The sequence below is a fragment of the Coregonus lavaretus genome (genome assembly GCF_964263955.1).
Source record: "Coregonus lavaretus genome assembly, chromosome: 33".
Taxonomy (NCBI): Eukaryota; Metazoa; Chordata; class Actinopteri; order Salmoniformes; family Salmonidae; genus Coregonus; species Coregonus lavaretus.
In genome coordinates, this window is record NC_140020.1 from 17,088,327 (window position 1) to 17,210,222 (window position 121,896).

General features: G+C 41.7%; 3 protein-coding genes and 1 long non-coding RNA gene across 6 annotated transcripts; 2 read left to right on the forward strand and 2 right to left on the reverse strand.

The window, feature by feature from the left end:
- Positions 1 to 42,418: 42,418 nt before the first annotated feature.
- On the reverse strand, positions 42,419 to 58,656 carry LOC311108838 (neuromedin-B receptor-like; the record flags this gene model as incomplete). The annotated part of the gene is made up of 3 exons (XM_084151602.1): positions 42,419 to 42,802; positions 54,776 to 55,121; positions 58,256 to 58,656. 3 exons carry the CDS (start codon positions 58,654 to 58,656, stop codon positions 42,419 to 42,421), a joined length of 1,131 nt encoding a protein of 376 aa, XP_084007728.1.
- Positions 58,657 to 60,540: 1,884 nt separating this feature from the next.
- LOC311108663 (gap junction epsilon-1 protein-like) lies at positions 60,541 to 62,758 on the forward strand (the record flags this gene model as incomplete). The annotated part of the gene is made up of 3 exons (XM_084151361.1): positions 60,541 to 60,570; positions 61,794 to 61,976; positions 62,363 to 62,758. The coding sequence occupies 3 exons, from the start codon at positions 60,541 to 60,543 to the stop codon at positions 62,756 to 62,758; spliced, it is 609 nt and encodes a 202-aa protein (XP_084007487.1).
- LOC311108664 lies at positions 61,703 to 62,379 on the reverse strand. The gene is made up of 2 exons (XR_014610527.1): positions 62,330 to 62,379; positions 61,703 to 61,909 (listed from the first exon to the last, which is right to left on the reverse strand). It is a non-coding gene; the product is annotated as an uncharacterized lncRNA (long non-coding RNA).
- A 2,569-nt stretch (positions 62,759 to 65,327) lies between the features above and the next one.
- LOC311108662 (vacuolar protein sorting-associated protein VTA1 homolog) lies at positions 65,328 to 119,921 on the forward strand. Of its 3 annotated transcripts, none has more exons than XM_084151358.1 (8): positions 65,328 to 65,536; positions 82,618 to 82,712; positions 87,513 to 87,640; positions 91,510 to 91,585; positions 97,697 to 97,808; positions 114,132 to 114,374; positions 115,832 to 115,909; positions 118,604 to 119,921. In XM_084151358.1, exons 1-8 carry the CDS (start codon positions 65,446 to 65,448, stop codon positions 118,750 to 118,752), a joined length of 972 nt encoding a protein of 323 aa, XP_084007484.1. In that variant the 5' UTR covers positions 65,328 to 65,445; the 3' UTR covers positions 118,753 to 119,921. The 3 variants fall into 3 exon arrangements, with proteins under 3 accessions (XP_084007484.1, XP_084007485.1, XP_084007486.1); XM_084151359.1 differs by having other exon boundaries at positions 118,607 to 119,921; XM_084151360.1 differs by lacking the exons at positions 65,328 to 65,536; positions 82,618 to 82,712 and adding an exon at positions 86,647 to 86,986.
- Positions 119,922 to 121,896: the final 1,975 nt, after the last annotated feature.

Consider the following 121,896-nt stretch of genomic DNA (forward strand, 5'->3'; position numbering starts at 1 on the left):
TGTTCTGTTTTTGGACTGCTACTCAATAATGAGAGGGGCAGTTGTCCAAAACATTAAAAGACTTGAATCTAGATTACCCCTTTTTCTGCTATGAATATGACTTTCAATTGGTCATATTGATGAGAAAGCAGCAATACCTTTCATTACAGAGAAAACACCAATTGAAGAGATTTTTTCTGTGATTTATTGCATGCGCTGCCATAAGCCATATTCTTTCATTTTTTAAGCTGTAATCAATCATACAGACCGTAAAATCAACAATAACAATATGTTTTAGTCCGGCAATGAATTCGTAAATTTTACCTTACATGGTTATTCAAACCTGATGTCAATTCAGAGCTTCAGCTAGGTTATAACATCAGCTTGGTAATGAGATCTTCAGCTTGGTTATAACATCATCTTGGTTATGAGAGCTTTTTCTTGGTTATGAGAGCTTCAGCTTGGATATGAAAGTGTTACAGCAGGCCAAAGGGACAGAATAAAGCAGAAGGCACAATTTGTTTAAGAGAATATGATTGATTCTCCATTTAGAGAATATGGTGGCACCAGAACTGATTCCTTTTTCTACATACAGGGAGGCCCTGTCAGGGAGCCAGTATATTGATAGTTCTGATAAGGTGCTGCGGTGGCAAGATGAATGTCACTATGAAATACATGAACATGTTTCACCTACAGCTTCCCAGATCTGGATCTATGAATGATGGCAGCGCAGCTAGGGCTGGGAGTTTGTCTACCCGGTGATCAACAACATTGTGTGCTGGATTTGAGAGGGGATAAAATAAGGATCTGCCAAAGATGGGTCTGGAGGAGTTAGGTCTAAGTCTGTCAAACCAGCAGGGGATATTACCAGCCTCTCTCACAGACAGTGTCGTTGATGCAAAAAAAGACAATATGGTTGTTCCATTTCATTTCACTTTTTGACCGCACCCCTTTTGATTTAAATATAACATTCCATACATATTTGCATATGGTAGAAGTGGTCAGAAAGTGACTTTATAACAACATAAGCAACAACAACAACAACATCTGAGTTTACGTGCTTTTAGATAATTGAGGTAAACGTTTTAAATAATGACGTTTTATTAATAAAAAAAAAAATCAGGAAATTATAAAATATTTTGACAACCCTGTTTTTAAGCTTTTCAATTATATAAAACTCAACATTTAATATTTTCCAGTGATGAAGACATGGATGTCATGGTATGATGGGGTATGCAAAATGGAAATTCAGGTCCAAATGTCACTTGCTGACCATTTCTAGCATGGGCACATATGTTTGGTAAGTTTTGTTCAAATCAAAAGAGGTGCAGGCAAAAAGTTATTTAAATAAAATGGAACGACCCAATAGTGTCTGTGACTTCTGATAAACCCACTGACTCAGCCATTTGAAATAAGTGAATGACTGAGAGAGGGCAGACAATCAAGAATCCACTTTCGGGAGCAATTATAGAGGTGATATTGGAACCACAATGCAGGTTATCTGCCAAAGCTAATGTCCCTCTATCTATTCTGGTGATGCTGTCATAATCAGTGGATACTTCTGCAGATGAGTGATTTCGTTGAAGGGTTGTGGTAAGGTTATTAACTGCTTTTATAAAGTTTATTTTGTCCTTTGTCTCAAGAGGAAACTGTTTAGTCTTGTTTGAAGGATTGAAGCAAGTCTGCTTACACTTCGACCCTGTCCATTTGTAATTGGGTGTCTATAAGAACTTTGTCAACTTTGTCAACGCTTCAAAACATGTTTTCAGTTGATGTGGAGTGTAAAGGTATATTCAGAAAATACATTCTATTCATCGTGCGATGCGAGACACCCTCTGGCTTTGGCATCTGCATTTCTAACATCTGTCTGATGTTGCAGCCGCTGTGCAGTGGATGTCTCCTCAGACACCATGTTTAATGTATCATGCCAGTAGTCCTTTTTCACAACACACTTGAAATGACCTTACAAGATGTCAGTTGTGATCCATTTTAATGTGCATGAATGAGTCAGCTAATCCCCACCTCACAGTTTTAGGACAACCAACACCACCACGAGACCCTCCATTTCAATATTGAGTGTGGAGGGACTCATGGTCCTGCATACTCAGGAGTGCATATTAATTTTAATGGAGAAGAGAACGCCCGCTAGAATCCACTTCTCATTTATCTGCAGTAATATACCTGGTTGCTGGCCTATTCTGAAGATAAAGCTTTATTTTCTGTGGAATAATCTTTCAATCAATCAACAAAGCAATGTAAAGTGTCAGTCACCAATTTGATTTGTAAACCTATTGTCTGCATCATTTCCAATCCCCCATATATGTTTTTGTAAAAGAAAACTATGAAATAACACATATGGAATCATGTAGTAACCCAAAAAGTGTTAAACAAATCAAAATATATCTTATATTTGAGATTCTTCAAATAGCCACCCTTTGCTTGATGATATTTTTGCACACTCTTGGCATTCTCTCAACCAGCTTCATGAGGTAGTCACATGGAATGCATTTCAATTAACAGGTGTGCCTTGTTAAAAGTTAATTTGTGGAATTTCTTTCATTCTTAATGCGTTTGAGCCAATCAGTTGTGTTGTGACAAGGTAGGGGGGTATACAGAAGATAGCCCTATTTGGTAAAAGACCAAGTCCATATTATGGCAAGAAGAGCTCAAATAAGCAAAGAGAAATGACAGTCCATCATTACTGTAAGACATGAAGGTCAGTTAATACGGAACATTTCAAGAACTTTGAACGTTTCTTCAAGTGCAGTCCTAAAAAACATCAAGCGCTATGATGAAACTGCCTCTCATGAGGACCGCCACAAGAATGGAAGACCCAGAGTTACCTCTGCTGCAGAGGATAAGTTCGATAGAGTTACTAGCCTCAGAAATTGCAGCCCAAATAAATGCTTCACAGAGTTCAAGTAACAGACACATCTCAACATCAACTGTTCAGAGGAGACTGTGTGAATCAGGCCTTCATGGTCGAATTGCTTCAAAGAAACCACTACTAAAGGACACCAATAAGAAGAAGAGACCTGCTTGGGCCAAGAAACACGAGCAATGGACATTAGACCGGTGGAAATCTGTCCTTTGGTCTGGAGTCCAAATTGGAGATTTTTGGTTCCAACCGCCGTGTCTTTGTGAAACGCGGTGTGGGTGAACGGATGATTTCCGCATGTGTATTTCCCACCATAAAGCATGGAGGAGGAGGTGTTATGGTGTGGGGATGCTTTGCTGGTGACACTGTCTGTAATTTAACCAGCATGGCTACCACATCATTCTACAGCGATACGCCATCCCATCTGGTTTGGGCTTAGTGGGACTATAATTTGTTTTTCAACAGGACAATGACCCAACACACCTCCAGGCTGTGTAAGGCTATTTTACCAAGAAGGAGAGTGATGGAGTGCTGCATCAGATGACCTGGCCTCCACAATCCCCTGACCTCAACCCATTTGAGATGGTTTGGGATGAGTCGGACCGCAGAGTGAAGGAAAAGCAGCCAACAAGTGCTCAGCATATGTGGGAACTCCTTCAAGACTGTTGGAAAAGCATTCCAGGTGAAGCTGGTTGAGAGAATGCCAAGAGTGTGCAAAGCTGTCATCAAGGCAAAGGGTGGCTATTTGAAGAATCTCAAATATAAAATGTATTTTGATTTGTTTAACACTTTTCTGTTTACTACATGATTCCAAATGTGTTATTTCATAGTTTTGATGTGTTCACTATTATTCTACAATGTAAAAAATAGTCTAAATAAGGAAAAACCCTTGAATGAGTAGGTGTGTCCAAACTTTTGACTGGTAGTGTATATACAGTTGTCACGCCCTGACATAGAGTTGGCTAGTTGGTTTAGTCAGGGTGTGAATATATTTTTTTGTGGAAATTTCTATGTGGACATTCTATGTCATTGTATTTCTATGTTGGCCGGGTGTGGTTCCCAATCAGAGGCAGCTGTGGATCGTTGTCTCTGATTGGGGATCATACTTAGGCAGCCATGTTGCCTACCTTAGTTGTGGGATCTTGTTTGTGTTCCTGTTAGGCTTGTTGTGTGTATAGCCCATAGGACTTCACGTTTTCGTTGTTTTGTTATTTTGTCAAGTGTTTATTCGTCTTAATAAACATGTACGCATACCACGCCGCACCTTGGTCTGACCCGTCTCTCAACGACCGTGACAACAGTACATACATATATATACAGTGCATTCAGAAAGGATTTAGACCCCTTGACTTTATCCACATTTTGTTATGTTACAGCCTTATTCTAAATTGTAATCCAGAGAGGTTAGAAAAGGTATCTAGATCCTCTATACGGCTGTGAAGGGATCCAAATTGTGGATTTAAAAGAAAACAATCATCAGCGTACAATGGCACCTTTGTTTTTAAGCCCTGGATTTCTAATCCCTTGATATTATTGTTGGATCTGATTTTAATGGCTAACATCTCGATGGCAATAATAAATAGATATGCCGATAGTGGACAACCTTGTTTTACTCCTCTTGACAGTTTAAAACTTTCTGAGAAATAGCCATTATTTACTATTTTACACCTAGCATTACTATACATAACTTTAACCCATTTAATAAGAGATTCTCCAAAATTGAAATATTCCAGGCATTTATATATACAGTGCCTTGCAAAAGTATTCTTCCCCATTGGCTTTTTTCCTATTTTGTTGCATTACAACCTGTCATTTAAATTGATTTTTATTTGGATTTCATTTAATGCACATACACAAAATAGTCCAAATTGGTGAAGTGAAATGAAAAAACAACTTGTTTCAAAAAATGCTAAAAAATAAATAACGGAAAAGTGGTGCGTGCATATGTATTCACCCCCTTTGCTATGAAGACCCTAAATAAGATCTGGTGCAACAATTACCTTCAGAAGTCACATAATTAGTTAAATAAAGTCCACCTCTGAGCACCATTAAATCCATTATTAAAAAATTGAAATAATATGGCACCACAACAAACCTGCCAAGAGAGGGCTGCCCACTAAAACTCACAGCTCAGGCATGGAGGGCATTAATCAGAGAGGCAACAAAGAGACCAAAGATAACCCTGAGGGAGCTGCAAAGCTCCACAGCGGAGATTGGAGTATCTGTCCATAGGACCACTTTAAGCCATACACTCCACAGAGCTGGGCTTTACGGAAGAGTGGCCAGAAAAAAAGCCATTGCTTAAAGAAAAAAATAAGCAAACATGTTTGGTTTTCACGAAAAGGCATGTGGGAGACTCCCCAAACATATGGAAAAAGGTACTCTGGTCAGATGAGACTAAAATTGAGCTTTTTGGCCATCAAGGAAAACACTATGTCTGGCGCAAACCCAACACTTCTCATCATCCCGAGAACACCATCCAGGCTGTGTAAGGAATAACATCGTCGTCGGGTGAGGTTGTGTCTCTCTCTGGCGGGAGGTAAGCTTGGCTTATATGGCTTATATGGTGTCGAGTAAAGCTTAAACTATGTATTTAGATTGTAGTTAGGTATTGTAGGTAGTTATCGTGGGTTATTGTATGTAGTTATTGTAGGTAAGTATTGTATTCGGCTGAGCCCGGTGAAGCACGAAGCTAGCTAACCCACTACCTGGACTAGCTAGCGGGTAGCTACTGGTAACTATTAGCAACTGTGGATAGTTGTTTCACGCCTGAGAGTACCTGTAATTACGCCAGCTAGCTGCCTACAATAATTACATACAATAATCCCTACCATTCAGCTGTTTTTCTAACCTCATTGTCTGAAGCGTTAACGTTAGGTAGTAAGTAGCTACTCTGCTCGAAATGTAGCTAGCTTGTTGCTACCTGGATAGCTACTAAACAATAGCTGGAACGACCTAGCGAACAGACGCGAACTGGCTGAGTCAATTCAGTGGCTAGCTTTGCACTTGGCTAGCTAACAGTAGCTGCTAGGGGTAAGTTACAACCTACATTTGTGTTTTGTTTTTACATACTGGTAGCCAGAGTCGTTCAAGGGAATTCGGGACATGGGTGACTAGTTAACGTTAGCTTGGCTCTCTCTGTGTGTTCGTGCCGTGGGAGGATGGGTTTCTTCGTTGGCAGAAAGCAATGGCTAGCTAGTATGCTAACTATTCTAGCTAACTAACTGGCTGAATAAGTTGACAACGGACTCGCTCAAGCTGTCGGGACTAACCCACAACGTTAGACACGGACACGAATGATCTGCTTGGCGTGTTGACACACTGGTGGTTTGTTGTGGCCGAGTATTGGTGCTAAACTGTGTTGTTGGTGGCTGGCATGCTAGTTGGCTGTGGCGTCATGTGACTAGGTGCCCTGGACGGTTTTCACAGAAGAATACTGTACCAAGTTAGCTAGCTGAATAAACTAAGTTAGTCTATTCCTAGAAAACATTGAACCGCTGTAGTTTACAACAATTATAGTTTCTGAGGTGGAAGTTGGGAGAGTTATATTTGGGTGTTTCAGTGAAACGTAAGTGAGGGATGCCCTGCTCTCTCGCTTTCCCAGATGTTTAGTTCATTTCATTCCGATCTCCTTTGCATTATAGTAGCCATTTTCTGTAGCCTGTCAACTATGCCTCTGTCTATCCCTGTTCTCTCCTCTCCGCACAGGCTATACAAACGCCTCACACCGCGTGGCTGCTGCCTCTCTAACCTGGTGGTCCCTGCACGCACGACCCACGTGGAGTTCCAGGTCTCCGGCAGCCTCTGGAACTGCTGTTATGCGGCCAACAAGGCAGAGTTCATCTCAGCCTATGCTACCCTCCAGTCCCTTGACTTCTTGGCGCTGACAGAAACATGGATTACCACTGAAAACACTGCTACTCCTACTGATCTCTCCTCGTCTGACCATGTGTTCTCGCATACCCGAGAGCATCTGGTCAGCGGGGTGGTGGCACAGGAATCCTCATCTCTCCCAAGTGGACATTCTCTCTTTTTCCCCTGACCCATCTGTCTATCTCCTCATTTGAATTCCATGCTGTCACAGTCAATAGCCCATTCAAGCTTAACATCCTTGTCATTTATCGCCCTCCAGGTTCCCTTGGAGAGTTCATCAATGAGCTTGATGCCTTGATAAGTTCCTTTCCTGAGGATGGCTCACCCCTCACAGTTCTGGGTGACTTTAACCTCCCTACGTCTACCTTTGACTCATTTCTCTCTGCCTCCTTCTTTCCACTCCTCTCCTCTTTTGACCTCACCCTCTCACCGTCCCCCCCTACTCACAAGGCAGGCAATACGCTTGACCTCATCTTTACTAGATGCTGTTCTTCTACTAATCTCACTGCAACTCCCCTCCATGTCTCCGACCACTACTTTGTATGCTTTTCTCTCTCGCTCTCCTCCAACACTACTCACTCAGCCCCTACTCAGATGGTAATGCGCCGTCGCAACCTTCGCTCTCTCTCTCCCGCTACTCTCTCCTCTTCCATCCTGTCATCTCTTCCCTCTGCTCAATCCTTCTCCCTCCAATCTCCTGATTCTGCCTCCTCAACCCTCCTCTCCTCCCTTTCTGCATCCTTTGACTCTCTATGTCCCCTATCCTCCCGGCCGGCTCGGTCCTCCCCTTCTGCTCCGTGGCTTGACGACTCATTGCGAGCTCACAGAACAGGGCTCCGGGCAGCCGAGCGGAAATGGAGGAAAACTAGACTCCCTGCGGACCTGGCATCTTTTCACTCCCTCCTCTCTACATTTTCTTCCTCTGTTTCTGCTGCTAAAGCCACTTTCTACCACTAAAAATTCCAAGCATCAGCCTCTAACCCTAGGAAGCTCTTTGCCACCTTCTCCTCACTGCTGAATCCCCCCCCCCCCTCTCTGTGGATGACTTCGTCAACCATTTTGAAAAGAAGATTGACGACATCCGATCCTCGTTTGTTAAGTCAAATGACACTGCTGGTCCTGCTCACACTGCCCTACCCTATGCTTTGACTTCTTTCTCCCCTCTCTCTCCAGATGAAATCTTGCGACTTGTGACGGCCGGCCGCCCAACAACCTGCCCGCTTGACCCTATTCCCTCCTCTCTTCTCCAGACCATCTCCGGTGATCTTCTCCCTTACCTCATCTCGCTCATCAACTCATCCTTGACCGCTGGCTTTGTCCCTTCCGTCTTCAAGAGAGCGAGAGTTGTACCTCTTCTCAAAAAACCTACGCTCGATCCCTCCGATGTCAACAACTACAGGCCAGTATCCCTTCTTTCTTTTCTCTCCAAAACTCTTGAGAATGCCGTCTTTAGCCAACTCTCTTGCTATCTCTCTCAGTATTACCTTCTTGATCCAAACCAGTCAGGTTTCAAGACTGGTCATTCAACTGAGACTGCTCTTCTCTGTGTCACGGAGGCTCTCCGCACTGCTAAAGCTAACTCTCTCTCCTCTGCTCTTGTCCTTCTAGACCTGTCTGCTGCCTTTGATACTGTGAACCATCAGATCCTCCTCTCCACCCTCTCCGAGTTGGGCATCTCCGGCGCAGCTCACTCTTGGATTGCGTCCTACCTGACCGGTCGCTCCTACCAAGTGGCGTGGCGAGAATCTGTCTCCGCACCACGTGCTCTCACCACTGGTGTCCCCCAGGGCTCAGTTCTAGGCCCTCTCTTATTCTCGCTATACACCAAGTCACTTGGCTCTGTCATATCCTCACATGGCCTCTCCTATCATTGCTACGCAGACGACACACAACTAATCTTCTCCTTTCCCCCTTCTGATAACCAGGTGGTGAATCACATCTCTGCATGTCTGGCAGACATATCAGTGTGGATGACGGATCACCACCTCAAGCTGAACCTCGGCAAGACGGAGCTGCTCTTCCTCCCGGGGAAGGACTGCCCGTTCCATGATCTCGCCATCACGGTTGACAACTCCGTTGTGTCCTCCTCCCAGAGTGCGAAGAGCCTTGGCGTGACCCCGGACAACACCCTGTCGTTCTCCGCTAACATCAAGGCGGTGGCCTGATCCTGTAGGTTCATGCTCTACAACATTCGGAGAGTACAACCCTGCCTTACACAGGAAGCGGCACAGGTCCTAATCCAGGCACTTGTCATCTCCCGTCTGGATTACTGCAACTCGCTGTTGGCTGGGCTCCCTGTCTGTGCCATTAAACCCCTCCAACTCATCCAGAATGCCACAGCCCGTCTGGTGTTCAACCTTCCCAAGTTCTCTCACGTCACCCCGCTCCTCCACATACTCCACTGGCTTCCAGTTGAAGCTCGCATCTGCTACAAGACCATGGTGCTTGCCTACGGAGCTGTGAGGGGAACGGCACCTCCGTACCTTCAGGCTCTGATCAGTCCCTACTCCCAAACGAGGGCATTGCGTTCATCCACCTTTGGTCTGCTGGCCCCCCTCCCTCTGTGGAAGCACAGTTCCCGCTCAGCCCAGTCAAAACTTTTCGCTGCTCTGGCACCCCAATGGTGGAACAAGCTCCCTCACGACGCCAGGACAGCGGAGTCACTCACCACCTTCCGGAGACACTTGAAACCCCACCTATTTAAGGAATACCTGGGATAGGATAAAGTAATCCTTCTACCCCCCCTTACCCCACCCCAAAGAAAGAAAAAAAAAAACATATTGTAAAGTGGTTATCCCACTGGCTATAAGGTGAATGCACCAATTTGTAAGTCGCTCTGGATAAGAGCGTCTGCTAAATGACGTAAATGTAAAATGTAAATCATGCTGTGGGGATGTTTTTCATCGGCAGGAACTGGGAAACTGGTCAGAATTCAAGGAATGATACAGGGAAATTCTTGAGGGAAACCTATTTCAGTCTTCCAGAGATTTGAGACTGGGACAGAGGTTCACCTTTCAGCAGGACAATGACCCTAAGCATACTGCTAAAGCAACACTTGAGGGGTTTAAGGGGAAACATTTAAACATCTTTTAAAGCTCAGACCTCAATCCAATTGAGAATCTGTGGTATGACTTAAAGATTGATATACACCAGTGGAACCCTTCCAACTTGATGGAGCTGGAGCAGTTTTGCCTTGAAGAATGGGCAAAAATCCCAGTGGCTAGATTTGCCAAGCTTATAGAGACATACCCCAAGAGACTTGCAGCTGTAATTGCTGCAAAAGGTGGCTCTACAAAGTATTGATTGGGGGGGTGAATAGTTATGCACGCTCAAGTTTTCTGTTTTTTTGTCTTATTTCTTGTTTGTTTCACAATAAAAATATTTTGCATCTTCAAAGTGGTAGGCATGTTGTGTAAATCAAATGATACAAACCCCCCAAAAATCAATTTTAATTCCAGGTTGTAAGGCAACAAAATAGGAAAAATGCCAAGGGGGTGAATATTTTCGCAAGCCACTGTACAGTGGGGAGAACAAGTATTTGATACACTGCCGATTTTGCAGGTGTTCCTACTTACAAAGCATGAGGAGGTCTGTAATTTTTATCATAGGTACACTTCAACTGTGAGAGACGGAATCTAAAACAAAAATCCAGAAAATCACATTGTATGATTTTTAAGTAATTAATTTGCATTTTATTGCATGACATAAGTATTTGATCACCTACCAACCAGTAAGAATTCCGGCTCTCACAGACCTGTTAGTTTTTCTTTAAGAAGCCCTTCTGTTCTCCACCCATTACCTGTATTAACTGCACCTGTTTGAACTCGTTACCTGTATAAAAGACACCTGTCCACACACTCAATCAAACAGACTCCAACCTCTCCACAATGGCCAAGACCAGAGAGCTGTGTAAGGACATCAGGGATAAAATTGTAGACCTGCACAAGGCTGGGATGGGCTACAGGACAATAGGCAAGCAGCTTGGTGAGAAGGCAACAACTGTTGGCGCAATTATTAGAAAATGGAAGAAGTTCAAGATGACGGTCAATGACCCTCGGTCTGGGGCTCCATGCAAGATCTCACCTCGTGGGGCATCAATGATCATGAGGAAGGTGAGGGATCAGCCCAGAACTACACGGCAGGACCTGGTCAATGACCTGAAGAGAGCTGGGGCCACAGTCTCAAAGAAAACCATTAGTAACACACTACGCCGTCATGGATTAAAATCCTGCAGCGCACGCAAGGTCCCCCTGCTCAAGCCAGTGCATGTCCAGGCCCGTCTGAAGTTTGCCAATGACCATCTGGATGATCCAGAGGAGGAATGGGAGAAGGTCATGTGGTCTGATGAGACAAAAATAGAGCTTTTTGGTCTAAACTCCACTCGCCGTGTTTGGAGGAAGAAGAAGGATGAGTACAACCCCAAGAACACCATCCCAACCGTGAAGCATGGAGGTGGAAACATCATTCTTTGGGGATGCTTTTCTGCAAAGGGGACAGGACGACTGCACCATATTGAGGGGAGGATGGATGGGGCCATGTATCGCGAGATCTTGGCCAACAACCTCATTCCCTCAGTAAGAGCATTGAAGATGGGTCATGGCTGGGTCTTCCAGCATGACAACGACCCGAAACACACAGCCAGGGCAACTAAGGAGTGGCTCCGTAAGAAGCATCTCAAGGTCCTGGAGTGGCCTAGCCAGTCTCCAGACCTGAACCCAATAGAACATCTTTTGAGGGAGCTGAAAGTCCGTATTGCCTAGCGACAGCCCCGAAACCTGAAGGATCTGGAGAAGGTCTGTATGGAGGAGTGGGCCAAAATCCCTGCTGCAGTGTGTGCAAACCTGGTCAAGACCTACAGGAAACGTATGATCTCTGTAATTGCAAACAAAGGTTTCTGTACCAAATATTAAGTTCTGCTTTTCTGATGTATCAAATACTTATGTCATGCAATAAAATGCAAATTAATTACTTAAAAATCATACAATGTGATTTTCTGGATTTTTGTTTTAGATTCCGTCTCTCGCAGTTGAAGTGTACCTATGATAAAAATTACAGACCTCTACATGCTTTGTAAGTAGGAAAACCTGCAAAATCGGCAGTGTATCAAATACTTGTTCTCCCCACTGTATATTCCAGTCGTACTTTATCAAAAGCCTTTTCAAAGTCAGCTATGAATACCAGGCCTGGTTTCACAGATTTGTCTTAGTGTTCTATTGTTTCCAGTACTTGTCTTGTATTATCTCCAAAGTGTTATACATGTAAAAAAAACTGTCTGATTAGGATGGATAATATCCGACAATACCTTTTTAAATTCTATGCGCTATGCATTTTGCTAGTCTTTAATTGCATCAACAAGTTCCTCTGTAATTTGGCTTTCACATTAGTCTTTCTGTACATGTCACGCCCTGGCTCTGGGGACTCTTATATGTTGAGCCAGGGTGTGTAGGTTTCATTGTTTAGTTTTCTAGGTTTGTGTTCTAGTTCTTGTATTTCTATGTTGGCCAGGGTGGTTCCCAATCAGAGGCAGCTGTAGCTTGTTGTCTCTGATTGGGGACCATACTTAGGCAGCCTGTTTGGCACTGTTATTTTGTGGGATCTTGTTCCGTAAGGTTTGTTTTGGTGTATAACCTAGGACTTCACGTATCGTTTGGTTTGTTGTTTTTGTTTGTGTGTGTTAAGTACGTTAATTAAATAAAATGTACGCTTACCACGCTGCGCCTTGGTCCGTCACTTCCTTGAACGATCGTGACAGTACAGCTGTTCATTTTACATTATTAATAGAAAAAAAATCCATACAGTTACAGCCACGTCTCTAAACTGATTTATTTCCAAGTTTAAATAAAAAACGATTCTGAGATGTTGTCTTTGTTGTGTATAGAGATTTGTAGAGTTTTTTTGAGCAGTTGATTTGAGGATCAACGTGCCTTGTCAAACTATGGCATGCACATATTTTTTTATTTAGGCAGCAGACTAAATAACTAAGGATTGATCAATCCAAAAGCAGCTGTTCCATAACAATAGCCTTTCTGACATGGTGTAAAATCTGTGGATGAATTCATAGAGAATTCTATTGTATTGTAGAACCACACTCCAGACCAAACTTTCACAAATCGTTTTTTTAAAATCTTCGGTTAGTGGAGATGGAGGAGACTGAAACGAAAACATGTACTTAAAGTACTTTGCTTCCGCTTTCAAAATATAGTTTGGTGAATCATGGGTGACTCCGTTATTTGTAACAAGTTTTAGTAAATTATTTATGGTAGCATTTCTATGTTGAAGATTAAAAAATAATTTGGTGCATTTTTCCCCATATTCCATCCAGTTCGCTTTATTTGTATAATATATTACACTTGATCTTGCAAACTATTTGTGAAAGTTTGGTGTGGAGTGTGGTTCTACAATACAATACAATTCTCTATGAATTCATCCACAGATTTTACACCATGTCAGAAAGGCTATTGTTATGGTACAGCTGCTTTTGGATTGATCAATCCTTAGTTATTTAGTCTGCTGCCTAAATAAAAATATATGTCCATGCCATAGTTTGACAAGGCACGTTGATCCTCAACTCAACTGCTCAAAAAAGCTCTACAAATCTCTATACACAACAAAGACAACATCTCCGGATCATTTTTTATTTCAACTTGGAATTAAATCAGTTTAGAGATGTGGCTGTAGCTGTTGCCATCAAAATTATCTACTACTACAGAGCACTGAGGAAAACACAATATATCCCTCAGTTGGATTGAGAACTCTCAGACATCAGCGCACATATCAATATTTGCTTTAAACAGATCTCTTTCAGTTCAGCTGACAGTCAACAAGGTCTGACAAGAATGTATTAATTTATTGAGCTAAATATATAGTGTCATTAGGTTTTAGTTTTATATATACAGTACTTCAGTCTGGGATGATTGACCTATAGTTCAGGGGTAAAAAATACAGTAAAGACTGCAGCGGTGAATAACCAACTGTACAGCTGTATTGACAAGTTGCCTAAAACATAGGGCTCTGGCTAAAAGGAGAGCACTGAATATGGAAGAAGAATGCCATTTGAGACACCTAGGTAGACTAGCAGTAGGTATATTTCTAATACAAAGCTCAGGTGTGAGAGAGGAGAACTTCCTCCCTGGCTGTCTGACAGGAGTCACAGTTCAATCTCATTTCTAATACCACCAAGACCAAACAATGGCCAGAGATTGACAGATAAAGTGTCTTGGTCAGGCTTGTGATAATATATTTTATTCACACTTAAAGGATGCCACTTCCCATTGATATGGTGCAGATGAGGCTTTAGACAGGCAGTGTTGCAAAGCCTGTCACCTTGCAATACAGAGCATTACAACACGTTACAATGCTTCAGATCCTGAAGATTGTAGAGCAGGGATGGGATGAGACCCTAACCCTGTCTTAGACCTATTAAGTCAATGCCTACCTATAGGCAGATTGACAATGGGATTGACTGGGACATCAGCAATGACGTTTTGTGTTCAGAGACACTCACAAGGGGATTCATTACCTTTTTTAGTCTAGGTGGTATACCTGTCAAAAACGTCCCATGTTTCACATGAGGTCAGAGTAAATGGCAGCCGTTACTATACCTGATGAATTGAATAATATACAATTTGTACATAGGAAGCAGACACACATATACAGTATAACTGCACAGACTTGTGCTCTCCTTTGGCAGAAACTAGATTTTCACATTTGTGATACTGAATGTTTTATTCATGCGTTCAGAAAGTTCAAAACAATATCAGAAAAGAAAAGATGCAGTAGTGATACCTCTGCAGGCCATTGTTGAAACAGTGGGTACCTGAATGTTGCATCTCAGTGTGCAGAATACAAGCTATCATACCGTAGCTGAACCCTGAAGTCTCTTATGGCCACTTATGGTACGGTATACATTTGCTCAAGCAGTAACTTTAACTGAAAGTCTATTAATGCAAAGTGAACTGTCTTGTGTTTACAAAACTAAGCAAACAACTCTGAGAGGCAACATGAATGCCTCATTTATGCATCACACATTATGAAAAGTGAAACCATAACAATGAAACGAGCTGCACTCCAATGTAAATAATTAAAATTAAAATTAAAATGTGTCATAATATTTGGCAAACTGTAGGCTACAGTTCCCTTTATCATTATAAAATGATATAATTATAAAAACAAAAGCTTTGAAGAAGAACGGAACAACTAATTTGAAAACAGGCGGCCATGCATTTTTCTGAAACAGTTGATTAGTCTCTTATCGCTATGATATACAGTAAGGCTGATAATTCAGCCAAGGCTCGGCCATACTGTGCAAGTGTTTGTCTCATACAAAAAAACAATATACAAACCAGCGTACTGAAGGTCGGGTTGATAGCACTTCCCTATGGATATTTTGTCTCGGATTACCTCCGACATAGGGACAAAATCGGCGGACAACAGGTAAAGTAAGTTGAAATGAAGTTTCTTCAACATTATGACTTGACTTGTAATGGGACTGTTCGGGAATGCTGAGCCTACATGTTAGAGACGAGAGTGTAAGTATTTCACTAAAAGAGGCTACTCATATTGTTGATAACGTTAGCTACCTTAGCTGTTGTGCTAGCTACTGAATAGTGACGCTAGCATATTGCCATGCATATTGGTATTAAAAGACAGCAACTACTTCACCTAAAAACCATTAGTTTGCTAGCTTGTTATCACATTTATTGTGCAAAAATATGATAGGTAATGTTAGCTAGCTAGCTAAGCGCTAAACACTAGCTAGCTAGCTAGCCAGTCGGTGGCACTGACAGGTTGAAACTGATATAGCAACAAAAGATGTTTCACTCTATCCCATAAAACATGACATTGCTAACCAGGCATCAATTAGCTAACACAATTTTGAAGTTTATTTATTACTTAGTTTCTATTTCCAACTGATTTTTCTTCTCCCCCTGACTGGTCATCAACAGATACTGGTCTTGGAACTCATGTGTTCACCAGAAACGACTTCTGGTAAACTGTTTGCCACTATTGGCAATAAATATGGTTGCCACAGGTTTGCCACAGATTAAAATAGTATCATGAGAGAATTGTTTGCCAGAAACAAACCTCTGGGGAAATGTTTGCCACTAGTGGCAATACATATTATTGTTGCCAAAGGTTTGCCACAGACTCACCATTTGCAAATTTCTGGCAACATTTTGTACCACACCTTTTAGTTTGCAGCAAATTTGCCATAAACTTGCGGGAAGTTTGCAGCAACAAATTCATTTTTGTAAGGCAAACTCCAGATATTTCAGTCACCCGTCACACACAAACCCTGCAGAATGGATGATTGGTGATAATATCATTACATCACTCTTTGATAACTCAATATTGGTGAACGCAGCTCTCATTGGAGATGGCTGGAGATCCCTAATATTCTGTAAACAACCCTTTGGCAAATCCTGTTTGTGAATGCAATTGTAGCATTCATCGAAGTGAGAGCAAAGCTTAAAGGGACAGTTTGCATCATAAAGGACCCATACAAATTCATTTGCATATTCTTTATCCCTAACACAAAATACATATAGGGCTTGAAAACTATATTGTGAAATATAAAACATATATATTTTTCATGAACTTTTTATGTACTACTGAGTTTGCAATGTTCTCTTATCAAAGAAATAGGTTGATTCACCCAGTTAATGACGTTTGATCAGTCCCTGCATACAGGACACAAGGTACTGTACTGTAACATGGTGTCAGATTGGTAGTTGCTATGACGAGACAGAGAAAAGAAAAGAGTAACTCTGAAAATTTCCGCGACACAAATTGAACATTCTACCACAAGTCAAGTGACATGAGTAGTCGAAGTTGCTAGCTTGCAATAGCGATGCCAACGAGCCACAGCAGGTAGAGTGACAGCAGCGAGAGTGAGGCTGCATTGGAATCTGTTGATGAACAAGTTGATGAGCAACCTACCGAAGTAAGAGAAATTGAAACTGTACCAGTTTCCCGAGTGTTTCCCGTCATGGATAGGTTTAGTCCTCCTACTCCTATGCAGTTAACAGGCATTCTAGCTGACAATTGGAAACGTTTCAAGCAGAGATTCAATATCTACCTAGCAGCCAGTGGAGCAGGGGGAGATGATGACAAATTGAAAGCTTCCATTTTTGTGCATGTTATTGGAGAGGATGCATTGGACATTTACAATAGCTTTCAGCTAGACGAGGCAAACTTGACATTGACTGTGCTCATGGCTAAATTTGAGGAGTACTTTGTACCAAGCCAGAACGTCACGTTTGAGAGATACAAGTTTTTCTTTCATGATCAGAAACTGGGAGTCAGTTTTGACCAGTACTTGGCTGAGCTGAACTCACTGAGCAAAACGTGTGAATTTGAAAATCTGAAAGACTCACTAATGAAAGACAGGATAGTCTGTGGCATACTTGATAATGGACTCAAGGAGAGATTGCTGCGTGAGCAAGATTTAACTTTGGATAAAGCAGTGAATGTGTGTCGAGCTGCTGAAACCACCAGAGCACAAGCTAAAGAGCTGTGCAGGGATGAGACATCAGTGCATGCACAAATGGAGAAAGAACTACTGGCGAGCACATACGCGTGCAAAATGTTTCACCAATTAGTCTACGGACAAGCCTTCCAAGTAGAAACCGACCACAAACAATTGGTGTCAATCATGTCTAAGCCACTGAATGATTGTCCAATGAGAATCCAGAGAATGTTGATCAGACTGCAAAAGTTTGATGTGAAGATGATCTACACCCCGGGAAAGTTCATGTTCGCCGCCGACACTCATTCTCGAGCAGTCGACAAGACACTGAGATTCAGGCCTACGTCGACATGATCGTAGCATCACTTGCTGTGTCTTCTGAGAGAATGGCGCAGATCAAAAGAGAGACCGCAGCTGACCAAACAATGACAGAGTTGAAAGAAACAATACTGATAGGATGGCCTGCACAGAAAAGCAACTGTCCAAGGAGAATACAGGATTACTGGATGTGCAAAGCAGAGCTCACTGTTGTGGATGACATAGTGTTCAAAGGCAAAAAGATTGTCACTCCCATGACACTCATCAAAGAAATGCTACAGAAAATACACGAGGGCCACATGGGTGAGGAAAAATGCAAACGACGAACACGAGAAGTAATGTACTGGCCAAGAATGAATCAGGAAATCAGCCAGACCACTGCTTCATGTGAACTGTGTTTGACCTACAGGCCAAAGCAGCAAGCAGAACCGCTAATGTCTCATCCAGTACCCAACCGACCCTACTACAAAGTTGAAGTTTACCTTTTTGACTGCAATGGCAAAAGTCACATTGTTGTTACCGACTACTACTCAAACTACCCTGAAGTAGCAACACTGCCTACTACCTCCAGCAAAGCTGTAATCACCTACCTGAAATCAGTCTTCGCAAGTCATAGGGTTACTTCTGAACTGTACTCGGACAATGGCCCGCAGTTCTCAAGTTCTGAATTCCAATCGTTCGCTAACAACTGGGGATTCCGACACAACGCCTCCAGTCCCAACTACCCAAGGTCCAACGGCTTAGCAGAAAGTTCAGTCAAAATTGTCAAAGGTCTGATGAAAAAGGCACATGATGGAAAGGAGGATTTCCTAAAAAGTCTAATGATCTACTGCAGCGCACCGCTGCAGAACGGACTTTCACCTGCACAAATGTTTATGGGACATCACATCAGAACCAACCTTCCCATTCCTGAGGACTTGCTAACACCTAGAGGTGCTCACAACGTCAAACTCGCAAAGGAAAAACAGAAAGACAAACAAAAACAGCGACACAACAAAAGTGAAAGACACTTACCTGAACTGAAACCTGGAGATCATGTATGACTCCGAGACATCACTACAGAAACCAGGATGCAGCAAGTGTGCGTGCAGAGAGAAGTTGCACCGCAATCCTATGAGATCCAAACGGAGCATAGATCACAACTGAGACAAAACAGAGTGGATCTAAGGCTTCAGCCATTCACTCAAGGGACTGAGGATCATCAGGAGGATACTGTTGAAGCGTCAAACGCCTTTACCAATGGACAATTCAGTCAGAACACCCTGATTGACAATGAACGCTGTCCAACTGCTTCAGGAAGCACTTCAGCAGAACAACCAAAAAGGACTGTCAGAGCCCCTGAAAGGCTTATTGAGAATTGTTTAAAAAATTTAAAATATAAATAAAAGGGGCACCTGGATGGGATGTTTTTGTTTATGTGAAAAGAAATAGAGCCACAATAGAGTATTGTTGGACAGACTGCTTTTAGATGAGAAAAAAAATGGGAAAGAAATGTGTTATTGAAAACTGCATGTTATGCATGTTGAGTAAACAAATGTGATGTGACTTGTTTAGTTACAGAGAAAAAGTAGTTTTCTTTTAAAGGAAGGAAGATGTGTTGTTATGTGTTAATAACATGAAGGCTACGTTTCCCAGCACGCTATGCGAGGGGGGGAAGTTGAAGTATGCCTTGCATGGCTACACAAGGAGATTGCTAGCTGAAGTATCAGTTTATTAAAAAATAGTTCAACCTATGCCCCGGTTTGTCATTATTTAAAGGAACAAACATAACATTATGTTGCATCCTAAACACCAGCTGTTCCATCCATAGTTTCATCCCATTTGGGGTAATTGCTTAGATGTTGGACTGAAGCAAGGTTGCCGTATCAAGGCCGGCTTGAGGTACACCCAGCGTCAGCAGTTGGATGGTGTGGCCATGGTTAACAGAAGTGTATTCTATCTGGCTGGCCTGTAGCCTGGTAGATCATTATGAAGACGGTTGCCAGTAGATGTTAATGATGATGTCATCAGTTAGACCTGACCCATGCTATCTGCATGCACATGGACATGTCTAAATATTGACAGACCAGATGAAACCTTGACAACTACACAAATGTGGATTCATCTGGAGCCAAAATCAATAGCCATCAATCAATTAATTACCTTGTCCATTTAAAATACAGTGTACTCCAATTAAGGACTCCCAGCCTTTCCTTTCATTGCTAATCAATAAACGTAACAAATAAAGGGGCCTGTTATCTCACTGAGCTGAGGCTTTCTGGTTGAACGAGATAGCCACACACAATACACATTGTCTTTTAAGGCAGTGGACACAGCATGCAGCGCTACCCTTTACTTTAGAACATTCGCAAAGAACAATGCTATTTCAAATAATTGAAATTCATATTTGAGTACAACAATAACACTACAGCTATGATGGCCTTTTAAGCCACCTCTTCAACCGTCTCTTCTATACCAATTGAGCAACAGAAAGCTATTACAGACAGTTTATGTATAAACTGCCCTCTCTTATGTTACCCCATTCATTGCCCATTTGGATGTAGCAGAGCCATACAGTGCACACGGAGGCTATACCTCAATCATATTATGGCTCTTTGATGTGGGAGAATAGGCATGTGTCACATAATTATTTCATTGAATGGAACTTAAATCAAAATACAGAGGAACAACCGATATGAACTCCAATATCCCCCAGCCCATCAATGACGTCCCCAACTCCCCGTCTTGGTCATGGAATATTTATAGCCATTATTAAGATGGTATCATAGTGGTGTCTCATCTTCTGATGTGACACGGTTAAATCAGTAATCAAATACAGCGTCCACTGCCGGGGCATCCTGACTGGGACACAATGTCCTCTGATTAGTTACGCCTCTGAAAGGAAGATGAAGAAAATCACAGTGAGTCATGAGTTTATGAGCTGTAGACCCTGAATGGAGCATTTACTGCTGAAACCTGACATGAAATGGTGTGTGTGTGTGCATTTGCACATGAAAATGCACTGGATGAGATTATGTTATCACAAAGCTTTGGAAAAATACAACTTTTCATGATTTCATAGGATCCACATTCTTGTGCATTTTTTTAAAGGCCCAGTGCAGTCAAAAACTTGATTTTCCTGTGATTTACACACTATGAGGTTGGAAAAATACTGTGAAATTGTGAAAATTATGACAATGCCCTTTAGTGTAAGAGCTGTTTAAAAAGGCTGTCTGAAATGTCAGCCTGTTTTGGTGGGATAGAGTTTTGGCCTGCATGCTGATCAATTAATTAATAGACCAATAAGAAAGATTGAAGTCAAAAGATCAAAGTGGTCTAGGAACCTGGAGCCGAAAAGTTGAAAGATAAAGCCTTACTCCATTTGAAGTCTGACATAGACTAGAGGCATCCCTCACTGTGGCCGGTGAACAAAAAGAAGGGCTTATTCTTGATAAGAGGATTGCCAGGATCTGGTGCACACAGCAGGTTGATTCAGCCCGACAGGGGTCAATACACAGGCTTGAAATCAAGTTCACAAGCTTTAAATCCTGGACCACAGACCTTTAGTCTCCACAGACCTCTCCTCACATACAGTATGCCCCATACTGAAGTGGCCTGTCATGCCAAATACTGTCCACTTGCCAAATGGTGTCCCCCTCTGCGTCACAATGGGATTATATTAGCTCTTAGCGTCCTTTGCTACGTCAATAGACATTTTGGAGATCATTACAGCCAAATAAATGGGCGTTCTCTTCATCCCCGCTACGTAAACAAAGCTGATTCCTGTAATAATTTCCATTCACTTTATGCCATTTGACCCTGTCTTTTGACTGCACGTGCCTCTCCGCACGCCTCTCCTAATCAATACAATCAGAACATAGCAACCAGCATAGCAATGAATGTTATGGATCTTTTATGGTCATTACGTAGCCAGAATTTGGCAAGTTCTAGCAACGGCCCTAGCAACGGACGCTAAGAACTAATCTAATACAATTGTAACGCAGAGGGTGACACCATTTGCTTCACAGTACTTGGACAGGTACTGTTCAGAGCATTTAAATGTTAACATGTACTGCAACATTGTAATGGCCAGAACTGTATAATGCAGCTTCCGCCTATAACGTCACTTGATGCAGGTGTGAGGAGATAAGCCAGGGCCATCTTCCATAACCAATGCCCCTCAGTCTGCTAGTATACACTCTGATGCATAAGTCCTTTATGTCCTACAGCTGTCTGGACTGAAGGAGCTGCTGATGATATCTTTAGCTGTAGCACTGAGATATCAGAGAACACGATGTACACTCATACAGTAACAGTGTAATGCAATTTTGAATTAATTTAAATTATGTATTCAAATGAACCCTTTTAACATTATAAAAAGAGAAGCCATCACTGGTTGAATTCTCATATTGACATCTCATCTAAATTATGGCTGTTTCAACAAATACGAATTCTAGCCTTTACTTTACTACCTACCAACCAACGTATTCTTTTTTAGTAATCCTTCCAGCATTGATTTCATAACTTACATTCTGGAAAAACTGCCCAGCATCTCCCTGACTCTCTTCACCCTAGCTTCCTCCTCTGCCCCATCTCTCTCTTCTCTCTTTTGCTCTGTGATGAAGTATCAATGTTTGGTAGTGAATCAGAGCATCGATTTGATTTGGTTTTGTTAGCCTTTGTCACTTTAAATATGTGTCTAAGCACAAGAGATGGGCACTTGTAGAGATAAGATAAAGATAGTAAAGATAGTGAGGGGCTTGAAAGATATGTCACTAAAATTGGTACAGCCTCATTAGAGTGTTGGGTCTTTCCGTATTAAAAGGCACTGCAGGGAAATGGCGGTAAAGCAGTATAACTCAAAGATTTCTCTAAGTGACATTTTGAGACTTGCTAGCCACAGGCTAATGCTATCAACAGCAATCAGCTCACCGTCTGCTACCAAGCAGGACCAAACATAGCACTTATTGGATCACCAAGTAACAAGCCTGACATTAAAAAAACACTAAATGTGTCTAGAAAAACAAGTTTTTCCAAAAGAATGTGATGCTGACTAGTTTTCATCTGTTGTGTGTGTGCTTGTGTGTGTCTGTCTGTGTGTGTGTGTGTGTGTGTGTGTGTGCGTGCGTGTGCGTGTGTTGTGTGTATGTCTCCATGCTCACACGTATACAGACACACTTATTGCTTTCCTCAACCAACTCTCTGCCTCAGGATAGGAGGATCTACTAACTCATAAATAATCGCAGGCGCCTCAGCTCAGTACTTCCACTCTGCTGGGTAAATGCATTCACTGTGACAACTTTGACATCGACTTGGCACTTAATGTTTTGTCTATATTTTCTTACCTTGAAGAAGATGAGCTCATACTGAGGGTTACACAATACGGTTCATTATCACCTTTCTCTGATTCTTTGTGCTGTGCAATTCAACTCTTCCTCAGCCATACTTTTTACAATGGTGTCCAACAAAACAAGGAAAATTATAATTAAATCAAATCAATATCAAATGAAGAGATTGTTTCCAACTACAGTTACCATCGTCAGAGGAAATTCAATTTAATAGAAGACAGAGTGTCACCCTTCAACATTCATTTTCATTAGATAATATTGTGTTTCACAGATCTGGCATCGAAAATAACATTCAAAAATAATAGATTTAATTCATAAGTTAAGTTAAGATTATTCTCTCTGTCTGTTTGAAACATTGGCCTGCTGTTCTCTGCACTGTTAATAGGGCGACAGTAATGGCCATTTTGTTCCAATGGGGCAGCTAATATTGAACTTTAGGTTATTATTATTATAAAAGTTTATTTGAGTAGGCACAGATGCAATAACATTGACACATTGACATTTACAACAGTAAGATGCATTGCATCATAACACGTTAGCTTGGGCTAATTTACAGTGCCTGTCCCTAGATAAACATTCAAATGACAAGAAAATCCAGAAAAGAAACTAAACTAAATAAAAAACTAAACAAATAAATAAATACATACACATACCTACAGATATACATATACAGTGAGGGAAAAAAGTATTTGATCCCCTGCTGATTTTGTACATTTGCCCACTGACAAAGAAATGATCAGTCTATAATTTTAATGGGAGGTTTATTTGAACAGTGATAGACAGAATAACAACAAAAAAATCCAGAAAAACGCATGTCAAAAATGTTATAAATTGATTTGCATTTTAATGAGGGAAATAAGTATTTGACCCCCTCTCAATCAGAAGGATTTCTGGCTCCCATGTGTATTTTATACAGGTAACGAGCTGAGATTAGGAGCACACTCTTAAAGGGAGTGCTCCTAATCTCAGTTTGTTACCTGTATAAAAGACACCTGTCCACAGAAGCAATCAATCAATCAGATTCCAAACTCTCCACCATGGCCAAGACCAAAGAGCCCTCCAAGGATGTCAGGGACAGGATTGTAGACCTACACAAGGCTGGAATGGGCTACAAGACCATCGCCAAGCAGCTTGGTGAGAAGGTGACAACAGTTGGTGCGATTATTCTTAAATGGAAGAATCACAAAATAACTGTCAATCTCCCTCGGCCTGGGGATCCATGCAAGATCTCACCTCGTGGAGTTGCAATGATCACGAGAACGGTGAGGAATCAGCCCAGAACTACACGGGAGGATATTGTCAATGATCTCAAGGCAGCTGGGACCATAGTCACCAAGAAAACAATTGGTAACACACTACGCCGTGAAGGACTGAAATCCTGCAGCGCCCGCAAGGTCCCCCTGCTCAAGAAAGCACATATACAGGCCCGTCTGAAGTTTGCCAATGAACATCTGAATGATTCAGAGGAGAACTGGGTGAAAGTGTTGTGGTCAGATGAGACCAAAATCGAGCTCTTTGGCATCAACTCAACTCGCCGTGTTTGGAGGAGGAGGAATGCTGCCTATGACCCTAAGAACACCATCCCCACCGTCAAACATGGAGGTGGAAACATTATGCTTTGGGGGTGTTTTTCTGGTAAGGGGACAGGACAACTTCACCGCATCAAAGCGATGATGGACGGGGCCATGTACCGTCAAATCTTGGGTGAGAACCTCAGCCAGGGCATTGAAAATGGGTCGTGGATGGGTATTCCAGCATGACAATGACCCAAAACACACGGGCCAAGGCAACAAAGGAGTGGCTCAAGAAGAAGCACATTAAGATCCTGGAGTGGCCTAGCCAGTCTCCAGACCTTAATCCCATAGAAAATCTGTGGAGGGAGCCGAAGGTTCAAGTTGCCAAATGTCAGCCTCGAAACCTTAATGACTTGGAGAAGATCTGCAAAGAGGAGTGGAACAAAATCCCTCCTGAGATGTGTGCAAACCTGGTGGCCAACTACAAGAAACGTCTGACCTCTGTGATTGCCAACAAGGGTTTTGCCACCAAATACTAAGTCATGTTTTGCAGAGGGGTCAAATACTTATTTCCCTCATTAAAATGCAAATCAATTTATAACATTTCTGACATGCATTTTTCTGGATTTTTGTGTTGTTATTCTGTCTCTCACTGTTCAAATAAACCTTTTTTGGCCCACGTGGTTTGATATTTGATATCAACCATGTTCAAAAAATTATGCAATTAACAGCTAATGTTTACTTTTTTATTTTGGGCTATGGCAGTCAACTGAAAAACATTTTAATATTATTTCTGATTGTCTTCTCAACTCACCATCACATACTTTGAATGTGGGATTATGACAGTCAATTGCAAATGAGTCTGACAATGTCTCTTACCTCACCACAACTAATGAGATAGTTATGCTTGATGCGTTTCGTGTCGGAGCTTCTCAAAGTCAGGGGGCGTGGTCGACAGTGCGCACCTCATCTCTGCTGTCACATCCAACCTGGATCGATATTTGGTTTTAATGCAGAAGAGAGCACTGAATCCAGCTTCCGACAGATATGAGCTGACGAAGGGTACCATGAGTTTTATGGTGCTTTCAAGACAACTGGGAACTGAAAAATACAAGGTAAAATCATGATGCCAGTGGTCTTCAGGTCGGAAAGTCGGAGCTCTAGAAAGAGGCCAGAGTTCCCGAGTTGGAATTCCGAGTTGGATGACCATTCAAACAATTTTTCCCAGTCTGAGCTAGTTTTGTCTTCAGTTGTCTTGAACGCACTGAAGTCGGAAGTCGGAGATTTCCCAGTTCCCAGTTCCCAGTTTTTTTACACAGCATTAATGCTCAGAGGCAGACAGCAGGGTATTATCTTTGAGTCAGGAACCAAAACTCCTCCGTAGTGACCCGTGAATGGATTCGGTCACATGACAGCTCCATCAGCTGTTCGATTTCACTTACTGGCATATCAAATGCGCCAGGATCATAGTCAAATGGATTGGGAAGTAGGTCTCAAAGTGCTCTTCCAAGCGTTGGAAGTGACCAGTCATCACTCGTGTGGGACACTTACTGATGCTGTTTTCTGTTAGAAACATGCACAGCCGAGTGAATGGAGCATGGTTCGCTTTTGAAAGACTCTCCAATAATTATTATTTCCGCTGAATCCACTGATTCGGTCACTCATCTGTAGAATGTTTTTGTATTTACCCCGCATGCTTGTGTTCAGCTCAGCTTCCCAAATATGTATGTTACATAGGCAAGGAGACATTATTTTAATTACACACATTATTTTAATTACACAGAAAGTCAACCAAGTCTTTTTTTTTTCATCCATTGTGAATGACAACAGCTCCTCTCTCAATGCGAAATATATTTCCAACATTCTCCCTCGATAACCACCAAGCCTCGGTATGAAATAGAACAATGGTTATGCTCTGATCTCATATCTCCACATAGTTTTGTGAACAAGCGTGCGCGCAGTGGATGTGGTTTGATGTAGTTTACAATTGAAGTTACCTGCTGCAATATACTGTATCTCCAAGTTTTGTGCTCAGCTCTTTTGCCGCAAGTTGCTATCGGCCTATCATAAAATGCGTCCATATGGCAGAGGGAGACACATTAATAACTAGAGTACAGAGGCCTGCCCGCCGTCATGCCATAGATGGAGCCCCATCTGTGCAAAAGCCCATCATTCGAACCCATGGAATCTGTTTTTCGTCAATATAGCCACACAGCACACTGCACATCCCCTGTGTAATTTCATGCTCGGGAATCGTGAGACAGAACAATATGTCCTCGTGAATAGCATCCCCCGACATGTATAGCGAACAAAAGTTAGGAGACCATAAGCTGGGGAGTTTTTGAGTCGTTCAGTCAGTTTCCTCTTGATTGTTAGCAATAGCATAAATTATTTGTTTCACAGTGTTATCTGACAAAGATATTGATGTGAGTTTCTGTGCCTCTGCCTCCCCACACACTGTTTTCACCATATCAATTGCGGCCGGTAATATCAGTCTCTGCAATAGTGTGGGGTTTCATAGCATAGTGAGCCATTCACTGTAGGAATGATTCAAGTGCAACGGTCAAGTGCAGCCTTTTGCCATGATCTAAGGGCACTCTCTGATTTAATTTAATAATTTAAACTTGAATAATTTTCATTTAGATTTTTAAGGTTAACCACATTACAATAAATTTGAAATACAAAGATGATATTAGATATATTTTTGTATATATTTCTATATTTTTTTCAGGATTTTGGAAATTCTCCCGCGACCCCATTTTCATATCATGCTGGTCGCAACCCCTAGTTTGGGAACCGCCGAACTACAGTGTCATCAGCATACATCTGAATAGTAGCCCCTGGACTTAACTCAGGAAGATAATTTATATATAAACCAAAAATATCTGACCTACAACCGATCGTTGTGGGACACCCAGCTGTAGACCTTATGTTATTGATCACTACATTTTGTTCCCTGTTCTTGAGATATGATTCAAACCATCTTAGTGCTTTATTAGAAACATTTTACCTTGAAAGCTTTGAAGACAGGATACTGTCTGACAGGATGCTGTCTGACTATTTCTGGTTATTCTGGTGGGCCCATGAACCATTTGACAGAAATCTAGTTTTGTCATGACTGCTTTAAGCCTCCTTTTGCCCAGTTTTTCCATCTAGTCACCAAAAACCAGCCATTCGGACTTTAATAAAAAATGTTTAAGTAGTTCTTCTAATTTTACATAATATTGTACATCACATGCAGGGGGATTATTCACAACTAGAATATTACAATGAATTTGTGATGACAGAGACACATTTACACCTAGACATTCCATAGATTATTCACTTCCCAGATGTACTTCTTTGCACTTAATGGAGTCCTTGATGTACTGTATATATCAAAACGCCCATCCTCTCCCAGTTGTTTTATCTCTTCTAAAACATTTGTATCCAGGAACATCAATCATCAATCATATAAAACGTTACTATGAAGCCAGGTTTCTTTAAGACATAAAAAATCTAGATTCGACCCAGTAAGCAATGATCTAATCTCGTCATACTTTGGGACCAAACTTCTTATATTCAGATGTCCTCCAAATATGCCTTTTGATTTTACTCTGGGATCCCAGACCACTTTAGCATGATTGACCGTTAGGAAAAATAAAGCTTACCTCTGTTTTTATATAACAATGCCTGCAAGACTCTTTGATGTTCTCCCTTCTTGGACATTCAAAATGTGTTATTCATACAACAATACACAAGTTTTTTTTCAGAGAGTTATATACATTTTCTCCATTTAAAACCTATATTCTGTTATTTCTCAAATCATGTAGTACTCTTATGTTTTGTCATTATCTGCTCTCTCTCTGATTGACAGTTTTACAATCTGTTTTGGTTGAGAGCTGGACACCCTTTTTTTCTTGGCTAGGAGGCTGACCCAGGGGAAGTTTCTCTGTGTTTTCCAGATTTTTTTCCAGACTCTGATGTTGAGCCCGGTGATCTTGGTACTCTAGGCCGCTTTCTTGATTGCTGATTGGATGTAGGAAAGAATTGAAGATTGATTAGCCTCTTCTCCACTTCCTAATGAGTTGCACCATCTTTGATTCACCTTGTTGTCCTCCACTTTGTTGATTGCGTTTAGGGTTCTTTTTTTGGTATTTGTTGTTTCCTTTTCTGCTCCTTTTCTCATTTTCTGCTACTTTCTCAGCCTTCTTCCTTTTCTTTTTATCATCCTTCAGTAATTGCATTTTAATTGAATATGACTTGTGAACAAGTACTGCCAAGTCACAAGTCAGTAATGTAGATATGGGTCAAGAAGGAGGAAAGACAAGTGTAAAAAGGAATAGAGTTGTAATACAAACATATTTTTTCAATATTTCATATTACGATTGAAATCTCATACACTAAAAACAGTTGCTCTAGGCAAAATAATATAGACATGGTTATGCAATGTAATACAAAGTAAGTACAGTATAACAATGAGTTTCTCAATCTTTGTTTTGAATTGTAAAGCTTTTTATGTAAGTGTGACTGTCTCTGACTTATCCCCTACTTATCCACTAAGAATTATTTCCAGCAATAATAGCAGAACTGCCAAGTCTGTAATCCCTATTCAGTGATGACAATAGCGGTTTTCTCAATGCATAATAATTAAGTTCACACAGCATGTAATTTAGGTGCTGTTGAACACATTCGTAATTACTGTACACAGCTGAAAATGCTTTCCCTATAGGCGCTGGTGATAAGGTGACAAGATCCAGCCTGTCATTCAGCATGTTGAAGCTTTCTTCAGAGGACCCTCCTTGCCTCCTTCATTGATGACCTCCCATGGCTGGAATAGTGTCGGAGATAAAGGATTATCATGGAAAATGCACAAACAACAGCAATCATCTCTCCAACAGACCAATCAATTGATTGTGAAGCCCATTGGTCCCCAGAGATCAGTTGGGGACTTGGAGCTGATTGTGGACTACAGGAGACAGCAGAGACAGCAGAGCAAGCATGCCCCCATCCACATCGACGGGGTCGCAGTGGAGAGGGTCAAAAGCTTCAAGTTCCTCGGCGTGCACATCACTGACAACCTGAAATGGTCCCTTCACACAGACAGCGTGGTGAAGAAAGTGCAACAGCCAGAGCTGGCCAGTATTTCCGTTACATGTATTTGAAATATGTATTTAAATTACTTCTGAGTGATTTGTAATTTGTATTACACGAGGCTGAACTACACTCCAATGTATTTTGTAACAAGATACTTTTGAGAGCTGTAATTTGTATTTTCAAAATACCAAATACTATTTTGTAATTTTATTTTGTAATTTTTGCCCATCCCTGGCAACAGCGCTTCTTCAGGAGGCTGAAGAAATGTGGCTTGGCCCGTAAGACCCTCATAAACTTCTACAGATGCACCATAGAGAGCATCCTGCCGGGCTGTATCACCGCCTGGTACGGCAATTGCACCGTCCACAACTGCAGGGCTCTCCAGGGGACACACTGCCTGCCCTCCAGGACATCTACAGCACCCGGTGTCACAGGAAGGCCAAGAAGATCATCAAGGACCTCAGCCACCCAAACCACGGCCTGTTTACCCCGCTACCATTTAGAAGGCGGAGACAGTACAGGTGCATCAAAGCTGGGACCGAGAGACTGAGAAACAGCATCTATCTCCAGGCCATCAGACTGTTAAACAGTCACCACTAGCTGGCCTCTGCCCAGTAGGCTGCACTCTACCCTGCACCTTAGAGACTGCTGCCCTATGTACAAAGAGTCGATGAACCCTGGTCACTTTAATAATGTTTACATACTGTTTCACCCACTTTATATGTATAAACTGTATTGTAGTCATGGCTCATCCTATATCACTTATTTGTTTTATTTTTCTGGATTATATGTATATTGTTGTTTTATTAAGTATTACTGCACTGTTGGAGCTAGAAGCACAAGCATTTTGCTGCACCTGCGATAACATCTGCAAATCTGTGTATGGGTCCAATAAACTTTGATTTGATTTTGATTTTGTTTGTCTCTGCTGCTGTGCTGGAGATGTTTGTACACTGCCTGCCTGTCTGTAAGTGGGAAAAGCCACTTCAGCAGTGGCTCCCTGTCATATCTAATAAGAGAGCTAATAAGTGTTAACTGCCTGACGAGACAGAGATGGTTTGTTTGAGGCAGATGGAGAGAGAGGGAGCTAAAGTAGGACCCACACCTCACCTCCTCACACTACCACCACATGGGGTGGATGGCCTAGAGTAGCTCCCCTGGCAAGCCTCTGGTTCCTGCAGTGCTCTGTCACTGTGATGACAACCTTTCAGAATTAAATCCAATGAATTAATGTCCTCGAAAGGCCGACCTGGAATTTACAGATGAGATACCAACAAATAAACAAATGGGATGGTTTGTACACTAATTACATGATATGTGTACTAATCAGAGGGCATAATATAGGTTAAGCAGATTACAACTTGTGTTTTGTGTTGTGTTGTATAATCATGTTTAGTAATCACACAGAGCCCAAGGCTCACATTATCTGTATAGTGGAATGGTCATTTCAAGTATATAGCTGAATTCGAATAGTCTTTTGAGGCAAAGGAAAGTTCCTAATGCCTTTAGTTAGCTGGAAGTTTTTGACGGGGAGCAAGGAAAAGAGCGTTTGAATTTGTTGAATGAACAAACGAAGGACACTGGTTTGATGGGAAGTGCTTGAGAACCGCCCTGTCGCCTACTGCCCTGACAGATCCACGGATGACGCAATCGCCATGGCACTGAACACTGCCCTTACCAACGTGGACAAAAGGAATGCATATGTGAGGATGCTGTTCATCGACTACAGCTTGGCCTTCAATACCATAGTGCCCTATATTACAAAGTTCACGGCCCTGGGTCTGAACTCCTCCCTATGCAGCTGGGTCCTGGACATCCTGACAGGCCGCCCCCAGGTGGTGAAGGTAGGCAACATTACTTCCTCGACACTGATTCTCAACATGGGGGCCCCACAAGGGTGCATCCTCAGTACCCTCCTGTACCCCCTGAATACCCACGACTGCGTGGCATCACAGAGTTCCAACTCCATCATCAAGTTTGCTGACGACACGACAGTAGTAGGCCTGGTTACCAACAACGACGAGACAGCCTACAGGGAGGAGTTAGACACTCTGACGGCGTGGTACCAGGTAAACAACCTCTCCCTCAACGTTAGCAAAACAAAGGAGCTGATTGTGGACTTAAGGAGGAACCAGGCTGGACCCATCCTAATCAATGGGGCCGCAGTGGAGACTGTCAATAACTTCAAATTCCTCAGCGTACACATCTCAGAGAAGCTGAAATGATCCAACCACATGGACACCGTAGTGAAGAAGGCACGACAGTGACTCAGGATGCTGAAGAAATTTGGCCTGTCCCTGAGGGCCCTCACAGTGTTCTACAGGAGCACCATCGAGAGCATACTGTCGGGCTGCATCACAGCCTGGTACGGCAACTCCACCGCCGCTGACCGCACGGCTCTTCAGAGGGTGATACGTGCAGCCGAAACGCACCAATGGGAGCACACTGCCTGCTCCCTACAGGACACCTACAACACCAGATAATCAGTGACCCCAGCCACCCAAGCCATGACCTGTTCTCCCAGCTTTAATCACTCAGACGTGGGCATCATGGCAAAAACGGAAAGATTAGCCAATAGTTTCTTCCCTCAGACCATCAGGCTGCTGAATAGCCACCACTAGTCAGCTACCTGCTCCACCCCCCCCCCACTCCCCCCATTCATCACTGTTGCAGTTGTTAATATGTATATTATTACTTTTTTTATTTAAAACATGTATTGTTTTATTTCACTTGGTCCCCACACCCCCTCAATGGTCATGCTGCTCCCTCTATGGTCATGCCCCCCCACCCCCTCAGTCTTTACTCTGCCTCCACCCCAATGGACATGCATTTATTCATCACTGCCACAGTTATTATTATGTACATAGTGCTATTTCTATTTCTATTGTTGTTTTTTATTACCATTTTCATTATTTTATTTAACTTAGTCCTGCATGTTGGAGCTCGAAGCTTAAGATTTTCACTGTATCCTGCAATCACACCTGCAATCCTGTGCATGTGACTATTAAACACTATGAATCTGAATCTGTGTGGGATTATTTAAGATATTCTTTGAAGAGGTAAGGTTTCAGATGTTTTCGGAAAATGGGCAAGGACTCTGCTGACACAGCTTCAGGGGGAAGCTGGTTCCACCATTTGGGTGCCAGGACAGAGAGGAGCTTGGACTGGGCTGAGAGGGAGCTGCCCTCCCGTAGGGGTGGGAGGGCCAAGAGACCAGAGGTGGCAGAATGGAGTATTCGGGTTGAGGTGTAGGGTTTGAGCATAGCCTGAAGGTAGGGAGGGGCAGTTCCTCTTGCTGCTCTGTAGGCAAGCACCATGGTCTTGTAGTGGACGCGAGCTCGACTGCAAGCCAGTGGATTGTGCGGAGGAGCGGGGTGACATGGGAGAACTTGGGAAGGTTGAACACCAGGTGGGCTGCGGCATTCTGGATAAGTTGCAGGGGTTCGATGGCACAAGCAGGGAGCCCAGCCAACAGTGAGTTGCAGTAGTCCAGACAGGAAATGACAAGTGCCTGGATTAGGGCCTGCGCCGCTTCCTGTCTGAGGTAGGGTCGTACTCTATGGATGTTGTAGAGCATGAACATGCACTGCTTTGATGTTTACAGAGAATGACAGGGTGTTGTCCAGGGACACGCCAAGGTTCTTTGCACTCTAGTTCTTTACTTCAATGGGTTTTTTAAAACATCATTGCTATGTAGACACATCAAATGAAGTCATGCATCATTTCCATAATTATTTCATCAATATTAATGTGTTGAATTATTATAAGGTCTTCAATAGCAACTGATGTCAATTTAACAGACAAGCTTTGATTAGATTATTCTGATCATGTAACATTCAAACGTGAATAATATGCCTTAATAGTTATTATAGTTATGAAAATTTGAATATCTGGCTTGTTCTAACTATTTCAGTTAAGTTAGCAAAAAGTATGCTGTTTTCATGTAGGATAACTGATTTGAATTTGATGTGACTTATGTTTAGTGTTTTTCTTCAGTTATGAATAGGGCCAGGAGTAATTCCAGACCATGTTGTCTGGCCATGAAGCTGATGGCAAAGTTGATGTTCACCAGTGGTATCATACCAAATCAAACTTTGGTTCTTGCAGAGAAATCAACACATTTCAGACCCGTTTTAGACACATACTGTATGCTGAAAGTGTTTTGGATCCATCATCCAATTACACATTTTCACAGGTGCTGCCTTCGAGGATATGTCTTTGTTTGTGGCTACGTGATGCACCCTTGTCTTCTCATGTGTGTGGCAAATTAATACTTGAAATTGTCTGTTTTATCAAATGTTGAGAGTAAGAACACTTGAGACCAAATAATGCACATGTTGCGTTTCCTTTACGTCAATAAGCGTATGTTACATCAAACACCTAGTTGTGGCACAATAATGATTATACAGTAGAATGTATACATATTTCTCCTTGTACTTTATTTTATCTCTATGCACACTCACGCACACTGACACGCCAACACACACACAAAAACTATTTTTCATAATTTTATATATTTTTGATCATTTGCTCACACACACATAATATGCACGTACATTTATAGTGACTCTACACACACACACACACACACACACACACACACACACACACACACACACACACACACACTCACATACAAGCTGCTGCTACTCTGTTTATCTTATACCCTGTTGCCTAGTTACCTTACCCCTATTCATATATACCTCCATCACTCCAGTATCCCTGAACATTGTAAATATGGTACTGGAACTGATTGACCTTGTATATAGTATGCTTACTTACTTTCTTGTGTTCTTCAAATGTCTTATTTTTATTTATTGTGTGTTTTTGTTCTACCTTATGTTATTTTTAGTATTACTTATTATTATTTAAATATTATTATTTTGTGGTCCTCTGTAGCTCAGCTGGTAGAGCACGGCGCTTGTAACGCCAAGGTAGTGGGTTCGATCCCCGGGACCACCCATACACAAAAATGTATGCACGCATGACTGTAAGTCGCTTTGGATAAAAGCGTCTGCTAAATGGCATATTATATTTAGTTATTGTTTTTGATTACTGCATTGTTGGGTTTAGAGCTTGCAAGAAAGGCATTTCACAGTACTTGTACATGTGACATTAGAAGTTGAAACTTGAAACTTGAACAAGGAAGTAATATTCATTGTATTTCCAACCCAGTTGTATTTCATATGATAGATGCACAATGGTGTGCTGGTTCATAAATCATATCATAAGCTAAAAGCTAATCATACTCTGCCAGCAAGCCATTCATTGTGTCTCTCATTTTATGCCAAAGATGTATACTGTTTGTATATCCTCGTCAAGCAGGTGTAACCTGTGTTGTACATATTGTTGATGGATAAACAACTAACAGTACAATTAACACAATTCAGCATTTTTTTTCTTCTTTTTTTTTTAGGGGGTAGATCAGCTTTAATATTGCAGATATATTGTAACTTCCATCAATGTAAATGTCTGCATCACTTCCAATCCCCCATATGTTTTTTTTTTTCTTCTTTTCTTTTTCTCGCATATACAGTGGGGAGAAAAAGTATTTGATACACTGCCGATTTTGCAGGTTTTCCTACTTACAAAGCATGTAGAGGTCTGTAATTTTTATCATAGGTACACTTCAACTGTGAGAAACGGAATCTACAACAAAAATCCAGAAAATCACATTGTATGATTTTTAAGTTAATTTGCATTTTATTGCATGACATAAGTATTTGATACATCAGAAAAGCAGAACTTAATATTTGGTACAGAAACCTTTGTTTGCAATTACAGAGATCATATGTTTCCTGTAGGTCTTGACCAGGTTTGCACACACTGCAGTAGGGGTTTTGGCCCACTCCTCCATACAGACCTTCTCCAGATCCTTCAGGTTTCGGGGCTGTCGCTGGGCAATATGGATTTCAGCTCCCTCCAAAGATTTTCTATTGGGTTCAGGTCTGGAGACTGGCTAGGCCACTCCAGGACCTTGAGATGCTTCTTACGGAGCCACTCCTTAGTTGCCCTGGATGTGTGTTTCAGGTTGTTGTCATGCTGGAAGACCCAGCCACGACCCATCTTCAATGCTCTTACTGAGGGAAGGAGGTTGTTGGCCAAGATGTCGCGATATATGGCCCCATCCATTCTTTCCCTCAATACGGTGCAGTCGTCCTGTCCCCTTTGCAGAAAAGCATCCCCAAAGAATGATGTTTCCACCTCTATGCTTCACGGTTGGGATGGTGTTCTTGGAGTTGTACTTCTTCTTCCTCCAAACACGGCGAGTGGAGTTTAGACCAAAAAGCTATGTTTTTGTCTCATCAGACCACATGACCTTCTCCCATTCCTCCTCTGGATCATCCAGATGGTCAAAGGCAAACTTCAGACGGGCCTGGATATGCGTTGGCTTGAGCAGGGGGACCTTGCGTGCGCTGCAGGATTTTAATCCATGACGGCGTAGTGTGTTACTAATGGTTTTCTTTGAGACTGTGGTCCCAGCTCTCTTCAGGTCATTGACCAGGTCCTGCCGTGTAGTTCTGGGCTGATCCCTCACCTTCCTCATGATCATTGATGCCCCACGAGGTCAGATCTTGCATGGAGACCCAGACCGAGGGTGATTGACCGTCATCTTGAACTTCTTCCATTTTCTAATAATTGCGCCAACAGTTGTTGCCTTCTCACCAAGCTGCTTGCCTATTGTCCTGTAGCCCATCCCAGCCTTGTGCAGGTCTACAATTTCATCACTGATGTCCTTACACAGCTCTCTGGTCTTGGCCATTGTGGAGAGGTTGGAGTCTGTTTGATTGAGTGTGTGGACACGTGTCTTTTATATAGGTAACGAATTCAAACAGGTGCAGTTAATACAGGTAATGAGTGGAGAACAGGAGGGCTTCTTAAAGAAAAACTAACAGGTCTGTGAGAGCCGGAATTCTTACTGGTTGGTAGGTGATCAAATACTTATGTCATGCAATAAAATGCAAATGAATTACTTAAAAATCATACAATGTGATTTTCTGGATTTTTGTTTTAGATTCCGTCTCTCACAGTTGAAGTGTAACTATGATAAAAATTACAGACCTCTACATGCTTTGTAAGTAGGAAAACCTGCAAAATCGGCAGTGTATCAAATACTTGTTCTCCCCACTTTATATACAGTGAGGGGAAAAAAGTATTTGATCCCCTGCTGATTTTGTACGTTTGCCCACTGTCACGTACGTTGAATGACGGACAACATACCTTACAAGGAACAAGATCCCACAACACCTAATTGCCAATAGGCTGCCTAAGTATGATCCCCAATCAGAGACAACGAGCTACAGCTGCCTCTGATTAGGAACCACACCAGCCAACATAGATCTACACATAATAGATCAAAACATAGAAAACACCACAAAGAATATACACACCCTGACTCAATATATAAGAGTCCCCTGAGTCAGGGCGTGACACCCACTGACAAAGACATGATCAATCTATACTTTTAATGATAGGTTTATTTGATCAGTGAGAGACAGAATAACGACAAAAAATCCAGAAAAACGCATGTCAAAAATGTTATAAATTGATTTGCATTTTAATGAGGGAAATAAGTATTTGACCCCTCTGCAAAACATGACTTAGTACTTGGTGGCAAAACCCTTGTTGGCAATCACAGAGGTCAGACGTTTCTTGTAGTTGGCCACCAGGTTTGCACACATCTCAGGAGGGATTTTGTCCCACTCTTTGCAGATCTTCTCCAAGTCATTAAGCTTTTGAGGCTGACATTTGGCAACTCGAACCTTCAGCTCCCTCCACAGATTTTCTATGGGATTAAGGTCTGGAGACTGGCTAGGCCACTCCAGGACCTTAATATGCTTCTTCTTGAGCCACTCCTTTGTTGCCTTGGCCGTGTGTTTTGGGTCATTGTCATGCTGGAATAACCATCCACGACCCATTTTCAATGCCCTGGCTGAGGGAAGGAGGTTCTCACCCAAGATTTGATGGTACATGGCCCCGTCCATCGTCCCTTTGATGCGGTGAAGTTGTCCTGTCCCCTTAGCAGAAAAACACACCCTAAGCATAATGTTCCACCTCCATGTTTGACGGTGGGGATGGTGTTCTTGGGGTCATAGGCAGCATTCCTCCTCCTCCAAACACAGCGAGTTGAGTTGATGCCAAAGAGCTCGATTTTGGTCTCATCTGACCACAACACTTTCACCCAATTCTCCTCTGAATCATTCAGATGTTCATTGGCAAACTTCAGACGGCCTTGTATATGTGCTTTCTTGAGCAGGGGGACCTTGCGGGCGCAATCGTTTTCTTGGTGACTATGGTCCCAGCTGCCTTGAGATCATTGACAAGATCCTCCCGTGTAGTTTTGGGCTGATTCCTCACCGTTCTCATGATCATTGCAACGCCACGAGGTGAGATCTTGCATGGAGCCCCAGGCCGAGGGAGATTGACAGTTATTTTGTGTTTCTTCCATTTGCGAATAATCACACCAACTGTTGTCACCTTCTCACCAAGCTGCTTGGCGATGGTCTTGTAGCCCATTCCAGCCTTGTGTAGGTCTACAATCTTGTCCCTGACATCCTTGGAGAGCTCTTTGGTCTTGGCCATGGTGGAGAGTTAGGAATCTGATTGATTGATTGCTTCTGTGGACAGGTGTCTTTTATACAGGTAACAAGCTGAGATTAGGAGCACTCCCTTTAAGAGTGTGCTCCTAATCTCAGCTCGTTACCTGTATAAAAGACACCTGGGAGCCAGAAAGGGGGTCAAATACTTATTTCCCTCATTAAAATGCAAATCAATTTATAACATTTTTGACATGCGTTTTTCTGGATTTTTGTTATTGTTATTCTGTCTCTCCCTGTTCAAATAAACCTACCATTAAAATCATAGACTGATCATTTCTTTGTCAGTGGGCAAACGTACAAAATCAGCAGGGGATCAAATACTTTTTTCCCTCACTGGAGGTTTGTGTGAATAATTTATCTTTGCCACATCCCTTTACATGTTATTTTCTAATCTGCTTATTTGTTACTCTGTATTGCTGTCAAACCATTTCCGTGCCGGTGGTTGCAGGTTTCTTAGCCTCGTCGTGAACCAGGCTTCCCTAAAATGGAATACCTGGGGAAGTTCATGGCTGAAAAATAGCTGAATAGGGGGTAACCCGGTGTAAATCATTGACGCCTCGCAACACGTCAAACCAATCAAATGCCTTGCTTGGGCAGAGCTCCAATAGAGTACCACAGTATGAGTCATAATACCCATCAAACCTAGCAGTCAAACAAGGAAATGGTTCCAATCGTTTTCCGCCATTCAGGAAACACTTAAAATAAGGGCTGTGTTTCGTGTAAGCTTACCCTGGCATGGCGTTTTGATACTTGTGTAAGTCTCTCTAGGACAAGGTTACATTTATTAATATATTTGCCAGTATTTACCCCCACAAAAATTAAGACTGCCAAATTGAGGCAAAGGTAAGAATCTCTGGATTAGCTATCTATTGTTAGCTAAATTTAGTAATTAATAAATTGGCGAAAAAAATAATAATTGACAATTCTGTGAACTGTCTTGAGCAAGTTTTAAATTGACACAATACCTGTTAGCAAAGGTATCAGCTAGAGATGACATGCAGGAGCCTGCAGGGATTTGTAGTCTTGCATGATGTCTACTTTGATGCTTATTAGCATTTTCGAATCTGAGAGTAAATAGAGCCGAATATACTGATAAAGTCACCTTGTCCAAGAGAGATTTACATAGTTATCAAAACGTCACGCCAGGGTAAGCCTACACTAAACACAGCCCTTATTTTAAGTGTTTTAAGTACCTATTGGAAAAATGAATGGTGATAAAACAATTGGAACCATTTCCCTGTTTGACCGCTAGGTTTTATGGGTATTATGACACCGCCATCGTGGGGCTCTAAAGTGCTCATTAGAATAGTGTCGGAAGTGCAACTGTGCATGAAAATGACCGGGAAATCGCCGATTAAAACCCCATCAAATGATGTTGATGTGTGTCAATTTTGTGGATAGAGCACACTTCTGGCAAAACAGAATTAAGTTTTTCATCATGTTTTTTTTTTCAATTTTCTGCAATGTTGCAAACTAGCATCGGAACATCTCTCGGCAAAATGTGTCCTTCATAGTCTGAAAACAGTGACGAACATAACACGTAGCACCAACGGTTCATGCTATCCGGAATCCTTGGGACGTCCCAACTCTGACATTACCCCATTGAAGTTGACATTTAAAATGGTTAAGGTAAGGATTAAGGTTAGGGTTAGGTAAGGGTTAAGGTTAGGGTAAGTGTAACGGTACGATTTAGAGTAGGGACGTCCCAATGATCCCAGATAGCACTGACCTAGCCCCAACGGCATGTGGGGGGAGGGTTCTTGAAATGTAACATCCAATCAAAATCTTGCAACTGGCAGCCAGCGGAACATTCAAAACGTTTTTGCAATACAAAATTCTCCAGACTTCCAAGGGAGGCCTGACAACGACTTGATTTTGGAGGTATGGCAACGCGAGACTAGAGGTTTCTATACATCTCCCTCTACTTCTATCAGTGCATACATACAGTATATTAATGTATAGGGACATCGACCTCCCAGCTCCTATGGCTATAAGACCACCGTGTTTGCGCTGTGAGTCACCCTATTCAGAAATCGGTTAAGGAAATGAAACCGCAGGGATTTCAAACCAAATCAGGCCTGGTAGATGGAGATAAAGCCCTCTTTAAAAAGGATGTTTTATTTACAACAGATCCATTATCTCTGCTGTGTCTGTCTTGTCTGACTGCATGCACTCTCTGAAATTAATAAAGACAGGTTGCTCACCTTATCATTGGCATGGTCCTGAATAAATAAGACTAATGCATGTTGGGGAGGAATGTGAAATATGCATACAGACAAACATCCATGGACATACCACATGTAGGTGCATACCACAGATCCAACAGGCTAAAGCTTGTGAGTAGAATTTATTAATTATATCACATTTATAATATGTGTAATAATGTAATAGCAACACAAAGTAAATATATTTGCATGTCAAAGATCAATATACCATAAATAATATGTTATTCATAAGCAGAACAAATTTGAATGAAAGCATACATATAACATTACAATTGTTCACAGACAATTTCATCTGGCACAGTTAACGTGACATAACATTTGTTGTGATGGTATTACATGCTGTGGATATATTATCACACAGACACACAGCAGGAGCCTTGGATGATCCCGTTCCAATTCAACAAACATTGCAAATCCACAGAAATTAGGAGGTGGGCGTAGTATCACATTGTATTGGTGGCGGCGACATCCTTCATATGATGAAGAGTTTCCAACACAAATGCATTTTTCATTGTACATTGTATATAGTGTTTCAAGGTATCACAAAACATTAAGGAAGCGAGAACTGTGGTAGAATAACATAAATATATTTCCATGACGCTGAAAAGGGGACAGACGATAGTAAATAGCTGTAGATTCAGCCATTTACTTTTCTCTGTGGTTACGGACACAGATCTCTTTTCCAGTGAGGGACCTGTTGACTTAACACTTGAGATCAGTGTATCAGGACATGTCACTAAGGCTGCATTTAGGCATCCCAATTCTAATCTTTTTCCACTTAGTTGGTTTAATCCAGTAATCATGATCTCCTGATTGATAAGTGTAATTAAAGATATTCTCTGGTACTTTTGTATACTTTTTAGCCAGTAGTTCTGAAAGTAGCACCCACGAGCCAAAAGTGGTCCCCGAATTTTGCAAACTCTGTTACAAATGTGCAGATACGTGCACCACGTCATTGCTCTCTTTCTCTCGCTCTACTGTGTCTTCGTGTTGCTAACTATCACTCAAATGGCAAGGGGCTGAAAGTCATTGACAGAAACTCGAATTGCTAGGGGGCTTGCCCACGTGGGGGGTAAATGTAGGAAAATGGCACCTCACAGCTTCCAGAAAACAGTCGCTTTCAAACTAGGGATTTTGGTTTATTGAGTTCAGACAGTACTTCTGCTCATAGATTATGCATGTATGAACTACACATTGACGCATCCAGCCCAAAGCGGGAGGTAAAAAAAAGACTTACTAGTTGCCAAAGTACCGAAGCATGTCTTTAAATGTAATTGACTATAATTGAGTTTGATTAATCATGTTCAGAAAGCATACTTCTTAGAGATTATTCCTTTACATGTTCAATGAAGCTATGCAGCATTTGCAGTTCAACATACTGGGACACGTTTTACTTAACAAAACAGCAAACATTCATGTCACATTGAGCATCTGAAGATAAACATTAAAACATAGCACAGCAAATGGCATTATCAAAGTGAATATATACCCCATGACCAAATTTGAATGGTGTTTATCATCTCTCTGTCCTGCAATAGTGAAATACAGGTTCCCATCAACACTTGGTAAATGTTGGTTTCATTTCCAGCGTAAATTTCTCGCGGCCCCCTCTGTCTGCTTTGGCACTTCTATCCACTTTCAGGCAGATGTTTGAGGAAAATAATTACTTAAAGTGACATTATGATTTTTTTTTAAATTACCCTTCACTCCTGTGCCCCCTTGGGAGCCATTATAATGTTGCTTTTAAGTGCATGGACAGATTTCCTGTCGTGAAAACAAGTGTCTGCTCTTTGGGTTTGGAATTTGGGCAGTATGTGTCACAGACAGTATACAGTAGATCTATACAAACTCTGTAAAGTGAAACATGCATCAGATTGACAAAAAACATGAAAAGTGGAATATTGTGGATACAGGTATTTACGACAGATTTGTTGGATAACATGTTCAGTTCAATACATTCAGTTCATATGTGACCATCTCATCTGCAGCAATATGTAGCATTGTGGGGAATGTATAGACAAGGCGGCTTCAAGCCAAGCATTTTTTGTTGAGCACACATGCATGTCCTTTTCAGAATAGTCCACCTTGTAAAGTTTTGCACATATCTTATTTTTTGGTGCCACTCCCACCACTTACACATCAGCAGGTGACGTCCTAAACCTACAGAGAGACCTCCTGCCTGTTGCCATGTCCATTGATGACAGTAGGGGTGGTCTTCTTGATGGAGGTCATTCTTATGGCTGAGGTGCTCTGCAGGTAGCTGGTGTTGCGCTCGTGGTGGGGCTTCCTCTTGCAGTGCAGTGAGCTATTGAAGTGCCTGCGGAAGCTCTCACTCAGCAGGTAGAGGGCAAACGGGTTGACACAGGAGCTGGAGAAACTTAGCACCCGGGCTAGCAGGGTGATGATGAGGTGGGTCAGGGACGAGTCGATCTGATGGTAGTTGAAGGAACGGTACATGTACAATACATGGTTGGGGAACCAGCAGAGAGCGAAGAGGCCCACGAAAACCAGAACAATTTTGGCAAGCCGTTTTCTCGTCTCCATCTTGGAAAAAGAACAAAAATATTTGTAGTGTTTGAAAATACATAATATACAACATAAAGCCCTGTCAATCTTCCAGAAGGATTACAGAATACAAAATAAAGAAGGCCTCCCTCTAGAAGGATTACAGAATATAACATACAGAAGGCCTCCCTCCAGCAGGATTACAGAATACAACATACAGAAGGCCTCCCTCCAGAAGGATTACAGAATATAACATACAGAAGGCCTCCCTCCAGCAGGATTACAGAATACAACATACAGAAGGCCTCCCTCCAGCAGGATTACAGAATACAACATACAGAAGGCCTCTGTAGTGTATTAGGATTATGTCTTTGTTAATGGTTTTTAAGTGGAACTGAAATAATGTTTATTCTAGTTCAAAAGTAGCCATTTGTAGGGTGACACCCCAGGGGAGACAGGTGATTGGACAGCAGAGGGAGCAACCCATATTTTTGCATTGTTTATAAGTATATGCTGGAAGGAGAGGGGGTTAGAGCAGACATTACAATTCGAGGACACTGCTCTCCGGGTGTCATGACATCCGTCACTTATGCTGAAACCTTGTGATATGAATAAACCTTATGATCCAAATTCAGTATGAGCAGACTCCTTTGTTTGACAGCAATGAGCACCAGCAGCGACAAGATACACGACAAATGGGGGCTCGTCCGGGATCTGTATGCATCGTTCTTTGTCCCATTCCTGAGTCGCGAGGTGACTACCGCTCAAGCCGGCTAAGGTGAGATTTCTCACAAAATTTGGGCATTAGTTGTTCCGCTGGCTTATGAGAGGGCATTGAAGGGTGTACCGTGAAAATTACTTGGGTTTGTGCTGATGTGGTGTTATTGCTGTCGACTAAGGGTCTGTAATAATTATTCTAAAATTTGGTTGCATTGGTAAACGGCGCAAATAATAGGGCAGATATTAAAGGCAGATATACGTATACACAATTAGGGCATTGTGAATCTGATAAGACCTCGAAACGAGGCCATCATAGGATGGGCCATAAATCCTAATAACGCATTCGGTGTGATTAGGTGTGTTCTGGGAACACGTGTTTTGGAATATACATTCTATTGATGTTACCGCTCAGCGGGTGGTTGACGAAGCATGTTGTTTGATGTAACCTCTCATAGGATATCCATGAACTCACAGCAGCATAAAGTTAGCGGTAAAGGAAAAATAATTTAGGCACAATGCAGGTTATTGTTACATGTTGCACGCCACATGATAAATGCTAATGCTAATGCTAAATGCTGATTGTGTTTCATGCCACATTGTACATAAAGGCTAATGCTAAATGCTAATGATAAATGCTAATGATAAATGCTAATGCTAATTGTGTTGCGTGCTACATGCTAACATGTGACCTTAGAGGGCCATTGCGATGGAATAAAGCCTCTTAAATTATGTTTGTGTGTGTAGAATTCAGGTTCTATGCGATTGTGAGCTCTGTTAAGTGTTATTGTTTGACTATAAGGGGTAAAAGAGAGGGGCTGTGGCAAAATGCTAACGTTCTATTGTCTAGAAATCGTATCGTTAAATGTATTTGCGCATGCGTTTAATTTTACGACACTACACTACAAAACGGGGGAGTTTACGGCACTAAATTATGACACGTTTGTTTTACGGTACTAAACTACAACACGTTGTTTACTAAAACTACAACAAGGGGAATTTTGGGTAAATGGGTCATACTTCTGTTACACTGCAGGGGGAGACAGAGACACAGACGAGGGAACAAAGAGGAGAGATTTTAACACGAATGGAATCTTCTAGTTGTTACATCGGCTGTTGGTTAAAGATGAAACTGGTTTTGTGACCTATTAAATTGATAAATGAGAGAGATATATGTTGACTAATTAAAATAAATAAAATAAAATGACGGATTAAAATAAAATAAAAATGTTATTGAGCTATCTATATTTATTCCTGAGTTGATTCTTAGAGTGAATGTGAACGAAGGAATATTGAATGCTAGAAGTAACTCAGTGATTGCATAAACTACTAAAATCTTTTTCTGTGTCTCTGTTCTTTTGTCATATGAGAGGAACAATAGGACGAGAGGAGAGAAAGAGGAAGAGATACAGGAAGTGCTGACGTATGCATCACGTGACGCGACAGGATCTACAGGATATTTGATGTTATGACAATTTCACAGAGGCTTGGCAACAGACTGATCATTTGAATAAAATTTGCATTTGGGAGTTTCTGTGCATCACTTGGGTTGATTACAGTTGTGTTGGGAATCGAGGACTGACATTATTCTGTAAACTTAAAATAATTGGGTGCTTATAAAGCAAGGGGGTTTATGGGTATTGTAGTCTGAAGTTGACTACTGGCATTTACTTTCCTGATGGGTTGTGGTAAGATAGCCACTAATTGATAAATGGGTAAGATAGGATATAGAAATAAAAAATTGGTTTTAATTATTCATAATTTTTAATTGATTTTTTAATTGATTTTTTATTTTTTATTAAAAAAAAAATTTGAATAAAATTTTTAATAGATTTTTTTTTAATATTCATATTTTTGTTGATTTGATTTTTTTTTTAAATGTTTTAATAATCAATCAACAAAAATATGAATATTTAAAAAAAAACAATTAAATTTTTTTATATTAATAATTAAAGGGGGGAAGCCATAGGCTATATAGTCTAAAATAAAATAATTCACAATAAAGGAATATAAAAGGGTTGTTACAATGGGGAGAAAGGACAGCAAGGCTATGAAGGTAATTACACCTGTTGATATAGTACAAAATAGTAATCCTTTAACTAAAGTATTGCTAGGTTATCCGGCAAATGAAACAAAAGTTGCCCTTAATTCTCGAACAAAAACTGATAAAAGATTCCAGCGATAAGATAAACAAAGGTATAGAGAAAAGGCTAAAGGAAGAGAAGGCGACAGAAAAACTAATGGCAGAAGTTAGTACACCTTTCTCACATACGGATTCAGCAAAAAGACACCCACCTTATGAGAAGGAAGTAGAGCTTAGGGATGTTTATCCTCAGCTTCCAGTGATCATCCAGGAGGGTGATTATTGCATCTGAGATGAAGATGAACGAATAATAGATAGAGGACAAGCAGAAACGACCAGAAAGATGAATCCAAAACTCCAGAAGTAAGAAAAACCGAGATATCTGGAAACTAAGAGAAGAATACAGTGAGGCCAAGGGAAAAGGCCACTAGTAAGAAGATGATGGAAGAGGATATTTCGGGGACAGAACTTAGAATATAAGCTGTTGAAGAATCCTGATATGTCAACAACAAGAAAGAACAGGATCAAGAAGGAAGAGGGCGAGAAGGCTTAGAAGGAGGAGGAAGATTTCAGCTAAACTTCCAGCAACTTTCAGAAGAGTGTTATAATTGTGGACAGGTTGGTTACTTTACCTGTGAGTGCAATGCGCCAGGAGGAAACAACAGAGGAAACTTCTGAGGAAGATAAAGGAGCAAGTGAAGATCACCTGTTCTCTAGGTGAACCCTTAAAGGATTCTAGAGTGCCTAGAAGATACGAAGGGGGGTGTCAGCTGATAGCACCGATTAGAGAAGAAGAGAAAATATCTAACAATTGAAGTAAAAACAAAGGACTAGGAGAGGTGAATAGTGGAAAAGCTTTTATCTGTGTTGAGCCTAAAGAGGTTAAACATCTCATTATGTAAAATTAACTAATTAGGATAGGGATTTGAGGTAGTAAAACAGCTGATTACTCTTAAGGAACCAATTGAGCTCTGCTATAAAAAATCAAGGAGAAATTAAAATAGACATACTAATATTAGAACATATGCCTATTGCATTGTTGGAAAGAGATGCATGGTGTAAATTGAACTGTCCAATAAGATGTACACTAGACGGCTGTCTGGTAGAAGATTTTAAAAGAATAGGGTTTTTGAAAAGATAACATCATAGGAAGGATGATAATCTATTAGACTGCCTATTAGACAATCTGTCTGGAAGAATAAAGTTAAAAGGGGTGACTGTTATTCTTGGTTACATTCCTACACCAAGAGATTTCAAACTAGGCTAAAAGGTGTTTAGTCGTTTGCCAAGTCTGTGTGTAAAGAAGTCAGAAGCAGGTGGGGACTTCCCGATCACATATTCTAAAAATTTGGTGGTAAAGGGATTTTGTGAATAAATCAGTGGAAAAGGTTTTTAAAGGTTAGGAGAAAAGATTAGATTAAAAAGTTAAGAAAAACTAGGAGAGTAAGCTAAGTTTCAATGTTAGTTAGTAGTAAGAGAGAGAGAACAGTGGTGAAGGACATTTTAGAGTTTAGTGGGAAGATAGATATGGTAGGAGTTTAGATCTGTTAGGAGCAGATGCATTGAGAAAGTATGCGTTGCTGAATGATAAGAGAAGATTGAGGGTCATTGAGTATCTATATTTACAGTTCCCAGCAGGGAGATCAAGGTAATTATAGGTGTATTTTGTTATAATCAAAAGTTTGAAAGTCAGGGATTAGAGGTAGGACTGAGAGCTAAAAAAAAGTGACACTAGTGGTGATAGAGGGAAATACAAGTAAGGAGTTAAAAGTCTTAGGGAAAATAGATGAAGTAACAACAATGACATTAACACTTCAGTATATTAAAACAACAGTGAGAAGCAATTTAACTCTTTCAACATTGATAGTTATTAAAGCCATAAATATAACGCATTTGATTATAAGGGAACCAATAGCTCCAGCACCAATTTTAGGGGGGGAAAGACTGTTATTAGGGTTAGGATGGGGACGTTCCTCCCACATGGAGAGATAATTACGGAGAAGAAGTATTGTTATCAGGACCAGAAGTAGAAGCTGTTGCACCTAGTCAAAGGAGGTATAGTTTGTACAACGATATGAAGTGGAAGAGGGTTATGAGTGATTGTTCATTTATTTTGCGTAATGTTACAGAGAAAGATCAGGGAGAATATATGTGTACTTATCTAGTGCAAGCATTAAAATTTGTTCCGGTTAAGAATTATTGGTTAAAAGGCTATGTAATTCGTAAAGTGAAGCTTATAATGGAAGATTTGAAATCTGTTGAAGCTTCCACAGTCACCGAAGGAGTTCAGGAGAAGTATATTACAGTAGTCACTCCAACAGTAAATAATACACAGAGGATATTGGTAGCTTTCCCACTAGAAGTAGTTAAGGGTGTTAATACATCAACTAAATCAACTACTTTAATGGTAACTTTGGAAGGGATTAATGATGCGACGGCAATAACAAATGTAGGAAGTATGACACCGACACCGACAACAACTTTTCTGAAATTAAAGGGGGTAGCAAGAAGGACTCAGGGGTTTATGGTACGGATAGAGAGTGCTGTCAATGATAGTAAGGATAGGGTTAAAATAGGAGAGCAGATGGTGGTAGAGAAGAATATAGATTCATCTGAAATAGTGAAGGATACTATCATGGAGGTACAGGATGAGGTCTTTGATTTTAATGACAGACAAGGAGAGGTATCTGATCAGTACCGCTCGTTAGGGAAGAGAGAAACTAAATGGGAGGCTTATGGGTTTGATTCTTCTGTTGTGAAAATTAAAGATGGAGGGGCAGGTAGGAATCTTTGGTTCCAGCAGCTAGCTCATTCTGTAAGATCAGTGAGGAATCTTGAGGGTCCATGTCTGTTGAGAATTCCAGCACCAAACATTTTAGAGACGGTCGCTCAACCTCTATCGAGTATGTGTCAATCTTATGCTTTGTCATGACTGTTGTATCAGCAACAATCAGTAACAGATAAAATAATGTCGTTGTCAAAACATTTGTTTAAGCCTAGGTTTAATTGTTATTGGGTTAAGTGAATTAACTTATGTGAATTTGTTAGATGGGAAGGAAAATCAGGTAACAGCGAACCCTGAAGCATTGGAGGTGAAACCAGTGAGGGCTAAAAGTTGTTTTTGTTCTAATAAAACATATGATGTAAGGGGTATGTTTATGGGAATATCAGATTGTGATGATTATATGATAACTTTGGGTATGCATGACCTTAAGGGTAGTAATGAGAAATATAATGTTACTTTTTATGTTCCAGTTAGTAAGAAGAGCAGGACTTTGATGGTGAAAGATTAGCTTTCGCCTGACAATGTGACTATTGGAAATTTTAGAGATATTTGGAGGGTTTGTGGTGATAAAGCGTATATATTCTTACCCTATGGATGGATAGGATGTTGTTACATTTTAACATTGAAGCTTCCATATGAGGTTTCTACCATTAAAAGAGGGGTAGCACCGGACACAGATAAATCTGAATTTAGGTTTGGAAGTAGGGTGAAAAGGGACATGGCGACATGTCATAGTCTTGAAGCCTATCATTGGAGGATAAGTCTAAGAGAGAAGGGGGGACTTTTTCCATGGTATGGTGTAACATTTTTGGCAGATCATATTGATAATATTAGCTATACTTTGATTCCAGATAGTTCAGATAGTATCACTATGCGTTGAAATATATAAGGGATGCGTTTGGTAGATCTGAAGGAGCTGGATGGTCAGCGAAGACTTGGTTGCAAGATCAGTTAGGCCCAGTAGGAGCAGTGATGGATTAGATTTTAATGGCAGTTTTGATAGCACTGTGTGTGATGTTTGTAATTTGTTACTGACCTTTTAGAAAGCTATGATATTGAGATAGGTTGGAGTAGTGATGCCTGGAGACAACACTCAGATGCCGTTGTTGACTGTTCCTGATCTGGATGAAGAGGGACAAGTGGGACTGGATGGAGTATTGATGATAAATATCCTTTTTGAATATTTGATCATTTTTCATTTTTTTTTCAATATTAGTGTGATTTTAGTATGATGTTATGAATCAAAGGGGGGAAGTGTATGAATGAATCACATTATCCTATTTCATTATTCTATCATTTATATTGATTCATACATCATTTATATATAATTTTTATATTCTTAGTTGATATTGATGTTTAATTTGAAAGTGTTGTTTTGCAAAAGATACTGTTTGGTCTTTTCTCTTCTCCCAGAAGCATTTGGGGGAAAATGTAGAGATTGAAATACTCAAACAAGGACAATATGAAGGGACAATATGAAAGGAGAATGACTGGAGGAGATGGAACAAGGAAGGGGTGGAAATGTTCCGATTCCATCATCAACGATGCATTGGAAGAGGAGACTACGGAGGAGATGAAGTGTAGTGAACTACATTCCAGTGTCTGCAATGAAATATAGACATATTTGCATGTGTAATACATAATTTGTGTCATATTCTTAGGTATTACTTTTTGTAGAATTATATTTGATGTTATTGAATACATGTGGGGATCTTAGATGTTTTTGTTTATTTCGTGAATGCTTAGGGACAGGGAGTCTAGGCAGGGATAGAGGTCCACGGTAGGGTCCGATGGGTTGACCAGCCTTAGAGTGGATATTTTGGATAGTATTTTGTTTGCAGGGGCTTACATGTGTATTTAATTGCATCATAGTTTCAAATGCATTGATAAGGATTTATGAGTTCATCGGGAGTACCTAGGTGGTTGCCTGGGGCAGAGGGACCGTGAGAGAATTTTACTGTCTTGATTGATGGATGGATATCTGGAAAGATGGCTGCCAGACAGTTTTTCGCTCTCACACTCCATAAAGATTGGTTAATATTTCATAAGTAATGTATTCACACTTCATAAACAGTTATTCATATTTCATAGAAAGGTATTTACACTCTAAATAAAAAATTGTTTGGGTTTAATGTTAAAGATACTCAATAAGATAAATTGTTACTTGTCATAATCCTATTCTGTTTGTTTTCGAGACTTTTAGTTCGTCTCGAAGGGGGGAATGTAGTGTATTAGGATTATGTCTTTGTTAATGGTTTTTAAGTGGAACTGAAAGAATGTTTATTCTAGTTCAAAAGTAGCCATTTGTAGGGTGACGCCCCAGGGGAGACAGGTGATTGGACAGCAGAGGGAGCAACCCATATTTTTGCATTGTTTATAAGTATATGCTGGAGGGAGAGGGGGTTAGAGCAGACATTACAATTCGAGGACACTGCTCTCCGGGTGTCATGACATCCGACACTTATGCTGAAACCTTGTGAAATGAATAAACCTTATGATCCAAGTTCAGTATGAGCAGACTCCTTTGTTTGACAGCAATGAGCACCAGAAGCGACAAGATACACGACACCTCCCTCCAGAAGGATTACAGAATATAACATACAGAAGGCCTCCCTCCAGCAGGATTACATAATTCAACATACAGAAGGCCTCCCTCCAGAAGGATTACAGAATACAACATACAGAAGGCCTCCCTCCAGCAGGATTACAGAATTCAACATACAGAAGGCCTCCCTCCAGCAGGATTACAGAATTCAACATACAGAAGGCCTCCCTCCAGCAGGATTACAGAATACAACATACAGAAGGCCTCCCTCCAGCAGGATTTCAGAATACAACATACAGAAGGCCTCCCTCCAGCAGGATTACAGAATATAACATACAGAAAGCCTCCCTCCAGAAGGATTACAGAATACAAAATACAGAAGGCAAAATGTCTCCAAATCGCTCTCTTCTGTATTTTGAATAATAGTGCACAGGGACAGGCTACAAGTAGTATGGCAATTCTCCTTTAGTATCAATACAGTATGTACCAGACACCAATCAAGTATGAACAAACAAACAAGAGCCACCAGTACTTTAAGTGCCCTGCAGTCAGCACTCTTCGGGAGAGTCAAAGATATCTATACTGTCATAACTCATATGAGCAGAAATGTCAAACAAGAAGGTCCATTCCAATCAACACTTCATTCCATAGAGTGGCTGACAAATAGCACAGATAACAGCTTCTGAGTACTGCTGTCATCCTATTTGAACCATCAGTGAGGTGAGCAGGAGATTGAGTTCTGAAATGCAATCCTGGGTGGGTTTTATAGCCTGGGCAATTGTCATAATTTAGCTTGCCATTCATTGGCAGCCAGCTGTCAAGACATGTGATGCTGGCACTCTGCCCACGATCCTTTTAGGTTCTTCAACAAAAACCTTAACAATCCACTAACTTGTCAGCAACTTTTCTTCTGATCAGCACTCTGTATTTTGTATTGAAGTGGACTTATTCAGAAATATATTAAAATCTTAGTCAATAGCAAGCTGTTATATCTGGTTAGACAGTAAAGCTAGTCTACAGGAAAGCCATTGATATGGATGTCAATATTAAATCATGTTGTGCCAGTAACCGAAAGGTCGCTGGTTCTAATCCCCGAGCCGACTAGGTGAAAAATCTGTCGCTGTGCCCTTGAGCAAGGCACTTAACCCTAATTGATCCAGTCGCTCTGGATAAGAGCGTCTGCTAAATGACTAAAAATGTAAAATGTTGCTTATGATTTGGCACAGTATCAACAGTCTTTCATAGCCAAACGTCTAATTCTCTACATTGTTATTATCACGTCACAGTAAGTTATTCACTGTTGTGTTTGCTAGTCTCTGCAAGAAGTGTGGGGTATGAATTATAAACTATTCCTATTATTAACTTCTACAGCCGACAAGGAGAGTTTTATTTATGGAACTGTGTGCCAGGGAAAGTTAACAGACTGTAGCCAAGGCCATAGCTCTAAATACAGGAGGCATAACTAATACTGTTTTGATTATGCTGTCACTGTGTTTTGTGTGTTAATGTTAGCCTACGTTTGTGTAGAAAGCCTGCCAAATGAATCCTTCCAGCGCGATTGTCGCTTATCATAACAGCACAATAACGCCCCTGGCATAGGGAGATGGTTGGACTGTATATTTTCATTCATACATGTCACGTCTGAAATCATATTCACTAGCAGTGTCTGCCTGGACAGTGTCATTTTTCATATTAAATTGTAAATCTGCAAACACCATTGTAGGGACCATCCTCTATTCCAAAGTAATTTTGATGATTGTCAGAAAGCCTATTTTCTACGGCCTTTATTGAAAATGTACTTTACAGCAGTTAAAGGGACATTTTAAAAAATTTCAACATATTCATCATCTCTAGCACCACGGCAACATCAACATATGTGAAAATGGCGCGTTTCTATGTTTTGTAGTAAAAAATATAGAGAAAGATAAGTGTTTCCAATGACATCATCAACCCATTAGTAGACAATTAGTAGGCAATGCATACTCACAATTGGTCCAAATCACACGATGCACACAGAGGATGTCATTGGAAACACTTATTTTGCTATATCTTTTTACTACAAAACATAAAAACACGCAATTTTCATATATGTTGATGTTGTGGTGGTGCTGGAGATGATGAATAAGAAGTTAAAAAATTGTGAAGTTTCCCTTTAAGACCACTGTTACTATAGCTTTTCATAAAGTCATGAATAGAAACTGTCTTTCCGAAGTGCATGTCTGTTAGACGTGATAGATAGATATTCAACAAATAATGTTTCATTATGTCTCAAACACTTACCAGAATCATGTGTTTAGGGTCTGCAAATATATATATATCTCTCTCTCTCTCTCTCTCTCTCTCTCTCTCTCTCTCTCTCTCTCTCTCTCTCTCTCTCTCTCTCTCTCTCTCTCCCCTCTCTCTCTCTCTCTCTCTCTCTCTCTCTATCCCATCTTTCATCAGGCTAATGCAGCTTGTCATATAAGTAGAGTTAAATACCTTTAAATGCCTTGCAGTAGGGACAGATGCTATCAGAGTTTTCCTCTAAATGAGACTTGAGCCTCTGCAGCCCAATTCCCCCAGGATCTGTCTAATAGGAGATGTACACAACCACAGCATTAATAGTCTGTGTTGTCCTTCTATTTCGAAGGTTCACCCAAATGATTAAGTTGTTTAATTTGATTTGAAATACAAATGCACAGAAACAAATCTAGAGACAATAACTTTGATTAGTGGAGATATAGTGCAGGGATTACTTTGAGGCAGAGACAGTAGAAGCTAAAGTGCATTTGAAGGTTCAATGATTCGGTCATCCTCCAGGCTTCTCGTATTTTCATGTGTCGTTCAGATTTATACCAGATTCACTGGGTATCTACTGTAGAAGATAGCTGGGTCTCGGCTCTCTTATTGTCTAACAGAAGTAAATGAGTGGATGGTTAGGGAACCCTCAACTGGAGTGCCTCACAGCTGTGAATAAGACAAACTGTTTACTATACATTGCTCATTGTTGATAACAGCCTCACATTGGCCAGTGTCAACAAGCTCCTATTTGAATATATTATGACTTGGATTCAGGTCTAGATCTGAGTCAGGTTCTCAGCGATTGAATGCTGGGTATGGGTTTTGGTTTTGGACTACATCTGTTTATTCATGCTCTGGGTTGGGTACTGATCTGGATTTCAGCCCATTTGTCTGATGATTAGTTAGAAGTTCTTAACCTTGTATGAAATATTAAAGCAAAGCAGCATCTGATTTAAAGTTCTTTGGTCAATGGATGCTCAATTAAATGTACCTGACCAGATCATTGCTTACATTTATAATTTACCTAATCCTTCCCCTGATCTATCATTTATTACCCCCGTAGACAGTAAAGATCAGGTATCCATGCAACGATCAGTGATACATCTTGACATGGTCCTCTACTTGCCCTTCACAACATTTAAAATATTTACTTGGTGTATTTGACTACAAATGGAAATGTCTGCATTAAAACCCAGAGCCTCTTCCCATTAAAACATTATGTCAAAAAGAAAAAAAATCCTGTGTAGCGAGAAAACATGTGATGCAGTTCAGCACTCTAGCTTAATATGCACTGTGGCAGCCAAATAATAATGTTTTGGTATTTTTCAGGAAACCTGGTTATTGGATTTCATGTAATACGCCCCGAGATTCATGTGACCTACATATGCTCACTACACCCGTATGATCGAACAACAGATACTTTGTACCCTAAAAGCATGGAATGAGAAATTCCTAATTTAAAATGGATCCATCAAGTTACCTGATGTTATTAATATGCCGTCCAGCATTTTTCCAAATAACCACAACTGTAACAGTCAAACCTCATTTGTGACTTATTTGATATACAGGCAGTAACAGGTTGTTGTTGTTGTTGCTACCTACCTGTCTCTTAGTGTGCTCACTGATCTCCCCAGGCATGTCATGAGCACTCTTGACCAGCGTCCTGGCGATGTGGTAGTAGTACACAGAGATGATCCCCAGGGGAATCAGGAAGTACACCAGGAATATGAGGATGGAGTGGATCTTGGGATGCATCTCGTTGGAGAGGGGATAGGGCACACAGGCAGTGAAGGTCACGTTCTTGTCCTGGATATGTACTACCTGGGAGAAGATGGCCTCGGGCACCGCCAGCAGGACGGAGATCACCCAGATGGACACAGCTTTCAGACACGTCCAGAACACAGCACTGGATGTCTGGATGTCCATAGGATTCACTATGGCTTTGTACCTGGAAAAACAACAACACCAGAACAAAAATTGAGTGCTGCTTCATCTTGGTGTCAAAGGCTAGAGCGAAACTCCAGGATCATGACAGACATGACACTCTGAGGCAGTGATAGACAGACATGATTGAACCTGTGATCATGAATTGTTTAAGGATGGTTCTCTGCAACTCACACACTGATAAAATACTCCTGAAACCTTTTTCAGACTCTTCAAACCTTTTTCAGACTCCAAACCTTTTTCAACCTCAGTGAAGCACTATTGTAGATAGAACAAAATTAACGTTAATGGAAAGCCTTTACTGACGTTTTCATATTAATCATGAAATTAGATTCAAAGCAGTCTTTTCCATGCAAATGGAAATAAATGACCAGCTGTCCTTACTGTTCTAATTTCTTTGTCTAAAATTAAATGTAAATTATGTGATTATATTTAATTAATCTAATTAACGTTCTTTCTCTTTTCAAAAATAAGAGGCTTTGACAAAGACAAGGCATTTCTGAGTCCATGGGCACAGAATAGAAGCTTTATGGAGTGTTAGAGGTGATCTTTCACGCACACATGAGAGATCTATGGAGTGCATGATGTTTGCACTAGCTAACTAATTAATGTCCTGACCGTAACATACCCAAATTAATTATATCCTTGGATTGAGATCATGGGTTACAATAATTGTCAGTACATGAAATTATAATGATTTAACTGAAACAACAATGTGTTTCTGCACTGCTGCCAAAGTGCATCTAAATATTGATATAAACCCAAATATTTACAAGCTGATCAATAAAACTAATTTATAGGTTAGACTTTGGCCTGATCTCCCATGTAATTCAACACTCAGTGCTATGTGCACAGAATAATCAATTTCTGCCAAGTTATACAATGGGGAAAAAATATAGGAAAGGCGGGTGCAACAGAGGATGTTCGCTCCATTGGGCATAAAGAGGTTTTTTGCTCCAAGGATAGAAGATTTTCCACATCCTGACCGTTTTCTAAAGGATATTTGTGCTGGTGAAATGTCTGGTCTGGAGGAGAATCTCCATTGGCAGTTGGAGGTTTGTACACTGCCCTTGACTGTGCTGTTCCAGCAGCCTCTGCCCCTGTAGAAATCCCCCATAGTCTAAGACCAAGCTGCCTCAGGCAGCAACAGACAAGCACAGAAAATGGACACTTTGATACCTCACCAGAGAGAAACAAGGATGTTTTTTTGTCTGTATTTACTTGAACAATCCACTGTAATCCCACTTCATTGCCCAGGGGAATGCTAATAAGATACAATTCTTTAAAGCCCTCACATCGGGTAAGCATACAAATGGCGTATTTTCATTGCTCTTCATCACACAATTACATGCTCAATTGGACTAGGGAAAACATAGAGAGAATAGCTGTTGACTGCAATCTCACCATATGGCTGACTTAATTGCCCCTAGTGACAGAGATGGCCAAAAGTCATGGTCATTTCCAGTGAAGAGTGACATAGCCAAACTTTTCCTCCAACTGATAGAGCTCTAGATTACGTTCTGTGTCATAGAAAGGGTCATTACAAAGCTTTGTACAATTTTTTGACTGCTATCATGGCATGCACAATGGGGTATTATATATATATATCAGAGAATCCCATGAACTTTAATATGATCATAAAAAATATATACTTTCATATTGATGTCCAGGCCTGAGGCAGACCAAGAATTTTCATGACACTAGTGAACTTTTAGCTGAAGAAGAAGCTCCTAATACCAGAAGACAGGTTATTTGTGGGGGTATAGAATGGTCACTTGAGAAGGTCAATGTCTCCAAGCATCAGTGGTCTTGGTGAGGGTATGTGTTGGAGAGGAAAGGGTAGGCTAGGTCAAATTAAGGTCCCAAACAAAGATTCAGGCATGCTTGCCCTTTTAATCATATAAGACAGTAAATTATGCTTTGTGCAGATTATTCTGTATGACTCCTCCTGAATGCCTGATGATAACTGAATACAACTGAACTGGGCTTGCCACCCTCATTCTTTATGGAATACAACATGAAGAGCTTATTTTCAAAACGCTATATATACATTTTCTGAAATGTTGGTAAATTAGCTTTTATTGTTTAAAGAACTTCTGAAAGAGATTGGTGTGTTTTTCTCTATCTAATCATGGCATGGAGTTGTTTAATGACAGACAGGTATTTGTGAGACAAATAAACATGTTTTTTTGCAAAACGCAATATATCCGCCTCAATCTCAGAGAAATAAGTAGTACTGCTAGGTTTTACACTGTCAAATGTAACAAATAACTACTTTTTTTTTTATAAAGAACTGTACAAATGATACATTTGTGATATCAATATAAAAATATATTTAAAAAATAATCAATACAGTAATATGAGATCTGTATGTAAAACATTTACATTTGACATTTTAGTCATTTAGCAGACACAGAGCGACTTACAGTTAGTCTTAAGATAGCTAGTTGAGACAACCACATATCACAGTTACATATTCAGTAAATTATCCTTCCATTCCAGCTAAACAATGGATATATAGCGTTTTGCAAAAAAACAACTATTTTAATACACATCTAAAATCTATGAAGTCATATTTTACACACACGAAGGTACTCATAAGCAATCATTTCTGGTGAAAAAACACAAATGTGAAAAATGGGTGGATATAATGTTTTGGAAATAAACTTAAAATACTCTTATTCTTGTGAATTGACAAATGATTGACAAATGTACAGTGCCATTTTTTTCTAATCTCAGCATTCATGCTGCTCCTTCCAGAGAAGATAAATGGCCATTCTAACCGTGTCTCTCCTGAATAAAACAATATAACACAAATCAGGCTTATTGAAGTCAACACAACCAGCAGGTGTGCACTATTTGATCCGTTTTAAACATTTCTGAGGCCACACTTGGTTTGTCAATCAAAATATCAACAGATTTGTCAGTGACATTTGCCCAGCATTTAATTGTGATAAAACTTGTGTTGTCGATAAAAATAATCATAATCACAACAATTGAGGAATCATTATTAATTACATATGTTAATTATTCTTACTATCTTGTTAGCATGCAATAGCCATAACATTTGCAATTAGGTATACATAACAATAACATTGGCAACAAGAATACTTCCCATTCACCTACTCTTGATCTTACCTGTCAGCGCTGAGAGCCGTGAGAGTGAACACCGAGACTCCGACTGAAGTGAGTTGAATGACCGGTATTAGTTTACAAGCCACAACACCGAAGATCCACTCCTCAAAGAAGTATCTGAATGCGTCCACTGGAACACACGTGACCAAAAGCAAAAGATCCCCAGCTGCCAAACTCGAAATAAATATGTTGGGGACGCTCCTCATTGCACTGTTGGTGATAAAAATCTTAACCAAGGTAATGTTTCCCAACAACCCAATCGTTATGATCAGAATATACACAGTCGGTATGACACATCGTATAATAAAATCAATAGTTTCGCTTCCATCAGGTATCCAATCATCAGTAAAGTTATAAAAGACAGAATGTCCAGTAAAAGATAAGTTATCTAAAATGGCATCCATTGCTACTCAGGGATTTGTACAATAATCACTTTGCTAAAATGGCACGGAGGATGTTGACCATCTGCCAAAGCAGGTCTGAGGCGCGGGAGCTGTCCCTCCAACAAAGTGCTGAAATGACCGGGGTGCTAAAACGCGCGACTGATGCTACACGGACTGGCGCGCAAAAGAAGGAGGTACTTTTTCAACACGCATCCAGCAGCGATGACGGAAGATAACGCACACCAGTTTTGCATATGATGTGTAGCATTGTCAAGGCCACTCACATACTATTTCATAGTGGTAATTTGACTATAAACTGAATAAACGAATAGGCTAGACTGTATTTCATCAAACAAGAACCGAATACCCCTTTCACGTTCAGGATGAGAAAGCTGTGCTTGAAAAAATGTGTGAAATGGAATGAGCTGTTCTTTGAGTCTACTAAGGAAAATCCAATATAATTTTTCGAAACAGAAACCTCTCATTGTGCAAACTGAGCGGTGTACAGGTGTTTCATTGTCAGCCAGCCCTTATCTGTAGGAGCTGTATGATGTCGTTCTTTGAGTCACCAGCCACCAGGGGAAGTGAGTGGAGGGAGAAATCCAATAAATAGGTCATCAGGAAAGCAGTGTGGGTGGGAAAGTTGCAGAGAATTTGAGTCAAATTGAGTCTTTCCAAGTTATTACAATCGGAAAATCTCATTTGCAATTATGAAATTTTCACAGTGCTTTGCCATGACTGATTTATATGAATGAAGTAATTCAATGCTAACTCTATCCGTCACTGTCCATCTATGCAGAGCATTCTACAGTGCCAATGGAAATGGGAATTGCTGTGTTGCATTTTAAATTGTTTTTAATGACTTGGCAAGACTGGAAATCCCGTAGGCGTAATCCTATCACAGAAACACCTGCCTTAAATGCCAATGTGCCATTGAGAATGTCCATAATCAATGTGGTCTAGGCTACTGTTGTTCTCTTATCAGTTTGTGCTTACAATGGATTCAAATTCAAACCACTCATCTAGTTAATGCAGTTGTAGGCTATTCTAGTTATGTTTACTCAAAACTTCCGAGTGGCGCAGTGGTCTAAGGCACCGCAGTGCTAGCCGTGCCACTAGAGATCCTGGTTCGAATCCAGGCTCTGTCGTAGCCGGCCGCGACCGGGAGACCCATGGGGCGGCGCACAAGTCGTCCAGCGTAGGGGAGGGAATGGCCGGCAGGGACGTAGCTCAGTTAGTAGAGCATGGCATTTGCAACGCCAAGGTTGTGGATTCGATTCCCACGGGGGGGCAGTATGATAAATAAAAAAAGTATGTATGCACTCACTAACTGTAAGTCGCTCTGGATAAGAGCGTCTGCTAAATGACTAAAATGTAAAACGAGTCTATTATAAAATTGTCTATTTCTATCATCCACATATAATAAACGTCCATATGTCCCTCCGGTAGGCTGTGTGGCTTTACGCTGACGGATGAGGACAGCGACAGCTAAGCATTTGCGTCGTGTGGACCACGTGCCCTCTGACTGGATGTTTGCTGGACCAGTGTTAGCTTTATTTAGGTAATTAGTGCCTCTGTCCGTTATGCTCTCTATTGACGGCCACAAAGGCCAGATCTCACTGATGCTTTGCTTATTGGTTTGTTGTTTGATCTCTGACACAAGAACACGTTCAGTAAAAGAAACGCATCCATCATGGTACTCTTCCAGCAGGTCTCTCCCAGGGAGCGCAATAGTGGCATGAGTTTAGGACCCAAGCTCTGATTGAGAGGGGGAATGAACAGCACTCCGCCTGGATTATGGTTGGTGTGTGGACTTCATTTTATTACCTAATTTGTTTATTATATAGTGTTTTGTGTGCTGCTGTGTGTTTGCTCTCCCTCGCCGAAGCTGGGACAATTTGGTGAATGATCTTCCAGAAGTACTTCCAGTGCAGGGTGTGTACCGCGATGTCGCAACAGGGAGAAGTTGCGTAAAGTTATTTTCATCACTTTTTCGTGTGCCTCAAGTCAGATAAAATATGTCACTGTATTCTGAGCTAATATATTTCAAGATGATAAAAATGATAAAACATGAGCTTAAATATTTCGTTTTTAACTCTTATTTTGTCAGAAGTTTTTTACTAGGTCCTAAATCACTTCTCTACAATTGTCATTTCAAATGTCATCCATGAAATTAGGTGGAAATTGACATGCCAATTCTTTAGATGTAGTTCTAAAACTAACTTTCAAACACAACTTTAATCTCAAATTGTTCAGTTGGAAGCTCAAAATAACGTGTCCTCAAGTGCCACTATTGTATTGTAATATTTTGTTTTCTCTCCCCCATTGTGTTTTACAAAAGTAGTTTTTTCGCTGACTTAGTTCAATGGGGATTATGAGCCGACCACATGCCCCATGCCTTTGTTTTCCCTTTCTGTTGTGTTTTTTCTACTGAGTGAGTAAATTGATGAAGGCACCGCGGATAAAAGACAAATATGCATCGACAAGGGCTTTCAGCGGCAAAAGGTCATTAGGAGCTTCAGAATTATAGTGGGCTTTGCCTGATGCCAGCATATCGGCAATGAGGGCCACGGGTTACAAAATAATTGAACTGGGAGAATAGCAGCAAAGTCATGTCTTTAAACTACATTAAGAACTTTTACGAAGGATGTGTAAGTATGGTGATACCAAGAATATATAGAATATTGGACGATGGTCGTGGTCACTTTGAGCCCAGTGAGTTCTCTGAATTATTTATCTATCTGACTGTAGCATAATAGAGTGGATAGACTTTTGTATTTGTTTCAGAATTGAATAACAGTGTAAATATAGTAAATGTCCTACTCTCTGAATAGATTTGTGTTGTTGAAACATGACAGATAGATACCCTATTACTGCCATACTCCATGCATTACTGATTTATAAGGATGTTTGAAGTTGTCCCATTTAAATCTGATATTTGGTCCATCTGCTATTGTTGATGAAGATGGTGCATTCCAAATGTTAAATCTCTTCATTACTCAATTTCCAAGCTTTTTTCATAGTTTGTGTAATTAATGAAATGATAATGATACTCATGCTTCCTCAATCAGTTTTCACACATTCATTTATTTATTTATTTTACAAACAAATGCTGTTTTAAAGCCTTTTTCTGTGTTTGTGTGTTGTTTGTGTTTTAGCTCAGGCCTCCAACGGTGATAGGCCAGTTCCACACCCTGTTCTTTGGCTCTGTTCGGATGTTCTTTCTGGGCGTCCTGGGCTTTGCAGTGTATGGCAATGAAGCACTCCATTTCAGCTGCGATCCAGACAGGAGGGAGTTAAACCTCTACTGTTACAACCAATTTAGGCCGATAACACCTCAGGTAAGACAGCTTCCTGCATTTAATTATTTCACATTAAAAGGCCATCTCTTCAAGCTATTCAGTAACCTTTTATAATCTGTCAGAATCAGCATAAATGGTATTGGTAAAGAATCAGAGATCACTAATTTGCACGCTATGCCATGGTGATTTTAGTGCACTTTTCATGTCATCCATTCAAATGATATAACATTTTATAATGTGATGAAAATCCAAAAGTATTCATTCCAGTCATGAAAAGAGAGACTCGAAGATGTGTTTTTATTCAATGTGAATAACAAAGGAATGAACAGACGGGACTCAAAGATTAGCTGTTATTGAATGTGATCGTCAGATTAGGTTGTTTTTCCACTCACCTGACCATAACCAGAATGTTCTTCTGCTTGCAGGTATTCTGGGCATTGCAGCTGGTAACTGTTCTAGTCCCTGGAGCTGTATTTCATCTCTATGCTGCCTGTAAAAACATTGACCAGGAGGAAATCCTTCAGAGACCTATATACACTGTCTTCTACATAATCTCTGTCCTACTAAGAATTATTCTGGAAGTCATCGCTTTTTGGCTACAGAGCCATCTCTTTGGTTTCCAGGTTCACCCACTCTACATGTGTGATGCCAGTGCCCTAGAAAAGACGTTCAACGTCACCAAATGCATGGTGCCGGAACACTTTGAAAAGACCATATTTTTAAGTGCAATGTACACTTTCACTGTGATCACGTTGCTGCTGTGTGTTGCTGAGATATTTGAGATACTCTGTAGGAGATTAGGTTATTTGACCAATCAATGACCTGTGTGTTATTTACTACAGAGTTATAGGTCATATTTCAAATTTCTGTTTGTCTTATCCAGGTCTGACATGCACACAAAGGCCAAAAACTACATACCTCTGCTTTTTTTGTTGGGAGTTGACAAGCAAAGACACTTCTTTCCATAATCCCATTGTTAAAATCAAGTAACACAGATTTAAACAAACTTTTGTCAATAGGCTAAGGATATAGTTGTATCGTATGCAGCTTTCAATCATTGGCCCAAGTAAGAAAGAAACCTGTTATGAGAAATTCTAGTATTTTCCACATCCATACTTGTACCCAGTGAAAAGTATTTTAGCATTGTTGCAGTCTTCTTAGGGGCCTATCGACATATAATGTTGTCTAATTGTCCAGTTTAACATATGGCCAATGTCATGTCATCAAGGGTAACATCCTAATACCCTACGACACAAGCTAAAAATGGGTTCATTTTAAGGCATTGGACTAGGCCTACAGATGAAAAAAGGCTGGCAAAAATGTCTCCTAATGAAGCTTAGATTTGATTTCAATATTTTGCCTTTATTATTTTCAGGTCATAATAAATTATTAAAGGGATACTTTGGGATTTTGGCAATGTACTTCCCCAGAGTCAGATGAACTTGTGGATACCATTTTTATGTCTCTGTGTCCAGTATGAAGGAAGTTAGGGGTAGTTTTGCTAGCCATTGCTAACTAGCGTTAATGTAGTAACTGGAAGTCTCTGGGTATCTGCTAGCATGCTAGCAGACATCCAGTCAATGCACTTACACTAGTTAGCATTGACTCGCGAAACTACCCCTAACTTCCTTCATACTGGACACAGAGACATACAAATGGTATCCACGAGTTCATCGGATTCTGGGGAAGTAGATAAAGGGCCTAATTGTCAAAATCCCGAAGTATCCCTTTAATAGAACATTTGTATTCATTGAAGAACCAGAGTATATAAAGGTGCTCAAGTTAGTTTGAATTTGAAAGATTTTGGAACATCTCCTTTGAGTAAATTAAGGTTTTGAAATACTGTATATAGGAATGATATCATTAACAGTTAAAGAAAATGGGTTTCCATGCTACCAGATTTATCATGCAGTTCTGCAAACCACTGTAGGTTTAAGTGTAATTGCTGATAAGTGCACTGGTCACAGTGTGCATGGATAACCCATATTTGACTGTTTTAAGTCCCTTTTCATAGCTTGTAGTATAATGCTTTTGATTTAACCCTGTGTTGTAGCTGTACTGAAAATGATTACCTCTTTTGTTTTGTATCTGTAAGTTATTATCAGGCATCCATCCAACTTTGTTATTATTTTTAGCTAAATGTATCATCTCAGGTACAATATGGCATACTGCTTTCTGGTATTTGTGACAGATGGATGGTTTTAAAGTTTGCCTCTTACATTTTGTACAATAAGCTGAGGTAACTGTTAAAAGAAGCAATGACATTCATTTGGTTGTCAGTAAATCTGAGGAGTATTTTTGGGAAGTGGGATCAATTAGTTAGCAAGCTAATTCCGATCTACACTCAGTCTGAATTTCTGCGGATTGTATACTTTAAAAAGATGTTAACTTGATTTGAGCTAATTTCAGGTTTATCTTTATTAATCAGAAACTCCAGGCTTCAATGAAACTATGAATATCTAGCTGACAAAGTAATTCATCCTACATCATGAAATACCACACAAGGACATATTATTTGTTTAGTATGTTTTTGATTTAACTAATGTTTAGTTGCATTGTTAAGTTTTCTTAGGGTTTGTCTGTTTTGACTTTCTGATATGTACTTTATAAAAATGCATACAACTTTTCACCTTTGTTTAATAAAAGGGGCACATTTTACGACCAACTCATATCTTTAGACATTGTTGTTCTACAGTATGTTGTCTGTGCTGCTTTTTAGGTAAGGATCGAACACTGTCTTATGTCTCAAAAGTATCAGTGAGATGATAGATTATTTAATTTTTTATTAGAGGTGGTGCTCTGCTGCTGCTTTTTTGAACTGACAAACTGTATTGACAAAGCAATCCTACAATAAGAGGTCTGCTGCATGCCCTGTTTCAGTTTTTTCTATATGAAGCTATGTTCATGATAGCCCCATGCATTTGCTTGGGGAAAAGTTATCTTAATGTAGTAGGTGTAGAAAGGCGCTTGAGCAGAGTTCCCACTTTGAATATTAAGGGGAACAAAAATTAGGTTGAAGATAATGTATCCCTGAAAACCGGATTTTAGTGTTTTCTGGCGACTCCGCATAGTCTAGGGAAAAATCAAAATGCAGTGTAATCACAGTGGATCATTGTGGTGTTGAAAAACGTCCCTACCCAGCTATAAGCTGCATGCAGATCCTTGATGACAATTTACTACAGATATGCCATACATCTAATTGATTCTCATTACATTCATATCATAATAAGATTGTTGGCTACTCACAACCCTTAAGATCACCATGGAATGCATTGCAGTAGGCCTACACGGTAATCAATATGTTGTCAATGTCAATATGAGGCTGTTTTGCCTTTTGCTTTGATAGTCCTCCGTTCCTGCAGATGGCGCTAAGGTGCTGAACAAGGAAGCGGAAGAATTCTGCGCGAGGAGGAACACTTTTTTTGAGAGCCAGCTAGTTAGCAAGCTAAATTTCTATGAATGTTGATCAATCTTTCATAGTTAGCTAGTGTTACTGAAATTATTAGAGATGGCGCTCCCACCACAGCTAAAAGCCATTCAACACTATCTAAGAACCGCACAGGAACATGAGAAGAGGGATCCTGTCGTGGCTTACTACTGTGAGTTTGTACCATTATTGTCAGGTTTATGTTCAGCTGTCAACCCCATTAGGGGGACATTAACTGTCAAGTCAAATAGCTAGCTAGCTAACTGTTGTGTGAATATAATGTATGAGGTTGTTAGCTAGCCAGCCATGTCATTTAGCTAACTATAGCTAGTTAGTTAGCTATGGAATCATAACCACAATAACACCAGAGGTAGCTAGCTGCTAACGAATGACAGCTTGCTAGCTACAAATTCGACACGTTTTGTTGTTGCCAGTCTTACCTATGTTAGTGGTTACTTAACAAACGTTTACTTCTTAAACCTTTGCTGACTTTAAAGTTGGCTTTTTGCTTTAGCAAAAGTAGTTGAGGTTCATAACTATTCATAACTAACTCATCGTTAACTAGCTAGCTAGCGTATTGCAAACAGTGCTCAAAGAGAAACGTTATTGTAACGGTACTAGCTAACTATGTCACATTTGTGAAAAAGGCTACGCTAGCTAGTTAACGTTATGTGGTAAGCTTTGTGGTATGGCATGACTCATTTTTAAGGCGTCGTCAGCTGCCTAGGGTAGGGATAAAGTTCATGTGACCAGTGTCTGGCCCCATAGCCTGGTTGACTATCTAGCTTGCCAGACTAGCTCTGGGAGCTGACACGAGTCCTAAACTCTGACAAAATCAAAATCATGCAAACATTCTAGGTTAGTGAACTATCTCCACTCGGCTGCAGTACCATTGCAGTACCTCTGCAGTGTCAAACAAAGAAGCCTAGCAGCCATCTGCCATCCAATGCATTGTTATCACTAGAATCCCTTTGTGATAGGGTCAATCTTTCCTGCCATTCTCATTGGTCTTATTTGGTTATTCTACAACGTGCTTTGGGGACCTCTGTAATATGAGAATTGTTAGACATTAGATGGAACGTTTCAAAACATGTGTTTGAAAACGCCTTTTTATTCATTCATGCACTGTAAGGTTGAAAAAAAAGTGTTTATTAAAGAATATACCTATATTTAGGATTAGCCTATAGGCTAGAACCAGTGCTTTACTTGGGCAGGAGCTCACCGAAGCTGAGTGCCTGCACTTAAAATGTTCTACTGCTTGAGCTCCTGTGTTCTTCTTGTAGAATATTAGCTCAAAAGTATTGTGTAGCACCTGAATCTAAATATAAACAGTACCAGCACCCAAAATGAGTATCCACACCTATTTCAGTCCAAGTCAGGCACTGGCTAGAACATTTCATTTGCTTTAACTAGGCTACATAGGCCTAGGCCTATATTATTTCGTATTTTCATTGTTGTATAAAATGGGCTGTTTGGGTGAAGGAAGAGATTGAACATGCATAAGACATTTACATATTTATGCAAGTAGAGTGCACAGTATTTACATATTTACCATGAGCTTTCTTCCTGATTTCTATTTTATCTCTATTGCCATAGTTAAATCCATTATACTAAATCCAGAATCTCACATTCGCTATCTAGGCTACCCTGTTACTGGGAGCACTTCATATGCACCCCCCACCCCCATTTTTCAGTGTTGCATCAGGTGAACATTGTATTGTACGTACCAGATGCTGCTTCCCCCGTCTAGCTAGCCTACATGCCTTTCATCACCGTCATTGTTATTCATCATGTCATTGTTGTTCATCATGGCCATATTAATGTTCTTTTGATCTGATTTCAACCATGTGCTCAAGGGACTGGTGGAGGGCAGTTCCTTCACTTAGAGTTCCCTCACTGATAGAGTAGCCTGATAGGCTCCCATTGAGAGGGGCTGATGTCTGCCAGTGAAAGCTTTAGGGTACATTCATTTGAATTCAATCACTTTTTGACAGCATCCTTTTTGATTTAAACAAATCTCCATACATGTTTGCCCATGGAAGAATTGGTCAAAAAGTGACTTTTTGGACTGAATGACAAAAATTCAGGAGAAAAAGGTGCTCAAAGTTTACCCATTTTGTAAACCCCACCATGCCATGAGACATCCATGCCTTCATCACTAGAAAACATTTATGGTTGAGTTTGATATCATTTAAAAAGCTTCGTCTTGTCAAACTATTTTATTATTTCTTGAAATAAAATGTATTTTTAAACTTTTATAGTTTTATAATCTAAAAACGTGTAAACTCCGATCATTTTGATATTCGCATATGTTGTTGCTTAGACTCTATTTGACATCATCTGAGGTTTTTGTGTTGTGCCCGCCATCGGTTGAGACACAACATGCATCTTTGTGGTACCATTTGAAAGATGAAATATCAATTTTATTCCCATCTTAGAACATTTATCAGCCAAAACATGACAGCCACCCTGTCTTCGAGAGCATGTTGGGTCTCAACCGATGGCGGGCACAACACAAAAACCTTAGATGATGCAAAATAGGGTGTAAGCTATAGTGCTGAGTGATTAATGCTTTTTGAGGTCGGTTTTGGTTAGATTATAAAAAGATAATCATGGTTTTCGATTCCGGTTTCGATTTTTTATTTAATTCTTTACATTAAATGCACTATACATTATGTGGGTTGAATGCTGTAATAACACAAAATAAAACAATTAATTAAAGTCCCATGGTGGTAGTGACTGACCAATACTGCTTATCACTTATTAACCATCACTTATTCACATTACTTTACTTTAATAAAATATTTCAGTTGCTGGGCATATTACATTTGTTTTATTTGATTACTTTAATATTTCATTCCATGTCATCATCTCATCTCTATAGCGCTGCTGCCTATGCTCTCTATCAAAATAACTATTTTAGTAGTTCTTCAAAGTAAATAAGGCATACTTTTATGACTGCTAAATACCAACTATCAATCACTTAGATCATGTATTTTCAGGTAGAGATATCTCGCTAAGCAACTGCTCTCTATCCCTCAATCGCGCACTCTTCTGTCTCTTACGTAGCAGGCGTCAAAGAAACACACACCGGACAAGTAGGCGCGCAATCGATTATTGTCATTGTAGTTATTCTCCATGTTTTCTGCACTAAACTAGAATATTGGCTTGTTGGAAACTACAACTCCCTACTACAGCACACAGTTGATCTTGATCTGATTTATCTCTAGAGAAACTGCTCAATGTGCATTGTGCAACAGAAAAAAACCGAACGAAATGGAATTAAAATAATTGAAACAACATAGGTCAAATAGTTGTTTAAAAACCGAAAAAGAACAGACATTTCGGTTAATTGCTTAGCAGAAATTATAAAATAGTTTGACAACCCTGTTCGTAAGCTTTTAAATGATATCAATCTAAATCGTTTATCTTTTCCATACATGGATCAAGTCTAAGCACCTTTAGCTCTTGAATGTTTTGCCATTCAGTTCCAAAAAGTCACCTTCTGAGCACTTCTACAATGGGCGAATATGTATAGAATGTTTCGTTCATATCAAAAGGGGTGTTGTCAAAAGTGATTGAATTTAAATAGATTTACCATGGCTCATTACAAAGATACTGATGACTGACAATGGCTGCTTTTGTCTGAATGGTTTGTGTGCAGAACATGCTGTGAGGTGGATTAGCCAAATATGCTGAGGAACATGTTTTTCCAGTTTGGCACCACTTTGCGGTTTCACTGCCCGCCTGGGTCTTTTATTTTATTTGGAATGGCAGGTGTATTGGTAGAATTGAAAGGAAATTAGTAGAGACATTTGTGTCCTTTGGATGATGTCTGTCCTGTTTTTGTGTGCCTATTATGGATTTGCCCTATTGATTCAAAAAAAAAATATGGCTGGGGATAATCAGTTGATGGGCTTAGACAGAAAGTCTGGTAGCTTTGGTGTTTCTTGAGTTCTCCAATTGTGTCATTTATTTAGGCTGGTTTGGGGTTTGGACTGAAGCAGAGATGGTTGAAGGTCTTTCAGGGTGAGTTCCTTGTGGCACGGCCCATGAGCGTCAGAGTGGACCAGTAATTCAACATGCCACTGGAGGTCAGCATTGACATGTCTCTAAATGACTCAACCCCATTGTCTTTTGGAAGAAGGTTGTAGAGCTGACGGCCATATTGACTCATGCTTTTCTCTCAAACTGATTTTGCCTTTGTTTGGAAATGTTATGGTTAAGCAAACCTTAATTGTTATAAATCTAATTGTCAAGAATCAAGACGGATATAGGACCTCCACTTGATTGCAGAGTATCCTATATCCCAGGCTATTCTAGCTTCAAAGGTCCAATGTAAATCAGACTCGCCAGAGGAAAATGGCTACCATTATTTGAACCAGACTGAATAGGATCAAGTTGACTAGTCTACCTAGTGTAATTAGGATATTTTTTTCTCACACAGTTATTAGCCTGACATTTTGATGGTCTGGATGAAACTTCCTGAATAGCAAATGAGCTTCCTCTTTTGTCAAGCATTCAGCACATGACAATGGTTAGAGGACTCAAGGCCTATAGGAGCCCTAGGGTTGGTGTATAGGTTTAGCGGATTACAGTGGTGGCAGGCTTTACAAAAGAGTGGTGCAACAATCATTATTTTTCTTTATCGGTGAGCCATTATATTGAACAAAATACGCCAAGCCTATTTGTGCAATGTTCATCATCTAGGCTATAGCTTACTTGATATGTTCCCTACAACTAGGGAAATTCATGGTTTAAACAAAAGCACTGATTTGTTTCCCTATAATTAACCACCATTATTTAAAAGCCAGGGTGGCTTTTCTCGACTGCAGCACCATGGGCCTGTATTCTGCCTCCTAGCGTAGGCCCCTGCGCCCTGGCACTGTGCTACAGGATTAACCTATGGAAAAGGCTCTCTTTTACATTGTTTTCTCTCCTGCTTCTTGGACTTCATCTAGTCTTCTGATTGAACTGCAGCTGTAGTACATAATAACATCCTTGTAGTGAGGAGAGCTGAGTGCGCGGGCTAGCATCCCAGAATACACAATTCTGTTCTCATTGCAAATGTCAGTGAAAAGACTTGGTCACGCCCAAACTGAGGACTCGGCTTACACTCTTTTTCGGACAGGCATGTATTCCTCCAATTTATTTCCATTTGACAAGGATTTTAGTCACATTCTACCATATCTGAAACCCGAAAGATTTACTGAAAGTTAAAGGCAGATTTGTTGCTTCAACATACGTTAACAAGGATGTCATGGTGTAGGCCTACGTAGTGGTGTTTCAACTACCACCCTGTCTATTTCTGTGAAATAACATCTATAGGGGGGAATAGTTGACTCACTTGGTCACGCCCAAACTGAGGACTCGGCTTACACTCTTTTTCGGACAGGCATGTATTCCTCCAATTTATTTCCATTTGACAAGGATTTTAGTCACATTCTACCATATCTGAAACCCGAAAGATTTACTGAAAGTTAAAGGCAGATTTGTTGCTTCAACATACGTTAACAAGGATGTCATGGTGTAGGCCTACGTAGTGGTGTTTCAACTACCACCCTGTCTATTTCTGTGAAATAACATCTATAGGGGGGAATAGTTGACTCACTTTTGAGAAGGGGAAATATTCTTAATATTCAGTGTGTTCAATGGATGACACTAATCCCTGTGAATCAAGCTACATTGGACAGAGTCAACCATCCCCTTTAGCTGCATTCCACATTTCTGAAATAAAAGTAAATCACATTTTATTAGTCACATGCTTCGTAAACAACAGGTGTAGACTAACAGTGAAATGCTTACTTACGGGCTCTTACCAACAATGCAGAGAGAAAGAAAATAGAGAAATAATAGAAAAGTAAAATGAGTAATAATAAATAGACAATGAGTAACGATAACTTGGCTATATACACGGAGTAGCGAGTCGATGTGCATGTGCACGAGGCAATTGAGGTAGAGACAGTGGGGAGAACAAGTATTTGATACACTGCCGATTTTGCAGGTTTTCCTACTTACAAAGCATGTAGAGGTCTGTAATTTTTATCATAGGTACACTTCAACTGTGAGAGACGGAATCTAAAACAAAAATCCAGAAAATCACATTGTATGATTTTTAAGTAATTAATTTGCATTTTATTGCATGACATAATTATTTGATCACCTACCAACCAGTAAGAATTCCGTCTCTCACAGACCTGTTCGTTTTTCTTTAAGAAGCCCTCCTGTTCTCCACTCATTACCTGTATTAACTGCACCTGTTTGAACTCGTTACCTGTATAAAAGACACCTGTCCACACACACAATCAAACAGACTCCAACCTCTCCACAATGGCCAATACCAGAGAGCTGTGTAAGGACATCAGGGATACAATTGTAGACCTGCACAAGGCTGGGATGGGCTTCAGGACAATAGGCAAGCAGCTTGGTGAGAAGGCAACAACTGTTGGCACAATTATTAGAAAATGGAAGAAGTTCAACATGACGGTCAGTCACCCTCGGTCTGGGGCTCCATGCAAGATCTCACCTCGTGGGGCATCAATGATCATGAGGAAGGTGAGGGATCAGCCCAGAACTACACGGCAGGACCTGGTCAATGACCTGAAGAGAGCTGGGACCACAGTCTCAAAGAAAACCATTAGTAACACACTACGCCGTCATGGATTAAAATCCTGCAGCGCACGCAAGGTCCCCCTGCTCAAGCCAGCGCATGTCCAGGCCCGTCTGAAGTTTGCCAATGACCATCTGGATGATCCAGAGGAGGAATGGGAGAAGGTCATGTGGTCTGATGAGACAAAAATATAGCTTTTTGGTCTAAACTCCACTCGCGGTGTTTGGAGAAAGAAGGATAAGTACAACCCCAAGAACACCATCCCAACCGTGAAGCATGGAGGTGGAAACATCATTCTTTGGGGATGCTTTTCTGCAAAGGGTACAGGATGACTGCACCGTATTGAGGGGAGGATGGATAGGGCCATGATGGGGCGAGATCTTGGCCAACAACCTCCTTCCCTCAGTAAGAGCATTGAAGATGGGTCGTGGCTGGGTCTTTCAGCATGACAACGACCCGAAACACACAGCCAGGGCAACTAAGGAGTGGCTCTGTAAGAAGCATCTCAAGGTCCTGGAGTGGCCTAGCCAGTCTCCAGACCTGAACCCAATAGAAAATCTTTGGAGGGAGCTGAAAGTCCGTATTGCCCAGTGACAGCCCCGAAACCTGAAGGATCTGGAGAAGGTCTGTATGGAGGAGTGGGCCAAAATCCCTGCTGCAGTGTGTGCAAACCTGGTCAAGACCTACAGGAAACGTATGATCTCTGTAATTGCAAACAAAGGTTTCTGTACCAAATATTAAGTTCTGCTTTTCTAATGTATCAAATACTTATGTCATGCAATAAAATGCAAATTAATTACTTAAAAATCATACAATGTGATTTTCTGGATTTTTGTTTTAGATTCCGTCTCTCACAGTTGAAGTGTACCTTTGATAAAAATTACAGACCTCTACATGCTTTGTAAGTAGGAAAACCTGCAAAATCGGCAGTGTATCAAATACTTGTTCTCCCCACTGTATGTACATATAACTAGGAATAAAGTGACTGATAATAAACTGTAGCAGCAGCGTATGTGATGAGTCAAAGTTAGTGCAAAAAGGGTCAATGCAGATAGTCCGGGTAGCTATTTGGTTACCTACAGTTGAAGTCGGAAGTTTACATACACTTAGGTTGGAGTCAATAAAACTCGTTTTTCAACCACTCCACAAATGTCTTGTTAACAAACTATAGTTTTGGCAAGTCGGTTAAGACATCTACTTTGTGCATGACACAAGTAATTTTTCCAACAATTGTTTAAAGACAGATTATTTCACTTATCTAATTCACTGTATCACAATTCCAGTGGGTCAGAAGTTTACATACACTAAATTGAGTGTGTCTTTAAACAGCTTGGAAAATTCCAGAAAATGATGTCATGGCTTTAGAAGCTTCTGATAGGCTAATTGACATCATTTTAGTCAATTGGACGTGTACCTGTGGATGTATTTCAAGGCCTACCTTCAAACACAGTGCCTCTTTGCTTGACATCATGGGAAAATCAAAATAAATCAGCCAAGACCTCAGAAAAACAATTGTAGACCTCCACAAGTCTGGTTCATCCTTGGGAGCGATTTCCAAACACCTGAAGGTACCACGTTCATCTGTACAAACAATAGTACGCCATAAACACCATGGGACCACACAGCCGTCATACCGCTCAGGAAGGAGACGTGTTCTGTCTCCTAGAGATGAATGTACTTTGGTGCGAAAAGTGCAAATCAATCCCAGAACAACAGCAAAGGACCATGTGAAGATGCTGGAGGAAGCAGGTCCAAAAGTATCTATATCCACAGTAAAACAAGTCCTATATCGACATAACCTGAAAGGCCGCTCAGCAAGGAAGAAGCCACTGCTCAAAAACAGCCATAAAAAAGCCAGACTACGGTTTGCAACTGCACATGGGGACAAAGATTGTACTTTTTGGAGAAATGTCCTCTGGTCTGATGAAACAAAAATAGAACTGTTTGGGCATAATGACCATTGTTATGTTTGGAGGAAAAAGGGTGTAGCTTGCAAGCCGAAGAACACCATCCCAACTGTGAAGCACGGGGGTGGCAGCATCATGCTGTGGGGGTGCTTTGCTGCAGGAGGGACTGGTGCACTTCACAAAATAGATGGCATCATGAGGAAGGAAAATTATGTGGATATATTGAAGCAACATCTCAAGACATCAGTCAGGAAGTTAAAGCTTGGTCGCGAATGGGACTTCCAAATGGACAATGACCCCAAGCATACTTCCAAAGTTATGGCAAAATGGCTTAAGGACAACAAAGTCAAGGTATTGGAGTGGGCATCACAAAGCCCTGACCTCAATCCTATAGAACATTGGTGGGCAGAACTGAAAAAGCGTGTGCGAGCAAGGAGGCCTACAAACCTGACTCAGTTACACCAGCTCTGTCAGGAGGAATGGGCCAAAATTCATCCAACTTATTGTGGGAAGCTTGTGGAAGGCTACACGAAAAGTTTGACCCAAGTTAAACAATTTAAAGGCAATGCTACCAAATACTAATTGAGTGTATGTAAACTTCTGACCCACTGGGAATGTGATAAAATAAATAAAAGCTGAAATAAATCATTTTCTCTACTATTATTCTGACATTTCACATTCTTAAAATAAAGTGGTGATCCTAACTGTCCTAAGACAGGGAATCTTTACTAGGATTAAATGTCAGGAATTGTGAATAACTGAGTTTAAATGTATTTGGCTAAGGTGTATGTAAACTTCCGATTTCAACTGTATTGAACTATTTGTCAGTCTAATGGCTTGGGGGTGGAAGCTGTTCAGGGTCCTGTTGGCTCTAGACGTGGTGCATCTGCACCGCCCGCCGTTCGGTAGCAGAGAGAACAGTCCACATCTTTTTTGGGGGCCTTCCTCTGACACAACCTGGTATAGAGGTCCTGGATGGCAGGGAGCTCGGCCCCAATGATGTACTGGGCTGCACGCACTACCCCCTGTAGAGCTTTGCAGTCGGATGCCAGAGGAATTAATGCTGCTGACTGTGTCTTTTTTTGTGTCATTGGACACTGCAGTTTGTCATTCTCCTACATCTCAGTCTGTGGGAGAGAATACTGTAACCCCTCTGGCCATCCATGAAGTTCCCTTACTCACCAACCCCCTTCCACACACACAAAGTTCTGCCCATGGCAAAAAAAAATCCCCTGAAGTACAGTGGATTATGGATTTTATTTTCATGGCCTTGCGTCCGTCGTGAATGGTCACAGTGTTGCATTGTTTCAGAAGAGGAAAATTGGCTGTTAAGCTGTATGGGCGTATTGGTTTGACAAAGGATGACATTGATGTGCTGTGACCAACATCATATCTGAGCAAATTGATCCCCATGCTTTGGTTATGGTTAACTTTAGGAAATATCGACAGGCGGCCTTTGGCATAGTTTTGGAAGACATTTTCATTCTCAGCTTGTCATAGTCTGAAATCAAAGCTTACTGAACAATATGATTTTGTCTCAACCTTTTGAAAAGTGTTTTCTAAAATGTTATATTCTCTGGATTTTTGACATGCTTTGTTTTGATATACAGTATGACAAATGGTGAAGCCATTTTAAAAGCCATGTACAGTGAGGGAAAAAAGTATTTGATCCCCTGCTGATTTTGTACGTTTGCCCACTGACAAAGAAATGATCAGTCTATAATTTTAATGGTACGTTTATTTGAACAGTGGGAGACAGAATAACAACAACAAAATCCAGAAAAATGTCAAAAATGTTATAAATTGATTTGCATTTTAATGAGGGAAATAAGTATTTGACCCCCTCTCAATCAGAAAGATTTCTGGCTCCCATGTGTCTTTTATACAGGTAACGAGCTGAGATTAGGAGCACACTCTTAAAGGGAGTGCTCCTAATCTCAGTTTGTTACCTGTATAAAAGACACCTGTCCACAGAAGCAATCAATCAATCAGATTCCAAACTCTCCACCATGGCCAAGACCAAAGAGCTCTCCAAGGATGTCAGGGACAAGATTGTAGACCTACACAAGGCTGGAATGGGCTACAAGACCATCGCCAAGCAGCTTGGTGAGAAGGTGACAACAGTTGGTGCGATTATTCGCAAATGGAAGAAACACAAAATAACTGTCAATCTCCCTCGGCCTGGTGCTCCATGCAAGATCTCACCTCGTGGAGTTGCAATGATCATGAGAACAGTGAGGAATCAGCCCAGAACTACACGGGAGGATCTTGTCAATGATCTCAAGTCAGCAGGGACCATAGTCACCAAGAAAACAATTGGTAACACACTACGCCGTGAAGGACTGAAATCCTGCAGCGCCCGCAAGGTCCCCCTGCTCAAGAAAGCACATTAACATGCCCGTTTGAAGTTTGCCACTGAATGATTCAGAGGAGAACTGGGTGAAAGTGTTGTGGTCAGATGAGACCAAAATGGAGCTCTTTGGTATCAACTCAACTCGCCGTGTTTGGAGGAGGAGGAATGCTGCCTATGACCCCAAGAACACCATCCCCACCGTCAAACATGGAGGTGGAAACATTATGCTTTGGGGGTGTTTTTCTGCTAAGGGGACAGGACAACTTCACCGCATCAAAGGGACGATGGACGGGGCCATGTACCATTAAATCTTGGGTGAGAACCTCCTTCCCTCAGCCAGGGCATTGAAAATGGGTCGTGGATGGGTATTCCAGCATGACAGTGATCCAAAACACACGGCCAAGGCAACAAAGGAGTGGCTCAAGAAGAAGCACATTAAGGTCCTGGAGTGGCCTAGCCAGTCTCCAGACCTTAATCCCATAGAAAATCTGTGGAGGGAGCTGAAGGTTTGAGTTGCCAAATGTCAGCCTCGAAACCTTAATGACTTGGAGAAGATCTGCAAAGAGGAGTGGGACAAAAATCCCTCCTGAGATGTGTGCAAACCTGGTGGCCAACTACAAGAAACGTCTGACCTCTGTGATTGCCAACAAGGGTTTTGCCGCCAAGTACTAAGTCATGTTTTGCAGAGGGGTCAAATACTTATTTCCCTCATTAAAATGCAAATGAATTTATAACATTTTTGACATGCGTTTTTCTGGATTTTTTGTTTGTTATTCTGTCTCTCACTGTTCAAATAAACCTACCATTAAAATTATACACTGATCATTTCTTTGTCAGTGGGCAAACGTACAAAATCAGCAGGGGATCAAATACTTTTTTCCCTCACTGTAATTATCTTCTCAAAGGCTAATGGTGAGCATAATGAATATTGTGCCTCTATCTAAGCTGAACCTACTAGGATCAAATATAAACGGCTTCAGCCAACCAAAAGTAGTGACTGTATTATGTTTTGCTTCTGTCTTGTAAATTGATGACCTTAACGTGTCTTTCCGGGGTTTTGTGTTCAATTGTTATTTGAATTGAGTCAGTGTTATCGTAGGAGAGATTGAGATAACCATGTAACAGGCCCACTCTGGCATTTTGGTTTCAAGCCCCAGGCTTGTTCTTGTACATTTTATTGTAGCACCATTCAACCTGCCATACACTATGATGGCATCCAAGGTGTTGAAAACAACTATATTGCTCACTATATGAGGACGTACAACAATGTCTGTGACTTGAATGTGGAATTTAGCCTAGCTAGATATCTTAAGGCCATGTTGTTACAATTATATCCTGCCTCACTGACAGATGCCTATCACACATATTGATCTGGACAAGAACTGTTGCCAATTCCATCTGTAAACATTGAAATTGACAATTAACCATTGACTTTTGCCCACTCAAAGGCTTCATACTTGGAGAAGCCCTGCATCAAAGACACAGATACCTTCATTAAAATGAACGATCTGTGTTATTGCCATACTTAGAGAACTCCCAGCTGGGTATATTTGCTTTTTTCTTTTCCGCTGGGAAGTAGTAATTGCCAGTTCACCCTGTTTTACAATGTAATGACTGTGAAATTAAAGGTTGAGTTTTAAATCACTAATCTAACTCTATGTCATAACATGCGTTGTACGAAACCTTATCCCACCTTGGAAACGTGACATTTGCTGATTTAGTATTACGGGATTTAAATAAAATGTATTACTAAAATGCCCTATTGATGTGCTGCTGACATGGAAGCTGATGTTGGCTTGCCTACTTTCTCAGCCGTCAGCTTACAGGCAGGTCTATGGAAACCAGTTGCATTCAAGGCAAAGACAGCTGGCCAAGCAGTTGTCAAAACTTATAGGTCAGAATGACAAGTGCATCACTGGTCTCTCTGAACATCTCAATAAAATACACTACTTTGCATTGTCCTCTTGATAACAACAAGGCTATTTGCTGAAATGTTGTGCTTGCTCATTGTTTGGTGTAGCCTATTCTATGATTATTCATCCGCTGCTTAGCATATTGCATGGTTACTCTTTGAAACCCTGATGAAGACAGCTTGCCGTCGAAACGTTGGTGAATAAATTATTGCATCGGAGCTACTTGGAATGGGCATGAGTACTCAAACGGACGTCAAAGCTTGATCTTTAACCAGAGATTTAAAAAAATAATATAATCAAATACTGTTAAACTATTTGGTGGAATGTGCTTTGTGGCTTCCCGAACGGAAAATTGACATTTTGTCTTAAAGACAATGTTAACTAGCTTTGACTCTAGTGTTCCATTTGTACATGTGCATTTGCGGGGCACAACAAAAAATAAACCAAGCCAAGCATCACACAGTTCTTCTCCCTAAATTCCCTTTCCCCTCCATGTCTCATTCACTTAATTGCATTCTGACCGCTGACACACACATGCTGAGTGCACACACAAGCTCCTGTTAGGCCTACAGAAATAAATGGCTATAAAAATGTAACCCTGAAAAACTCGCCAAATCGAGCCACGTTTCAAATGATCAATAAGTGTTAAACAAATCAAAATATATTTTATATTTGAGATTCTTCAAATAGCCACCCTTTGCCTTGATGACAGCTTTGCACACTCTTGGCATTCTCTCAACCAGCTTCACCTGGAATGCTTTTCCAACAGTCTTGTTGGAGTTCCCACAAATGCTGAACACTTGTTGGCTGCGTTTCCTTCACTCTGCCGTCCAACTCATCCCAAACCATCTCAATTGAGGTAATCTGATGCAGCATTCCATCACTCTTCTTCTTGGTAAAATAGCCCTTACACAGCCTGGAGGTGTGTTGGGTGATTGTCCTGTTGAAAAACAAATGATAGTCCCACTAAGCCAAAACCAGATGGGATGGCGTATCGCTGCAGAACGCTGTAGTAGCCATGCTGGTTAAGTGTGCCTTGAATTCTAAATACATTGCAGACAGTGTCACCAGCAGAGCACCCACACACCATAACACCACCTCCTTCATGTTTTACGGTGGGAAATACTCATGCGGAGATCATCCGTTCACCCACACTGCGTCTCACAATGACACGGCGGTTTGAACCGAAAATCTCCAATTTGGACTCCAGACCAAAGGACAGATTTCCACCGGTCTAATGTCCATTGCTCGGGTTTCTCGTCTTCTTATTGGTATCCTTTAGTAGTGGTTTCTTTGCAGCAATTCGACCATGAAGGCCTGATTTCACACAGTCCCCTCTGAACAGTTGATGTTGAGATGTGTCTGTGACTTGAACTCTGTGAAGCATTTATTTGGGCTGCAATTTCTGAGGCTGGTAACTCTAATGAACTTATCGTCTGCAGCAGAGGTAACTCTGGGTCTTCCATTCCTGTGGCGGTCCAAATGAGAGCCAGTTTCATCATAGCGCTTGATGGTTTTTGCAACTGCACTTGAAGAAACTTTCAAAGTTCTTGAAATGTTCTGTATTGACTGACCTTCATGTCTTAAAGTAATGATGGACTGTCATTTCTCTTTGCTTATTTGAGCTGTTCTTGTCATAATATGGACTTTGGTCTTTTACCAAATAGGGCTATCTTCTGTATACCCCCCGTACCTTGTCACAACACAACTAATTGGGTCAAACGCATTAAGACGGAAATAAATTCCACAAATTAACTTTTAAGATAGCACACCTGTTAATTGAAATGCATTCCAGGTGACTACCTCATGAAGCTGGTTGAGAGAATGCCAAGAGTGTGCATAGCTGTCATCAAGGGAAAGGGGGGCTATTTGAAGAATCTCAAATATAAAATATATTTTGAATTGTTTAACACTTATTTGGTTACTACATGATTCCATATGTGTTATTTCATAGTTTTGATGTCTTCACTATTATTCTACAATGTAGAAAATTTTAAAAAATAAAGAAAAACCCTTGAATGAGTAGGTGTGTCCAAACTTTTGACTGGTAGTGTATATGGGTCAATTTAGCAATTAGGCTGTATTATCTCTAATGGTTATGATAAATGAGGCATTATAGGGCGGCAGGTAGCTTAGTGGGTAAGAGCGTTGTGCCAGTAACCGAAAGGTCGCTGGTTCTAATCCCCGAGCTGACTAGGTGAAAAATCTGTCGATGTGCCCTTAAGCAAGGCACTTAACCCTAATTGCTCCTGTAAGTCGCTCTGGATAAGAGCGTCTGCTAAATGACTAAAATGTAAAATGTAAAATGCATTGTCGCACACTTGACATAGGCCTATAAATAAATGCACACATTTCTTTACAGTGTGGGCCTTATGTTCTAAAGATAGGTTTCATTTGAGTACTTGACCAGTCAGAAAATGTCAAATGCCCATCCCTACTAGTGTACAGCTTTTCCTGTTCTTTTAAAGCACTCTTTGAAGAATGGCAAATTATTTTGCCATGTTTTTTGGCTAGACAGGCTCTAGGCTACAAGCTGATCTAGTGGCTCATCTTTTAATTTCCTAAGGGACAGCAGCATCCATCACCCTGTGTGCATTTAAATTGCCAATGTGTGGGAGGTGGAAGGTATGATCTTCATTAGAGCGGCGGACACCTACCTGGGTGCTGGTCCGAAAGCGTTTTCCACCTGCCTGTCTTACTTTGTGTAGCTAATGACTTTGATCTCACTGGATTCATGATTGTTGTTCTGTCCCGGTTGGAGACAGCTCATTATTAAGGCTCTTACTGAGGTCCTTCAGAGGCTCACACGTCAGGCTCTAGACTACACATTCAAAGCATCAGTGTGCTGCCTTTTGTTCTGCCTTTTCTCGGCATTGCTCTTATTTTGAGTGGCTTCTTCCAGGCAATGTTTTGTGTTTATATGTCTATAGCCTAGTCCAGGGGTTGGCCACAGGCGGCCCTTGGCCCGCGAGTGATTTACATTTTTTGGGCCAAAAGGTTTCTAGTCAAAATAAAAAATATAGATTTGGGGTGGGGGGTATGAAAGGATTGTTATTTTCCAATCTCTTTAGTGCTTAGTTGTGGTCAATTTACAGTGTAAAAACAATATTATAATTATGTTCCGGCCCGCCCAACCATCCACTCCGACCAAAATCGGCCCATGGCTGAATCTAGTTGCCTAGTCCTATGTGTTATTTCCCACATCTTCATTCATGTATCACATGTCAATAGAATCTCTGTCAATTAGGTAGGGAGCTTTAGAGTTATTTTGTTGGTTGGAAACTGCAGCACTGTTGTTGAACTTGGCAATGGCCTCTCAAACATTGAGTGTGTATCAAAAAGTTGCACACAGGGAAGGCTTTAAGGCTCATGGGACCGTCCTTCACCAGATGTCTGGGTGTGCGCATGTTTTCAATCGCTGAATACTGAGAGAAGAGCGCTAATGGTCCAGAGCCTGGATGCATAAAATCAAAGGATGCAAGGATCTGGCAACATGGAGGAGAGGGTGGACGGACAGCATGTGTTGAAAACATGAGCCAAGACTGTGCCTCCAGGCTGCTATGTGCTGAGTAATACAATGCTAAGGAGACAATAACAATTATGCTAATATTTACACAGCCTCTTTCACGGACTTGCACTGTTGAGAGGTTGAATCATTTCACTCAAAGTGAGCGTCATAACTCACGAGAAGAACGTGAAAACAATCAAGTGAGGCGCAAGTTTTAAAACCAGTAAGGCTCTATTACTAGAGGTTGTCAGACAATATGCTGGACAAATGGACACTTTGGGTGATTTAGGGTAGCCTACTTTAATTTGAAAGACCTCACCCTGAACCTAAAAAAGTGTTATGTTCATGTAACATACAGTTCACCATGTGAATTGCTGTTCGGGGATTATAAAGAGAAAGAATCTAACTTTGTGCTTGAACACAGTGTACAAAACATTAGGAACACCTGCTCTTTCCATGACAGACTGAAGCTATGATCCCTTATTGATGTCACCTGTTACATCCACTACAATCAGTGTAGATTAAGGGGGGGCAGGTTAAGCCTTGAGACAGTTGAGACATGGATTGTGTATGTGTGCCATTCAGAGGGTGAATGGGCAAGACAAAATATTTAAGTGCCTTTGAACGGGGTATGGTAGTAGGTGGCAGGCACACCGGTTTGAGTGTGTCAAGAACTGCAATGCTGCTGAGTTTTTCACGCTCAACAGTTTCCCGTGTGTGTCAAGAATGGTCCGTCACCCAAAGGACATCCATCCAACTTGACACAACTGTGGGAAGCATTGGAGTAAATATGGACCAGCATCCCTGTGGAATGCTTTCGACACCTTGTAGTCCATGCCCCCGACGAGTTGAGGCTGTTCTGAGGGCACTCAGTGTATTTCTGTGAAACATGAAGCGTCGTTATCACCACTGACACATTTGCTGTGAGATAAAATAGTGATACCTTTTTCCTTCTCTTTAAGGTCGGCTTTATGCCATGCAGACGGGAATGAAACTGGACAGCAAAACCCCAGAATGTCGGAAGTTTCTTGTGCAACTGATGGATCAGTTAGAAACAGTAAGATACTTTGTCAGCTACACTAAAGGTTGGAAACATTCTTTGGAATGTTTAAACAGATTTGCACACAATGACACATTTATCTACTATTTCCCAGTTGTCTTCACATTATAATTTGTTGATTTTAATTGATTTTGGGTAAGATATCATAATGTAGTTATCATAATGTACTACTTCACATTCCTTGTTAATCCTATCTATTTCCTCTATTCTGTACTAATATCCACCAAATGAAGCTTATCATGCCGTGAATGTCTGAGGGCACTTTAGTAATGAATATCTTCCAACCCATTGGCCGCTAAGAGCACTTTAGGAGTCTTGACATTTGACTATTTTCAAAGCTAGTCAGGGACAGGCCTTTCAGCAGATTCAGTTTCCTTTCAGAAGTGGATTATGGCACTGACTCTCAAAAAGGACATTAACAGCAAAGTGGCAGCCTCCCGTGATTGTTCTGCGAACATGATTGAAATGTCTGCACCTCATCATTTTCAATTATAGGAGTGAAATACTCTTTGATTCCACTAAACATCTATAATGTAATTGCCTTATGATCTAAATATAGGATGGATTATTTGATTTACTTTGTCAAAGTTCTCAAAAGGTGAATGCCAAATGTAATTTCTGCTGTTTTAAAGGTCTAGCAGTTATGCTTTAGCTTGTCCATCAGGTATTCACATCTCTAATAGATAATAATGTAGCCCCCAAATTCGATTAGGAGAAATTGGAATCTTTCAGAAAGTTGGCTCACACATTTAGTCAAAGCTTAGGTAAGACCGCAATCTGAACCACCATTTAGTTATGGAATGCATGCGTTTTGAATAATGGATTCCTTCAGAAATGTACTTCAGAAATCCTTTGAGTGGAATTGTGAGTCATGCAATGAAAAAAAACATCTACTTAGAGGTTTTATTGTAATTTTTTATTTTTATGATATCCAATTGGTAGTCTTGTCCCATCGCTGCAACTCCCGTACGGACTCGGGTAAGGCGAAGGTCGAGAGCCATGCATCCTCCGAAACACGGCCCTGCCAAGCCGCGCTGCTTCTTGACACACTGTTCGCTTAACCCGGATCTCAACCGCATCAATGTGTCGGAGGAAACACCGTACAACTGGCGACCGAAGTCAGTGTGCATGCGCCCGCGCGCCACAGGAGTCGCTAGAGCGTGATTAGACAAGGACATCCCGGCCAGCCTAACCCGGACGACGCTGGGCCAATTGTGAGCCGCCTCATGGGTCTCCCAGTCGCGGCCGGCTACAACACAGCCTGGGATCGAACCCGGGTCTGTAGTGAAGCCTCTTAGACCGCTGCATCAATCTACACACAATACCCCATAATTACAAAGCAAACACAGTTTTTTAGACATTTTTGCAAATGTATTACAAATAAAAACTGATATGACATTTACATAAGTATTCAGACCCTTTACTCAGTACTTTGTTGAAGCACCTTTGGCAGCGATTACAGCCTCGAGTGACGCTACAAGCTTGGCACTCCTGTTTTTGGGGAGGTCCTCCCATTCTTCTCTGCAGATCCTCTCAAGCTCTGTCAGGTTGGATGGGTAGCGTCGCTGCACAGCTATTTTCAGGTCTCCATAGATGTTAGATCGGATTCAAGTCCGGGCTCTGGCTGGGCCACTCAAGGACATTCAAAGACTTGTCCTGAAGCCACTCCTGCGTTGTCTTGGCTGTGTGCTTAAGGTCGTTGTCCTGTTGGAAGGTGAACATTCGCCCCAGTCTGAGGTCCTGTAAGCTCTGAAGCAGGTTTTCATCAAGGATCTCTCTGTACTTTGCTCCGTTCATCTTTCCCTCAATCCTGACTAGTCTCCCTGCCACTGAAAAACATCCCCACAGCATGATGCTGCCACCACCGTGCTTCACTGTAAAGATGGTGCCAGGTTTCCTCCAGATGTGACGCTTGGCATTCATCAGATCAGATAATCTTGTTTCTCATGGTCTGAGAGTCCTTTAAGTGCCTTTCGGCAAACTCCAAGCGGGCTGTCATGTGCCTTTTACCGAGGAGTGGCTTCCATCTGGCCACTCTACCATAAAGGCCTGATTGGTGGAGTGCTGCAGAGATGGTTGTCCTTCTGGAAGGTTCTCCCATCTCCACAGAGGAACTCTGGAGCTCTGTCAGAGTGACCATCAGGTTCATGGTCACCTCCCTGACCAAGGCCCTTCTCCCCCGATTGCTCAGTTTGGCCGGGCAGCTAAATCTAGGAAGAGTCTTGGTGGTTCCAAACTTCTTCGATTTAAGAATGATGGAGGCCACTGTGTTCTTGGGGACCTTCAATGCTGCAGAAATGTTTTGCTACCCTTCCCCAGATCTGTGCCTCGACACAATCCTGTCTCGGAGCTCTACAGACAATTCCTTCGACCTCATGGCTTGGTTTTTGCTCTGACATGCACTGTCAACTGTGGGACCTTATATAGACAGGTGTGTGCCTTTCCAAATCATGTCCAATCAATTGATTTTACCACAAGTGGACTCCAATCAAGTTGTAGAAACATCTCAAGGATGATCAATGAAAACAGGATGCACCTGAGCTCAATTTCGAGTCTCATAGCAAAGGGTCTGAATACTTATGTAAATAAGGTATTTCTGTTTTTTATTTTAATACAGTGTCTCAGCCAGTGAAGAGCCCAGACCTGGTGGGTATATCCAATTTTAAAGGGCTTTAAAACGTTGGGGAAGAAACGTCTATGAAATACGCCTTTGACCCACTGTCGCAGACTATGTCAATATGGACTCGTTACAGATTGTTAAACTTCTTTTGTTTTATGTCTTGCGCCTTGTATAATATTTCTGGAAGTGAATGTGGAATCATTGTTTTATTTTTCCTCCCTAATTATGGGAACATGAATAAGGAGACTTTCATTCCATTCCAGAAGAGGAAGCAGGGTATAAAATTCAAGAAACAGAAATCTTACACCGCACCATGTGGATCTTTATCATTTCTCCTCATGACAGTTTAATCTCCACTAAAGCCACACATTTCTAGGGAAACAAACAACCAATGATTATTATTTTGTGCAGAGCATGGATAATTAAATTGACAATCTGTCTTTTTTGTACTGGTATTGAAGAGTAACTAAAGCATGCCCACAGCCCGGCATTCAGCATATTGACCAGTATGGCTGGTCGAGGGCCATCCTCAGGCTGCCGATTGCTGTTTGGGCTGTGGAAGAAGCACACATGGCTCTTTCTCTACATCGTTAAATTAGCGTTCGCAGAGCAGTGAATTAGGGAGGGAAGGTGTGGTGGAAGAGATTACCTGTAGTTAGGCTATACACTGATGGGCCTCTGTTTCATGGAAACGGCAGTTGTTTTTGTTTTCCTGATCGCCGCTTTGGGCTTCTTTAACATTGTATGGTCAGTCACTTCAATGTACTAGCTGTTTGTTTTTGTTATCCTACAGTGCCTATACAGACCTGATGAGTGTCAATAGGCCTAGCTCTGGTCTGTTAGGGTTGCTTTACCCCAGAAAGACATTTGTCACTCATTCTGTTTTGCAATGACGGCAAAACCATCAAAAAATATGCAGCTTTTCATGTTAATATTGTCCTGACGTATTCAAAATGACTTGTGTTTTGCTAATCTGTTCTAGTATAACAGGGATTTCTAGAGAACCCCAGAGGAGTTTTAGTGGTGTGATGTGATCCAAGCTGAATCCTTTAATTCAATTAGAAACGGCTGGCTCGACTTTCTAGAAAGTCGGCACGCTTCATTCCAAGATATTTTTTTTAAAAGTCCTCCGCTAACACAAGTGATGTACTGTGCTGCGTATTGCCTTGTTTGTTTAAGGAGAGGTTGAGATTTTATTAAAACATGAACAGTAAGTCCATTCAGGAGAGCAGAGTGCACCTGTTGAAATGTAACCAGTATTATTTGCTTTATTGATTTTACAAGGAAACCTGACGCTCTCTAGCAGACTAACATCTCAGAGAGGGGCTGGCTCTGTCACAGTGAGTGGGCTTTGCGGCTGCATTGTTGGCCGCTGGCCACTACAAACCATTAAGACACAATATGGGCACAGCAATAATTTAATTTGTCAGGGGCGTGTAGGGGTTGACCGTACACAGACAAAGTTTTGACAAAACTAACAAGTCACAGTTAGGTTAGAACAAAATTGCATAAGTGAGTTTTCTAGTTTCTGTGTCACTGGTATTGTCATAGATGATTAATTGCCATGTAATAGCGGTGTGATAAAGTAAACTGCCAGTTCTTTGCCACTGGCTTTGGTGTTTCTGGTGAAATCTGGTGAAATATCCTTTTGGTGAGTGGTGCTCAGTACAATATTTATTGTCCATCACTGTTGAAATGAGAGTGGTAAAACCCACCCTTGGTTATTGTCCATGTTAAGGATCTGTGGGTGGGTCTCCAGAGACCCTCCACTCCACCATACTAGACTCTATTGGAGTGGAATCAGTGTCTGCTCTCTGCTGCATCCCAGGAATCAATGAGTCACGCCATGGAAAGCCTCACCTCTCAACAGAAAAAAAACAGCCATCTTGGATTTGTCACACGTTTCATGCACAGTACAGTACACAGGCTCCCTCTATGTATAGACAGTGTCTGTGCTGTTCAGCATCCAGGAATCTAGGAGGAACACTTTGTGTCAGTTGAAAGATTGATAAACTGAAAAGTCAAAGTGAATGTGCATTTCAAAACTACTCTGTATTGATTGATTGCCCTTTGTAAAATGTTTGCCGCTTACAGCCTGTGTTTTTTCAGGTTGGATGTGCCTACATGCAGAACATAATTGACTTATGTGTGATTTGATGCTGTTGTGTGTTTTTCAGATGAAGAAGGAGCTGACTGACAATGACTCAATCACCCAGGAAGTTGTCGGCAATGCCCACATCGAAAACTATGCCTTAAAAATGTTCCTCTACGCTGACAACGAGGATCGATCTGGACGATTCCACAAGTAAGGCTACTTCTTCACTCACTGTCTTACTACCTGCTTAGCATGGGGAAAAGTCTTACTGTACTGTACTGTAGCCGCAGACAGCTCCCAGCCTCTTGAATCTCAGCATTGCAGTGGAGTGTTTCCAATTTTCTGGTTCCAATACGTAAGCCCTCATGATTACCATTTCCTTTCACTGAACCACGACACAAAATAATCACACCGTTGCTTTTGCACATGAAGGGAGTCCCTTCCAGAGTCTAAAATTAGCAACAAAGCCCTGTCTGTGTGAATATATTGCCACAGGGGCGAGATGATTCCTATTGGCCAAGCAGGTGTAGCGTTACAGGTCTGGCTGCCATAATGAGTGTGTCCTGGGCACTGACGTCAGCAGCAGGCTGGACAGTAGAGCAGAGTTTTCCAGGAACTGTGGGTGCCAGGTCAGGCCAGCCCGGGTCTCCAGTACTGCAGGCAGGGACTGGAGCTGCTCCACTGTCTGTGAGAGATAACAGCCCTGTTTTACACAGCAGCACTCCCATTACCTCAGGAACCACGCTCAACACTAATGAATACAGGATGCTGTCTCCTATGTGCTGATTCCAGGCCCCAGATACAGCGCCAGCCACAGTCCTGAACACGGGAGAGAAATGACATTTGAGTTTTACAGCTAGTAATTAAAGGCTTCATCAGTTTTGCATATGTCTGTTTCCCCATTCATCATGTGCAATGTAGCAATTTGGTTGAAAAATGTTTTCCGCCTATATTCTAAGATGACAGGTTTTCAATAATCCGCTCATTTGTTTCTAAGCAACAAGCAATGTTTAATTAAAGCCCCTTTAAACTCTCACTCATCAGTTGGGTTGCAAGTCAAATCAACTGTTCTGATGATTAATATCCTTATCCCAACAAGTAAAACTTTGATATTTTGGGGAATCCATTGAGTATAAAGGGGTAATCATATAAGAAGCATTTGACTTTTATCCAGCTATAATGTTGTTGGCCGGTTATGGTCTGTGTATTTTCAAAGGCTTAAAATCGAGTCCGTACCAAAGTGTTGACAAATCTAATGTTTCAACTTCTGAATTGATCAGGAGGCTTTAAATCCATCTGTTCTAGTGAAAGATTTGATCCTTCAATTTAAAAAAGATAGTGCATGAAAGTAGGGTCAGATAAAATATCTCTTCGCTGGAAGCGTGGAAGTCATTCACTGAGGTCTTGTGAGGCTCTCTGTCCAGAGCCTTTGACATAATGCATGTAAATAGCCCGAGGCAGGCCCAGTTCCTGTCCAATATGCTGACCTCTGCAGAGCCAGCCAGATAAAAGCCATGAAAGCGCACACTGTTGTGTTGAGAATGTAGGCTGGAATGTGCTGTAAATTAACCTCCATGGCGTTTCAGCCCTTTCTGTTTTCACATTTGCCTCCCCTTCCCAACGACCGACCCCCTGCGTCATGAGAATCCAAATGCCAATGATGTGCATCAAGTACAAGTGAGAAGTGGGAGGAGTTGGACTTGCAAATCTTTCAGCAATAGGCCTAGATCTCTTTTTGTCAACGAGGGCTAGTTGTCTTACTGGCTGCCATGTATTGTTATTCAAGATGCATTTTGTTTTTATTTTCATCTTACGATCTTGTTTCCCCAACACGACAGTTAAACGAACTACAAACCCACAAAAACATTGCTCAACCTTCAGTAAGGTCTGCAGAAGTAGCGGTCGGCCATGAATCGCCTCCCAGTGAACATCATCTTAGTTAACCTCAGGTTAAGGTGAAGTGATATGGAAGGGTTTACTGTGATCGATGGTTTCCACGGTGCTCTGCAGGACTAGTTCTTTGCAGAGGCAGACCATTAAATAGGAATGGATGAAGTGTGGTGAGCCTTGATTAATGCTGGCCGCAGACAGAGAGGGAGTGGCTGCTCTGCACTGTGTGTTGAAGAAAGGACACAGTATGGTTTCTGACTCACAAAATCATTTTTCATAGGAAATTGAAAACATTAAATATATACCCAGTGTTTAATAATGTATATTTAAACAAGGAATGCACTTGAGGCCAATATTGAGAAAGCCATATAGTATACGTACAGTATTTATTGATGACGTCATTTCTGTCAGTGGTAAAACTGGTGCCAGCAATGGTATGTAGACAAAGACGTAGAACCACATTTAAATTTTTTGAAAAATACAAATAAAACACGCTTGTCTTCAAGTCGGTATTACGAGGAGTAGGCTATATTAATATTCCACTCCGGCATAAAAAAAAGCCTTGATTTACAAGAAACTGGACCTACATAAACAAGCCATAAATGTTACGTTATGTCATGTGTGGAGGTGCAGAGTTTAATGTTTATGGGAACTAACCCTGAATAGGAAACTTCCTTCAGCTTTTCAATACATTGGTCTAGTTTCCGCTCTGCACTGCTCCACAACAAGTCTTACATTGACGTGGCACACCTCTGCACTGGAAGCCCCCAGAAAGCAAGCCCTTATGTTTCTGTGTTCTTTACATCCTTGTGTTTATGCTTCCTGGAACCAGCTGTGGGCTTTTATTACATTTTTCCTCCCTGCTTTGTGTCCTGTGATCTACACTGAATTCCCACAAGTGCTGTCACCTCTGAACTCTGACCCCAGACCCACAGTCCTCTCTTTTAGTGTCATAGTTTGATATTTACAGACCTGTTTGGGTCTTTGGATCCAATTATCATTCAACCACATAAGAGACAAATCCACATACACTACATGGCCAAAAGTGGCCTGGCTCGCAGTCGGCGTTCCAATTCATCCCAAAGGTGTTCGATGGGGTTGAGGTCAGGGCTCTGCAGGCCAGTCAAGTTCTTCCACACCGATCTCGACAAACCATTTCTGTATGGACCTCGCTTTGTGCACGGGGGCATTGTCATGCTGAAACAGGAAAGGGCCTTCCCCAAACTGTTGCCACAAAGTTGGAAGCACAGAATCGTCTAGATTGTCATTGTATGCTGTAGCGTTAAGATTTGGAACTAAGGGGCCTAGCCTGAACCATGAAAAACAGCCCCAGACCATTATTCCTCCTCCACCAAACTTTACAGTTGGTACTATGCATTGGGGCAGGTAGCGTTCTCCTGGCATCCGCCAAACCCAGATTCGTCCGTCAGACTGCCAGATGGTGAAGCGTGATTTATCACTCCAGAGAACGCGTTTCCACTGCTTCAGAGTCCAATGGCAGCCAGCTTTACACCACTCCAGCCGATGCTTGGCATTGCACATGGGGATCTTAGGCTTGTGTGTGGCTGCTCGGCCATGGAAACCCATTTCATGAAGCTCCCGACTAACAGTTATTGTGCTGACGTTGCTTCCAGAGGTAGTTTGGAACTCGGTAGTGAGTGTAATAGACTATTTTTACCCACTACGTGCTTCAGTTCTCGATGGTCCCTTTCTGTGAGCTTGTGTGGTTTACCACTTCGCGGCTGAGCCGTTGTTGCTCCTGGACGTTTCCACTTCACAATAACAGCACTTACAGTTGACCGGGGCAGCTCTAGCATGGCAGAAATTTGACGAACTGACTTGGAAAGGTGGCATCCTATGACGGCGCCACGTTGAAAGTCACTGAGCTCTTCAGTAAGGCCATATTACTGCCAATATTTGTCTATAGAGATCACATGGCTGTTTGCTCGATTTTATACAGCTGTCTGCAATGGGTGTGGCTGAAATAGCTGAATCCACTAATTTGAAGGGGTGTCCACATACTTTTGTATATATAGTGTATTTGGTAATTATAGAATTATCCATGTTCTGTGGAGCAGCCTAATCCGTTCTTGTAGAAGACATTTGTCACAGTTGGCAGTTTTAAAACAGTGGGTCTAATGACTTCAGTATGCCTTAATTCACTTATTTTTTTCTGTCTTTCTTTGTAGGAATATGATTAAGTCCTTCTACACGTCTAGCCTTTTGTTAGATGTCCTGTCAGTTTTCGGCGAGTTATCGGAGGAGGTAAGTAATGTTTTGTCATTTAGCATACGCTCTTATCCAGAGAGCACATCAACAGGTTTTTCACCTAGTCGGCTCTGGGATTCGAACTATATTAACTACAGTGGGGGAAAAAAGTATTTAGTCAGCCACCAATTGTGCAAGTTCTCCCACTTAAAAAGTTGAGAGAGGCCTGTAATTTTCATCATAGGTACACGTCAACTATGACAGACAAATTGAGAAATAAAAATCCAGAAAATCACATTGTAGGATTTTTAATGAATTTATTAGCAAATTATGGTGGAAAATAAGTATTTGGTCACCTACAAACAAGCAAGATTTCTGGCTCTCACAGACCTGTAACTTATTCTTTAAGAGGCTCCTCTGTCCTCCACTCGTTACCTGTATTAATGGCACCTGTTTGAACTTGTTATCAGTATAAAAGACACCTGTCCACAACCTCAAACAGTCACACTCCAAACTCCACTATGGCCAAGACCAAAGAGCTGTCAAAGGACACCAGAAACAAAATTGTAGACCTGCACCAGGCTGGGAAGACTGAATCTGCAATAGGTGAGCAGCTTGGTTTGAAGAAATCAACTGTGGGAGCAATTATTAGGAAATGGAAGACATACAAGACCACTGATAATCTCCCTCGATCTGGGGCTCCACGCAAAATCTCACCCGTGGGGTCAAAATGATCGAAAGAACGGTGAGCAAAAATCCCAGAACCACACGGGGGGACCTAGTGAATGACCTGCAGAGAGCTGGGACCAAAGTAACATTTACATTTACATTTTAGTAATTTAGCAGACGCTCTTATCCAGAGCAACTTACAGGAGCAATTAGGGTTAAGTGCCTTGCTCAAGGGCACATTTACGTCATTTAGCAGACGCTCTTATCCAGAGCGACTCACAAATTGGTGCGTTCACCCTATAGCCACTGCAATAACCACTTTACAATTACAGCTGCAAGTCTCTTGGGGTATGTCTCTATAAGCTTGGCAAATCTAGCCACTGGGATTTTTGCCCATTCTTCAAGGCAAAACTGCTCCAGCTCCATCAAGTTGGAAGGGTTCCACTGGTGTATATCAATCTTTAAGTCATACCACATATTCTCAATTGGATTGAGGTCTGAGCTTTAAAAGACGTTTAAATGTTTCCCCTTAAACCACTCAAGTGTTGCTTTAGCAGTATGCTTAGGGTCATTGTCCTGCTGAAAGGTGAACCTCTGTCCCAGCTCAAATCTCTGGAAGACTGAAATAGGTTTCCCTCAAGAATTTCCCTGTATCATTCCTTGAATTCTGACCAGTTTCCCAGTTCCTGCCGATGAAAAACATCCCCACAGCATGATTTACATTTTACATTTACGTCATTTAGCAGACGCTCTTATCCAGAGCGACTTACAAATTGGTGCATTCACCTTATAGCCAGTGGGATAACCACTTTACAATATATATTTTTTTTTCTTTCTTTGGGGTGGGGTAAGGGGGGGTAGAAGGATTACTTTATCCTATCCCAGGTATTCCTTAAAGAGGTGGGGTTTCAAATGTCTCCGGAAGGTGGTGAGTGACTCCGCTGTCCTGGCGTCGTGAGGGAGCTTGTTCCACCTTTGGGGTGCCAGAGCAGCGAACAGTTTTGACTGGGCTGAGCGGGAACTATGCTTCCGCAGAGGAAGGGGAGCCAGCAGGCCAGAGGTGGATGAACGCAATGCCCTCGTTTGGGTGTAGGGACTGATCAGAGCCCGAAGGTACAGAGGTGCCGTTCCCCTCACTGCTCCATAGGCAAGCACCATGGTCTTGTAGCGGATGCGAGCTTCAACTGGAAGCCAATGGAGTGTGCGGAGGAGGGGGGTGACGTGAGAGAACTTGGGAAGGTTGAACACCAGACGGGCTGCGGCATTCTGGATGAGTTGTAGGGGTTTAATGGCACAGGCAGGGAGGCCAGCCAACAGCGAGTTGCAGTAGTCCAGACGGGAGATGACAAGTGCCTGGATTAGGACCTGTGCCGCTTCCTGTGTAAGGCAGGGTCGTACTCTCCGAATGTTGTAGAGCATGAACCTGCAGGAGCGGGTCACCGCCTTGATGTTGGCGGAGAACGACAGGGTGTTGTCCAGGGTCACGCCTAGGCTCTTCGCACTCTGGGAGGAGGACACAGCGGAGTTGTCAACCGTGATGGCGAGATCATGGAACGGGCAGTCCTTCCCCGGGAGGAAGAGCAGCTCCGTCTTGCCAGGGTTCAGCTTGAGGTGGTGATCCGTCATCCATACTGATATGTCTGCCAGACATGCAGAGATGCGATTCGCCACCTGGTTATCAGAAGGGGGAAAGGAGAAGATTAGTTGTGTATCGTCAGCGTAGCAATGATAGGAGAAGCCATGTGAGGATATGACAGAGCCAAGTGACTTGGTGTATAGGGAGAAAAGGAGAGGGCCTAGAACTGAGCCCTGGGGGACACCAGTGGTGAGAGCACGTGGTGCGGAGACAGCTTCTCGCCACGCCACTTGGTAGGAGCGACCGGTCAGGTAGGACGCAATCCAGGAGTGAGTGGGGGGGGGGGGGGGATTCAGCAGGGAGGAAAATGTGGCAAAGAGCTTCCTAGGGTTAGAGGCAGATGCTTGGAATTTAGAGTGGTAGAAAGTGGCCTTAGCAGCAGAAACAGATGAAGAAAATGTAGAGAGGAGGGAGTGAAAAGATGCCAGGTCGGCAGGGAGTTTAGTTTTCTTCCATTTCCGCTCCGCTGCCCGGAGCTCTGTTCTGTGAGCTCGCAATGAGTCATCAAGCCACGGAGCTGGAGGGGAGGACCGAGCCGGCCGGGAGGATAGGGGACACAGAGAGTCAAAGGATGCAGAAAGGGAGGAGAGGAGGGTTGAGGAGGCAGAATCAGGAGATTGGAGGGAGAAGGATTGAGCAGAGGGAAGAGATGATAGGGTGGAAGAGGAGAGAGTAGTGGGAGAGAGAGAGCGAAGGTTGCGGCGGCGCATTACCATCTGTGTAGGGGCAGAGTGAGTAGTGTGGGAGGAGAGCGAGAGAGAAAAGGAAACAAAGTAGTGGTCGGAGACATGGAGGGGAGTTGCAGTGAGATTAGTAGAAGAGCAGCATCTAGTAAAGATGAGGTCAAGCGTATTGCCTGCCTTGTGAGTAGGGGGGGACGGTGAGAGGGTGAGGTCAAAAGAGGAGAGGAGTGGAAAGAAGCCTACCATCAGTAACACACTACGCCGCCAGGGACTCAAATCCTGCAGTGCCAGACGTGTCCCCCTGCTTAAGCCAGTACATGTCCAGGCCCGTCTGAAGTTTGCTAGAGTGCATTTGGATGATCCAGAAGAGGATTGGGAGAATGTCATATGGTCAGATGAAACCAAAATAGAACTTTTTGGTAAAAACTCAACTCGTCGTGTTTGGAGGACAAAGAATGCTGAGTTGTATCCAAAGAACACCATACCTACTGTGAAGCATGGGGGTGGAAACATCATGCTTTGGGGCTGTTTTTCTGCTAAGGGACCGGGACGACTGATCCGTGTAAAGGAAAGAATGAATGGGGCCATGTATCGTGAGATTTTGAGTGAAAACCTCCTTCCATCAGCAAGGGCATTGAAGATGAAACGTGGCTGGGTCTTTCAGCATGACAATGATCCCAAACACACCGCCCGGGCAACAAAGGAGTGGCTTCGTAAGAATCATTTTAAGGTCCTGGAGTGGCCTAGCCAGTCTCCAGATCTCAACCCCATAGAAAATCTTTGGAGGGAGTTGAAAGTCTGTGTTGCCCAGCAACAGCCCCAAAACATCACTGCTCTAGAGGAGATCTGCATGGAGGAATGGGAAAAAATACCAGCAACAGTGTGTGAAAACCTTGTGAAGACTTACAGAAAACGTATGACCTGTGTCATTGCCAACAAAGGGTATATAACAAAGTATTGAGAAACTTTTGTTATTGACCAAATACTTATTTTCCACCATAATTTGCAAATAAATTCATTAAAAATCCTACAATGTGATTTTCTGGATTTATTTTTCTCATTTTGTCTGTCATAGTTGACGTGTACCTATGATGAAAATTACAGGCCTCTCTCATCTTTTTAAGTGGGAGAACTTGCACAATTGGTGGCTGACTAAATACTTTTTTCCCCCACTGTATATTAAATTCCCTTATCCTACCTTAAAGGGCCTATAGACTACTGTAACTAAATCTACCTTTTTATTTCAGCATATTAATCAATAATGTGTGAAGTAAACTGGCTATCCACATTTCCATCCTTCCATCAGTCTACTGCTGCTCTCAAAAGCATCAAAAATCCAAGAGAAGGGAAAAATGTAGCGCAGGTAGATTTTTGTCTGTCCTCACAATGTATAAGGAACCAATCATTTGGGGAATTTCTATTTGATCTACTCATTTCAGTCGTGAGATTACTAACTGATCTGACTGGAAAACAGAGTGTTCCTGGAAACAGCTTGTAACATATAGCCCAGGACACTAGACACTACTAGACATAGGGTGTTTCTCAATATGCAACCTACCGTGGTCCACACACTCATGCTCCGAGTGCATTCTACGACCACGTTCTCTTGACTACGTTTGTGTGAGGACGAGAGTGTGGAGAAAGCATTTAACAATACATTTGAGAAGCACTCGCACTCCCCCTACTGTATTACCTCACACTGCACCCCCCCATTCACTGAACCTTCTTCCAGCCAGGACAATGGCAACAATAGACAAAACAATATTTACACAAAGCAAACGTTTAACTTCATAATTATCAGCTAGATATTTGAATCGTAATAATCTAGCTAGCCAGCTAGTTAAACAGGCAAGATAGATGTCAATTCTTCATGGGTAGCTAGCTAGCAATTAGCAGGTAAACATGCCAAAATTAACACTGCATGTATTTATTAACATATCAAGATAAAATATTGTAGTCAGGCAACATGAGATGTGAATAGGCAACATTTCATTCCGTATTTTCTCAAATAATGGACGCTATTGAATTCAATACATTTTGCATATTTTTTTACGTGGTTGCGTCATACTTTCTGTTGAAGCTTGCGTCGATGCATGCTTAAAAATATGTACAAACGGAGTACACATTTGAGAAGTGCCCGCCACGCTCTGTTTCGCATACTTTGAATTGGACTCATACTCCGACCCTCCCGTGCTCCAATTTGCGTGCTCGGTGCACAGCAGTATACATTTTGAGAAACACCCATAGACTCCATCTCAGCAGTGGGCTTATTAAAGCTTCTCTCTCCATGGCTACAGATGGCTTTTCTACTGAGGGAAGTGGCCTGTGGCAGACAACAGACAATGTTTCATTGAGTGGCTCGTCTCTCCCTAAGGGCCACGCGTTTTCCTGCTGCAGAGAGCTCATTGGAGAGGCTGCTTTAAAACTGAGCTTTTTCTCTGTAACACTAACCCAGACAATGGAGCCTCAGTTCCCCGCTCGCTGATTACTGTATATACTTTTTTTATACAAAGCACGTCACAATGCATTGTGGGAGATTGGATTTCTTACAGAAAAAAGGGACATTTCATCACCAGAGAGTGGAGGACCCAAACTTTTAGTGAATGGTGATCGAGGGAGTATGTGAGCCTGTTAAGTGTGAGCTCTAATCGTGGCTATCGTCAGTCCTAAACTTCCCCAGGGCTTACATATTGTTGTTATCTCCAGGGATAACTTAGATTAGAATTATGATTGTGTGTGTTCGTAAAGAAATGTCTTCATTGTATTAAGTCATTTAGAAAGAAACCACCTGTATTTACTTGTTTGGAATAACCCTTGTGGCTGAAGTGAATGTGTAGTTTAGGACATTGTAAAGTTTTTGTTTTCTCCAAAGGAAGCTCCTCCAATGACTTTTCATTTAATTAATCCACACATAAGATTAACAGGGGGAGAACTTTTAAATGAGGTCCATAGAACTTCTAATGAATTTCGTGACCTGGGTGTTAGACCACAGCTATTGCTTCACCCCGTCCCCTTCCATCCCTTTACCGTAAGGAAAATAAATATAGTCCTACCTTAAGCCTTTCATCCAGTCTCCATTGTTTAACTAATTGCTTTTAATTCAACAACTCTTATCTTTATTATTTCTGTATTTACATCCTCTTCTCCCCCCTGCCTCCCTTGTTCCTTTCCCCTTTTCAGAACATCCAGCACAGGAAGTATGCGAGATGGAAGGCCACCTACATCCACAACTGTCTGAAGAGCGGTGAAACCCCACAGGCTGGCCCTGATGGCTATGAGGAGGAAACATATGGTAAGGACTGATATTATATCAGCACTGCCACCCAAACAAACTGTGTCTCCCGTTAAGAAAATACCTCTTCTCCTGTCCTTTCCTTCAGGAGCCTTTAGGCCTGCTTTCCTCCGTCTGGGTGACGTGGTGCTTCAGTTAGTAAAGGTTGGCCGTCATTGTGGGCCTTATCAAGTCTGAGAGTGTAGCACCGGAGGCTCGCAGTGGCACTTGCGGTGTTGCGTCTGTGTGAGAGAGCTGATATTTATTTTACGATGCTTTTGGCCACTTTATCCTGAGAGGATCAGGCAGGGTGGTTTTACCCCTGTGGCTTTGGTGTAAGAATTTATATAATGTTACAAAACCTTTGGATTGAAGGTTACAGCTGACACCCACTGGTTAAGAACAGTCTTAAAATGTGTGTGTATGATTGTGTTACGTACTTCAGTTTTATGTTGGTTTGTGTGCATGGGCCCATGCCTGTCTGTCGGTGTACGTTTTAACACCCTTCAGAGACTGATACACTCAGAGTAACTACATCTCGGACAGGAACTGAGCGTTTGGCCAGGTGGTGCAGATGCCCCAGTTGAGCAGGGGAACAGGGGGACCTTCCTAACCACCCGTTAGAAGCAGACCATGGCGCTGCAAAGCAGTTAGATCACTGTGCTCCTCTCTAAACATCTGCTGGGTGTGCTACAGTATGTTTGACCTGAGCAGCACATGTCAGCGATGAAGTCATCTCTGGAGCCCTTCACTCTACTGCGATCCGACCCGCACACAGGCAAAAACTGATGACGGGGCCTCTAAATCAACGTGTCGCTACCCTGTCCCCTATTTCATCTCTATTTTGTTTTCAGTCAAACAAATTAGAAAAGTTAGAGTATGACTGTCTGTGTAGCCTATTAGCCATGTTTTCAGTCATAGTCTACTTTTTGGTGTAGTTCATCTCTTTGTGTGGGAAGAGCAACATCCCTCCCCTCCCTCCCGATTGTTGTGAGTGTGGGCCTCCCTCTAAGTGGTGACCTCATGCAGGGTTATTCCCACTAAGGTATAACATTGCCAAGAGAAAGCTGATATATTATACTCTCTCCTCTCCCTCGTATTGAGTCTAACTCAGTCCACACACATCAGAATCTTATCACTGCATCTCACTGTTTCCACATGTCTGCCAAACACCTCAGGAAGAGGGTGGCCCGCTGCTAATCATCAAATGAAAATATGAAAACATGCAGACGTGCTGCGGGGTGAAAATGGAAAAGAAAATAGTATGTGTTTCAATGATGAACTGAGACTGTCATTTGGGTGGTCGTTTTGTATTTTCGACTTTCATTTTGACTCTTGAGTTGGTTGATTGGTTCTACTGTATTTTGATATGAGTTTTTGTATTCAATTAGGTTGTTTGAGATGCATTTTTTCATTTTGTTGCTTGTACTCTTATAACCAGTAATACTCTTTTCTTATGTGAACACACCTTTTATTTGACCTTTTTAAAGTAGCTTAATGAAACGTTGGAATAAGTCTTGCTTTGTTTAGAGGCCACAGTAACAGCATTGTCTCAGATACATATTTCCTTGACTTTCCACATCCAAGGAGGAGGAGATGATTAGCAAGGGGAAAGGAATGGAGGAAAACACTCTTGTTAAAATTATGGAAAGCCACTAGGAAGCAACTTTGTTGATTAGCATATTTTCCTCAAGCTTCAGCCGTGGTGCTGAACCCTGGTACTGACATGTCCCGATGGAAGAGAGAGAGCGCCATGCTTCCATCTGGGTAGAACAAACAAGTGCAAGCTTCATGCTATGTTGCCCACCAGTCTAGTCAGAGAAGGCAGGTTTGTTTTGTAGCCATGCCACCAAACGATGGAAACTAGTACAGACGGATTCATTAACATTTCATGAAAATGTCACATCTCAAATAACCAAGGTGTTAAGGGCAAAGTATGGAAAGGCGTGACATTTCGGCAGAGTTTCACTCAAATTCAACTTCAAAAGCTGCAAATACTCAGTCGACATTTTCACACTGTCATAGGCAAGGGTATCAATAATGTATTGAAACCATTTTTGAGAGTGTGACTGTTGGCCTTTTGGCCAAGCAGAGGACTGTCATCAGCTCAGCTCTGATAAGAATCAGCACATATGTTTCGAGGCTACTTTGTTTGAATGTATATGTAAATGTATAATTTCTGAGTTTGGATATTAGGAGAGTTTCAGTGCAGTGTATTGATGGTATGTGCTTTTTTAAAACTGAATTTAGATGGTGTCAGCAGTGCATCTTTTCAAACTTTGGGACAGTCTGTCCTATGCACAAGGCAGCAGGTGACTCAAAAATGTGAAACGACATTCCGAGCCTGTCCACACCCATTTAAAATGCCCATCACTCCCAACTGTTATTGCCACAAATCAAGATTAAGTGGACCATGGGCGAAAACTACTGATCCGGTCTCTCTGCCTCCTTTAACCAATTCAGACATAACGTGAGACTAACTGCGGCTTTATCTTTACTGTCTGTCTCTCACGTGGCTCTATTCGTGGGAGTTTCCTCTGATCCAAAGGGGGGGGGGGGTAATTTTATGGTTTTATCTCGGGGCAATCAAGTTCCCACTCTGTAAGTAAGTAGGATACAAAGCTGCTCAGTGTGTGAGAGGCTGTGCAGGCCAGGCAGGGCTAGGGGCCGGCTAGGCAGGGCTGGCTGGCCTGGGCTGTGACAGACTGGAGCAGAGCTGGGGGATTCAGAGGAGAGTGTCTGCAGGGAAACGATCCAGTTCCTGTTTCACAGCTCCGTAGCGCTCCATATCTCAGAGAGCCGTTCTGGGACCAGCCCTCCCACTCCCTATCTGGGCCTGGCCCACTCCTTCATATTAGCCGTCAATCCTCTGGGTCTCCCCATAGACTTGCCTTTCTTATCACGACAAATGCAGACATATTGACATAAGCCAAGACGGTTTATTTGAGTTACCCCACCCATATTATTTAACCTTGAGTCTGGGGGGAAATGGGACAATAGGCTAGAAAAACACAAATATTGGCAGAGAAAATGGTTTTAAGACTGACACAGATGCATACAGTCGCGGGCGGACAAATATATTGGCACCCATGCACTTTTCTTAAATAATTATCTATTTCTTCTAAAATAAGTTGAAATTGGGAAAAATCTCCGCTAGGGCTGTGGCGGTCATTAAATTTTGTCAGCCGGTGATTGTCAAGCAAATAACTGCTGGTCTCACGGTAATTGACTGTAAAATAACATGAACACATTTAGCATCTCCTGGCTTCCCCGCATAGCCTACAAGCCACTGATGCAGACCATTGGAACATCTACATTTTAAAAAAGTATAATAAATCCATTGAATGTAGCCTACACCATCACAATAAATCCATTATTTATTTTAGACAGGTCTAAAGAAACATGATATGAAGAAAATGTAGTCTATTGACCATAATGCACTACAGAGGGTAGTGCGTACTGCACAGTACATCACTGGGGCCAAGCTTTCTGCCATCCAGGACCTATATACTAGGCGGTGTCAGAGGAAGGGCCAAAAAATTGTCAAAGACTCCAGTCAACCAAGTCATTGACTGTTCTCTCTGCTACCGCACGGCAAGCGGTACCGGAGCGCCAAGTCTAGGTCCAAAAGGCTCTTTAACAGCCTCTACCCCCAAGCTAAAAGACTGCTGAACAATTAATGAAATGGCCACCCGGACTATTTGCACTGCTGCTACTCGCTGTTTATTATCTATGCATAGTCACTTTACCCCTACCTACATGTAGAAATTACCTTGACTAACCTGTACCCCCGCACATTGACTCGGTACCACCGGTACCCCCTATATACAGTGGGGAGAACAAGTATTTGATACACTGCTGATTTTGCAGGTTTTCCTACTTACAAAGCATGTAGAGGTCTCTAATTTTTATCATAGGTACACTTCAACTGTGAGAGACGGAATCTAAAACAAAAATCCAGAAAATCACATTGTATGATTTTTAAGTAATTAATTTGCATTTTATTGCATGACATAAGTATTTGATACATCAGAAAACCAGAACTTAATATTTGGTACAGAAACCTTTGTTTGCAATTACAGAGATCATACGTTTCCTGTAGGTCTTGACCAGGTTTGCACACACTGCAGCAGGGATATTGGCCCACTCCTCCATACAGACCTTCTCCAGATCCTTCAGGTTTCGGGGCTGTCACTGGGCAATACGGACTTTCAGCTCCCTCCAAAGATTTTCTATTGGGTTCAGGTCTGGAGACTGGCTGGGCCACTCCAGGACCATGAGATGCTTCTTACGGAGCCACTCCTTAGTTGCCCTGGCTGTGTGTTTCGGGTCGTTGTCATGCTGGAAGACCCAGCCACGACCCATCTTCAATGCTCTTACTGAGGGAAGGAGGTTGTTGGCCAAGATCTCGCGATACATGGCCCCATCCATCCTCCCCTCAATACGGTGCAGTCGTCCTGTCCCCTTTGCAGAAAAGCATCCCCAAAGAATGATGTTTCCACCTCCATGCTTCACGGTTGGGATGGTGTTCTTGGGGTTGTACTCATCCTTCTTCTTCCTCCAAACACGGCGAGTGGAGTTTAGACCAAAAAGCTCTATTTTTGTCTCATCAGACCACATGACCTTCTCCCATTCCTCCTCTGGATCATCCAGATGGTCAATGGCAAACTTCAGACGGGCCTGGACATGCGCTGGCTTGAGCAGGGGGACCTTGCGTGCGCTGCAGGATTTTAATCCATGACGGCGTAGTGTGTTACTAATGGTTTTCTTTGAGACTGTGGTCCCAGCTCTCTTCAGGTCATTGACCAGGTCCTGCCGTGTAGTTCTGGGCTGATCCCTCACCTTCCTCATGATCATTGATGCCCCACGAGGTGAGATCTTGCATGGAGCCCCAGACCGAGGATGATTGACCGTCATCTTGAACTTCTTCCATTTTCTAATAATTGCGCCAACAGTTGTTGCCTTCTCACCAAGCTGCTTGCCTATTGTCCTGTAGCCCATCCCAGCCTTGTGCAGGTCTACAATTTTATCCCTGATGTCCTTACACAGCTCTCTGGTCTTGGCCATTGTGGAGAGGTTGGAGTCTGTTTGATTGAGTGTGTGGACAGGTGTTAAAAATCATACAATGTGATTTTCTGGATTTTTGTTTTAGATTCCGTCTCTCACAGTTGAAGTGTACCTATGATAAAAATTACAGACCTCTACATGCTTTGTAAGTAGGAAAACCTGCAAAATCGGCAGTGTATCAAATACTTGTTCTCCCCACTGTATAGCCTAATTATTGTTATATATATTTTTTTTACTTTAGTTTCTTAACTATATTTTCTTAACTGCACTGTTGGTTAAGGGCTTGTAAGTACGCATTTCATGGTAAGGTTTACACCTGTTGTATTCGGCGCATGTGACAAATTAAATTAGATTTGATTTCAGAAGAACAGAATAGCGTACTCTTGAGTTGTCCTGATGTTAGGCCCTGATCTGGCTATGCCATATGGCTGTGAGCTACACTAGTTCATTTAGCAGACAAGATTTGCTTAGAATTCCGTGGCATTGTTTTATATTATTTTACAGTATGAAGAATACAATTCATAATAGCTGAATAAAATAGATTTGAGGGAGTGCGCACATGCGGCTATTCTGTGTTGAGCGGTTAACAAAAAAACAGGTACTCCTATATGCTTAATTTAGAGTTATTTATGTAACTTTAGTTGTGATACAAATGTTGGGCTATATGTTTTGATTTTTAATACATTCTAAGGCTGCATGATGCAACTCTAATGATTATTTGAAAATAGTTGCATGAAAGGCATGAGCTCTGCTTTGTTTTTTGCGCAGGCTGTTCACAATTTGACAAGCACTTGATAATGTCTTGAATTTCCGGCTGCATCCCCTTTGTGTGGCCGTAATGCCCTCTAAAAACATCCATGCCTTTGGCAGCCAGTGGCCATTGTGCCCTTGGGCTGAATATAATAATTATAATTATCTTCTCCCGGCTGCTTGCCGAAGCACCTCTCACTCACATGGCTCTCCATCACGTGATCAGGTCTTTCTCACAGGCTACAAGTGAAGACCGACACATCAGGGACGCAACTGCATGCGTCCTTATCCAATTCCGAGGCGCATATTGAAGATATTATAATAACTGTCCACATTTACTTTTCGTCAGCCAACAAGATGAGTAGGCCTAACGAACAGCAAAAGCACTAGCCTATGTCAATCTACTATCCACCATGGTACAAAAGTTGACCTATTCTGTGCGAGAAATAAATATTCCAGACATAGTCTGGGACAGTTGTGGGATGCGATAAATCCCAAATGAATACAACCACTAGCATCAATGAGGCAATGAGCCTGATGCAACAGATGAGAACGTTTAGCTTTAAATGTTGATAAACTATTAGGCTATTTCTTCACATTATAAGCACAGCAATGCACAAACTGCAGTAGGCTATAAGCGCGAATGTGCCATTAGCAGGAAAACATTCTCAAAAGTGACCACAAATGTGATTATGCATGTAATGCTTTTATTATAAAGGTGCATTTTTATGGTGAAAATTATCTTCCCCAAACTTGAAACTCACGCGCTGCGTACAGTGGGGAAAAAAAGTATTTAGTCAGCCACGAATTGTGCAAGTTCTCCCACTTAAAAAGATGAGAGAGGCCTGTAATTTTCATCATAGGTACACGTCAACTATGACAGACAAATTGAGAAAAGAAATTCCAGAAAATCGCATTGTAGGATTTTTAATGAATTTATTTGCAAATTATGGTGGAAAATAAGTATTTGGTCACCTACAAACAAGCAAGATTTCTGGCTCTCACAGACCTGTAACTTCTTCTTTTAGAGGCTCCTCTGTCCTCCACTCGTTACCTGTATTAATGGCACCTGTTTGAACTTGTTATCAGTATAAAAGACACCTGTCCACAACCTCACAGTCACACTCCAAACTCCACTATGGCCAAGACCAAAGAGCTGTCAAAGGACACCAGAAACAAAATTGTAGACCTGCACCAGGCTGGGAAGACTGAATCTGCAATAGGTAAGCAGCTTGGTTTGAAGAAATCAACTGTGGGAGCAATTATTAGGAAATGGAAGACATACAAGACCACTGATAATATCCCTCGATCTGGGGCTCCACGCAAGATCTCACCCCGTGGGGTCAAAATGATCACAAGAACGGTGAGCAAAAATCCCAGAACCACACGGGGGGACCTAGTGAATGACCTGCAGAGAGCTGGGACCAAAGTAACAAAGCCTACCATCAGTAACACACTACGCCGCCAGGGACTCAAATCCTGCAGTGCCAGACGTGTCCCCCTGCTTAAGCCAGTACATGTCCAGGCCCGTCTGAAGTTTGCTAGAGTGCATTTGGATGATCCAGAAGAGGATTGGGAGAATGTCATATGGTCAGATGAAACCAAAATAGAACTTTTTGGTAAAAACTCAACTCGTCGTGTTTGGAGGACAAAGAATGCTGAGTTGCATCCAAAGAACACCATACCTACTGTGAAGCATGGGGGTGGAAACATCATGCTTTGGGGCTGTTTTTCTGCAAAGGGACCAGGACGACTGATCCGTGTAAAGGAAAGAATGAATGGGGCCATGTATCGTGAGATTTTGAGTGAAAACCTCCTTCCATCAGCAAGGGCATTGAAGATGAAACGTGGCTGGGTCTTTCAGCATGACAATGATCCCAAACACACCGCCCGGGCAACGAAGGAGTGGCTTCGTAAGAAGCATTTCAAGGTCCTGGAGTGGCCTAGCCAGTCTCCAGATCTCAACCCCATAGAAAATCTTTGGAGGGAGTTGAAAGTCTGTGTTGCCCAGCGACAGCCCCAAAACATCACTGCTCTAGAGGAGATCTGCCTGGAGGAATGGGCCGAAATACCAGCAACAGTGTGTGAAAACCTTGTGAAGACTTACAGAAAACGTTTGACCTGTGTCATTGCCAACAAAGGGTATATAACAAAGTATTGAGAAACTTTTGTTATTGACCAAATACTTATTTTCCACCATAATTTGCAAATAAATTCATAAAAAATCCTACAATGTGATTTTCTGGATTTTCTTTTCTCATTTTGTCTGTCATAGTTAACGTGTACCTATGATGAAAATTACAGGCCTCTCATCTTTTTAAGTGGGAGAACTTGCACAATTGGTGGCTGACTAAATACTTTTTTTCCCCCACTGTATGTATGCCAGTTAGGCTCTACACCCATTGTAAAGCGGATTGTGCTTCATTTTAATAAGTTATTTGTCCGCTTTAGTTGTGATACAAACCTTATCAAAACATATAGGCCTATCGGCTAGGCTAAATGAGGTGTGCGACTATGATTTGAAAAAGTCGCCAAAAAAAGCATGCGCTGTTTCTTGACTTAAGCTGGGCATCATTCACAAGTGATAGGCTAATATTGTCACTCATTACACTATTTTAGATTTAATCTTGTCTTTACATACAGTACCAGTCAAAAGTTTGGCCACACCTACTCATGTACATTGTTGAATAATAGTGAAGACATCAAAACTATGAAATAACATATATGGAATCATGTAGTAACCAAAAAAATAGCCACCCTTTCCCTTGATGACAGCTTTGCACACTCTTGGCATTCTCTCATCCAGCTTCTTGAGGTAGTCACCTGGAATGCATTTCAATTTCCGTCTTTATGCGTTTGAGCCAATCAGTTGTATTGTGACAAGGTATACAGAAGATAGCCCTATTTAGTAAAATACCAAGTCCATATTATGGCAAGAACAGCTCAAATAAGCAAAGAGAAATGACAGTCCATCATTACTTTAAAACATGAAGGTCAGTCAATACGGAAAATTTCAAGAACATTGAAAGATTGAAGATTCTCTGATCTGATGAAACCAAGATTGAACATTTTGGCCTGAATGCCAAGCGTCACGTGTGGAGGAAACCTGGCATCATCCCTATGGTGAAGCATGGTGGTGGCAGCATCATGCTATGGGAATGTTTTTAGTTGGCAGGGACTGGGAGACTAGTCAGGATCGAGGAAAAGATTAACAGAGCAAAGTACAGAGATCCTTGATGAAAACCTGCTCCAGAGCGCTCAGGACCTCAGACTGGGGCGAATGTTCACCTTCCAACAGGACAATGACCCTAAGCACACAGCCAAGACAACGCAGGAGTGGCTTCGGGACAAGTCTCTGAATGTCCTTGAGTGGCCCAGCCACAGCCCAGAATGGGAGGAACTCCCCAAAAACAGGTGTGCCAAGCTTGTAGCGTCATACCCAAGAAGACTCAAGGCTGTAATCGCTGCCAAAGGTGCTTCAACAAAGACTACTACTGAGTAAAGGGTCTAAATACTAATGTAAATGTGATATTTCCGTTTTATTTTTTTATTTTTTTTATTTACTTTGCAAAAATGTCTAAAAACCTGTTTTTGCTTTGTCATTATGTAGTTGTGTGTAGATTGATGAGGGAAAAAAATTATGTAATCAATTTTCGAATAAGGCTGTAACGTAACAAAATGTGGAAAAGGTCAAGGGTTCTGAATACTTTCCAAATACATTGTATATACATTTTACAGACACAGTATATTTTACATGAGTTATCTTGTTCTTTTTTTGTCTCACCCTTCAGCTCCACTCAACACCCTCCCATCTCTCTCTGAACACCATCCAGTTTTGATTTCTATTTGCCATATATTTTTCAACTGTGCTGTGATATTTCACAACAGTTTCTACAAATCTTAAATTAAAGAAATGTTTGCTAAGAGTATTATTATATTATTGATCGATTGACTAGCAGTGCTATTTGCAGAGTTAGCTCCAGGTAAATGTTGCAACCAGGCTTTCTTGTGTCTCGTTCAGCAGTGGGGTTTTCCTATGTTTACCAACGACCAACTGAAGCATTCAATGAACCGAACACCCTACCTAAAGTCGAACATGGGGGAGGTTAGATAATGCTGTGGGGTTGCTTTGTTGCCTCTGGGACTGGCGGCCTTGAACTAGAACGAATAGAACGGGTTTGAAGGCTCTAACCCTGGACATTTGACTGGTAAACTCATGGGTGCACTCAATGGCTGCCAGTCCACCCATTATGCCATCATTGACTTGAATGGAGACACCCTTTCTATTCATTCTATTTCTATGTTCACTGGCGGACTTAACATTAGGCAGAAGAGGCAATTGTCTCAGGCCTCACATCATCAAGGGGCGTCATGAGCTGGGCATAAAAATATTGATTTATTTATTCATGGCACATTAAAAGGTAATACATTTTTTAAGTTTACTATAAAACCCATTCAAAAAAACATAGGAGGGGCGCGGGGGGGTGCTCAGACTGGCCTCCTTCTGGGGCCTCCAAATCACTAAGACCGCCCCTGTCTATGTGCAAGACATCATGAAGTCAGCAGATTATCAAGGTCTTTTGGAGTGCAATGTTCAATCCAGTCTCCAAAAACTGTGTCTGTGTTGAAGGTTGTGGATCTTCCAGAAGGACAACCACCCCAAACACACATAAAAAGCACCCTGGAATTGTTCATCCCTAGCCGCATCCTCTGAGCATGCGCAGACCTGCTGGCTGGTGTGTTTACGGACATATTCAATCTCTCCCTATCCCAGTCTGCTCTCCCCACATGCTTCAAGATGGCCACCATTGTTCCTGTACCCAAGAAAGCAAAGGTAACTGAACTAAATGACTATCGGTCCGTAGCACTCACCTCTGTCATCATGAAGTGCTTTGAGAGACTAGTCAAGGATCATATCACCTCTACCTTACCTGTCACCCTAGACCCACTTCAATTTGCTTACTGCCCCAATAGATCCACAGACGATGCAATCGCCATCACACTGCACACTGCCATATCCAATCTGGACAAGAGGAATACCTATGTAAGAATGCTGTTCATTGACTATAGCTCAGCATTCAACACCATAGTACCCTCCAAGCTCATCATTAAGCTTGAGGCCCTGGGTCTGAACCCCGCCCTGTGCAACTGGGTCCTGGACTTCCTGACGGGCTGCCCCCAGGTTGTGAAGGTAGGAAACAACATCTCCCCTTCGCTGATCCTCAACACTGGGGCCCCACAAGGGTGCATGCTCAGCCCCCTCCTGTACTCCCTGTTCACCCATGACTGCGTGGCCACACACGCCTCCAACTCAATCATCAAGTTTGCAGACGGCACAACAATAGTAGGCTTGATTACCAACAATGACGAGATAGCCTACAGGGAGGAGGTGAGGGCTCTGGGAGTGTGGTTCCAGGAAAATAACCTCTCACTCAATGTCAACAAAACAAAGGAGATGATCAGGAAACAGCAGAGGGTGCACCCCCCTATCCACATCGACGGGACCGCAGTGGAGAAGGTAGAAAGCTTCAAGTTCCTTGGCGTACACATCACTAACAAACTGAAATGGTCCACCCACACAGACAGTGTGGTGAAGAACACGTAACAGAGGCTCTTCAACCTCAGGAGGCTGAAGAAATTTGGCTTGGCACCTAAAACCCTAAAACTTTTACAGATGCACAATTCAGAGCATCCTGTCGGGCTGTATCACCGCCTGGTACGGCAACTCCACCGCCGGCAACCGCAGGGCTCTCCAGAGGGTGGTGCGGTCTGCCAAACGCATTACCGGGGGCAAACTACCCGCCCTCCAGGACACCTACAGCACCCGATGTCACAGGAAGGCCAAAAAGATCATCAAGGACATCAACCACCCGAGCCACTGCCTGTTCGCCCCGCTATCATCCAGAAGTCGAGGTCAGTACAGGTGCATCAAACCTGGGACAGAGAGAATGAAAAACAGCTTCTATCTCAAGGCCATCAGACTGTTAAATAGCCATCACTAGCACATTAGAGGCTGCTGCTGCCTATTGAAATCACTGGCCACTTTAAGAAATTGAACACTTGTCACTTTAATAACGTTTACATATCTTGCATAACTCATCTCATATGTATATACTGTATTCTATAATATTCTACTGTATCTTAGTCCATGCCGCTCTGTTATTGCTTGTCCATATATGTATATATTCTTAAATTCCATTCCTTACTTAGATTTGTGTGTATTGGGTACAGTGGGGGAAAAAAGTATTTAGTCAGCCACCAATTGTGCAAGTTCTCCCACTTAAAAAGATGAGAGAGGCCTGTAATTTTCATCATAGGAACAAGTCAACTAGGACAGACAAAATGAGGAACAAAAATCCAGAAAATCACATTGTAGGATTTTTTATGAATTTATTTGCAAATTATGGTGGAAAATAAGTATTTGGTCAATAACAAAAGTTTCTCAATACTTTGTTATATACCCTTTGTTGGCAATGACACAGGTCAAACGTTTTCTGTAAGTCTTCACAAGGTTGTCACACACTGTTGCTGGTATTTTGGCCCATTCCTCCATGCAGATCTCCTCTAGAGCAGTGATGTTTTGGGGCTGTCGCTGGGCAACACAGACTTTCAACTCCCTCCAAAGATTTTCTATGGGGTTGAGATCTGGAGACTGGCTAGGCCACTCCAGGACCTTGAAATGCTTCGTACGAAGCCACTCCTTCGTTGCCCGGGCAGTGTGTTTGGGATCATTGTCATGCTGAAAGACCAGCCACGTTTCATCTTCAATGCCCTTGCTGACGGAAGGAGGTTTTCACTCAAAATCTCACGATACATGGCCCCATTCATTCTTTCCTTTACACGGATCAGTCGTCCTGGTCCCTTTGCAGAAAAACAGCCCCAAAGCATGATGTTTCCACCCCCATGCTTCACAGTAGGTATGGTGTTCTTTGGATGCAACTCAGCATTATTTGTCCTCCAAACACGACAAGTTGAGTTTTTACCAAAAAGTTCTATTTTGGTTTCATATGACATTCTCCCAATCCTCTTCTGGATCATCCAAATGCACTCTAGCAAACTTCAGACGGGCCTGGACATGTACTGGCTTAAGCAGGGGGACACGTCTGGCACTGCAGGATTTGAGTCCCTGGCGGCGTAGTGTGTTACTGATGGTAGGCTTTGTTACTTTGGTCCCAGCTCTCTGCAGGTCATTCACTAGGTCCCCCCGTGTGGTTCTGGGATTTTTGCTCACCGTTCTTGTGATCATTTTGACCCCACGGGGTGAGATCTTGCGTGGAGCCCCAGATCGAGGGAGATTATCAGTGGTCTTGTATGTCTTCCATTTCCTAATAATTGCTCCCACAGTTGATTTCTTCAAACCAAGCTGCTTACCTATTGCAGATTCAGTCTTCCCAGCCTGGTGCAGGTCTACAATTTTGTTTCTGGTGTCCTTTGACAGCTCTTTGGTCTTGGCCATAGTGGAGTTTGGAGTGTGACTGTTTGAGGTTGTGGACAGGTGCCTTTTATACTGATAACAAGTTCAAGCAGGTGCCATTAATACAGGTAACGAGTGGAGGACAGAGGAGCCTCTTAAAGAAGAAGTTACAGGTCTGTGAGAGCCTGAAATCTTGCTTGTTTGTAGGTGACCAAATACTTATTTTCCACCATAATTTGCAAATAAATTCATAAAAAATCCTACAATGTGATTTTCTGGATTTATTTTTCTCAATTTGTCTGTCATAGTTGAGGTGTACCTATGATGAAAATTACAGGCCTCTCTCATCTTTTTAAGTGGGAGAACTTGCACAATTGGTGGCTGACTAAATACTTTTTTTCCCCACTGTATATGTTGTGAAATTGTTAGATATTACTTGTTAGAAATTACTGCTCTGTCGGAGCTAGAAGCACAAGCATTTCGCTACACCCTCAATAACATCTGCTAAACACGTGTATGTGACAAATAAAATGTGATTTGATTTGAGTGTCCAGCGAAGAGTCCTGACCTGAATCACATCCAAAACCTATGGTGAGAGCTGAGAATAGCAGTTGGTAGAGGGCAACCCTCAAACACTGAAGAATTAGAGCAGTTTGCTGCTAAAGAGTGGGACAAATAGGTAGTAGAAAGGTGCAGCAAGCTCATTGATGGCTGCAAGAAACATTTGTTGGCCGTTATCTTGGCCAAAAGCTATGCAACCCAAGTACTAGCTCCATGGTGCCAATAATTTGTCATTTTTTCTACGTTAAAATAAATACATAAAATCGGTTCTGCAATGTTGAAAATCAAATGACAAGGTGTGGAGAACAAACGTTTTTCAATTTCAACTTATTTTAGAAGAAACAGGGAATTATTTAAGAAAAGTGCCAGCGTCCAAAATCATGGGCATTAAAATGGAGTTGGTCCCCCATTTGCTGCTATAACGGCCTCCACTCTTCTGGGAAGGCTTTCCACTAGATTTTGGAACATTGCTGCGGGGACTTGCTTCCATTCAGCCACGAGCATTAGTGAGGTTGGGCACTGATGTTGGGCGATTAGGCCTGGCTCACAGTCTGCATTCTAATTCATCCAAAGGTGTTCTATGGGGTTGAGGTCAGGGCTCTGCAGGCCAGACAGACGATTTTTACGCGCTTCAGCACTCAGTGGTTCCGTTCTGTGAGCTTGTTAGGCCTACCACTTCGCTTATGAGCCGTTCCTGCTCCTATACGTTTCCACTTCACAATAACAGCACTTCCAGTTGACCGGGGCAGCTCTAGCAGGGCAGAAATTTGACGAACTGACTTGTTGGAAAGGTGGCATACTATGACAGTGCCACGTTGAAAGTCACTGAGCTCTTCAGTAAGGCCATTCTACTGCCAATGTTTGTCTATGGAGATTGCATGGCTGTATGCTCGATTTTATACACCTGTCCACAATGGGTTTGGCTGAAATATCCGAATCCACTAAGGGGTGTCCACATACTTTTGTATATATAGTGTATGTTTGGGTGTAATATAATATTTTCTTTAAATTCAATCTGGACATTCCAAAATATGTTTTGAACATAGTATTACTTTGACTGAGTCTAAAGAATAGGTGCCATACCCATTAAATGGAATTTCCTCCTTTTTCTGTCTCAGAATTACTGGATTTAAGCTTTTTCTTCTGGGAATTGGCTCACTGTGGTATATAAACATATGGTGCATATCGCAGCTCAAAGACCGAGTAACTTTTTCAGAGTAACTTTTTCCCATTTAAGCTGATTTAAATTCACTACACACAAAACACTTGACACTTTTTGATGTGTCTGAATAGTCTTTTAAAGTAAAATATGTTTAGTCTGCTATACATCACTAATCAAGTACTTTGTATTTTAATCTTAGGCTTCATCTTTTCATAACAAAACTTAGGCTAATGCTTGGTATGTTTGTCCACAACTTAGTGTTCCTATATACTGTACTGGATGGACATCGTTCCGTTGGAGCAGTATGTCAGCACTCGGCACATTGCCCCAAAGTGGCCATTTAATTCATCTCAGCCAATCCGTGTCAAGAAGCTCAAATCCACTTCCATAGCTGTAGGGTTTCCTGTAACATTCCTTTCTATCAGTGGGTGCATGAAGGAAAAGAGTGGCCCCTTGGTGAGTCATTCCTCCTGTTGCACAAGAAAGCGTGAGGAGAGGATGGCTGGTCTGGGACCTGGTGGTGCACGTAGTTTAAACTTAAAGCATACCCACGGTCCGACTCCTCAATGAAAAATGAACTAAACCATGGTTTCGATTAGATTGTCATATTGCGAGTTGACGCTTTAGAAGTAAAATTCACATGATTGAAAGATAATGTGGGAGATGTTTGAAAGGGATTTACTAAGATAAAGTGTAGCAGTCTGTTGGGCTTTGAAAAGTGTTTATAGCCTGACAGAAGTATAACACGTATTTAGACATTTGCATTTGTGTCATTTAGCAGATGCTCTTATCCAGAGCGATTTACACTTAGTGCATTCATCTTAAGACAACTAGGTGGGACAACCACATATCACAGTCATAGTAAGTAAATGTTTCCTTAATAAAGTTGCTATCAGCAAAGTCAGAGCTAGTAAAGGGGGAAAAAAAGTCAAGTGCGAGTTTTAGTTCACAATTTTTGTATTTGTTTTGCTGTGGGATTATTTAAGATGCTCTTTGAAGAGGTAGGGCTTCAGATGTTTTCGGAAGACGGGCAGGGACTCTGCTGTCCTAGCTTGAATTGTTATTGTTCCCAGCCATATTGTGTCAGCCTCTAATATTGTTGCCACAGCAAGGTAATGATATATCTCAGTGGGTAGTCTACCAGCATGTTCATCCGCCGAAATAGATTTTATTGCAATGTTTATAGATGTATACCTCATCAGTAGTTAACACTCAGTCTTGCATAAGTTCTGCCTTATCAGATGTCCGACTTGGTATGGGGGCAGGATATTGTGTCTGTTTTTAAAAATCGGGTAAATCTACAATATGAGTTCCCTGACAAAAGTCTGAGGGACTACAAACTACACATCTTAAAATCCTCCGTCTTCTTTTTCTCTTCCTGTCTCCCCAGATGAGGAGTATGGTGCTGAGGGTGGAGGGGGACCGTCGTACCAGTCCTCCCAGCCTGCTCAGCCCCAGTCTCCACCCCATTCCCAGCCTGGCTTTGGGGATCCAGACCAGGGGCCAGGGTCCATGGGGGGTCCCCCCTACCCTCAGGGGCCAGGGTCCATGGGGGGTCCCCCCTATCCCCCCACCAACTACAACAACATCCACATCCCTCCTGGAGCCCACTGTCCAGCCAACACACCTGCAGGTGTAGTATGGGACCTCTACACACCACCCTGTCATCCTGGTCACTCAGCAGAGCCTCAGGAAATGATACAATACCATTAGAATCTATAGGACCCATATGGACTCTTGATGAATTCATCTCTGCAGTCTTACTCTGTCATTACAATCCTGATCAGCAACCAACAGCTAATTTGACTAATTCCATTGGGAACGTTTTCACAAACTTGATGTATAATAGACTGGTTTTCTTGAATTGAAGTTGAGACACATTTTATCCACTGGCATAACTTGAGAACAGTTTAGCTCAAGCCCATGGGACAAACTTTGCCATTATACCCGTCTTGAATATTTTGGCATGGTCGACAAGCATAGAAAAAGGGCCTAATCATTTTTCCTTGGCAGGTCTTTGTGAGCGGAGAGACGGTATTGTGTAAATGAACCCTAATGACTGCTTTCTGTGTGGCTGACTTGGGTGTTGTGTCACACAGAAAACAGTTACCTCACACAAAGCAGCCAACACTGTCATTTGTAACACCCCCACCAGATAATGACCAACTAGATATGTTTGTTAATTAATTCTCTAGTGGTTATTGTTAATGTCACAGGCACATTAAAGTTGTTGTTGATGTAAGATGGACAGTCAAAATGTATTCCTTATTGACTCAGGCTTGGCAGGCTGTGGTGCCTGAGGTCTGTCCTAGTCTGGGCCTGCCTGGCTTCACACTGCGAGGTTTCCTGTTTTCTCTACCTTTAAAGATCAAAGCCAAAGCAAAGCCAGGGGTGAGGGCAGGGGGTCAGTGAGAGTAGGGTCCACTCTGAAGCTCTGATGGGATGCTTTTCCCCGGAGGCCTGTGTCCTCTGTGCCTGGGAGCCAGTGGGCTAATCACAGATGACATAGGCAGGCCCTGGGCCTCTGGGAAAAAGCATCATATCAGAGTTTCAGTGACTCATCTCCACTCAGTGACCCCTGAGGTTCTCTGGTGCTAATTGAATCAGGGGCGGCACACTGCAGACCCCAGAACCTGCAAAACAAACACATGAAATATAACTGCACAGATTTCCCCTGTGGCCTCCCTTGTTTTTTTGTACCCATGTATCTGGAACCTCTCAATGCAGCTTCTTTGGGGAGTCTATAAATTGAGGAGCAAAATTAACATTGCTCCAGATTACATCAAATCTGACCTTTTTTTCATTATAGTTTAGCAGTAAATCATCCATTTGGCTCGAGTGAGAAACTCTTTTGGAATTTGAATGTACTGAGGCCTGAGCAGCTCTCTGCTCTCTAACTGCATTCAAACCACTTCTCTTCTTTATACATCATAAATTCATATCCCTGCATTAGCCAACACATTTCTTGGTTGTGGCGTAGCAGAAGTTGAAAGTGCCCTGTGTGGTTTTTCCTGGACTCTAGAGGTTCTGGGTGGACTAGAGAGAGGTGGACTGGAATAACTCTGCCCTGTTCCCCTGTGTTGTTTACAGGAGAGCCAATTAAACCAGTGCCTGTTCCCCGAAGCATTCCGGCGGTCGACCCCTCACTGCTGAGTGCCACTCAGGAAGGTAAGGAGTAAGGACAGGGACGGCATAGTACCCCCTTCCCTGGGGCTCACCTCACACACACCCCAAAACCACCACGCCACACCTGCTGTCCCACAGACCCTGACTGCTGAGTTTTTACAGCCTGAAGCCCCTGCAGCTCATCTGAAGTTGCCAGGATGAGATGTCCCCCCTCTTGGCTGTGAGGAGACGGGGGGAGGAGGAGAAGGGAGACTGGCAGGTCTCCTCATAAAACGGTTTATGGAAAACAGACTGTGGGCTCTCGGTTTCCAGCACTGGTGGGAAAAATACGACCACAGACAAACCCAAATAATCACAGTCTGTGGCTGATGAAAAGAAAATGACTACATGAACAATTGCGGTGTCATGGCAATGTAGCCTTAATAAATGTTAATGAATAGAGATCAGAATACACAGCATTGGGTTGGCATGAGAGGTGATAATTACATGGCTTACTCAGCAGAGTCCAGTTTAATAGTGTTGCAGGATGTATGTATGGGGGGAACATTACCAAAAACACTGAGGCAAATGAAACATTTTCTCTGCTTGAAGTGTATAGAATAAAAGTGTCCAGTATAATATAATTTACAAAAAGCAGATCACCCATAATCTGGCCTGATCTAATCCTATTGAAAATGGTTGATTTAGAGTTTCTGTAGATTCAACTTCTAAGCTAGGACTCTAACCTTTCAAAGCCAAGCAAAATAAGACAATAGGGTCTGGCTCCAGCAGATACCTTCTCACGCCACAGACGATGTAAGACATACGAGATGAGACAGAATGGTGCGTTACCGCCACCAACAGCACGGGTGGTGAAATTACATTTAGATTTAAAATCTAGGTACTAGCTAGTGTGTTCTAGCTGTCAGCTAGCTAGCGCATACTAGCTAGCTGCACAAGCAACCGTGGTTAACGCCCTGCACCAGAGCTAGTGCGCCGACTGGTATGTGCGTAGCACACTAACGCCCTGGAACAAAGCTACTGACTCAAGCGATACACAAGACCAACAAATGTCTACAGGTTGTGCGCGCACATACCATTTGAGACGCGAAAATACCATCTGAGATGCACGCGCATGCGCGTTGAGGTTCTCAGACCATGCGGTGTCAGCACGTATTATCTGCAGCTGGATGCTTCTCAGATAAGAATAAACTTTTTAAGTACTGTATATTGACATTCTCTTTCTCTATTTGAGACAGCGTTAGAAGACGTTTTAATAACAGTTGAGTATGTAGTGATGGTCTTTGACCAGACCATTTATTCTGCCCCCAATAATTAAGTGTAGTAACCACCCCTCAGAGCTGTGCAAATCTTTCCTCAGATGGAACTGCGTTTTCGTAGTGGTATATTCTGAAGGGCAAAGGTTATAAAATGAACAAAATGCCCACCAGCTTTGCCCACCAGCATCTGCCTTGACTTAACGCAAGTTTTCAGAATCTACCCAACCTCAGCCTTACCCTATAATTTAAATGGCTGGTGGAGCTTCTTGTGGCAAGCCACAAAAACATCGCTTGCCATGCGGCTAATGCATGAGTACGTTCTGCCTGTAATGTCTCCTTTTTTTTTTTAATGGGACAGTCACTGGTAGACGATGCTAGATTCTTGAAATTGAGTCCATGACCATATTTCAGTATATCACTCACTGTGGTTGAGGAGTGAAAAGGTAAGCAATTATCATGAATCATGTTATATTATTTTCGTACAGATTTTGTTACGTCAGGTTTTCCTCTCTATTTTTAAACAGCTGCAAAACGTCATGTTTTTATTCAATGTCCACACTAATAAATAGGCATTAACATTCATTTAAATATACACAAAAAACAATAATTTTGAATCACACCATTCAATGTTTATGTTATGTTCATGTTACCACAAATGTGTTTTAAACCATTTGGAATTCAGAGGAAATTAAAAAGGCTTAGCATATGTGTCTAGACCAGAGTATGTGAATGGAGTTGAGCTCACGGAGCTGTGCTCCATGTCCTTTCCAACCACTTCACTAAAAACCGCTCCTCGCTCACAGGGAAAAAAACATTAATTAAAATCACCATATTAACCAAAACCCATCTATTTTAGTGACTATCTGGACCTACCATTGGTCCACATTTTTGTAATTCACCTTGATTTTGCACCTGTGTATTTTAACAGTTTGTTTATGAAAATATTTAGCAAACTCCATGACAGTAGCTAAAGCAAGAGGCTATAGCAGCACACAAGTATCCTACAAATGCATGCAGGGCCAGAAATGCCCTGAGCTGGTGAAGTGCCCGCTACTTAAATTGGAGCGGGCGAGAAGGCCGACACTCCAGCCTTTGGGCAACACGCTCCACGCTCAAGTCAAATTGGGCACATGCTTTGGTCTAGACCGACATGGTTCTTTAAGAGTTATAAATAGTGTCTTCTATTGAAAAATAGTCAATGGACTTATGGCCAGCGTCTCAAATTCTGGTGATATTGCATAGGGTGGTTGGATTTGTGGAATATGTTTTGAGTTAAGGGATAAATCAGAGAGCTGTGTCAGGCTGGTGTTGACTCAGACAGTTGATGACCTAATATGGTGGGTCAGTGAGAGTGTAACAGGGGTGGCCTGTGTTACTCAGACACAATCTCTCTTAATTAAGGGATCACATTAAGAATTTAACTTTCATTTTCAATAATTACACTTATCTCAAAGGAACACTTAATTCTCTGTCTCAGCAGTTGACGTGCGCCTCACACCAGAGGACTACACCAGGGCTCAGAAGTACTGCAAGTACGCTGGCAGCGCCTTGCAGTATGAAGACGTGGGCACGGCGGTGCAGAATCTGCAGAAGGCCCTCAACTTACTGACCACTGGCAAAGAATGAGACCCATTGTCCACTGGTTTCACTGTATCGCTGATTTGGCCCAGAAGAACTGAGACCATTAGCCTCTAGTCTATGGCATCTGTCTGAAGAAAGCATTTCTGTCCCAAGCCTTCAACATCACTGTAAACAACGTGTCTCCATATTGGACTCCTGCTGTGGAGCTTCCAACATGGCTGTCCATAACTAGAGTGAAGTGCTCACTAAAGACTTCCTGAGCCTGTATATTAAAACAATGCATCCTTCCCCTATTAGCACAGTATACACCTTATTAGTTTACACTAGCAACTAACTGACTGTGTTTTGATAACACTTCTGTGTAACACACATATCCCCTCTGTTTGCATGTATGTTTTGGGGACATGCTCAGAGTTTGCAGTTCATAATCCTTTAAGACTACACAGTTTCTCTCATTAATCTTAATTTATAGACACATGCTTCAATAGACAGTAGATATAATCCATTATTATCAGGGGACATTATTGATCTTCCCTTTACTGTGTTTTCAATTCAGTATCTATTTATCTCCTTTTCTCGGGTGAAAAGACTGTGCTTTCTGCATCAACACAATTTAAATAAATGTTTTAAAGTGATTGATTAATGCTTGGTGACCTGTTTGTACTGATGCTGTCTGCTTTAGTACACAGAGCTATACAATCAAAACTGTCCAAGCAAGAGGAAGACTTGTTCATGTTTACTTTGTGTGATGATGGCCTCTTGGGGAGGGAGCAGTAAGAGAGGGATGTTTGGGGCCAGTTTCCCAGACATAGATTAAGCCTAGTCCTGGACAAAAAAATGATTTTAACGGAGACTCTTCATTGTGCATGCTTTTTATTCTAGGACTACGCTTAATCTGTGTCCAGGAAACCGCCGCATAGAGAACTAATTCCAAGGGTACGGTAATGTCACTTTAGTTGAAAGCGCTTCCCTTACCTTAACACTAAACTTGTAATTTTGTTTGCTGTCAACTTTGACTGAGCAGTAGATCAGTCCATCCTCAAATATGCAAACGTTCCTGAGTGAGTTTTCTGTGTTTGTAATATTTCTTGATTTTTCATTTAAACTCCCTTGTTTTTTTTTTACGTTTTTGTAGTCGATGTGTACTTTCTGTAAATGAGAGACTCATTTGACCTTTATTAAAACAAATCAATTAAAGTGTTTAGGTCATTGTTCATTATTTTATACATTTCCATAAGGATGTTGAACTAGGAAATAATTAAGAATGCCAGTGCTCCACACCATAGCTAGCTAGCCACAACAGTCTAAGTTGATGGGTTATTTGAATAGATATATCCACAACGCGCGATTGCTGTCTCCACTTCAAATGTATACTGAACAAAAATATAAACGAAATATGCAACAATTTCAACGATTTTACTGAGTTACAGTTCATATAAGGAAATCAGTCGATTGAAATCAATTCATTAGGCCCTAATCTATGGATTTCACATGACTGGGCAGGGGCACAGCCATGGGTGGGCCTGGGAGGGCATAGGCCCACCCACTTGGGAGCCAGGCCCAACCAATCCGAATTGAGTTTTTCCCCCACAAAAGGGCTTCATTACAGACAGAAATACTCCTCAGTTTTATCTGAAGCCGGACGTGGAGGTCCTGGGCTGGTGTGGTTACATGCGGTCTGCGGTTGTGAGGCCTGTTGGACGTACTGCCAAAATCTCTAAAACGACGTTGGAGGTGGCTTATGGTAGAGAAATGAACATCAAATTATCTGGCAACAGCTCTGGTGGACATTCCTGCAGTTAGCATGCCAATTGCACGCTCCCTCAAAACTGGAGACCTCTGTGGCATTGTGTTCTGTGACAAAACTGCACATTTTAGAGTGGCCTTTTATTGTCCCCAGCACAAGGTGCACATGTGTAATGATCATGCCGTTTAATCGGCTTCTTGATATGCCACACCTGTTAGGTGGATGGATTATCTTGGCAAAGGGCAAATACTCATGAACAGGGATGTAAACAAATTTGTGCACAGAATTTGAGAGAAATAAGCTTTTTGTGCGTATGGAACATTTCTGGGATCTTTTATTTCAGCTAATGAAACATGGGACTAACACTTTACATGTTGCGTTTTATATTTTTGTTCAGTATATTTAACTAATTTGCTCTGTTTATTTACAGTGAGGGGAAAAAAGTCTTTGATCCCCTGCTGATTTTGTACGTTTGCCCACTGACAAAGACATGATCAGTCTATAATTTTAATGGTAGGTTTATTTGAACAATGAGAGAGAATAACAACAACAAAAATCCAGAAAAATGCATGTCAACAATGTTATAAATTGATTTGCATTTTAATGAGGGAAATAAGTATTTGACCCCTCTGCAAAACATGATTTAGTACTTGGTGGCAAAACCTTTGTTGGCAATCACAGAGGTCAGATGTTTCTTGTAGTTGGCCACCAGGTTTGCACACATCTCAGGAGGGATTTTGTCCCACTCCTCTTTGCAGATCTTCTCCAAGTCATTAAGGTTTCGAGGCTGACGTTTGGCAACTCGAACCTTCAGCTCCCTCCACAGATTTTCTATGGGATTAAGGTCTGGAGACTGGCTAGGCCACTCCAGGACCTTAATGTGCTTCTTCTTGAGCCACTCCTTTGTTGCCTTGGCCGTGTGTTTTGGGTCATTGTCATGCTGGAATACCCATCCACGACCCATTTTCAATGCCCTGGCTGAGTGAAGGAGGTTCTCACCCAAGATTTGACGGTACATGGCCCCGTCCATCGTCCCTTTGATGCGGTGAAGTTGTCCTGTCCCCTTAGCAGAAAAACACCCCCAAAGCATAATGTTTCCACCTCCATGTTTGACGGTGGGGATGGTGTTCTTGGGGTCATAGGCAGCATTCTTCCTCCTCCAAACACGGCGAGTTGATGCCAAAGAGCTCGATTTTGGTCTCATCTGACCACAACACTTTCACCCAGTTCTCCTCTGAATCATTCAGATGTTCATTGGCAAACTTCAGACGGGCCTGTATATGTGCTTTCTTGAGCAGGGGGACCTTGCGGGCGCTGCAGGATTTCAGTCCTTCACGGCGTAGTGTGTTACCAATTGTTTTCTTGGTGACTATGGTCCCAGCTGCCTTGAGATCATTGAGAAGATCCTCCCTTGTTGTTCTGGGCTGATTCCTCACCGTTCT

Bases quoted from the DNA above. Each gene is read 5' to 3' on its own strand.
- LOC311108662 (XM_084151358.1), top strand. From the start codon at position 65,446: ATGGCGCTCCCACCACAGCTAAAAGCCATTCAACACTATCTAAGAACC. The intron at 97,809-114,131 runs GTAAGGACTGAT...CTGTCTCCCCAG, and splicing joins CTATGAGGAGGAAACATATG to ATGAGGAGTATGGTGCTGAG. The intron at 114,375-115,831 runs GTGTAGTATGGG...TGTTGTTTACAG, and splicing joins TCCAGCCAACACACCTGCAG to GAGAGCCAATTAAACCAGTG.